Raw genomic sequence first — 144,179 nt, forward strand, 5'->3', positions numbered from 1 at the left:
GAAAAATAATGTATGTGTTTATTTCCCTCTTCCCATTCTTTTTGCCATAGTTTTATTTATCCTTGCTGAATTATATATTTACACTCCACCCTTCCATACATTACTTCCAATTCGTCTTCATTTTTATATACAGCGTTTTGGGGGGTATTTGCCATTTAATCAGCCTCTTCATTCCCCTGAACTCCTATGGAACCCAAGAAATCCCACTGTACTCCTCATTTTAATTATTCGATTCTGTGTTACTAAGGGTACGTTTACATGACAATGATGTCCTAAAAATGGAAAAGTTTTTCCTTTGCATTTTTTAAGAGTTTCATGTACAGACGACAACGTTGTCAAAACGATCCCTGTTCAGTAGTAGTAGTAGTAGTAGTAGAAGTAGTAGTAGAAGCAGTATTAGTGGTAGTATTGGAAGCAGTAATAGTAGTAGTAGAAGAAGCAGAAATAGTAGTAGTAGTATTAGAAGTAGTAGACGCTGTAGTAGAAGACATGGTAGTAGTAGAAACAGTAGTAGTAGAAGCAGCAATAGTAATAGTAGTAATAGTAGTATAAGCTGTAATAGAAGACGTAGTAGTGGTAGTAGTGGTAGTAGTGGTAGTAGTATTAGAAGTAGTAGTAGTAGTAGAAGACGCTGTAGTAGAAGACATGGTAGTAGTAGAAACAGTAGTAGTAGGAGCAGCGATAGTAATAGTAGTAATAGTAGTAGAAGCTGTAATAGAAGACGTAATAGTAGTAGTAGTATGAGCAACAATAGTAATAGTAGTAATAATAGTAATAGTAGTAGAAGCTATAATAGAAGACATAGTAGTAGTAATAGTAGTAGTAGTAGTAAAAGCTGTAATAGAAGACGTAGTAGTAGTAGTAGTAGTAGTAGTAGTAGTAGTGGTAGAAGCTGTAGTAGTAGAAGTAGTAGTAGAAGTAGTAGAAGCTGTAGTGACGCTAGTAGTAGTAGTAGTAGTAATAGTAGTAGTAGTATTAGAAGCAGTAGTAGTAGTAGAAGCAGCGATAATAGTAGTAGTAGAAGTAGTAGAAGTAATTGTAGTAGAAGCTGTAGTAGTAGTAGTAGTATTAGAAGCAGTAGTAGTAGAAGTTGTAGTAGTAGTAGTAGAAGCAGTAGTAGTAGAAGAAGTAGTAGAAGTAGAAGAAGCAGCAGCAGTTGTAGTAGTAGTAGTAGTAGTAGTAGTAGCAGAAGCTGTAGTAGTAGATGTAGTAGTAGTAGACGTAGTAGTAGTAGACGTAGTAGTAGTAGTAGTATTAGAAGAAGAAGAAGAAGAAGAAGAAGAAGAAGAAGAAGAAGAAGAAGAAGCAGAAGAAGAAGAAGAAGAAGAAGAAGAAGAAGCACCAGTAGTAGAAATAGTAGTATTAAAACGAGCTGGTCATCGCAGTTAAGTTGCAGTAACAGCATGCGCCCAGAAGATGGCACCATATACTTAAACTGACCTGATTCACAGTAAACTGGGCCAGATTCAGATAGGGATGTGTGTTTAGTACCTCAACGAAAAAAAATAAATAACCTTGTTGTAATTCTAAACAACTACTTATGGGGCAGTGGTGGTCTTGCGTTTAAGCTCTGGCTTACTGATCGGAAGGTCGGGGGTTCAAGCCCCAGCACTGCACAGCTGCCACTGTTGGGCCCTTGAGCAAGGCCCTTAACCCTCTCTGCTCCAGGGGCACTGTATCATGGCTGACCCTGCACTCTGACCCCAGCTTCCTGACATGCTGGGGTATGCGAAGAAAAGAATTTCATTGTACATATGTATATGTGATCAATAAAAACTCATTATCATTATCATTATTCTCATTCTCTGCCATGTTGTTAACCTGACTCGGTCATGTGAGTTTCTGCTTTATTTCTGCTATTTCCTTCCAATCAGGTCACTCAGGTCCATTGTCCATTGTCCATTGTTCAGTCCATTGTCCATCTCAGGATTGGACTACTGCACAGATTTCCAATCCCGGGCCTGGAGTGCCCCGGTCTACACATTTCAGTCTTTTCCTTGATCCCAACACACATGAAAAAAAAAAACTTCTCAAATGTTAAATAGCCCATGGTGCATCATTGTATTAATCATTAAGAAATGGAAATAAATGGAAATGGAAACATGGTGAATACTTATACACTGTATATTTATTGCACTTTCATTAATTGGTAGGTTTTCATTTTCATTTAATTAGTAGCTTATTTTATTAGTAGCATATGAACTGTCAATGTGATGTTTCTTCTGCTGTTTGATAATGATTGATGAAGGTTTGATGATGATGCACAGCAACCAAAAAGTAAAGTTAATTCAGTTTCTTATTCAGTTCTTCCCCAAACTGTTTCCTCAAAGGTAGAAGCATGGAATTGTCTAGGATGTCCTTGTATGCTTTGGCATTATAATTTCCCTTCACTGGAACTAAGAGGCCCAAACCTGTTTCAGCATGACAATACCCCAGTGCACAACGTAAGGTCCATGATGAGCTTTATATAGGTTGGAGTGGAAGAACTCGAGTGGCCTGGACAAAGCCCTGACCTCATCCCCACTGAACACCTTTGGGGTGAACTGGAATGTAGATTCCCGCTCGACATCAGTTCCTGACCTCGTTAATGCTCTTGTGGCTAAATGAGCACAAATTTAGCCACAATCCTTCCTGGAAGAGTGGAGGTGAATATAACAGCAAAGGGGGACTAAATCTGGACTGGCATGTTGATTAAGCACATAAGGATGTAATGGTCAGGTATCTATCTATCTATCTATCGTAAATTATTTTTTGTTTGGTAAAAATTTATGGTCAAGTCAAATTTCTCATAAGTGATATTTTACTTGACCAAAAAAAAAGATTCTGATTCAAAACTCTTATAGTTTGACACTAAATACAAACTTTATATTTCATTATAACATGGTATTTACTATTTATGTGCTAGTGGTTAGTACGTTCGCCTCACACCTCCAGGGTCGGGGGTACGATTCCCACGGTGGCCTTGTATGTGCGGAGTTTGCATGTAATCCCCGTGATGCGGGGGTTTCCTCTGGGTACTCCGGTTTCCTCCCCAAGTCCAAAGACATGCATGGTAGGCTGATTGGCATGTCCAAAGTGTCCGTAGTGTATGAATGGGTGTGTGAATCTGTATGTAAGTGTGCCCTGCGATGGATTGGCACCCTGTCCAGGGTGTACCCCGCCTTGTGCCTGATGCTCCCTGGGATAGGCTCCAGGTTTCCCCATGACCCTGAAGGAAGGATAAGCGGTATAGAAGATGGATTGATGGATTTAGGCTTCATCATGAATTTCCCTCAAACAAAGCTTTTGCTGCTGTCTGTTTTGTCCTGAAGTCTGGAAATACCATTCATTCCTCTCACCAGCATTCCATTTAAAACATGCCCCTCTTCCGCTCATGTGTTGGCTTGAGGCACAATTTTGTCTCAGGAGTGAACAGATAAAAAGCCTCTTTCGTTATCACAATGCACTAAAATGCAGAAATGTTGCAAGAGAACAATGTTAGGATTGTGTCTCCATTACTATCTTCATGCTATCTACTGAATACACCCTGCTAAAACACAAAACATGCCTTTATACACATATATACACTTACCGTCCACTGTTTCTGCAATTCAGAAAATCATGCAGATACAGGTCAAGAGCTTCGGATCTCATCAAACATCAGAAAAAGATGAGGGAATTAAAAGCAATTAGAATGAATAAATATTGAACTTTTTTTCTTTCATCACCACCACCTAATGTGTTTGTTTTGTTTTGTTTTTTGTTTCATCACCACCTAATTTACTAATGTGTGCATTATTAAATGTGCACTAGGCCTAATGTTTATTCACCATTAAACCCAATTGTATGTATCATTCTTTTTATTTATGATCAGCTGGTTTTATGGTGAAAAGTATTACATCCTGATACGTGGCCAGTGAGGGTGGAGTGCCCACACTGTGTATGCGAGTTAACATTAACACTCACAGTGCTGAAGGGAAATGCTTAAAATGTAGCTTGCATTCCAACACTGTGGAATGAAATTCTTACAGTGCGGAATAATAGTGTTGCTGACTCACAGCTCCAGGGTCCCGGTGTGTGTGTGTTACCAAGTGATTTGTGTTTTTCTCTTTCAGTGTATATTTGTGTCCAGCTGCCAACTTCAACATATACCAGGGGTGTCAAACTCAAATTCTGCCCACAAACTAATATTTATGGGGATCCAAAAGTCCTTTATTTTTAGAAAGAACATATGACAATAACAGTTACCTTTTAATGCTTAAACATTAACAGTTCGTTCATAAATACTATTAAAACATTTTAAAGTATTTATATTTTCTTTCATAGTAGCACTTCACTTTATGTTGTTATGATGTCATTAATAACATTTATTGTAATGATTATTTAAAAAAAAAAAAAAAAGATGAATGAATTCATTTGTTTGATCACATTTTATTGGATATCAGCTGCTGTAGTGAGAAACAGGGTTAGCCAACTGGGATGATGCATTTTTTCTGTTTCTGTGTGAAAGAGCAGTGTCTGGGTGAGAGCAGTTGAAGTAGCTTGCCAGAGTTTACTGCAAAAGGAAAGGAGATCGGGATTTATAATATATAGTGTACTTTATTATTCTATTAATCTATTATTAACAAGTTAATCACTTTCAGTGGAACTGTCATATAGATAACATTATTGACATGGAAAGATTGTTTGATGGTAAATTGTGCTTTAAATGATTAAATAAAAAAAAATTGTATCATCACCGCTACTACTGTTGTCTCACATCCACCTGAAATGCACAAGTGTGTCACACTTACGAAATGAATTGTATCATATCATCATAACAGGAAAACAATGGTGATTGTTATTTTGTCTATTTTCTAATATCTACTGAAATTAATTTCTGGTTACACCACCACCAGGGCAACACAGGACATGCTTCTGAATTGTTTTTATTCGCGAGTGTGACTTGCATCGAGTGCAGCACACAAGTGTTGAGTTTAACCCATGTTTCAGCACTAGCACTTTGAGACGTGAGCCTGCATGCACTGGTCATTCTGCATAGTGTGAAAATGTTGAGCAATAGTGTACTAGTGGCTGTTTCAGGGTTTTTTTTTCCTGAGTTCATGCGGGCCAAATGAAATGAAGCTTGGCCCACAGGCCTTGTGTTTTACACATGTGACATAATACCAGTCTCCATAAACTAGCATGCTATACATTCCTTCAATACCATGCACATGATTTCAGTACATAGTTTTATGCTACTTTTGTGTCAATGGAGCGTTTCTCTCTCTCTCTCTCTCAGCCTCGTTCTCTCTCTCTCTCTCTCTCTCTCTCTCTCTCACACACACACACACACACACACACAGACACACACACACTATCCTTGTGGGGCCTTCCATTAACAATGATTAAAACAGCCAATTAATGCTACACCTACAGTTTTACGTTTTTAGTGTTTAAAAAAAAAAAAAAGAAACAGTTGTTGTAATGGGGTTCATCCAACCCTGCTGAACCCCCCCCCCCCCCCCCTCCACCCCAAACATTACAAACCATCGCAAATATTTTAATGGTTTCCACTACAAATACCATTACAAACCATCAGCAAACCAATTAAAACCATTACTGGTCCTTAATTTTAACCACTAGACATAATATGCCACCAAAAGAAGGCAACAAATTACCAGTAGAGACCCACAGAGACTATTACAGTTTCTTTGAAAACAAATACAACTCCCATTATAACCATTAAAACCATTACAAATTCGATGAGGGTTTCTATTATTGTTGAGGGGGATTTTTCAGCAGGGAAGCGTTCCCACAAGGTCAAATCTGTGAAATATTCTTAATCTTGTAAGGACATTTGGTACCCACCAAGATATAAACACTCAGATAGAGAGAGAGAGAGAGAGAGAGAGAGAGAGAGAGAGAGAGAGAGAGAGAGCACAGTAGTCGTCGGGACGTGGCTCCTGATGAGCCGGCAGTTCCAGTGAGGGTGGAGTGTGTGTGTGTGTGTGTGTGTGTGTGTGTGACTATGGTATGAATCATGGGCTCACATCTCCGCTCCATCACAGTAGAAATATAGCAGCATAAGGAGCTCGCCTGGCAGTAATGTGGTTGTAGGGGGAAACACGTTCATGAACCAGAGGTAAGTCTCTTATCTTTGCTGTCGTAAAGAACTGATCGATTCAGGGCGAAGTCGCCTTCCGAAGTTACACGAGCTCGACTTACCTAAAATTCGCCATATTTAGCAAGCTGAAGTCATGAAATGTGCCATCTCCAGAGCGTTATTATTCCATTAGCTATAAGAGTGTCCTGTAGAGACTTTAGAGCTGGACATCTGTAAATAGTAGGTTATATAGCCGTACAGCCAGAATCATCATAATGACTTTAACCTATATGAGTATCCCGTGGAGAGAAACAACAGAATTTTACATGGAAGGAAAAAAAATAATAAAAAATCTGCTGCAGCTGTTTAGATTTCTGTCTCCTTTGAAACACTGGTCTGATGTGATGTTATCAGGTCTGATGGCTTTCTCAGGATCTATATTCGTGTAGGCTAGATCTTGTCTCGACAGCTTCTTTAATATGTGTCTTGCTGATTTATTAGCGACACGCTGTGTACATGTCTGTGTGTGTGTGTGTGTGTGCGCGCGCGCGCGCTTGATGCGAATAAGCAGCCTACACATTCTTCACATCCCAGGTCACGTGATCACTGCCTCCATTCTGTTTTCCAGCTGCTTGGCTCGCACATTTGGAGACTGTCCAGTGGGTGTGACACTCTAGATGAGGGGTATTTAAAGTCCCTATGAAATTATGGAGTTAGAATTGTTTCATAATTCCAAAATAAATAGATTACGACGCACAAATAAATGTAGTGAGATTTGCAAAATAAAATAAAATAAAATAAAAATTTCAACAGATTCACAAATTTGTTTTTGTTGAATGAGCGCCACAAATATGTTAGTAGTTTCACAAACATAAATTAAGTCAATAAAATGAGATTTGCAAAAAAAAAAAAAAAGATATTTGTTTTTACAAATATGTTTTTATGTCACAAACAAAACTTTGCATTCATTTGTGGATCGCGTCCTGTGCATTTGTGGATTTTTAAACATTTCTAGCATCAAGAGTGCACACAAATCACAAATAGTTGGACCCACCGTCTATTCAAGCCAATTGAATAACCTCCACATTGCACTGACCAATCGTAGCACGGTCTCGCTCCAACCAATCACATTTAAAATTTGTGAAGATCCAGTTGTATACATTTGCTTATTCATAGAAAGACCAGGTGGCAATAACGGGTACCTTTTAATGCTTAAGCATTAATAGAATGAAGACAATTGAATATTTTGTTTCATAGTGCTGCTTCACATTACCACTATTGACCAGCACCATGAACTCTGAACAGATAAGACATTAATTTTGAATGTGACACAGGGACAGTAAACATATAATTCTCTGTCCAGTTGTTTTTATATTTACAGCATTTGTCAGACACCCTTATCCAAAGCGACTTTCAGAAGTAAAAGGACATTACATTTTACATTTATACAACTGAGCAGTTGAGGGTTAATGACCTTGCTTCCAGTCAGTAGTCCAGTGCCTTAACCACTGAGCTACCACTGTCTTTACGCTATTAGTTAGACTTTATTTTCAAACAAGCCATGTCATTGGATCTCTTATAAGTCTGCAAAAACTCCCCTTCTAACCTAATGAAAGGGGAGTCACCAACCATCAGCAGTGGTCACCAACTCTGTTCTTGGAGATCTACAGAATGGTGGAAAAGTGTGATCACTGGGACTTTGATCGTGGCATGGTCGTTGGTACCAGATGGGCTGAGTATTTCAGATACTGGTGATTTCCTGGGAACATCACACACAGCAGTCTTGAGAGCAAAAAAAACAAAAAACACTGAGTGAGCGACAGTTCTGTAGGTGGAAACGCCTTGTTGATAGGAGAGGTAAGGGGAAAATGGCCATATTGGTTCAAGCTGCCAGGAAGAATATAGTAACTCAAATAATCACTCATTACAACTTTGGTGAGCAGAAAAGCATCTCAGCATGCATCAAACCTTGAGGTCAGTGAGCTACAACAGCAGAAGACCACATTGGGTTCCACTCCTGTCAGCCAAGAACAGGAATCTGAGGCTGTACTGTGCACAGGCTCACCCTCTGGACAATTGAAGATTAGAACAAAATATCACTTGGTCTTTTATCAGTCTTGAACTGTCCAGTTTGGGTGAGTGTGCATTAGTTTAATTGTGTTAAATTTCATTGTTAGTGACCAGAAGGTTTTTAATTCAAACCAGAGGACTGCCAGAGAGCCATTGTTTGACCCCTCACCTTTATGACTGATCCTGACACTTGCCTGTACTCTGGCACTAACAATTTTCAATATGCAAAAATGCCTTTTTTTAGTGTACAGCTATATACAGTGGGGTCCAAAAGTCTGAGACCACATTGGAAATCTGGGTGTCTATTTAAATAAAAGCAAATTTGTGCTATTGACCATGTTAACTGCTTTGTACAAATAGACAGATTTTCCCCATGCCTAATCTCATCTATCGGAGCACACTCCGAGGGATTTGATCAAACATGGATCATAAGGTTTTGCACAAACTTGTAGAGTCCATGCCAGCTTGAGGTCACGCTGTCATTAAGAAACTTCATGTAAATATTTCTAAGATTCTACTTTTTACTCAAGTTGTCATCTATCATTTGTCTATCATACAAATATCATTTGTAATGAAAACTGTCGTACTAAATTAAATAAGACTGCAAAATAGAAGCATTTTTACTAGTGGTCTCAAATCTTTGAACCCCACTGTATGTATAGATGTATAAATACAACTAAAGTTCACTTCAATTCAATCTATTGCAGTCTGGCATGGCAGTGGTACCGCTGATCCTAAGTGGATGCATTAAAGAATGCTGTGGATGGTCCCACCTGGATACCCTAAAGATTCCACTTACTAAAAACAATATATGCCCAAATCTCACCCACTCTTCAGTGGTTAACTTCACTTGCTATAATCATAAAGACCCTGATGTTCCTTTCAACTCACTCGGTATAATTTAGTACACTGTATATACTTCTGGAAGAGTAATGACTTAGAACTTCACTCTCTGTTGTTCTGCTGGGTTCCCTTTCGAGTATGGTTCCTCTAAAGATTCCTTCCTAAATGTTTTGTCATTTCAGGGAGTTATTAATTGCTAGTCTCACCACTGAATTGCTCATTAGAGTTCTAGATCTAAATTAAAATGGATACACCTGTATATCTGTAACGCTGCTTTGTGACAGTATCTGTTGCTGAAAGCACTGTATAAATAGAACTGAATTGGATTGAACTTTGTAGACTTTATATCCAAACTACAGTCAAAATAGCAGCGATGATAAACATCACCATCAAAAGTATTACCACCATGGGAGAGGAAATGGATGTCTACTAAAAATGAACCCTCCTAAGTGGTTATGGAAACTTTTGGCTTTGGGAAACAGATTAAGTTTCCACTTTGCAGCAGGAATGGGATTCTAGAGCGTCTTTTTGTAGTCATCATTTTGAATTGATGTTAACTTTGCTAGAACATTCCGTAGAAACGTACATTACACACTAGCAATACTATAGTATGTCAAAAAAGTACATCACAAGTGCTTCATATAGTGGATTAGTTACTGTTTAGAATGATATTATGTTGTAATCCAAAAAAAAAAAAAAAAAACAGACAAAGTTCAAATGTGTGTTGATTTGATTAAGAAAATGTTTGGCTTCAGTTTAAAAGCTTAATCTAACTGATTTCAAACTTTAGTTAAATTGTTGGAAAGGTATTGTCCTTTTCAGCGTTTGATTACTAGTATGTGTACAGCTTTATATGAATCTCATGCAGAGTCTTTTATTGGCTGTACAAACCAGTCTCAGAAGCTTTTAACTCTGAACATACCATCTGACGAAGTTAAATCAGTGGTGTATTTTAAATATGAATGCAATATACTTTATAGTTGCTTGACAGAGATTCGTTTAAACATGCCTAGTAGGACATTATCATCTGAACTCTTTCCAGGCATTCATTTAAGTAATTACTTCCTTAAAAACAATGACTGAGTGCTTAGGAAACAAACCTGTCAAGCAAGTTATTTATGCAATTCAAAGAAAATTACAAGCAATACATTAAATGTGGAAAGAAGCAAAACAAAACCGTAGAAAATCTTGTTAAATGCCGCTCCATGTCACAAATACTGGAAGATGATGGAGTTGACTGAATGCAGAGTCTAATACGGAATAAACATTCTGTCATGCAGTTAATACTGTTATACAGAAATATTAAAGCATGAAAGTCCGTGTCTAAGGATGGGTTTAAGCCAATCTGAGAATGCGGTGCAGGTGTAACACTCAAGGCCCATGCAAATCTGAAAAAAAAAAATTATTTACTTGTACTGAAAACTTGAGCAGAATTAACACAGGAAGTATATAGTGACTGACTGTCAAATAGGCATCACCCACCACCCATCCATACCACTGTGCAACAATGCACTAAATATTTTATAAGGATAGGCGTAGGCTACTTACACCCAAACATACTGTATAACTGTGTCTGTGAAACATGGGGATTGTACAGTACAGTTCATGTGTCAGAAGTCTCAATACTTTGGAGGTACAAGCTGCAGAATCCATCCATCCATCCATCCATCTTCTACCGCTTACTCCTTTTCAGGGTCACGGGGAACCTGGAGCCTATCCCAGGGAGCATCGGGCACAAGGCAGGGTACACCCTGGACAGGGTGCTAGTCCATACACACTCCATACACAGTCCATACACACTACGGACACTTTAGACACGCCAGTCAGCCTACTATGCATGTCTTTGGATCGGGGGAGGAAACTGGAGTACCTGGAGGAAATCCTCGCAGCACGGGGAGAGCATGCAAACTCTGCACACACATGGCCCCGGACCCTGGAGGTGTGAGGCGAACGTGCTAACCACTAAGCCACTGTGCGCCCCATAGCTGTAGAATCATGACATTATTATGCATTCATTCTTTCATTCTTTCAAGCGTTCATCCTCAAACTGCTTTATCCTGGTCAAGGTGGTGGTGGACCTGGAGCCTATTCCAGCAGCACTACATACAAGACAGGGACACACCCTGAATGGGGCACCAGTCCATCGCACCATGCACACATGATCAATTTAGCGTAGCCAGTCCACCTACTGACGTGTTCTTTGTAGGTGGGAGGAACCTGGACTGAACATGGAGGCAACAATGCTACCCAGCGCATTACCACCTATGTCATGTAGAAAGTAAAAGTGCAGGGTTTCAGTGTATCACTATGGTCTTGCAAACACAGAGTAAAACAAATGCAACAGGGTGTGTAGGCTCGCAACAAGAAGATAATACAAATAGAGTTGCTTGTAGGAATATACTGAGTCAGTAAAACAGATATGCGCTATGTACTGGCAGTAGGATTCAGTATTACAGTTTACTTTATCTGAAATTCTTTTCCGTCTATGTGGTTTTGAGGGAGGAATGGCTGGCGTTTGTTCTTTGAGATTGTACTATCAAGACAAGACAGTCATTCAGACAGGAAGGATGACACATTTCCATGATCCCCTTTAATCCAATGCACCAGAGAGTGAAGGAAAAATAACTAGGAATGTTAACTCCAAGCTCCAAGAAATCTTCACTTGATTTCCTGACTAGAACAATATAACCCAGGGGCTGTGCTTGTGGGTGTATTAGGTTTTCCCATCGGAATGTCCTGACTTGTGACGAACAGTTTTTCTTCTTGAGCACAATAGATATCCAAGTAAATCAGGCTCAGGAATACTTGCAAATTGACTGACATCTTTAAAGACTTTGTCAGAAACACAACGTGACCAGAAACGATTTGATCAGGCTAAGAGACCATTCGGCCTCATACCGCTGCAGTGTCAGCTTCACCGTGCAGGACATATTCAACTTGTGACAACGAATAGCATTTTTTCTTTCTCAAGTGGTTGTATTTCAGTGGAGGAACACATGAGACATGGAGCAAAAAAAGAGCAACAACACAACTTTGTTGTCATGGTAACATGTTTCCTTTTTCAGCATTGTCCACTGCTCAAAAAGGAAGCGCTCAGCACTGCATGGAAGTCCTTACGTCCTGTAAAAACGAAAGCATTTGAGCAAGCAATACCTCCCGAAAGTAGTACTAACTGGATCATTCCTTGTCACCGGGGTGGTGCCGTCAAGTACAGCTTTTGTACCTTTAGTATCTTTGTACCGTATGTGTCAATTAAAAAGCCAGTTAGTATAATCTAATCTCACACATAGTCTTAAATAAGTGATTAAAGACTATGTGAATGCTTGCTGCCGTGTGCATTTCAGTGTCAGTCCAGCAGTTAAGAAATAAGCCTAATTCCTTTTGTTCAGTTACAAATTAACCACCTTTATAATACTAATGTATTATATAGGTGGTTCTTAACTCCTTTTATATTCGGAGCAATTGGAAACACATGCCAGACTTGACCAAATGCATGGCTTTGCTATTGCTGTTGGTGTGTATTTGAATAAAGCTTTGTCAGCCAACACCCAAACCCAGTGTCAGAAGCAGAACCAGCACCCAAAGGCATGATTAAAACCAGGGCATTGCTAGTTTTTGCTGTAAAGAGGTATTGTCTGGAAAGAGGCTGCAGTAACGCTTTGCGTGGGCATCACCAAGCACTTACTGGCTGCAACAGAGAAGCAAGCTGAGCAAAAGTGCCAACTGGCATGCGTCCATTTTTCCGTAAGGATCCAAAAATGATTTTTACACAGGCTTACTGAAAAAGGATGAACAGCATGCTCATGTATTTGTTTTGTTCTGTTATTCACAAGTGATTTTTTTTTTGTTGCTCAAATTGCATTGCATACATTTAATTTAGGAGAATTATCACGCATGCTTGTTTACATGATGTTAAATAGATTGTGGGCTCTGTACTGTTGCATACGCTCCATGCTTCTTGGTTAACCTTTCTTTCTTTGTACCTTATGAAGATACTGATAGACTTCTTCAGCCTGTCCTTTTTAAGAAGAAGTGTTCTAAGATGGGTGTAAGGTTTAGCTAATGTTTCGTTATTGGCACCTGTGACAGACGGTGCGGAGGAGGGCGGCTCGGTGGTGTGGTGGGTAGTGCTGCAACCTCAGTCCCTGGTTCGATCCTGAGCTCTGGTTACTGTGGTCTGTCCGGAGTTGAGCATGTTTTCTGCATGGGTTTCCTCTAGGTTCTCTGGTTTTCTCGTAAAACATGCTAATAGGTAGTTTGGCTACTCAAAAGTGCCCTTAGGTGTAAATGTATATGTGTATGGTGCACTGCAATGGACTGGCATCTCATCCAAATTGTATTCCCACTTCGTACCCAGTGTTCCCAGGATGCTCCCGGGATGCTCCAGATCCACTGTGACCCTGACCAGGATTTAGCAGTTAATGAATGTACGGGGAAAAATGACAGTAGAAGCTTTGGTGTGTTATTCGTGATTGGATTAAACTGAAGAGAAAACGGGAGCGGTGATGAACCAGGGTTAACTCATATTGAATTTTTAACATAGTTGGCATTCATTCTGACATAAGTACCTCATTGTCCAGAGTAAATCCACTGCTGCTAAAGTGCTTGTATATTCCGTTGCAGGCTGGGTTTTTGTGCTCACTGCTTAGCTTGTTCCCATTACTCAGCATCAGATATGCACAATGAGCACCCTGTTCATTTGTTTACATGATGTTCAGTATATTGTGTGCTGTGTGGTGTTGCTTCGTTGCTTACATGACATGCTTTTTGGCCAACCTCTACTTCGTTAGGTCACTTTTTAGACATCTTCAGCTTTTCCCTTCAAAGATGAAATGTTATAAGGTTTGGTGTGTTTTGGTACCTTTTAAGGCTAAATGCAATGTCCTTTTAGGTGATGTTTACTTGTGGGGAAATTTTAATGGAGTTTTTGGATCAATCGGAGCCTTGTAGATGACTGTTAATCATGTTTATTTATTCAAAAAGCACATGCACATGAAAGAACAGTGCTGCTGACTTACAGCTCTGGGGTCCTGGGTTCCATCGTGAGCCGGGTTACTGTCTGTGAATGTCTGTGAATACTGTCTGTGGTGAATTCCTCTGCATTCACAGGTCCCTCAATCCTCTCATAAACATGCCAGTAGGAGGATTAGCTATGATAAATTGAATAAGTGTGTGTGTGTGTGTGTGTGTGTGTGTGTGTGTGTGTGTGTGTGTGTGTGTGTGTGTGCATGGTGCCCTACTTGTGTGGTGTTCAGTATGCTCTACGACCCTGACAAGGATAAAGCAGTTACTTAAGATGAATAAATGATTCATAATATTTAATCATTAATATTTAATTTATGAAAAATAAATGAATGTATGCAAAATTTGGTATATTATGGTTAAATTCTGTCACGTTCCAGAACGTTGAGTTGAGGACGGATGCAATTGCAGTAAAAGACTTTATTAGAGAGATACGCAGACAAATCCAAAACAGAAATATAAAGCGTGGTCGAATAACATGCAAAACATCAGGCGATCTACAAACAGGCATAAATGGGGTGAGGCTAGAATCAAAACGAGAAACAAGAAACAAGGTCAAATAACAAGAATCAAAATGAGAAACGAGAAACAAAGAACCGCTTGGTAAGGAGATAAACTCAATACTATGCAATTTGCACAGAGACACGAGGGGTTTAAATGACGAACGTAATCCTGGGTTAAACACGGGCAGCTGAAAACAATAATGTCACACACATGGGAAACAACCAATGATAAAACAGGGGCGGAGTCAGAACATAACCATAACAATAGCAGGTGTCCAATGTAAACAAAGTCATTGTCATGAAAGACCGAAAACTGTGCGTTCCTTAAGTGCTCGCACACCTGGCTCGTGCACGCACAGGTTTTTTGGTTTTCCAAGCACACTGCAATACTGCAGCGCTGACTCAAGGGGAAATCGTGACAAATTCATTTGAACTAAGAATAAAGGTGTCAATGTAGCAAATAAAGTAAATGCATTATAACCATAATATACAAGAAAAGAAAGAGTAAACCACATAAAACTTAGTAAATGACATGATGCAAGAAAACTAAATGTTTAAAATGCTGGGAACTATAAACACTGGGTATCTATGTGACTTAATCTGGACTTGTGAGCCAAGAAAATCCATCCATCCATTTTCTGTACTGCTTATGGTACACAGGGTCACAGGGAAGCCTGGAGCCTATCCCAGGGAACTCGGGACAGAAAGTGGGGAATCCCAGGACGGGGTGCCAACCCATCGCAGGGAACAACTGCGCACACACTCACACATACACTACGGACAATTTAGAGATGCAAATCAACCTACAACACATGTTTTTGGACTGGGGGAGGAAACCGGAGTACCCGTAGGAAACCCCCGGTAGTACGGGGTGAACACGCAAAATCCACACACAGTCGAACCCTGACCCTGGAGGTGCAAGGGAAACGTGTTAAGCATTAAGCCACTAAGGGAGTATAGAAAATAATAAAAGGTCAATTATTCCACTTTTGCAGTAGTAACTAAAAAAGCATACTTTGGGACAATGGAGCAAAAAAAAAAAATACAGTGAATTTTTTATGAAGAAGTGGACTTGAACTGAGTGAAGCAAGAAGAAATGTTCCCTCTTCCACGTGCTAGTCAGAAGTCTAGAATCTGTTAGGTCAGCTCAAAAATCTTGCTGTAGTAGAGATTAACTTCAGTGTAGAGAGCTGTGCTATAACAGCTCATTATTTCCAAGCTTATGAAATTTCCTGCATGAGTACATCCTTCTCAAAATAGCAGGAAGTTTTACACCAAAACTCTCATTTGGTAATATTCTCATTTTGCTCACAGCTGTTGCAATACCTGTGGATATACAGTACATACGTTTGGTTTGCACCCAATTACATTAATTCTAGCTTCCCATTCGAGCATGGCTGAGTACTGTGTCAGAATTGATAAACAACTGCAAATGAGTCGTGTTTTCAATGCTGGGACTGGAACAAAAATTGTAGTCATGAGGTGATTCTCTGTCACATAACATGAGATCTTTCCTTAAGCCCCCAAGGGAAAACTTGTTGCTTGTTTGCAGTGAAGCAGGTTTTGATACTGATATTCTCTTAGAAGTATTTTATATTCATGTTTAGTGTAAATAAAAGTTTAAACCCAGCACATTTTTCCATTGCTAACATGAAGGGTGGATGAGTAAGAGAGACGTCTAGTGACTCTGAATAGGAGTCTAGTGCATTGCATTCTGGGTAAATGCATGTGCATGAAGGGAACAAATGACTAAGAGCTTGAGTTAAAGAGATGTTGTGAAATGAACCATAAAATTACTCCCATCTACTCCAGCCACAGATGTTCTGTGAGATTTACTAATATATTAAGCTTGACCATGTTTCACTGCACACACATGAAACATGGCCAAGCTTACAGGATTAAGAGTCTATATCTAAACGTTTTGTCCTATAAAAGACAAATGTCTTTGTATTTTGATTGCATAAGGATTTAACATAATTATATTGCACTTATGTCATATCAAAAGTATAGTAATTACAAACTTCCAATTCCCACAACTCTTCCATATACCACAACACAATCTTGTAATTTTCTAATCTTTCAGACATAACAGTGTGTGACAGCAAGTTATAAACAAACAAAGAGGTGTGCAATGTCAGGGTTTATGTCTATCCATGTTTTTCATTTTTCTGCTTGTGTATCCCTGCTGAAAAAACCCTCATAGAACTTATAACAGCTCTAATGGTTATAAATGGAATTGTATTAGTTTTAATGGAAACTGTAGTGGTCCCTGTGGGTCTCTACTCATAATTTGTTGCCTTTTGTTGGTGGCATGTTATGTTTAGTGGATACCATTAAGAACCAATAATGGTAATGGTTTTAATGTTTAGCTGATAGTGGAAACCATTAGAATTTTTGTGATGGTTTCTTATAGTTGTTTTTTTTTTTTTTTTTAGCAGGGATGTATAATAAATAGCAATTTAATAGTAATTTTAGCTTTCAATCTGGAAACCAGTAGAATATTACTGCAACACTGTGGTAATTTTGTATTAGTTGTTGTAACATTGTAATAGCTTACAGGCATGCATGTCTTTGAAGCCGGTCCTTTAAAGAAACAGATTTTAAACGAAGCAGAGGTTTCATTTACATTTCTTGCCCCAACAAATCTGGAACTACTTTTCCCTATTAGGTGTGTTTTTACAGACCTACCTCCTGAGACACAGTTTGGCCAAAGCATATAAAAAACAATATTGCTACTATATGCAAGTGATAAGGATAAACACAATGATTAGCTATTATCTTGAATGGATTATTAGTAGTGTTAGTTCTTTTGGTCAAACCGCTGTAATGTTAGGCTTTCTGTCAGGTTGTTCTTCAAACCATCAGAGAGTAACAAACCTCAACAGAAATGCATTAATTATCTGAACCTAAAGGCCAAGATATGGGAACAGTTGCCCAGTTTAACTTTGTGAGTTTGCACATGTCTCCACTGACTCCACCACCAAGTATCGTTTTATAGTGAAATCTGTACACTTGTACAAGGCGGGACACTCAACAATAACAGTGACCGACAAAACAAGAAACATTTTAATTGTGTCAACCAAAATCAATATAAAGGGATATTTTTAGATCAAGGTATGGCCCTTTCAGATGGTGAAAACCAACATAACAGGTTATGTCAAATGTGAAATCAGCCAGTCCGGTACTTTGTTCAAACCACAGACAAGGGAAGGCATCCTAATATCCATGTCAGGATAATAATGTTAGGTACACGTAGAGCCAATACCCTAACCTGCTGCCTTTCTATAATTCCACTTGAGCTTTGTCAGGATAAGGATCAGTCAGTTGCTTAATAAGATTTCTATAGCCACTCATTTGTGTGTAATCAGGTATTGAAGTTATGGTGTTGATTGTCAGAAGGCTCTCCTGCTGGACTGCAGGTAGGTGTCAAGCTTTAAAATAAGAATATTTTTGCCCGAGGAAATTTTTTTTTTTTCCTTCAGGGTAAATGCATTAACTATGTCGATTATCATACTCCTCTTCATATAAAGGATTATCCAATTAAACAGGAAAACACACCATCACCCTGACTGGGTGGTAAAAAAAAAGTGAGTAAGTGAGTAGCTCCACATAGACATGCCTTTGCCATTAAAGTTCCCTGGTAATCATTAATACTTTCAATTCTTCACAGAAGAAATCAGAGCTAGGTACAACTTGCCAAGAACAAATCAAGTAGAGACACGTACAGGAGAAAGTTTATCGACCTGTTGGAGAAAGCAAGGCAGAACGATAGGGGTAGAGATTACTGGAATATGTAAACTGGGTGGTACAAAATGGCATCAGCCACATCACTAGGTGTCAGGTTCTTTCATGTGATTCACTCTCAAATATACTCCCTTATATACAGTACATACAAGCAAATACTTTTGTGTTAGCAGATATTACCAAGTGTTCATTTTTTCCAGGGACATTCTTTGATCCCATTCAGATCTGGTGGTGTTTGCTTAACTACGCTGTTGCAGTTTTGGAATGTACCGATGAGTCTGTACTTAAACCATCTTCTATTTGAACTCATGCCATAGTAAAATGCAAATGGCAGTATGCATGTAGCTGTAACTAAACAAAATGATACCTAACCCTACACCATAGGAGTAAAGCAGAGCAAACCCCCCCCCCTAAAAAAAAAAAAATACCAGCATGACCCTGTCATAACCTTTCAGGGTAAACATTTGCATATATGCAACCTCTAAATTAATTCATGTTAGTTCTGGAACAACAGACTTAATATTACATCTTTCCCAGTATTCAAAACAACTAACACTGAATTTGGTTAAATGTGATAAGTAGTGTGAAATGCACTCCCTCTGTTTGTACTGTGTGTCGAACCCCTTGTCTTCTGCAGCTGACAGTACACCCTGCAGAGATTTGCTGGAAGATTCGCTGAGCCACAGTGTCACTGGGCAAATGTGCACAGCTGTCACTTGCTCCAATTGCACCACAGTTTAGTTTTTTGAAAAGTGACTATATCTGTTTACATCCAGTATGTGAACAGATTTTTGGAAAACTTAAATGATCCTTTTATATAACGTCTCACCTGCAAACAGGCTGAGATAATCTTTGTCACTGAGGGACATTCTGACCCTGATATGTAGGTGAGACTTGAAATATTTAGTTAGTAACAAGAACTAATGCTAATGTACTAACAGGTTACCCACAACATACTGTACATACTGTATATAACTAGCTAGCTTATGTGATTGAAGAAATCCTAATGTATGTATAAGGAAAACTGTATTTGGCTAATGTTCCAACATCAAAAGGTAAACCGATAGCTATGCTACTTTTTACACTATAATTAGCTAGCTATGTCAATGCCCATTTTTCTGCCTTCACAACTAATTTTAGCCGCAAACGCATACACTATACTCTTGGGGAAATAAGTATTTGACGCGTCAAAAAATTTTCAGTAAATATATTTCCAATGAGGCTATTCACAGGAAATTTTCACCAGACATCAGTATTAACTCAAGAAATCCAGAAATATAAAGAATTCACAACATTAAAATCCATAAATAAAGTTATGTGTAACAAAGAGGAATGACACAGGAAAAAAGACTTGAACACGCTAACTGAAATGTATTTAATACTTAGTGGAGAAGTCTCTGTTTGTAATGACAGCTTCAAGACACTTCCTGTAGGAAGAAATTAATCAGCCGCAGTATTCAGGTGTGATTTTGGTCCATTCTTCTAAACATATTGTTTTTAAAACTTGTTCAATTGGATTGAAGTCAGGTGATTGACTGGGCCATTCTAACACCTTGATTTTTTTTCTCCGAAGCCAATTGAGAGTTTCCTTTGCTGTATGCTTTGGATCGTTGTCCTCGCTCGAAGGTCCACACACATCTCATCTTCTTTACCACATCCCGGTGGATGGCAGCAGATTCTTCTCAAGAATCTCCCGGTAAAGGGCTCCATGCATCGTTCTTTCAATTATATGAAGTCTGCCAGTACCATGCGATGAAAAATAGCTCACATCATGATGCTTCGTCTCCAAACATGGTGTGTAGTATGACAGCCAAAAAGTTCAATTTTGCTATCATCTGACCAGACTACACTCTCCCAGTATTTCATAGGCTTGTCCAAATGAGTTGTAGCAAACTTTAAAAGAGCTTCGACATGCCTTTTCTTTAGTAATGGAGTCTTGCAGGGTGAGTGTGAAGAGTGGAGTTCATTTCTTATTGTTTTCTCTGTGATGATGGTACCTACTGCCTCCAAGTGTTTCTGGAGCTCTTTCCAAGTGATCCTTGGCTCTTGGGCTACGTCTGTATCCGCTTCCATTAATATGTTTTGCAACAATAAGGTTGTGAAGGTCTTGGGAGAGATCTTTGCTTTTACCCATCATGAGATGTTTCTTGTGTGACACCTTGTTAACGAAAAGCCTTTTTATAAACCATCAATTTACTAACCCATCTGATATTAATTTGCACAGATAGGAGGTATAATTACTTACGGATTTCAGCTGGTTCCTTGCCTTACCTTAACTGCTTTTACTTAGCGTGTTCAATACTTTTTTCCTGTGTCATTCCACTTAATTACACATAACATCATTAATGGACTTTAATGTTGTGAATTCTTTATATTTCCAGATTTCTTGAGTTAATACTGATGTCTGGTGAAAATTTCATGTGAATAGCCTCATTGGAAATATATTTACTGAGAAAAAAAATATATATGTGTGTATATATATATATATATATATATATATATATATATATATATATATATATATATATTTATATATATATATATATTGTGTAATGTACAAAGAGGCAAATGTCACAATTGTCAATTTATATAATATCCACTTAATGATTTAATGATTTTAAAGTGAAAATGTGTGGAACTAGGGGTGTAACTATGCAGTCTATGATACTGTATTGTGCGAAACAAGGCTCTCGAGTTGATATGTCTGCATAAAAAACCTTTAACAGACCGCATAATAAAGTAGGCTATTTCTCATAAAATACCTCTTATATTACATAAATATTTGAACAAAATAATCCCACACTGTTACCTCTTTATCTAGAATCAGGAGAGGTTATGGGGTTTACACTTTTATGCATGCTGTTTTCACAAGCTATAGCATACTTGCTATTCCATCTGTACTGACATCACATAGATGAAAATGCACACTCTGTCTGTCTCGCTTTGATTTATGACAGCATTTCCCTCGTTAATTCAATCCAGGTTAAAGAAATCAGTGCAGTAATTGAGACATTCATAGCTTAAGTTCAAGTTCATAGCAAATTTGAGCTTCAGAGAGATGCCAGACTGCAGACACAGTTGAGGGTCGCAGAATGGTTGCCATGGCAACAGTTTTCCACTAACATGAGTTTTGATACAATGTTGTAAATGGAAAACTTAAGTCATTTGAGGCCCAAATACTGATATTTTTAAAATATTGAGTGTTTACTCAGTTGAAATGGAACCCATGGCACATATTCATGCAATGACTTTTTTGCTGAATTGAAAATGTGTTGTATCATATTGAATTAGAACTTTGTGTATTGTTGTGTAACATACACAATGTGACAAAAAGTGAGTTATTTATAGAAAAACCACACAAAATATCGTTGTACATTTTCAATTGATTCATAGCTGACATAAAAAAAAACATAATCAACATAATCTCCATAATCAACCATTTTTGATTCGTAAAATGTTATATTTAGATATACAACTTGCCTCATTTCAGTCAGCTCAGGAAGTTGACCTGATCTGTTTGTGTGTGTGTGTGTGTATGTTTTATTTTTGACAGTTCTTCATTCATCATCATCTGAATCATCTTCATCATGTCAGTGAAGTCCGAAAGAGTGCAGAAGAAATGGGCGGTATTGAAAAGTCACCTGGGCTCATCTCAGGACTCAGACTCAAGCACGCAGGAGGCCAACCTAGAGAATGCTGAACCCGAGCTGTGCATCCGCCTGCTGCAGGTGCCCACCGTGGTCAACTACTCTGGCCTGAAAAAGCGGCTGGAGGGCAGTGATCAGGCATGGATGGTGCAGTTTCTCGAACTGTCAGGCCTCGACCTGCTGTTGGAGGCCCTGGACCGTCTCTCAGGTCGCGGCTGCTCACGCATCACCGACGCACTGCTCCAGCTCACCTGTGTCAGCTGTGTCAAAGCTGTAATGAACTCATCCATAGGGATCCATTTCATCATGGAAAATGAGGGTTATGTGCGTAAGCTCTCACAAGGTACAACATTTAGTACTGTATGTATTGGAAAAAAATGTATTTTTAGTATTGCTGTACTTTTGATAAAAATGGCCAGAACTACACTGCTATTTATGTGGAGTCATCAGTCTGCGGAAAGCCAAGATGTTTGCCTTATATGGATCTGCATGAAAAGCAAAACATAACTCCTTTTTGTTTTAGCCAATTTAAGATCATGTGGATAGAAAAATCCATTCTCAAGTAGGTCTTTAAATGAGTTTATGGCTTTTCTTCTTCTTCTTCTTCTTCTTCTTCTTATTATTATTATTATTATTTTATTTATTATTTTTTTTATTATTATTATCCATTGATCATTTCATGGTGAAATGGAAAAAATGTTAGCTCAAATTCCATAGTGCGTGGCACGTAGCACAACCACACAGCTCCAGCATCCATGGTTTGGTCCTGGGTCCGGGTTACTATCTGTGTGGAGTTTCTGTGCATGTTTTCCCTATGTCTGAATGGGTTTCCTCAAGGCTCTCTGCTTACCTTCCAAAAACATGCCAGTAGGTGGACCGGCCAAGATAAATTGCCTCTAGGTGTGAATTAGTGTGTGAATGTGTATGTGTACACGGTACCCTGCAATGGACTGGCATCCCATCCAGGGTTTAAATTTTGGAAGTGATAAAAAGAAAACATCATTGTAAGACCATTAGACTGTCAAAGTCCACCGCAACATAATACTCCATTTGATATATTCTGTAGCACACATTTTTACAACTGCAATAGCTCACATTTAAGCAATATCGCACATAGATATCTCTACATAAAGAGTAACCCAGCTCAGGATGAATCTTTAGAGTTGTGAGGCAGCAACACTACCTGTAACACCACTAGTATTTTCAAATTCATCTCAGTATACTGTTCCATTCGGAGTACATGAGAGAACATGCATGGTCTCATATAATGGCCTGGCTTTAAGAGCAGTCACATATTTACTTGTTTTTTCCATCATAGGTGCCAGGTTAGATTTGTTATAGACTAACCAGTCAATCACAACAGAAAGATGGCAAAAAGAGCAATATGGTATGAACATACCAAAGTATGGTGAAATAATTGTGGCTTTTTTTGTGGTTTGTTCCATCCAGCTCTGGATACATCCAATATCATGGTGAAGAAGCAAGTGTTTGAGCTGCTGGCTGCCCTCAGCATGTTTGATTCAGAAGGATACAGATTGGCGCTGGACTCTCTGGACCATTATAAGGCAAGTTTCAATGATCAGTATTTAATAACACATGATCAGGTTTTTTCGACAGCCAGTTATTTTTTTTATTCTGCTGCAAATGCATCTGAGCCAGACAACAACAACAAAAAAAGACTGGAAACATTTGTGGTTAAGACTGTGAGGAACTGGAACTAAATAAAAATGTAAATTAGAGTTCTCAATGAATCGGTCGAGACCCACTTCTCCAAAATGTCCTCTTGTATGTACAGTTGTGCCCAAAAGTTTGCATACCCCTTGGAGAATCTGCTAAATCTTAATACTTTTAACAAAATAAATAAGAGGGATCATAAAAATCCCATGTTGTTTTTTATTTAGTTCTGCCCTGAATAAGCTATTTCACATAACATATAGTCCACAAGACAAGATAATAGCTGAATTTATAAAGCAGAGCATTTAAACTGCCCACTGTTCTTCAGAAAAATCCAAAAAATTTTGAAGAATCCTTCAGATTTTTCTGAACAGTGGGCAGTTTAACTGATCAGGACCAACAAGGGACTCATGAGCAGCTATCACAAAACAAAAAACAGTCGTGGATCATCCAGGTAACTGCACACAGTATTAAGAATCAAGGGTATGTAAACTTTTGAATGGGGTCATTTCTATAAATTTAGCTATTATCTTGTCTTGTGGACTATATGTAAACATCTGTTATATGAAATAGCTTTTATTCAGGACAGAACTAAATAAAACACAACATGGGATTTTTATGATCTGTCTTATTTTATTTACAGTATTAAGATTTAGCAGATTCTGCAAGGGGTATGCAAACGTTTGGGAACAACTGTATAGTTATAGAGTGCAAAAAGTTACACCAGTGTCGTTTGACTGTTTCACACCCATGAATGAATGAAGTGAATGTTAATTACAAGAGAATAGCATCTTCACAGTGTTGTTATTCAATTTAACACATGTGGATCTGAACCTGGAAAAAAATATGTTGTTGCTAATAATATATTGAATGGCTACATCCCATGTAGTTCAGGCATAATATTTTGATACATTAGTAGCACTCTAAAGGATTTGTCCATTCCTGAGATCCCTTAAACATACGATGTAGCACAGCAGCAAAGATTTTCTCTCTCTCTCCCCTGTTACAGCATCATTCACTAGTCATTTTAGCTCATGCATGTGTGCAAAAGAGGCCGGATAGCACCTTCCTACAAGTGTTTTTTGCAGCTCTGTGATGCTTCTTGAGCACCAGTTTGAAAAGATACAGATGCTGCCTTCACGTGTCCTGGAGGAAACACACGTTCGCCTTCACCCTCCCTGGTTGGTAGCTATCATATGATAGGGGAGACCTAAAAAAAACAAACAAAAAAAAAGTTTGGTGTACAACGCTACAACAGAACGTTTCTCAGAAAATGTTCAATGCTAGAACAATTAAGCATTCAAAGGACCCATGAAGAACCCTTTTGTCTAGGATTGTTGCGCATAGTACATAATGGGGTCCTATCTCCGAATGCTATTTAGTATGCTAATGAAAAGTTTCACTCATAGATTTTAGCTATGTCCAAATCTTTATCCTATTAACTATACCACACACTAACACAAAACGGTTTCGCCAGTTTGTAGCCATGTTCTAAAGCACAGTGGAGTTGCACTGTGCACTCCACTGGGCACTGTTGCACTTATTACATCACACAACGCACTGGTTAGTGTACAAATAGAGAGCAGGGAGTAGGACAACATTTCAGACAAAGAAAGATGGTTGTGAAGGACGAAACATAGTTAGAAAGAAGGATGTCAAAAGCAGTATTTTCTCCAATATGTTGTCCAAAAAAAAACTTTGTCTGTTTATCCAACAGCCGAATTTTTCAAAATTTTCAACCTTCTTGGTTTCTGGGTGAAAAATGTACTGTTTTTTTTGTAGTTCAATTTCAAAATGAATGACAAATAAAATGGGTGTCATTTGAAGGAGGCTTCATCTTAATCTGGCAGAGCTAAAAACAGATGCCTCAGGGGAACATAATGAGAACATACTGTTAAACATAATAAGGGCTGAACATAATCAGAATATACTGTACTGATCAAAAATCTGTTCAAAGGATCATCTATCTTCTATACTGCTTATTTTACTGGGTTGCGGGCAACCTGGAGCCCATCCTAGGGAGCATCGGGCACAAGGTTCACCCATCGCAGGGCACACTCACATACACATTCACACACTATGGACACTTCGGACACGGCAATCAGCTTTGGACTGAGGGAGGAAACCCGCACAGCAAGCGGAGAACATGCAAACTCCACACTCACAGGGCCACAGGAATCGAATCCCCAACCTTGGCGGTTTGAGGTGAACGTGTTAACCACTAAGCCACCTGTTCAAAGCACGTAAAAGTATAAATGTATTATAAATACAAACTATAAATACATGTAAATATGCCCTGAAGGTAAACTTGCTCAATTGACTGCACTTTCGTAATAGTATACCAACTTGTATTTCTAATTTTATCATAAAGGCTGTGGTTTTAGCAGCTGCATGTTAGATAACGTGCATAATTTTTCTCTTGCAGGCTGTAAAGATGCAGCAGTACCGCTTCAGTGTGATCATGAATGAACTGCAGAACACAGATAATGTGCACTACATGGTGACGCTACTGAGCTTCATCAACGCGCTCATCTTCAGCACAGAAGACCTGCGCCAAAGGGACAAGATGCGCAAAGAATTCATCGGTATGCTATATACATGAGCACAGCTTTCTTTCTTTTTTAACTTGAGGACAAGAGTGAAGATGGGGCAAAAATGTAACTAAGTGTAATTAAACCCCTGTGTGATAAACTAGAAACCAGTCCAGTTTATGGTGAAAGCATTTATGAAATGCAGTGAAAGCAAGTATGTTTACTCATCTGTATCAAGCACATCTCACAGAAAACATTAGCTTGTGTTTACACCAGTAAAATCATAGTACCACTGCTACATACTGTATATTACCTATACAGTATGCAGCAATGGTACTATGACTAAGCGGAGCACCACGAGGGTGGTTTCCTTCTGGAATTAGTGGAATCTCTACCTTTGTGCTCTTTACTAGCTAAGTACTAATAGCAAAGTCATCACCGATTTACCATGACCTCATGTGTGCAGCCCCGCTCTGACACATTTGTCCTCTGGCCATTTGCATTAATTCAGGTTACCCAGAAGCCATTGCTCTTCCACTTAAACGATTCATAGAACCACATGTACCTACATAACCCGCCTTCCTTACATTCCACACAGCCAAGGTGGTTTCGTTTCAGAACTAGTGGAGACCACTTATCAAAGTCCCGAGGGTTCATAACACTTCCTGATGCATTCCCCAGATAGTGTATTCCCTGGACAGCACTTAGAATAAGTGATCCTACTTTTTTTTTCCTTGGGGAATGTTGATAGCTCAAAGCATCAATATTTCTCCCTCTTAGCAATGACACTCAATTATGATGCTGATCTTTACTGAGGGTGACCTCCAGTCAAGTACTGATACTGATCTTCTTTAAGAATACAGATCTTAAATAAGGTCAGTAGAATAATAATATGTTTCTATTGAGCATAATGGGTGTAATGAGAATCACTGTCTATTAATAATGTACTTTATTGACTATATCACATTCTGTTGAAGGTTAGAATCACTCAAGTGATGATAATATTTAATAATAATTCCTTACATTTATATAGTGCTTTTTCACTAGACACTCAAAGCGCTTTACATTGTATAGGGGAAGTCTCCTCAACCACCACTAGTGTGTAGCATCCACCTGGATGATGCAACAGCAGCCATAGTGCACCAGAATGTCCACCACACACCAGCTATTAGTGGAGAGGAGAGAGTTGGGGATTATTAAGGGGCCATGACAGAGAAGGGCCAATGGGAGAATTTTGCCAGGACACTGGGGTTATACTCCTACTCTTTTAGCATAAGTGTCGTGGGATTTTTAATGGCCACAGAGAGTCAGGACCTCAGTTTAACATCTCATCTGAAAGACTGTTTTGTTTCTACAGTATAGCATCCCTGTCACTATAGTGGGCCATTAGGCCCCACACAGACCACTAGGTGAGCACCCCCTGCTGGCCTCACTAATACCACTTCCAGCAGCAACCTTAGTTTTTCTGGAGAGGTCTCCCATCCAGGTACTGATCAGGCTTAACCCTGCTTAGCTTCAGTGGAAAACCAGGTGAGAGCTGTAGGGAGATATGGCTCTGGCTATGATATTGATCTTAATTGAAGAAGAAACTCTCTCAGAGTCCCGTAAGTGTACGCTAATGAACATGAAAAGCTCTCAAGGCACCAATGTTCTTTTCTTTTGAGGATGACGCAAACTCACTACAGACCATATGGGGTAATGACAACCCTTCACAATGACAACAGAAGTCTGTAGAATCTGGTGAAAGTGAACACCATGCTCACAAATGCCTGCCAGTGACACTCCTCAGGTGCCACCCAGGAGGTGTCCTTAGTGTGTGTCAAATGGAAGAAGGTGCCTTTTGTCCTGCATTCAGTATATTGGTTTTTTTTTAAGGATTTTTGAGCCACTGCTCTAGAGGTGCCTTTTATAGGTTTTTACACATGTGAGGTCACAGTCAAGGTGATGTTTGATACAGATGTAACTGTGGTTCTACAAACACTGTATTTTCACTCAGTTCTATAAACACAAACCAAGTTTTTACACTTCCAGTGATCATGAAATGTTCGACAAATTCATGATAAGGGGTGGGTATCGTACACACATACAACATATACGTTTGTGCGTCTGTGGAGTTGAAAATTTTGAGGTGTACAGAGTCTTCAAATCAAAATGACAAGTCATTTTATTCTAAGACAGAAGAAAAGCACGCAGCAACGTTAGACAGAGGATTTATTCTGGCTCTCCTTTGTGATTCCTTGTTATTATATAGAATGAAACAGCGCAAAATCATTAGTAAATTAAATTATCGTATATTATTAATGATTTAACAAATGGTACAGCCTGTAACACCATTATGAATATTCATAAAATCATGTCTATTACACGTGAACAAGAGGATGAACAAGATGATGGGAAACAAAACTCGTTCAAACCAGAACAGTTGGCATCTGTCATTTAGGACTAGGTGTTTGTGTTTGCTGAGCAGATGTTATAATGAGAAAAAAAAAAGAGCCATGTATTATGAAGGCCTTGAAGTACTCACCATCCTTATCATCATACCAGGCTCATGGTAGAACAAGATGAATGAGTTTACATACGTCCATCCATCCATCTTCTATACCGCTTACTCCAGGGTCACGGGGAAACCTGGAGCCTATCCTAGGGAGCATCGGGTACAAGGCAGGGTACACCCTGGACAGAGTGCCAATACATACGTTTGAAGCAAAAACAAGATAATGGCTACAAAAATATAAGTTTGCCACAAGCTGACCCCAAATACAGAGCCATCAGTGTGTATGATTTTTAAGAGTTTTTTTTTTTTTTCAAGTGTATATACATTTATACCACAATATAATATAATATATACATACAGTGGGGGAAATAAGTATTGAACACATCAAGATTTTTTCTGTAAATATATTTCCAGTGAGGCTATTCACATGCAGTTTTCACCAGACATTATATTAATATATTATATTAATATATTAACTTATCTTGGTTTCATTATTTATGTATTTTTGACATATCAATAACCTGCCATTTTAACAGGGATGTTTAGACTTTTCATATCCACTGTACTTGTGGTGGTCTAATAATAAAAGCGAATAGGGATAAACAGTTTTACATTAAAAGACATTAGCTCTTAGTTGAACTGTTTAGTATCAGTAACCTATTAGTATAATAAAGTTCACTTTTATATAACGAGTGTCATAGTAGCCAATATGTAGGCTAGTCTGCCCTAAATTACCCCGAATAAGAAAGCATAAACAGTGAAAGACTGTCCAAAACAAAGCGTGGCTACGCTCAATTTACAACCCTAGTATACTACGTAGCGAGGGAAGTAGCGCATGTGGTTAGCGCACTACATTGGCTTGCTACTTAGTACGGTAGTATGCTGTTTGGAACGCAGCCCTTATTGCCGATTGGTTAATGGGGCCGCGCGCCTCAATCACGCTCACCTTTATGTCCGTGCTCATTTCCGTCCAAAGGAGGAGGAAGAAGAAGAAGAAAAAAGTTGTTGTCTGACCTTTGGGTTTCTCCCACTGACGTACGAGAATGTTTCAAAAGTCACAACGTCATGAAAAACTTATGAAAACTGCTTTGCTCTTTTTGACCTTGATCTACCAGGTTTACAGCTGCTTGACCTCCTGCCGAAGCTGCGGTAAGTTTAATATCGATTTATTTCATTTACATATTTTATTTGATTTATTTACATATTAGCTCCTGCTTGATTTCCTCCAATCATGTCCAAAATAATAATACTAGAACGAATATTCTGAGATTACAAACATTTCTGTTTCATTTCCTGTTTGCATATGAGTGTTTGTTTGTTTGTTTGTTTGTTTGTTTGTTTGTTTGTTTGTTTGTTTTAACAGAGAGGAGGAGGATGAAGACTTGATCATCCAGTGTGAGGCGTTTGAGGAAGCCATGGCTGAGGACGAGGAGGAACTGTTGAGGCTTTATGGAGGCATTGATATGAGCAATCACCAGGAAGTCTTCATCACTCTGTTTAACAAAGTGAGCTTGCTCAAGTGTCCCAGGAACTGATGCTTAGTGTTTGACATGTTCCATATCCACAAACATTAAGAAATTACAACAGAACTTTATACCCTGCACAGAAATGCTAATCTAATTTATCAGTATCTACATGAGGTAGACTGTAAACCCTGGTGTCCTGACATTTCATCCTACCCATCAGGTTGTCCTACCAGGGCTTACTGCGCACGTGCACTTCAATATTGCGTCATTTATCTTGAACAGTGTGCCCATCCTTTTTTATCATCTTGCCTGTTTATTTTATGCTGGTAGGACAATCTGATGAGGTATTTTGTACTGTAAAATCATCCTACCTGTTTATTTTATGCTGGTAGGACAATCTGATGAGGTATTTTGCATGCAAAATCATCCTACCATTGCCAAATAAGAATCTTTGGCAAAGTTGCGCTGTATTATTTTACGTAGTCACAGATGCGACCCGCAGTAGGATTTTTCATCTTGATAGGATGGCTGGATTAGATATAGCTATAATTTTGCATTACGATAGGAAAATCTGATAAGGTAGGACAAATCGACAGAACATCTGCTGACAGTTTTATAGTTACTGTTAAAATCCGGTATGCCCATTTCTAAATTGAAAGTTATTTTATTCCAAATATGTTTCCTTACACCACGGTGCATGGTTTGCAACAAGAAGTATAATACTGTGTGATTTAAAAATCCCAAGATGATTACGTGATTTTGAGTAGGGGTATGGTTCTGTAAACCTAATGGTCTGTTTTTAAACTCTCGTCCCTGTAGGTGAGTAGCTCCCCTGCATCGTTGCAGCTGCTGTCCATCTTACAGACTCTGATGTTGTTAGGACCAGAGCGAGCAGACATCTGGCAGGCCCTGGAGGCTCTTACTAACCGTGCAGTCCTCCTGGCCCAGAACTGTGAGACTTCTGTCTGTCTAAATCTCTCCAACATTCTTTCAAAGTCATTTTGACAGTCTAGATAGTCCTTATTCCTTTTGGTGGTGCTTCTGAAAATGGGGTCCAGTAACTCCCAGGGGTCTGTGAAGCACAACCAGTTCATGACTTCTTTACATTTAGTTAGTGGCATAAATCAGAACACCATGTGTTTTGTTATTATTTCTGAGTTCCTATTTGTATTAGTCTCTTTGATTGTTCTTGTGCATTGAATGTGTTTAATCCTTCAATAACTTTTGAAAAAATGGGAACATATGACCAACAGCAGCTCTGACTGACTGCATTGTTTAGGGGGGTGGATTCAGGAATAGAAATCTCTATGACTAATAAATGGACAAAAATATTATTGCACACATTTAAATAATGTTCACGAAATTCATCTGTACCAATGGGGTTCGTGGATTTTACTTTACCGTATAAGGCTATAACAAGTTTAAGAATGCCTGTCTTATGGAATTCAGACCTCCATTTGATTTGACAGGTTAGTGGTTGTGATCGGTTCATTTTATTAGACGTAATCACTTTTTCTTTGATTATGGCTTTGTGTTGTTTCAAGATATTTTTATTCAGTGAGTTAAATCACTTGGACATTTCTTAGTCCTTAAAGGAATTCAGAGGTGGAGCCGACCTCTGAATTCCTTAGTTTTAATACTCTTAATCATGCCTCTTACAACAGCGATACAGTAGTCATTGGATAGGGATTTGCAGAATTCAATACTAAGAAAAGTCCCATCTGATCACACATCTAAAGACAAAATTTGAGCTTCCTAGGGATGAACAATATTACTAGGAAGCTGAATAGGCTATAATGCTGCCATTTTTGTTAGATAAGCATGAACTACTCCATGAATTACTGAAATAACTTCCTATTGTACAACAGGAAGAAATCACACTTGTTCAAGACAAACAGTAGGAGTAAATTTTAGTAGTATTTGTTGTTCATACTCACAAGTCTACAAGCATTACACTGCTAATGGATGGTTGTTTGAATTCAGCAATACACACTGCAGTACACAGTACTGCACAGATTAACATGACATTAGAAATATCATTATTAAATTCTACATTTATGCTGCATCGTGTTTAATTTAAAATTGAGAGTGAAGTACCTTTTTAAAAAATAAATAAACAAAAAACTAAGATGAAAAAAAAAAAAAGAATTCTTTGTGTTTGTAGCTCAAATGGACTCCTGCGAGACGATCATGCAGCGGCTTATTTTTTCCAAAGAATCCTCCACTGGTGCTCATCATGTAGATGCTCCACCTACAAAGAAAGCAGATAAAGCAATTCAGACCGAGTTGAATGATTGGGAGAAAGAATCTTTAAGAAATATACCCATGACCAACCAAGCACAGCCCCTCAGCTTCACAAAGAAGCCCTGCACCACCGAGCCTCCTCCACCGCCTCCTCCTCCACCTCCATTACCCAGTTTGGCTGCACCACCTCCTCCTCCTCCTCCTCCACCTTTACCAGGCATGGGTGGTGTTCCACCTCCACCACCACCTTTACCAGGCATGGGTGGTGTTCCACCTCCACCACCACCTTTACCAGGCGTGGGTGGTGTTCCACCTCCACCACCACCTTTACCAGGCGTGGGTGGTGTTCCGCCACCACCTCCACCACCTTTACCAGGCATGGGTGCTCCTCCTCCTCCTCCACCTTTACCTGGCATGGGAATGCCACCACCACCTCCACCCTTCCCTGGAGGTCCTCCAGTACCACCTCCACTCCCTGGCATGCCATGCCCACCTTTCCCACCTCCTATGGGAGGAGATATAATAGTAGCCCAGACTTTTCAGTCACTAGGGAGATCTTACAGCATGCCAGTGAAGACGGGTCCATATCCCACGCTTAGAATGAAGAAGCTCAACTGGCAGAAGCTAAACTCCAAAGCAGTCACTGGTGAGTGTGCTATATTTGATTAGAGAGGTTAGATTTTCGTAGCCATGTTTTATACTGTTAGTACTAGGGCTCAAACAACTTTAATTTTTACCAGATGACCACCAATTTAACAAACATTAGTTAGCTAGAAACCTTTGCCATGGTTAAAACAAAAATTCAGGTCATTCCATTAGTGCACTTAAATGCTGGTTGGAGTGCTCATCACTTGGAAACCACTCGCTGTTGCTGAGGATGGCCCCATGTGGACAGCCTAAAGACACACTTGGAAACAATAATAAACAATAAACAATACAAATAAAACTGAACTGAATTGAATAAACAACAGCAAGAATACACCGGGAGTGTGTGGGAGTAGGATTAAAAACAGTCCTGTGCACACCTCTACACTTCATACAAAGTGAAATGAAAGTGATAACGAACCGATAAGGCAAAAGGAAATAAAAGTATATTTTTTCTAGCATAGTGCCATTGACTCTAGAATTGGCTAGTCTGCAGCTGCCTTCCTGTTTTTCCTCACTGGCTCAACTAGATCCCTGGAGCGGCATCTAGTCAATATATTAGCCAACTAATGTGCACAACATGAAGTTATAGTACACCATAGTCTTTAATTTATGTCTATAATTGGTGCTATTGAAATGAGAGCTTGGCTTTCCAAAGAATAGAATTACAAATGTTTAGAGTATATCTCTAGTGTTCCCTTCTGTCTTCTGTAGATGGTTGCAATATTTGGGCCTCAGAACAAACAGATTCCCCTCTGGTACCTGACTACACTAGCATCGAGCAACTTTTCAGTCTCCCAGTGGCTGAGCCCAAAGAGAAAGGACCAGTTGCTGCTGCTAAGAAAGAACCCAAAGAAGTTTGTGATTTTATGTTTACATCTGTATCGCAGATATTCTCATTGCAGTAGTTTGTGATCATTGAGGTCATGATTACTTCTTTCCTGTCTTGTAGATTTCCTTTATTGATGCCAAGAAGAATCTGAATCTGAATATATTTCTCAAGCAGTTCAAATGGTAAGCTGACTAATGCAGATAGACTTCGGTCTGAGCAATTGTATTCTTCATTAGTCATCAGATCATCAGGTTTGCTCTCCTCGCCTTTTCGAACAGCTCTAATGAGGACTTTGTGGACATGATTCAGAAAGGGGATCGTTCCAAGTTTGATGTCGAGGTGTTAAAACAGCTACTGAAGCTCCTTCCAGAGAAACACGAGGTTGGTCGCTCACCATCCATCCATCCATCTTCCATACCGCTTAATCCTTTTCAGGTTCACGGGGAACCTGGAGCCTATCCCAGGGAGCATTGGGCACAAGGCAGGGTACACCCCGGACAGGGTGCCAATCCATCGCAGGGCACAATCACACACACATACACACATCCTGTAATACACTACGGACACTTTAGACATGCCAGTCGGCCTACCATGCATGTCTTTGGACTGGGGGAGGAAACCAGAGTACCACTGAACTTAATTTATACAGATGAATGATGTTTCACCCTTTCAGGAGATTACTAGTTTGAAACCCAAAGATGCCACGGTTATGTTATGATTTTGTTTGGTTATTAGTGAGAAACTACTTAATCGGTAGTGTGTCTCTATGTTTAGATAAAACAAACTGGACAGTTAGCGCACTCCTCCAAGCATGTTGAGGTGCACTATGGCATTAATGTCTGTGGAGAAAATATGTGTTGGCCCTCATCCCTCCATATTAGTGGCTGTCCTGCAAAAAGTGAAACCTAGGCCAAGTCTGCTTTTATTTGGTGATCTTGGTCACTGAAATTGAAGCTTTTCAAAAATTCCCTCAAAGGTGTAGACATTTTTGGAAAAATGCTGACATCAGAGCATCAACCTGTGCATGATCATTACAATTTGTTATCCCTTGTGTGTTAATTAAAAACAGTTACACATGGGTCCATAGAGGACAAAAATGTCCATGTCCAAAAACTGTCGTAAAAATATTATATATTAAAAAAAAAAAAAAATCCACCTTCACCGATGTCAATTTTTTAAAAAATTTTTTACCAGCATCAGTTCTAATCATAATTACCAAACATTCATTCATTTTCAGAATTGTAACCCTTTAAGGGCTGGTTTGTTTACATAATGCCACAGAGATTTTTTTTATGAAAAAAAGAGAAAAAATTGTAATTATTTCCCATATACTAAATGCTAAGCAGAATTTTTTTTCTTTGATTATTAGTCCTTATGTCTGATTGATTAACAACATTAATTTTGATGCATTTATATTTTTATTCAGTGTCAGATTAAATAAATAAAAAAATAACTACAACCTACAACTCGGGTCCATAAAGGACAAAAATGCTCATGTCAAAAAACTGTCACAGAAATATAAAAATATATATATATATATATATATATATATATATATATATATATATATATATATATATATATATATATATATATATATATATATATATATATATATATAATTTTTTATTTATTTTTTATTTTTTCCACTTTCACAGACTTCGATTTTGTTGTTTTTTTACATTTATGAAAGCAAATGAGGGTGAAATATTAAAATTCCAGTAAAAATACACACCTTTTGCAAAATCTATGCCGTTTGCATTAACACACACAAAATGATTTTTTTTTTTTTTTTTTTTTTTTTTTTTTTTTTTTAACAAAAATGAAAAAGACAAATGTCCATAAGGATGCACAAGTGTTAAGGAATGTGCTAGGACTCCATACATTATAGCCTCTGGCCAGGTTGCTACTCTGTTGTCAGTGATGAACAACTCTGACAAGAACAGACTATATAATTATGATGTCTTTTGTCTGTTCCGTTGTAGATCGACAACCTGAACTCTTTCCAAGGAGAACGAGACAAGCTTGCCAACGTCGACAAGTTTTACCTATCGCTCCTCGCTGTTCCCTGGTAACAGCTCCCTTCTTGATTATTATAATAATAATAATAAGCCTTAAAGTCATCTAGTCCACAGTGTATTGAATTGAATTTGTTTTTTGTTTATTTTAACTATATTATATATAATTATTATTTTTTAAGTCTGTTAATGGTGACCCTTAGATTTGCCTCGCTTGTTTTCCTGCCCACGCATTACCTCTCTCTCTCTCTCTCTCTCTCTCTCTCTCACCCTCTCTCTCTCTCTCTCTCTCTCTCTCTCTCTCTCTCTAGCTATCAGCTGAGGATTGATTGCATGCTGTTGTGTGAGGAGACTGCGTCTGTATTGGAGATTCTGAAACCCAAAGCACAGCTGGTGGAGGAGGCTTGTGAGAGTGAGTATAATTCTAAACATATACCATTTTATTCATCTAATTTCATGTTAAGAGTGCAGTTATTCTCTATAAGTAAATCTAATTTTACAGTGGGCTTTCAAAGGGTTTTCTCCATTGTATTTTGATAGATCTGAGTTGGTCAGTATAATGATTATCTGCCACACTCGGCTTAGTCTCACTTGCGCAAGAGCGTGTTCACAGTCTGCACTGTGAAAGAAAGTACATTCTTGGACAAAGTAAAGTAAATTTTAACAGTGTTGTTGATGCAAAGGCACAGACATATGGAGGTGCTTGTTCAGTTCACTAAATATTAGTTTAAATGCTCTCACTTTACGGGGAGCGGCACTGTTTGACCAATTTTGTAGAATATTTTATGGGATAAGTCACACCTAAAGATAACGTTTGTGTAATGTCATCCATATCATTATGGCATACTTTTTAAAACTCCCTTACGTCAATATATTGACTTAACAGTATCATTACACTCTTTGTGACACATTATTTTGTGTTAGTAGACAAGACATATGCAATAAGCTGTTTATTAAATGGCTCCATCTGTCAAATGTACACCTTAGGCATATCCTGTTACTCATGCCTGGGTGGTTCCTCTGCAAACAGCAGTACCATCATAAAATCACGTCTATAAATGTTGACACATGACTTAACTACAATTGTGGATATTTGTAGTATGTTGTGATCTTGTAAACGAAGTCTAGTCTATATAGCATTACGCTGTATAGTGTTACTCTAGTACAAATGTAGTCCTAGCGTTTGAGATTGTTCTGAGGAGCTTTTGGTATATGTCGCCCCCTGTAGGTCTCAGAGCTAGCACACTGCTGCCCAGTTTCTGCAGGTTAATCCTTCGAGTAGGAAACTTCCTCAACTATGTAAGTACATTTACCAAAAGCTGTAAGTCCAGTAACATAATTAAAGTGAAATGACAAATGCAACTGAATTATAAGTAAATTTGGATCGTAAGATCATAAGATGTATAAACAGCTGTAATGTTTTCTTTTCCAGGGAAGTCATACAGGAAATGCTGAAGGATTCAAGATTAGCTCCTTGCTGAAGCTGACAGAAACCAAAGCCAACAAGGGCCGTATCACTCTGTTGCACCACATCCTCGAGGTACTGTAAAGTGACGCGTCCGAGTTGGGAGAATTCGGACTATGAGTAACTCATACAAGCAGAATTGTTTTAATTGAGGAACGCTGAGGCACTTCGATGTACAGTGGTGCTTGAAAGTTTGCGAACTTATAAACATCTCTAAATTCTTGTATGGAATCATGAATGGAATATTTCAATGTAGAATAATTACTCCAACCAAAGACTACTACCATCACAGTTACTTACAGTGGTACTTGAAAGTTTGTTAGAGTTTTCTATATTTCTGCATGAATATGACCTAAAACATCATCAGATGTTCACACATGTCCTAAGAGTAGATAAATAGAAGTAAACAAATGAGACAAAAATATTATACTTGGTCATTTATTTATTGAGGAAAATGATCCAATATTACATAAGTGAGTATGTGAACCTTTGTTTTCAATATCTGGGGTCACCTCATTATGCAGCCATAACTGCAACTAAAAGTTTCCGGTAACTATGGATCAGTCCTGTACATCGGCTTGGAGGAATTTAAGCCTATTCATCAGTACAGAACAGTCTCGTTTGATTAATTGGGTTCTCTTTATCAACTTTTAGGACTTGTGTGAAAATCTGATGATGGTTAAGGTCATATTTATGCAGATATATAGAAAATTCTAACAAACTTTCAAGTACCACTGTAAGTAACTGTGATGGTAGTAGGCTTTGGTTGGAGTAATTATTCTACATTGAAATATTCCATTCATGATTCCATACAAGAATTTAGAGATGTTTATATGGTGAATTTTTTTTAAAAAGCAGAGGAAAACCCCTATCTGTTCTTCCAGGAAGCCGAGTTGAATCACCCTGAGCTTCTGAACCTCCCTGACGAAATTGAAAGCTGTGAAAAGGCAGCAGGGTGAATACACTGCCAACCTTCTATTTATTTCAGTGTGGTTTTGCTGAGCGAGATCATGAGTAATTTCCTGGTCTGTATGATTAAATGCAACATCAGCGTAGTCTCTATTGTGAACGTACTGTTTTTGATCTGATCTGCTTCTGTCCCAGAATAAACCTAGATTGCATTCAGGCTGAGGCAAGTGCACTGTCCAAGCGTTTAAGGGACACCGAGAAAAAAGTCTTGTCATCAGTTCAAGATGTTCAAGATCAGTTTTTAAGTATTATCAAGGTGAGTAGAATATTGTATAATGAATGCATTTATATTAAGGGATTTATTTTGTCCTTTAATCACACACAGTCGTATTAGCTATTGTAATGGATCTTTCAGTGATCCCACCCGCCTCTTTGCTTGTACCCTACTGTTGATTGGAGGTGTTCCTTAAAGGAAAACTCCACACTGAAGCACGTTAAATATGTGTTTATGTCGAAATATGTGATGTGTATTGGTCGGTGCTGTATTTTCATGATTCCTGCGAAGTTACAATGGCGTTTAATATGAGAATAAGTTTTGCTGATCTGAAACAAAGGTGATAACTGTCAGTTTCCATTGTGAGCTCCTAAAAATTAAAGCTCAAGATCTTCTTTTCCACTTCACTATTTTCCAGTGGCATTCGTTGTCATATTAATGAGAAATCCAGAATAAAATTCATGGAGACAGCCCACTCCAGAATGCAATGAAGCTTTATGATGTACTTGCGCTGAATTTTATAGTAGAGACTCTGCTCGGCTGGTTGGCGATCAGCGGGATGAAAGCATGATGGCGGTATTAGCATGCATGTCTTCAGCATCCCACTGGCACGATCAGCAGGGAGTTGAATGGCATTTTGGGCAATGTTGTAAGCCATTAAGGGAAAATATGTTCATGAAATAAGTTTAAACTTCAAAAGTCAACTCAATTTTACAAATTCAGTTTTGGTAACGTGGTTCAGGTATGTTCCACATAGGCATTTCTACAAAGCATAGAGCTTTTCATGGGGTTCTTGCCACATATCTGTAGGAGAACCTTCGGGCATGTAAAGGTTTGGAGGATTGCTTTGCGGACATTGAGAAGAAGAAAGGAGATCTGGCTCAGTACCTGTGTGAAGATGCTGCTCAGCTGTCACTAGAGGAGCTCTTTAGCACCATTAAGATCTTCCGTGGGCTTTTCCTCAAAGCATTAAAGGTAATCTCTTTGGACTGTTCGTAATCTAATCTGATCATTAAAAGATTTATGAGTGAAAACTATTTAAATCATGTATAACCTTCCTAGTTGCTGCTATCTTGGGATTGTTGTATACTGTTGCACATGTGACTGAAAATAGCCTGCTCTCTTCTCTGATACTGACCTTCTGTTGGTCCTGTTTGTTTCTGCTGTAGGAGAACAAGATCCGTAAGGAGCAAGCTGCCAAGGCAGAGAAGAGGAAAAAGCAGCTGGCAGAGGAGGAGTCCAAGCGACAGAAAGGAGAGAACGGCAAGATCAGTAAGTACATGCTAAACCCGTCTCGCGTCTGGCAGGACTTCCCCTCTGTTTGACCTTTGATTCTGATAATATGGTTTTCAGAGTCCTGAACAGGAATTCTTACTTACTGCTCAGTTCCATTCTCCAATGCATGAACTGATTAATTTAAACACATTTTGCAGATATATATTGAACATTTTATTGTTCAAAAATTATATTGTGTGTTTGTGTGTGGGAAAGGGAAAATATATATAAAATAAAAATTGTGTGTGTATAGTCATGTGAAATCATTGGCGTTTTTGGCATATTTGGACAAACAAACATTTGATCATCTTTGAGACCGTTCCTGGTAATAAAGTTTATACTTGAACAAAACCACAAGGAAAAAGCTTTTTCAATCATTTATTCAACAGAAATATCAATAGTGAGATTCTTCTGTGGAAAAAGTAAAAACACCCTTGACCTCGGAAGCTAGTATTGCCCCCTTTAGCAGAAATAACTTCCTGTAGGCGTTTTGCATAATTGTCCACCTTGCTGGAATTTTGGACCACTCGTCCATGCAATATTCTTTCAGTTGGAAGATGTTTGAGGGTTTTCTTGCATGTATGGCCCGTTTCAAATCCCCCCACAACATTTCAATGGGATTCAAATCCAGGCTTTGACTAGGCCATTCCATAACCCTCATTTCTTCTTTATGAGCTATTCCTTATTGGATTTGCTAGTGTGCTTAGGATTATTATCCTGTTGAAAAGCCCACTTTCGGTTCAACTTAAACGTCCGGACAGATGGCCTCAAATTATCTTAAAGCACTCTTTGATATGATGCAGAATTCATAGATGAATCAATGAATGCAAGCTGTCCAATCCCTGAGGCAGTGAAGTAACCCCAAACCATAACATTTCCACCACCATGCTTCATAGTTGGCATAACATGCCACTCCTGAAAAGCTATATTTTGATTCTATCTTTTGATTCGTCTGTCCAGAGCACATTATTTCCAAAGGTCTTATTTCAAAGTCTTGCAAAGGCTTTTTCCTGGCACGCTTTCCATGCAGGTCAAAATCTCTGATTATAGATGCATGCGCTTTGATACCAACAGTTGCCAGACTTACTAGCAAATCCTGTGATGAAATGTTTGGGTTCTTGGAGACTTCACTTTGCATCAGACGGTCTGCTCTTGAGCTGAATTTGCTATGACGGCCAGTCCTGGACAACCAATCGTTTGAAATCTGTGCCATTTGTAGATGATTTTCCGCATAGTGGAATGATTCATTTCAAATAATTTAGAGAGATTTTTAAATCCCTTGCCAGACTCATAGGCATCCACAACCTTTAGATCTTGTCCTGACGACACCACACACCTCAATAGCAAAGGGAACACCAGACACTAGATATGAGGGGGTATAAATAACAGGTTCCATCTGCACTTACAGAGCAGGTTCTAATCATGGCACCTAATCCTGAACACCTGATTCTAATGTTATGGATTTGAAGGTGTGATTAAATGTACTTACTTTTTCCATGTGACCTTTTTTTTTTGTTAATTTAAATCACTACATTAAATTACTACAAAATGTTAATTTATGTGTCATTTGATGGTGTATCAATTTTATTAATAGGCACGGTTTCAAAGAGGATCAAATGTTTGCTTGTCCAAATACTTCAAAAAAGCTAACAATTTCCATGGGGTGTACTTATTTTTTCACATGACTATATATAGCTACCTAGTTGTTATCACATGAATCATTGCCAACCAGGTTTAGTTTAACATCATGTCTTCCATCTTACTTGTTTTGAATTAGGCTTTTTATCATGCTTTTAATTTGCTATTGTGATTTGTTATATACTCATTTGCTACACTTTTAGCTCACTTTTAATGTTGGAGTGGCTTTGCAAAAAAAAAAAAAAAAAAAAACGTGTTAAGAAAATATCATCCCAATAAAGCAAGCTTGACCTAACTGCAGTTTGATTCCAGTCTATATCTGTGTGTTATTTTTGCAGTTAGAAGAGGAGGTGTGCCTCAGGAGGATGGCTGCATCATTGACAACCTGCTAGCTGACATCAGAAAAGGTTTCCAGCTTAGAAAGACCAGGCCCAGGTGCGAAACGGAAAGTGCCCCCTCTAGTGAAATGCATAGGGACACCGGTAAGGACAAGACAACTCGGGCATCTCCGCAACGGCTCCAGTCCAAATGCCTGAAATCACTTTCCCTTTTCATCTCCTCTACTTCATGATCACTGTTAATGACTGGCAGTGATTGTACCAACCTGTACAGTTTGTTTTTCCCCCCCCATGATGAAAGGAGATAAAGAGTGAAAAGGTATTCAGGCCCTTGGTCATGGAGTATTAGCATTTGGCGTCACTCGCAACCTTCTACCCAACCAATAGCCTGCAGTTGCTTCTTCATCTCCCTGCTTTTCATTGGTGGCTTACAGCACATACAGCTGCTCTTGGTACACCAATGTTAACTGCTGTGCTCACATATTAACCATTCAGTGATAATTTGAGAGAATTAATGACATGCTGTCAATCAACTATTACTACTTATCCCCAAGAGGATGGAATTAATAAGTGCAATGTGTCTGTCACAATTATATAAATAATTTATACAAATTACATGATTTACACAAATATTGTTTTAATATGGTTTGTATATTAAAGGAGTTGTATCATGATTTTTTAATGTTTTTTCCTTTTGTTTTGGTGTGTAATGTATCTTTTTGTGCATGTATAAGATCTGCAGTCACAAAGCTCATTGTATCCCCCAAAGGGATTTATTTTATCTAACAGAACACTGCTCCAGACCTGCCCAAAACGCGTTGTTCGGAGTCCAGATATTACTTCTGCAAACGGCTACGTCACTACGTGAACTATTTGCATAATCTCGCCCAAAAACAGGTGCAAAGAAAGAAGGCGATGCTTCAGTGAGTTCAGGCACTATGTCATGGAGACACTGCGTGTTTCTGTGCAAAAGAAAAACCGCTTTGTTTGGCCTCACGCAAACTGACGAAACTAGGAATCAGTGGTTACTGTTTATTTATAATGCCGTTCCTGAGCATTACAACCCAAATGTTTGCTTGTGCACAGCTTCCGGAACCTGGGCGAGTACAAAGCAGGCTATACACGAAGGCTATTCCTGAAAAAACGGGGCAATTCCCACTTTGCTTGGACAATCTTGCGCTTCTGAATCAGAACCTGTAAGAGTGTTTGATTATTTTATGAAATATCTGCTACTGACCGTTCAAATGCAGCATTTTGTGTTGTGGACCAAAGGCTCAGTTGTAGACCTCTGCTAACGTGCTATCTAAAGTTTGCGAAGTTGCCTTAGTTTTGTAAGTGTTTGTTTGTATGTTGGTGATCTGACCGAGACGTTGATTGTAGCTGCTGTTGTGATTGTATCTGGAAACGGTTTATATCAATCGAATCACAAGAATCTTAGCTTTCCAAACATATTGCGTGAGTACCTATGTACACACAGAAGCTGTGTATGTAGCATAGTTTTGCACTGAACAATGCGCTGACCCAACGGCAGGGCGTCAGAATTTACATTGTATCTGAAAGGTGAGAGCTACAAAATAAAACTTACTACTATGAAACGTTCTGGTCAAGTTGCGTTCTCAAAGTGGGTTCCGCTTTATCATCCACATTTTCTGAATCGGATTCTGGCTCGAACTGATACGGTAAAACTGACATGTTGCTTAGAAGCTCAGAATTGCTTTAGAAGCCTTGGAGGCTGACGCTAACCCAAGGGGTGTTACATTTCCAACACACACTTGAGGTTTTTGGCCAATCACAACACATCAGGTCAGCTGGCCAATCAGAGCACTCTGGGCTTTTCAGAAGGAGGAGCTTTGGAGAAACCGGAGTGTTTCAGGCAGCCTGGGAATAGAGGTACTGTAATAATGTACAGTATGTGACACATTATGTGTTTTTTTTTAACATTAAAGCATGTTAACCTATTCTATTACACCCAATAACCAAAATAATGACCATTTTTAAAAACGTTTAAAAATCATATGACCCCTTTTAAGACTTATTTTTATTGTGTGTCTTGTTTGTCTCATGCCTGGGCATCTTTATTAGTCAATAACTCCATTCAAGCCTCCTTGTTATATCTATAGCCTACCTGTGTCTCATTTCCCAATACAGTGTTGGGGTGATTGACAACATGCCATTAAAGTCATAAAAAAAAAATACTGTTGGTTTCCTTAATGGTATGAGATGTTTTTTGGAACTTGAAGCAAATGAATGCCAAGATATTAAAAATGCAAAGCACTGAGCTAGCACTAACCACATCTGACCAAACACTAATAACGGACAGAAAAACTAACCACAGACAGAATAATCTTGCATGCAGAAATTTGCACATGCCTGCTGCTTTATTTATATTCAGCCCAAAGGAAATGTCAACTATACTATTCTTTCATCTTAATCAACTTTCTTCTCGCTCTCATTCTTTAGCACAAAGTGTCAAATGTGCAGAAAGAGAAGTCACGTCAGGTGTACCTCAAGACCCCCCTCCTCCTCAGCCAAAGGAAACAAATCTCGAAGGTCCAGTCAGCGCTTCCTCCACCAACCCCAGAGGAGAAAGAGCAGCCACAGCAACTGGTAATGAAGTTCCACTCGCACATCAAGAGACCCAATCAGGCCTCTCCACCGAACGCACAGTGTCTAACCATACAGCTACACCGCTCAAGCCTTCCGCACAGCTTCCTCCAGTTCAGGATTGCTTAAAAGATAACGTAGAAACTCCTCTTCCAACTGAAATCCTTAGTGAGAAAAACTCTTCCACAGAGACTCCACTGACAGAAAAGACCTCTGTGGACACACGATTCTCTACAGTGCCTCCATCTACTGTGAACCCATCTGCAGCAACAGATGGCACACAACAAAACTGTAACTCTAATAACAGCCAAGTCAAAGACGACCAAGCTTTTACTGATACCACACTCAAAAACGTGACCAATATCAACTCTGGTGCTCATACTGACTCGCATGTGGAAGTACACGGCATGGTCAGTGATGAAATGGTGCCAGAAAGCCAAGACCAGAATGCAAAGAAACGCTCAAGCACAACTCCGGTAGACTCTAGCCGCGCCACAGAGTCATCTCTTGCTGGTAACAGTAATACAGAGATGCTGGGTGAGCCTGATGCACCTGACGGAGCAGGTGCTGTGGATGGGTCTGCCCCCTCAAATCCTCCCGCCTCTCGGCCGAAATCACATAAGCTCATCCAAGGAAGGAAAAAAAGCAATAAAGAAGGTAACTGGTGCATTTTTGTGTGTGTATTTGTATGTATGTGTATGTATGTGTGTGTGCGTGCTGTCTGAGATTAAAAGTGTACATCACAATGTTAATATGTAGTTTTACAAAATAGTACAACTAGTTTGGAGTGCAAAAACTACAGAGGATTCGCCTATTTTTATTGGATTTTTTTCCCCTTAATTTTTTAAAGTTTTGTTTTCTTAACATTGGTGAAACCAGTGCCAGTTTTAGTTTTTGCTTGTTATTTTATTAAAGTCACTTATAGATTAAATGAAACTATTTAGTCCTGATCCGCTGGTGTTTATCGGGACACAAATAAATGTCATTCAGACCTTTAGTGTGTCTCTCTCTCTCTTTGCCACTGTTAAGCTGAGGGTAACAGCGAAGGAGACAGTAAGCATAAAAAGACCTGTGTGTTGCAATAAGGTAGGTCACATCATTGGATGTGTTAACTAACCGGGCTCAAAGAGATGAGCGTCCAACCCCGTCTACTATAACCAAATCCACGTGTTTTAACATAATTGTCCTACTTCATTAACCTTCTGTTGTGTCCTGTGGAAATAAGGGTAATCAAATATTTCTAACCTTGTCAAAGCCTCTCTGGACCTTTGCCTGCTGATAGCCGAGGGAGCTGCTACACAATTGCATTATTAAATCAAATCTGGTCTAACATTACAATTATAACTAGTAATTGTCTGATAACTATAGTGCCCTCCACGAATATTGGCACCCTTGGTAAATATGAGTAAAGAAGGCTGTGAAAAATTGTCTTTATTGTTTAACCTTTTGTTAAATAAAAAAAAAAGTCACAAAAATACTCTGCTCTCATGGATATCAAACTAGAAGATTGATATTATTATTATTATTAATAATAATAATAATAATAATAATAATAATAATAATAATAATAATAATTAAAAAATGGTACACCTGGGTGATCAGGACAGGAAATTGTTCACTATGACTTCCTGTTTCACAGGGATATAAATATGAGGTAACATAAGCCAAATTCAATTCAATTTTATTTGTATAGTGCTTTTTTACAATAGACATTGTCTCAAACCAGCTTTATAGAATATTTAAACAAGGTATACAGATATTAAAAGTGTGAATTTATCCCCATCGAGCAAGCCGGTGGCGACGGTGGCAATGGAAAAACTCCCTAAGATGTTAAGAGGAAGAAACCTTGAGAGGAACCAGACTCCGAAGGGAACCCATCCTCATCTGGGTAACAACAGATAGTGTGAAAAAGTTCATTATGGATTTATATGGAGTCTGTTTGGTCTTAGAAGCAGCCGTAGTCCCAGCAATCTGGAATTGGAGTAGATGAGCGCTCCATCCAGAGGTAGGACATCCAAAACTGATCAGGCAGGTCCTGAGAACAGAAAGGATCAGGATCGCTAGTATCTCCATAAAATCGTGTGTGGCTTGACAGAAGGAGAGAGGGAGAGAAAAGATTATTAGGGCTTTGCTTACCGTAACAGAAAGTAGTCATGGTAGGCTTGACAAATACATTTTAAGCCTAGACTTAAACACTGAGACTGTGTCTGAGTCCCGAACACTAATTGGAAGACTGTTCCATAATTGTGGGGCTCTATAAGGGAAAGCTCTTCCCCCTGCTGTAGCCTTCGCTATTTGAGGTACCAACAAATAGCCTGCACCTTTTGATCTAAGTAGGCGTGGTGGATCATAGAAAACCAAAAGGTCGCTTAGATACAAATTCCATTAGTCATTCATAACAATGCGTAAGACTAAGAAATACGACTGTGATGTGCGGCAAAAAGTTGTTGAGCTTCACAAAATGGGAAGTGGCTATAAGAAAATAGCACAAGCAATAGAGCTGCACCAACTAATCGATAATAATCGATTATGAAAATCACTGTCAATGAATCTCGTTCTCGATTAGTTGGTCTGCGCTGCACGGGGTACGTTTACTCACTGTGAGTTCTGTTCCGAAAACACGCTTTATTTACAGAGAGTAAATAATAAAGTCCTATCCCAAATGACGTCCTGTACACTTACAGCATACACTGTGTACTCTACCGTCTAGTGTGTGGATTTTAGAAAGGTAATATCTCAAATATATCACTAGCATTTTTTACTAACCGGAAGTATAAGCCGCTTCCTAGTCGACGGTACGTGACATCATACGCACGCTAGCATTAGCAGATACCCAGAATCACCGACAATGACTTTCTTCAGTTTACTGTTTGTCAACGGTACCTTTTATTCCCAACCTGACCTCAGTCATGCATTATTTTTATGGCTGCTAAATTAATAATATATATTCTGGTGTGTGTGAGTGTGTATTGGGTTCTTTTCAGTCTTATATAATTGGACAAACAATTGTTGAAAAGTTTTAGTCTGAAGTTTATATTTGTAACTTTCAGTTTGTGTATTTTATTTTAAATAAGCAAAAATAAATGGTACTGAAAGTTTGCCCCCCCCCCCAGAAAATAATATTCGGAGAAAAGAATCGGCCGATTATGAAAATAATCGTTAGTTGCAACCCTCATATGAAATAACTAGGAAGTTCCAGTCAAGAAATGTTATGAATCAGCCTGGAATTGGACGTGTCTATATTGTCTCAACGCACTGTGGAGGATGGTTCGAGTGGCCAAAAAATCTCCAAGGATCACAGCTGGAGAATTGCAGAAGTTAGTTGCATCTTGGGGTCAGAAAGTCTCCAAAACTACAATCCGAAGTCACCTACATCACCACAAGTTGTTTGGAAGGGTTCCAATAAAAAAGCCTCTACTCTCATTCAAAAACAAACTCAAGCGTCTTCAGTTTCCAGACACTACTGGAACTTTAAATGGGATTGGGTTCTGTGGTCAGATGAAACCAAAATGGAGCTTTTTGGCAATAAACACCAGAGGTGATTTTGGCACACATAGAGAGGTAGCCATATGGAAAAGTACCTCATGCCCACAGTTAAATGTGGTGGTGGCTCTTTAATGTTTTGGGGCAGTTTTTCTGTCAGAGGACCTGCACATTTTGTTAGGATACATGGCATCATGGACTCTATTAAATATCAACAGATATTAAATGAAAACATGACTTCCTCTGCCAGAAAGCTTAAAAGGGCCATGATTGGATCTTCCAGCAGGACAATGATCCAAAACATACATCAAAATCAACACAAAAATTATTTACTGACCACAAAATCAAGGTCCTGTCATGGCCATCCCAGTTTTTAATAAACCTGTGTTGTGTATGCAATTGTTTTGATATCCATTAGAGAAGAGTATTTTTGTGAATTTTGTTTTAACAAAGGGTCAAAAGGTTAGACAATAAAGACAATTTTTCCCAGCTTTTTTGCTCATATTTACCAAAGGTGCCAATATTATTGGAGGGCACTGCATACTAACATTTTATCAAACTCTTCTATTATATCGCTTTTGGAAATGAACTAATTTACCTATTCAACAACTAAATTCTGTTTTTTGTCTTTGGCAATACCTTATATCCAACTAATAATGGAATGCAATCTATTGTCTCACCAGGTGATGGGTAAATTAAGATATGATTTTAGTATTTATAATAACAATAATAACAAAAACAACAACTTCAGCTTATGTGTATGTCCGAAAAACCAAAAATTGGTCATACCAATTATGGTATTATTACATTTTACCTGAATCATATAACTGCTTTTGCATGTTTTGTTTCAACTGAATAACAAGACTTAAATCCCTCGATTTGTGTACATTCTAATCAAAGGATTGAAATTAAATGGATTTGGAATGGCTGCTCATTTATTTCTTTGTTTCTTTTTTTTTTTTTTTTTTTTTACCATTGCAGGGAGAACCAGGAAAGGGAAACCACGAGGGAAGCGATGAAGCTTTAATTGTATAGCTGTATCCATGATCAACTTTTAAAGCTCCCTTTAACTGCTCGCACACTCGACACTCAGAAACCAAGGGCTGAGCACTCGGAACAGAATCAAAACTTCCGTGTGGACCACGTGCTGATGTTTTAAGGAAGAAAAAGCATTATTTTTGGAAAAAGCTTACTTTTGCCCTTTAGAATGTGGCCAAATATTTAATTAGTTTGTGCACTATATTATGATAAGCCAAATCTTTGTTTACATATAGATATATATCTGGGAGCAATGGACAGAAAGAAAAAAAAAAAAAATGTGTGTATATTGGAATTATGAGTTTACCAGTAATAGTTTAAGATGGCCCAGTGTTACAGATTTGAATCAGAAAAATGCTGTAAGATTTTAGGTCGATGGAATTTCATATGTTGCTGGTAAATATTGCAAGTTAAATAACCCTTTCAAGATCTAATTATCAGAGTGAATGTATAGTATCTGTTAAAGAGAACAAAGTATTCTATCATGTGGTTTGTTATAGCAATATAAGCATCTCTAAGAGCCCAAAATAAGTGTAATTAATGTGGGCTTTGGAGTAAATGAGGTTGGCAGCTTCACCTTATATCCCTTTTAATCTTGTGCAAACCTGTCTGGAAAACTGGTCCCTATATTATATTTGGCTGTCTTAGTAATAATATAAATGTTATATTTAAAACTGGATACTTAGTGTAGTGTATGATGTAACGTAAGAAAAAAAATATTTAGTTAATTTCTATCTGTTGCACAGTGGTTGTTGAAATAAATACAGCAGATGATGTATGCTGTGGTTGGTGTAATTTACATAAACTCTTCTGGATGGACTCTTAATATAACCAACTAACAGTCAACATAGGACAACATAAGCTCTAGCACTGGTTTTGTATTTGCTTATTTCTGAATAATGCCAAAAGACAGTGGCTCAACATTTTACAATGTGCTTTTAATGGATTTCTTAAAAGCACACTGCCAAAGCACAACAGGAATTCAACACTCAATGCTTCTACTGAGGAAGAAATAACTGTTAATTAAATTTTAGATTATTCTCTGAGGTGTGATTAGTTGTGTATTGTCTTTCACATTACTATACTTTCAATAAATACATTTTCCTAACAAACTCATATCAAATGTAAATAACTCCTGGGACACCATTATTCTATCAGCATTTTGATAAAGCTGTCATCTGTGTGTTCAGTTCTTTGTGTTCATTATACTGTAGCTAATGATTGATGGCTTCATAATAAATGAGACATAAGAGCTGATGCACTGAACATTTAGCAGGGCGAGTCATAAGAATTAGAGTAAGGTATGTAAATGTGGTTTTCTGAATGCTGTATAATTGCCAGAGGTCGCATATAACACCTGAATTACCCTGTGTGTGCATGTGCATAGGTCACATAGTGATATGTGACTCTTTCTTCACAATAAATACTGCTGTTGTACAACAATCGTTTCTTAGAAACTTACTGAACCGGTCCAGGTGACAGTTATATGGGGTTCATAGAACCACAGTTACATAAATAACCAGCATTGTTTCATTTCTAAAACTGCATTGAAGGGTGCTCAGAGATGATTGCCACCTTGCACCACTGGGAGGGGCAATGGTAACCTTTTAAAACTTGGAGAAGGTGCATGGTGACACCCAGGTAGCAGCAGCAATGACTTTCTTTAGCAGTACACCTCCAAATAAAGCCCATCAGGAGGAGAGACTGTGGTATATTCCAATGGGACCTGGGCATCCACCTCATCTATAGAGGACAACTTATTGCTGAAGTGATTACAAGTGACCGTTTTCAAATACAAGTCAGTTTCCTGCCCAGTCTCATAAGGGGGATCTTTAGGAATTCCAGCATAAGAGGGAGGTTTCACACAGGGCTCCTAGCAGGCTTGTGAATGGAGGTGCACTTTGAAAGATTGTCCACTTTAGAAAGGCAATCCACAAGATCTAGCTGGTGAGATGTACAACATCTGCAGAAAATTTTTCACTTAAGGACCTAAATACCCTGTGCACTCATAGGTGTTTCCTGTATTGATAGTTGACAGTCCTCGGCTGGCTATTCTGTCTGAGTAAACAAATCTGCAGGCATAGCCTCTGTTACCTAGCTCCTACATCCTGTACAAAGTGTGAAGAATCAGTGGTAGAGGAGGAAAGGCATGCACTAGCTGAGAGGGCCAGTTGTGAGCCAGAGCATACTGTGCCAGGGGGAACCACAACTGGCAAGTAGTTGACTTGGCACTTTCAAAGACGTCTATGTACAGCTAGATACATTTCTATGTCTACCACCAAGAAGTAGATACCATTCCCCTTTGCTTTGCACCATTGCAAAGCCCTAGCAGATACATTGTGAGGCCTGTTATGGTTAGGCCCACCTGATGAGATTCTGTCCAATATGAAAAAAGCCACTCACCTTCATGACACTTTGATGACTGATATTATTTCAGAGGGGTATTGCCTTCAACTCGCTAGTTGATGTATCTTACACCAGGGGGCTACTTGTCCATAGTACCCTTGTGGCACCACACAACCCTCCAGATCTTTGGTAATTACAGAACCTCTCTCCAGTGGGGAATAACGCCCAACCAGACTCATTGTGCTAGAATTGCCCTGCACTGCCAGTGGGCTAGTTATTGGGCTCCCTCTCCTGAGACAAGAACATGTTTCAATCTGTGGTGTTTAGGTTCCTGTTACAGGCTCGCAATCCATCTGGGGGATGTCTGCAGTGATTGCAAACCTAGGGTAATTATTGATGTGGCTGCGATCATCGGTCCAAGCATGACTGATGCTCATTGGCAAGTGTAATAATGTATACTGTATGCTAGAGTGGCTTGAATTATTAACTGAGTCTAGCTTCATGCTGCTTAACGGTGTTATTTGCTTTGGGATTAGAGAACTCTTGTCTGAGATAAGAATGACCCCGAATGCTGCAATGGAAGAACGCATGGTGGATATTTTCTAGATGGCCTGCTCCTTAGTGAGAGCACAGAGGAGCCAGTCATCCAAATATGGCAATATCTTGAAGCCACTGGCCATCTGTATGCACCTTCCAAATGATAGGACTTTGAATTGGAATGGCTGAATTTGGAAGGAAAAACAGCAATAAGAAAATAAATGTAAGCATTGCATGGATGTGAACAAGTCCCGTGGCTGCATGTGGCTGAACAGCATCTGCCATTCATAGCATATTAAATGGATAGGATGATTTTATAAGTGAGTTTAGGGGTCAGGTGAATTAAATTACGGTTGGAACTAAACACTCAAGGTTGATAGATTACCATGACCAGACTTAGGTACTTGGGAACTGGACGTGGACATCAGAGGACTTCTTGCAGTGCTTATCAGTTGTCACCAGACTTGGTTCAGATTAATCTCTCAGCCAGGATTCAAGTCTGACGTTCAAGTGAGCGTGTGTCAGCACTGGCATTAGTCAGTGCAGTCAGTGTCCGAGTCAGACACCATTCTATAGACACTCAGTGCTAAGGCAGTGAGGGACTGATAAAATGTGATATGATAAACAGTAAACAATTGATACACCTCAATGTGCACCTACAGTGGATATAAAAAAGTCTACACACCCCTGTTAAAATGGCAGGTTTTTATTATGTAAAAAAAAAAAAAAAAAAAAAAAAACGAAACCATACAAATGTTCACTAATGTAAGGTAAGTAGCATTAATTGCCTTTGTAAAAGTATTAGCTAATGCAAATGAATAATAAGACTAGTTGACATAATGTGCGAATAACTATTGTAGTAAATTGTGAATAGTTCCTATTACAATTTTTAAGTCACATTAATTAATAGCTATTATGCGCTTAATAATTATGTAAATAATGTATGTAAATATTTATTTATTTATTATGTAAATAATAAGATCATTGGTCATTCAGGGCAGTGATGGTGGCTTGACGGTTAAGGCTCTGAGTTACTGATTGGAAGGTCAGGGGTTCAAGCTAGCACTGTTCGGCCCTTGTACAAGGCCCTTAACCCTCTCTGCTCCAGGAGTGCTGTATCATGTGCTCTGACCCCAACCTCCTAATATGCTGGGATATGTGAAGAAAAAGCATTTCACTGTATTGTAATGTAGGCTATATGTGACCAATAAAGACTCATTATATTATTATTACTATCATGATTTGGTTAATAGACCAACCTGATTAGTAAGGCTTTGATTAAAGCTGTAATCTTTTATATTTTTATTGGTACCAAGTTTGAGAAAAGCTTATGAAATACACCCCATGTCATATGTTAAGTCATGTCCACTCATTAGGATCATGTTCTCACGCGTTAATAAATTCTGGCCATGCAACAATTTTTATTAGCATATATACCAGAATTAATTATGTCTACTTGACCTATTTCGCTGCTTTCAACAGCATCTGCTTTTAGTTAACCCCGTGTTTGTGAGCCGCACGCGCTCACTCGTGTCATAGCTCAGGCAGGGCTGCGGGCTACTGCGCATGCGCACACCTTTCTCCTCTCAGCTGTGCGCGAGCCTGTGTGCTCTGAGTCAGTTTTGGTGCTCAGGCCAGTAAGAATGTCTTCGAGCCGCTCAGGGAACGATCACTTCAACCCCATAAACGCCTCATTAGGGGCAAAACGACCCCGGGCAGAGTCGGCCAACAAAGTGACCGTGGTGCTCGGAGCGCAGTGGGGAGATGAAGGCAAGGGAAAAGTGGTGGATTTGTTGGCCACGGAGTCTGACATCGTCTGCAGATGTCAGGTGAGTGCGTGTTTATTTTTTCGTGTTCATATAAAAAATAGTTGTTGTTGTTGTTGTTGTTGTTGTTGTTTTTAAAGAAGCTCGACAGTTAGATTAAGGAACTGAAATAGTATTTTAAGTCGCTGCTGTGTGCAGAGTCAGTATAGTTGGAAAGGACTTAGTGGGACATGATGTTAGATCACTGGTTCTCGAAGTGAAGTCCCCAGGGGTCAGTGAAGTAAAGCCTGAGATTTTATTATTATTAGTAGTAGTAGTAGTAGTAGTAGTATGAGCAGTAGTAGTAGTAGTAGTAGTACTTGCAGGAGTGAAAATCACACCTTCTCTAATCAGTTTTTCTATTCAGTGTTTGTTTGTTTGTTTGTTTGTTTATTGTAGCCTGTCTGAGTGGTCACTGAGCACTGGGTTTAATCCAAATCTCAATAACTCAAAAAAAACAAAAACCCAAGTAGGTGTTTAAATAATGTATATAATAATGGTGATGTATAGCAAGTGTGTTGTGTATCTCTCTCTCTCTCTCTCTCTCTCTCTCTCTCTCTCTCTCTCTCTCTCTCTCTCTCACTATAAGTCAACATGGACCTTATGACGGTTTTTTTATTGTGAGTGAGAAGTTCAGGAATAAAAAGTGCTGTGGCTCTAAAAAATATTGTACAAATGTTCAATATATATATATATATATGATTTTTTTTGGAATAGTTGATGAGATTTACAGTTAACAGGTTTCACAGGGTCCCTGGCTGCAAAATAATTGATAATCTTTTAAGTTTGAGATATATATATATATATATATATATATATATATATATATATATATATATATATATATATATATATATATATATCTCAAAGTTTTATATTGTAATACTCATACTTGCAAAGGAAAACCGTTAGCATACTCATTTATGATCAAATGAGCACAACGAGTACATCAGTATTCAGTATATTGTATTTATATTTGTTGTACTTGGATTTTGTCACCCTGTATTCCTTCACAGGACTTCGTGTTATTTTTAAGTTAACCCTTGCAGTACTCGGCCATTTCGTATGCTTTCAAAACAAAGAAGATAATCAGAAATGTCACTTCCAAGTCCTTGTGTCAATTCACTTACACTATGTTCAACAGAAATTCCACTCTGGAACTTTGTAACAGTGATGTTCATAACCTCACTAAATGTCAGCCACAGGCTTGGGCACAACCTCTCACAAGTGAGGCTGGGTTACATTCGCAGGCTAGCTTTGACATGTGAGAAGGCCAAGTCAGACTTAGCTCGAAGAGTGAAGTTAAAAAAATAGGCCCTCATATTGTAAGCTCTGGTTGGTGGGGTTCGGCGGTTGCGGGGGGGTGGAGTACTTTGGTTGCTACCCTTTCCCACTGGACCTGCCTCAGGTTTGAGAAAGAGCAAATAAGGGTCAGTGTAACATTTTCAGATGGAAGTAAGATGAAAAATCTTGGTTTTTGGTCGCCAATACTATAATTCCAGCCAGAATCTGCAAGGTATAATGGACACTTACGGTATATGGATATGAAAGTCATGTCTATGTCATCTTGCAGGGAGGAAATAATGCAGGCCATACAGTAGTGGTCGAAGGGACAGAGTATGACTTTCATCTCCTTCCTAGTGGTATCATCAACACCAAATGTATATCACTCATTGGTGAGTAACTGGCTTGTATGCATGGCATAGCACAACCTGTTATATAATATTTCACAGTGTGGAGAAGTTGTTTATAAACATTAAGTAAGAAATAAAACTGGGTGTGCTGTTAAAATAAGAAGGTAGCATGCTACAGCCTGACACGAAGCAGAGGTTGCCACTCCGAAGAGGATTATTTTGCTATAACAGCACATCACAGAGTGTTTTATTCCTCTTATACCACAGCGATTTGCCAACAATTATTTGTAGGTACATTTAATGTTATGGAACCTCTGCGACACAGGTTAATTCCTGGTATCACTTATGTCAGTGTTTCTCAACCAGGGGTCTGTGTTATTGTTTCTAAATACATATAAAATATCTATCATTTCAGAAAAGCCAAAGTGTTTTAAATGACCCTGCTTAGTCATGTACATTCACAAATCTCTCGCTAACATAATAAATATTCAATTCAATATTACATTTTACATACTGCCTGCTTTTCACATGGCTTTAACATTAACATTGACAGAATGAGCATATGGAAAGTCTGCCATACAAGTCCCTGTGAATGAACTATTACTATGACGCAATAATATATTAGAATGAATGTATTAAATAAACTGGCCATAATTTAAATTATAGCCAGCATTATTGTCAGATTTGAGAATTCAACAGGGTATAAAGATATGTACTGCATTGTGTGTCAGCATCAAGGAATGTATGAAGAATGGGGTTTTATACTGTGATTCATCAAAAAAAAAAAAAAGGATTTATAATGTTGACCATCATCATGTCAAAATAATCAATCTTATTATTATTATTTCTAGTATTTAAATTTATTCTACAATTGCAAACACAATGTTTTTTTGCGTAATTTACTTTAAACTGTGTTTTGAAAACATCAGGCAACATTGGTTTCTTCTTCTTTTTTTTCTTTTTTTTTAACCTAGTGTGTTGAAACTAAGTTGCATCATCAGGAGTCAGCGCCTGACTATCTTATCAAGCCATTGCTTCTTGTATTATTGATAATCTCAGTAGAGAAGGTTCTAACCTAGGAAGTTTTTTGTTGGGGAACAAGGGGCATGTAAAGAAATAAAAGATAAAATACGTAAAGTGGTGCTTGAAAGTTTTTAGAAGATCTGTTCTTTAAATACATACTGTAAATAGCTGTTTCTTTTTTAGTAACACGTACTTTCCCAGCCTTTTGTTGTCCCGTCCCAATTTTTTTGAGACGTGTTGCGGCCATCAAATTCAAAATGACCTTATTTTTTCCTTAAAATGGTACATTTCCTCAGTTCAAACATTTGATATATTTTCTGTGTTCTATTGTGAATAACATATGGGTTTATGAGATTTACAAATCATTGCATTCTGTTTTTATTTACATTTTATACAGTGTCCCAACTTTTTTTGGAATTGGGGTTGTAAAACAAGACACTCACTCACACCTGATTGTCATCCCATTGACTGAAAACACCTGACTCTAATGTCACCTTCAAATTAACTGCTAATGCTAGAGGTTCATGTACTTTTGCCACAGATATGTAATATTGGATAATTTCAGTCAATAAATTAATGACCAATGATAATATTTGTTTAATTGGGTTTTCTTAATCTACTTTACGGACTTGTGTGAAAATCTGATGATGTTTTAGGTCATATGTATGCAGAAATAGAGAAAATTCCATAATTCCTTCCTGCTTCTGATCTATACTCGTTCCTCTGTCCACTCACAGGTAATGGTGTAGTCATTCATCTTCCAGGCCTTTTTGAAGAGATTGACAAAAATGAGAAGAAAGGTACAGTAGAGCTAGTTTACTTTGTGATGTGATGAATTCTCCTAAATCAAATTGGCACCAGGCAGGTGTAGTTTTCAGGCACAAACATCTGATATCTCTAACCAGAGTCCTCTTCTGAGAGATGTCTGTGGAACAGGTGTGTTTGACTTGACCTGTGGCTATGTTCTACAGGAAAGCAGGGAAAGATTTCATTTTCATAGCATATTTTTGATCATATGGTAAATATATAAAACCTTGTCAGTTGTAGTGTTACGTCAGCTTCAACTATGGATACTGTTGATTTTTATTTTTATCTTCTTCCCTGGCTAGGCTTGAAAGGATGGGAGAAAAGACTTGTCATCTCTGATAGAGCTCACATAGGTATAATATGTTGGATATGTCCCTATACTGTTTTTAACACACCTTTTAATCAACTTCCCCTCACTTGGGGTAATCCTTACCGTTACCGTCAGCAGGCTAGCTAATTACTATATTAGCTTGTCATGTAGCACAGTGGTTCTCAAACTGGGGGACCGCCAAATGACGTCAAGGGGGCCGTATAGAAATTCTAGAACATTTTTTTATTATTATTATTTTATGTCGGGATTGTCAAACTTTGAACTATGATGTACATAAAAATGAGAAATATTCATAAATTAAATCAATTATATACAGCACACTAAGACACACACCAAACAGAAATATCCCTTGATATACTAATGTTCTGTTAGCCACACTCTGATAAAACCTAAGACTAGTTTTAGATAGAGGACATAGTCTCTTAGCCGAGAAGATCCTAGCATGAAAAAAACAAAATTATTTGACGACTCTAGGGGACGACAAAGGGATGCACCCTACACAAGCGGGGCCTCACGGTTAAAAAGTTTGAGAACCACCGATCTAGCAAATGTGCAAATTGACATAATATATGTGTTACACACTTCCAAGTCATGAGGTTAGTCAAGAAGGGTGTGTTAAAACTGTATTAAACAATGTGTATATGATACTGCGTGTCATGTTTTTAAAATGATGCTGATGCAGAACTCTGTTCTTTCTCAGTTTTTGATTTTCATCAGGCTGTGGATGGAATGCAAGAAGTACAGAGACAAGCACAGGAAGGCAAGAAGTAAGACGTGGTGATTTCATAAAATAGCTGAAGTAGATATAAGGAACAGGAGAGGAATTGTGTTTAGGAAGCATAGCCATTTATTCTCACGGTTTGATCTGCCATAACAGCATAGGAACGACCAAGAAAGGCATTGGACCAACGTACGCATGCAAGGCGTCCCGAACTGGAGTTCGCATCTGTGACCTGTTAGCAGATTTTAAAGAGTTTTCCACCAAGTAAAGTTCTAACCTTTTTTTTTCTCCAACCAAAATTTACAAGGTTGTGCTTAGAATCTAAACTCATACTGATTCTGCATTTTTCTCTTTTAGGTTCAAAAACCTGGCACAGCAGTACCAGTCCATGTATCCGGCTCTTAAAGTGGATGTTGAAGGCGAACTAAAAAAACTAAAGGCAAGTCAAATTGGAGAAACTCTGGATTTATTTCATATGAACATGAATACAGTGTTTTTGTGACCTAAACCTCATTCTGTACATTTGCAGGACTATGCAGAGAGAATAAGACCCATGGTGAGGGACGGAGTGTATTTTATGTATGACGCTATTCACGGACCCCTGAAGAAAATTCTTGTGGAGGGGGCAAATGCTGCCCTGCTGGACATTGACTTTGGTACGGACATCCCAGAGACATAGAGTTTTACATGTACATCAGTGTAACTCACACAGCACATAGAAAGGGACTGTCTGCATTCTGTCTAGGAACCTATCCATTTGTGACATCATCCAACTGCACCGTTGGTGGTGTGTGCACCGGCCTTGGCATTCCACCAGCGAATATTGGAGATGTGTATGGGGTATCAAAAGCCTACACCACTAGAGTGGGCATTGGGGCCTTCCCAACAGAACAACTCAATGTAAGAGCTCATGTTTTACTACAGATTCCTTAAAAAAGGTCATTCTGAATGACTTTATGCATTTTTACTGTTAATTTCAGCTGCTGTTTTATTGCCTGGATACATGAACACCAATGACATGTTTTGCAGAAGACTATCAGAACATATTTTTTCTAACGGGGTCACACCTACTGTAGTGTCTATGACTAGTCAGAAATTTTACAGAGAAAGGACTCAGTTATACTCTTCGAACTCTGAAACCCCGTTTGTCTGAAATGGTAAACATGTTTCTCAAGACCCTACAGTATGTACTACTCTGCAATTTTATAACCTCTATATATACTGCAGGTATTGTGACTTTCATTCATCATTGAGTGAGGGGATTATCCAACTGCACCAGCTGGTTCAGTGCTCTAATAATCACATGACGAGGAGATAACTTTAGGCTCTGAGACTGTGCCAGGGGTTTAGTTTCAGAGTGTGACAACTGTCCACTTGCTCAGAGTTATTCACATACTTACTATAAATAAAATTAATATAATAACATGTTATTCTTTTAAATAATTTTTTTACTGACGATAATAAGAGCTGTTTTATACAACAGAGTTGCAGCCATGTTGTTGTTTACTTGGGTGGTGTTAGATAATTGCTTTCAAAGGGATTAAAAAAAGCTCACTCAGAAACAGTCATTACATAAACACTGTCTTAGGTCACACATTTCAGGGCTCGGTTCCAAGTACAATTACGCAACCTTTCCAATAATTTCTGAACTGTCAATAACATGAGAAAACTATTTCATGCATGTAGACAAATTACAACCCTGTTACACTTACACAAATATGAATGCCATGTTATTCGGAAAGGGCAGTTATTTCAAGAAGTCATGAAATGAAGGTGATCGGTATGTGATGTGTCTTATTTAAAGTAAATAATACTTTAATCATCATTGACAGGAGTGCTGATTTAAAACGAGTAAATTGGAGAATTTTCTCCAGTGTTTTCCTGAATTTATTAAATGCTTTTTCTCATTTAGGCTATAGGGGAGCTGTTACAGACACGAGGTCATGAAGTTGGTGTTACGACAGGCAGGAAGAGGCGCTGCGGATGGCTGGACCTGGTCATCCTTAGATATGCTCACATGATCAATGGCTTCACCGCGTGAGTTGTTTAGTACATAATATAACATACTGAACTGCTATTATGTAGCAATATTTGAATGAAACTTCTGCACAATGTATATTGTGCAAACAAGGAGGATTGGCAAATGAGTGTTTTGAATTTTTCTGCAGAATTGCTTTGACTAAGCTGGACATTCTTGATGTGCTTGATGAGATTAAAGTAGCTGTCGCTTACAAACTCAACGGCAGACGAATTCCCCATTTCCCAGGTAAAATCCGAAAGAATCAGCGTCATCTAATAAAATTGCACGTGTAGATGTAGATGAAGGTTTTGGTTACGTTTTACAATATATAGACATCCACTCACTGTCCATTTTATAAGGAGCACCGGAACACCTGCACATTCATGCCGTTATCTAATCAGCCAGTCATGTAGCAGCAGCAGCACAATGCATAAAATCATGCAGGTACAGGTCAAAAGCTTCAGTTAATTTTCACATCAAACATCAGAATGAAGAAGAAAATGTGATCCCTGTGACATTGATATTGGTACCAGATTTCAGAAACTGCTGACCTGGGAATTTCACACTCAACAGTCTCTAGAATTTACACAGAATCATGAAAAAACACACACAAAAAAAATTGAATGAGCGACAGTTCTGTGGGTGGAAACGCCTTGTTGAGAAGTACCGTTGAAGATTGACCCGGTGAAATCACCTGCTCTTTTTCCAGTCTTCAATTGTCCAGTTTTGGTGAGTTTGTGCCCATGATAGCTTCAAATTCTTTTTCCTGGCTGACAGGAGTGGAACCTGATGTTGTCTTCTGCTGTTGTAGCCCATCCACCTCAATGTCTGATGTGTCGTGTTTTCTTTGCATTTCTGCTCACCACGGTTGCAGAGTGCTTATTTGAGCTCCTATAGACTTCCTGTCAGCTCAGACCAGTCTGGTCATTCTCCTCTCAGCAGTAAGGTGTTCCAGCATGCAGACCCTTTCCACACCGGATGTTTTTTGTTTTTCACACCATTCTGTGTAAACCCTGTTTACACTGTTGTGTATGAAAGCCTGTTGTGTGTGAAAGTCCCAGGAGTCAGCAGTTTCTGAAATACTCAAACCAGCCCATCTGACAACAGAGATCATTCTGATGTTTGATGTGAACATCAACTGAAGCTCTTGACCTATATCTGTGTGATTTTATGCATTGTGCTGCTGCCACATGATTGGTTGATTGGATAACTGCACAAATGAGCAGGTGTACAGGGTTAGGGTTAGAATAAAGTGAATGGTGGGTCTGCATTTGTTCAGGAAATAAAGCAACATGTGCATGTGTTTTAGCCGATGACGACATCATTAGTTTCCACAACATACGTGTACCATGAGCGGCAGGGGATTTTGTGGGACACAGAAGAGGTCCAGTGCTGCGCATAATATCCACTGCATATAATAACACCGAAATAATAAAAAAACTAAAAATATGGTGAGTCGCATTGTGTTATCCATGTGAGTTTGTGATGGCATAAGATGAATGCAAATGCACCAGGGTTCGATAGAATCAAGTGAGTCTGAAACCAGACCAATACTGCGGGGGGGGGGGGGGGGGGGGATGGGTCGGGAACAATCGCAGTCGGATTCGGACCGCAGCAAATGTGCGCAATGTGAAAAATACCTTAGAGATAAGATTGCGTTGAGGCACATAGTTTTGATGACTGTAAAGAACATGTTGGCTTCCATCATTTTTAAATGGAAGAATTTCAGCCCAGAGACTATATGTATCTCGAGCTACCCACCCAACCAAACTGAGTACATGGGGAGAAGATCTTAGGTCAGGAAAGTTACCAAGAATCTAAGGTCAATCTGGAGGTCCTGTGTGAACATGGGAGAACCTGCAAAAATTACCATCACTGCAGCACTCCATCAATCAAGCCTTTATGGTAAACGGGCCAGAAGGAAGCCACTTCTCAGTAAAAGGCCATGAGAAACAAGCTTTTACGGTCTGATTAAACCAAGATTTAACTCATCAACCCATAGATGAAGTGCAGTGGTGACAGCATCATACTATGGGCATGTTTTTTTTTTCTTTTCAGCTGCAGGGACTGGGAAAAGTGTTGGGACAGAGGGAAAGGTGAATCAATCTATGTACAGATTGATTTCCTTAAGGAAAACCTGGTCCTCCTTGTGGTCTACTGAAATACCTCACTCAAGCTGAGAACTGGGGTTATGGTCATAACCATTTTAATATCAAGCTATGGCAAATGCCAACTCCTTTATGGGCAGACAGACATAACCTGAAGACTGACTCCCAAGGACCAGGACATGAGTAAATCAGTCCCTGGTGAGCTGTGTCCCTTGAGCACACCTACACTCAACACAGTGTAGCAAGGTCAGCAGAGATTTCTGAATAGAAACACCCCACATCAAGGCCTAAGGTGTTGTCATTCTCCTAGTAGAGTACAAACCAGCCAAGTATGCTTCCTTTACATAAGGGAATATGTTGATAATCTACACAATCCGCAGGACAGGTGCTGTGTAGTTATAGACTTTACCAAGAGTGCTAGGCTAGTCTCTTTCTGAACCTCTCTATCCTAACCATGTAAATTCATATTGCAGATACCAGACATAGTACAGCAGCCAAATTAGTTCTGCTATTCAGTGCTTGTCTGGCATGAGTGACAGATCCCCATTCCTCACCCTAGCCAACAGTGTATATGCACACAGGAGTGCCCACAGCCTCGGATAGGCTAGTGTGTCCACTCGCATTTTGTTCAACTCCCCCCCATAAAGCATTCTGAGTAAAATGAAAAGATGCATTTGAATGCCATGATAAGGATTGTCAGCTGTTAAATGCACATGTGTTGACTACCACCCATCAAAAGTTATCATATTGAATGGAGGGCTATGAGGAAAAGGAGGATAAAACAAAGGTTTAAATACTTTTTGAATGGACTGTATGTGGCATATACTTAAATATTCATATACATACAGTGAGGAAAATAAGTATTGAACGCGCCCACATTTGTTTCAGTAAATATATTACCAATGAGGCTATTCACATTCAATTTTCACCAGACATCAGTAGTAACTCATGAAATCCACACATATAAGGAAATCCAAACATTAAAGTCCAGAAATAAAGTTATGTGTAATAAAGTGGAATGACTCAGGAAAAAAGTATTAAACACACTAACTGAAATGTACTTAATACTTAATGGAGAAGTCTTTGTTTGTAATGACAGCTTCAAGACTCTTCCTGTATGAAGAAATTAATCGGCCGCAGTATTCAGATGTGATTTTGGTCCATTCTTCTAAACATAGTGTCTTTAAATCTTGTTCAATTGGATTGAAGTCAGGTGATTGACTGGGCCATTTTAATGCCTTGATTTTTTTTCTCCGAAACCAATTGAGAGTTTCCTTTGCTGTATGCTTTGGATCGTTGTCCTGCTGGAAGGTCCACCCACGTCTCATCTTTATATCCTGGTGGATGGCAGCAGATTCTTCTCTAGAATCTCCCGGTAAAGGGCTCCATTCATCGTTCCTTCAATTATATGAAGTCTGCCAGTACCATGCGATGAAAAACAGCTCACATCCTGATGCTTCCACCTCCAAACTTCACTGTTTGTATAGTGTTTTTAGGTTGATACACAGTGCCATTTCTTCTCCAAACATGGTGTGTAGTATGACAGACAAAAAGTGGTGTCCAAATTAGTTGTAGCAAACTTTAAACGAGCTTCGACATGCCTTTTCTTTAGTAATGGAGTCTTGTGGGTTGAGCGTGAGAAGTGGAGTGCATTGCCTATTGTTTTCTCTGTGACGATGGTACCTACTGCCTCAAAGTGTTTCTGGAGCTCTTTCGGAGTGATCCTTGGCTCTTGGGCTACTCTTCTGACTATTCTTCTGACTCCCTGGTCAGAAAACTTGTGAGGAGCTCCTGTGCATGTCCGGTTGATGACAGAGTGATGTTGCTTCCACTTGTGGATAATGGCCCCAGTGGTGCTTACTAGAAGATTCAGATGTTTTGAAATACGTCTGTATCCGATTCCCATTAATATGTTTTGCAACAATAAGGTTGTGAAGGTCTTGGGAGAGATCTTTGCTTTTACCCATCATGAGATGTTTCTTGTGTGACACCTTGGTAACAAAAAGCCTTCTTATAGACCATCAATTTACTAACCCAGCTGATATTAATTTGCACAGATAGGAAGTATAATTACTTACAGATTTCAGCTGGTTCCTTGCCTTACCTTGCTTTGCAAAACTGCTTTTACTTAGCGTGTTCAATACTTTTTTTCCTGTGTCATTCCACTTTATTACAAATAACTTTATTTATGGACGTAAATGTTGTGAATTCTTTATATTTCCGGATTTCTTGAGGTAATACTGATGTCTGGTGAAAATTTCATGTGAATAGCCTCATTGGAAATATTTCCAACACTGTTAAAGCCTATATACTTGAGGCAAGCCTATTTTTCCATTAATACTTACTTTTGAAAAAAAAACAAAATAAACGGGCTAGCTTGACATATGTGCTTAAGAGTATTCTTATTACTTATTGTCACTGGGGGCTTAGTAGTTAGCACATTTGCCTCGCACCTCCAAGCTTGGGGGCTCAAATTTTGCCTTTTTGCATGTTCTCCTTGTGCTTCAGGGGTTTTATCCGGGTACTCCGGTTTCCTTCCCAAAGACAAAGACATGCATTGTAGGCTGATTGGCATTTCCAAATTGTCCAGTCCAGGGTGACCCCTGCCTTGTGCCCTGTGATAGGCTCCAGGCTCCCCGCAACCCTGTGTAGGATAAGCGGTATGGAAAATGGATGGATGGACTTACTTTCACTTTTCCTTACTTGATAAGCTTAATTATGAATACCTCCAACTGCCAGATTTTAGACTTAGATAATGAGACAAGTGATGTCAATGTGACCACATACACTGATTACAAGTCAAAGGCTTAAAGTATTATTAAAGTATGATTCACAGAGTTGACTCCAGAAGGAGCAGTGTGTAGTAATTTGTTTTTCTTCTGGTTGTGTCTATTCAGCAATCAGAGTTAGAATCCTTTGTAATCATAAGTAAAAAGCTGGTCTACTGACTTTATTTTCCTTTTTTAAATGTATTGTTTTCTGGGCCCGTAGCTAATATGGAGGTACTGCAGAAGGTTGAAGTGGAGTATGAGACCTTGCCTGGCTGGAAGACAGATACTTCAGCGGCCAGGAAGTGGAACGATCTGCCCCCCAAAGCCCAGAACTACATCCGCTTTGTGGAGAATCACATTGGTGTACCAAGTGAGTCAAACACACATGGCTTAGCATAAAGCATGTAAAGCAGTGTCTTCTTTTGAATTAAATTCAGCACCTTTGTGATTTAACTTGTGTTTTCATATCTTTGCAGTTAAGTGGGTGGGCGTAGGCAAGTCCAGAGAATGCATGATACAGATGTTCTAAAGGGGCTGTCCTCCAGTGACGTCTGGAGTCCATCATCAACATGCGATCCTCTCAGGAAATCCATGACAATTATATGAATGTCACAGCAAATGGATTTGCATTACCAAATGCTGTGTTTAGAAACAAGACAAGTGGGATTTTGCCTTAATAGTTGACACTGAAAATTAATTATTGTTAATAAATTAATAAACAAGACCTGTCTCTTGATAACAGATGATATCAAGGCATTATTTTCGTCTTACATTGTGCAATTTCTTCTTCCTGGATCAAAGTGATAGCCATTTACAGAAGAATACTTCTGTATTCAGAGTGTGTATGTGTGTGTCTGTGTGACTGAGTGTAAATGGCTGGAGATAAAAACAGCATTAATGTCCACTGACCTTTTTGTTCTGCATAGTTATTTTGTGGCAGCGCAGACTAGTTTTTAACTACACTGTGAATTTTTGTGAAATATGTCTGCAACTTGCATGTGCTCCATAAACAACCTCAGGAATACATTTATTCGGTATTACATGAAATGGTTTTGTTGAGAGAACATAATGATTAGAGTGATTTTATTTGTGTCTTTTTTCCTGTTCCTTGAATAAATGTTTCACAGTTTTCTGTCATGTCAGATATAAAGTTAGACGGGACAACAGTCAAGCTGCTGCAGAAATAGATACGAATAGAGCATTCTGTTCCTCCATCCTATGCCAAGTTTGCATAAGCTGTTCTGCAACTGGGCCTAATTGGTGGCATTAAAACCCCGGACAAACTTAAGATTGTCTGAGCATCAGGTCCAAAATAACAACCCAAGTGAAACTTCTTTGGAATAAATAATAGGAAGAAATGCAACAACAAAACAGCAATGATAGAGTAAAATGTGTATTTTGGTTTTCCTGTATTATACATTTGTAACATTGGTGCAGTTGGGTTTTTAGTCTAATTTTGGTGGTACTGTTTGATGGACAGTATGTGGAGAATGTATTTAGATGAAGTTGAAAAAAAGATAAAAGATATAGTGGGTGAGACATTGGGGGGTAAGTGGGAATTGTAACTTGAAAGTACTGGAAGGGCAAGACCGAAGCTTTTGTTACTGCTATACACTGACCACATCTGGATATGTTGAAGTTGAATATGAGAGAAATATCAATATGTGATGAATTTCAGCTTTCATTTCCTGATATTTAAATCACGATGTGTTAAACAGCTTAGAATATGGCATCTTTTGTTTGAACCCACCCATTTTTCAAGTGATCAAAAATACTAGAAGATTGACAGGTGGCTTTTGTTGTCCAGGTGTGCTCTGTTAGATTGATTGTTTAAACAGTTAATATTTCTGAATATGTACTCTTGGTTTGAGCCCTGGGTTTCGCCTGTGAAGACTGCATTTTTGGTTAAAAAGGATAAAACAACATGAAGACCAGAGAGCTGTATCTAGGAGAAAAGCGAGCCATTTTGAAGCTGAGAAAAGACGGAAAATCTGAGCCATTCCGCAAGCATTGAACATAGCCAATACAACAATTTGGACTGTCCAGTAAAAGAAAGAAACCGCTGGTGTACTAACAGAGCTTGAACGAGCCAAGGAAAACATCAGCAGTTGATGACAAAAACATTGTGCGAGCTGTGAAGAAAAACCCAAAAACAACAGTCAGTGACATCACCAACATCCTCCACAGGGCAAGGGTGAAATTATTACAATTCACCATTTGAAGGTGAACCCTAGCTATAACATAACTGTAATACATGTAAGGCCACATTTTATCTAAATGCAGTCTTGCTCATGCGATATTGCTTAATTCTTCCTGTGCTAATACCCCTGAGACGACTCATCACCCCATTAACGTGACCTTTATGAAAACTGGAAAAGACCCAGTCATTTTTGCTCCCCCCTAATCTTCAACTGTCCAGTATGGGTGAGTCTGTGCTCAGGATAGCCTCAGATTCTTCTTCTTGGCTGACAGGAGTGGAACCCCATGTGGAGTTCTGCTGTTGTAACTCAAGGTTCGATGTTTTGTCCAATGTTTTCTGCTCAGCACAGCTATAAAGAGTGATTATAAGAGGTACTATAGACTTCCTGGCAGCACAAATCCGGCTATTTTCCTCTGTCCTCTCATATCAACAGAGTGTTTCCAGTGTTCATTAACATTTGAGGAAAAACCTCACGTACTGAAACTTGTTTTCTTTTGCTCAAAAGAAAAAGCAAATTGGACAAACACAGTATTTGATATTCAGTGCTCAAATGGATTTTTTTTTTTTTTTTTTTAAATTTGTATAAATATCTTGATGGTGAAAAAATCATTTATACACCTCAATTATTTAATCTACATAAAATAAAGAAATGATTTAGCAGAAGGAGCATGGGGCTTCTAAAATAGATGGGATTTTCTATTCTTCAGCACAAGCATAAAAGAGCAAATAGTATCCATTTTAGAATCCTTCTTTAGATACAACTTGAGTAAAACTTATGGATTAACTTGCAGGGTACACCTTTAAACTAGTGCCTTATAAGTTCTAGTATAACAAAAGGCATGTTTTAGGAAACCACCTCCAACAAGACATTAATATATTGTATTAATATACTAATCTTCATCTATTTCTAAAACAGGGTTTGGATGAGAGAGAAACAAATTTACCTAGTCACTTTTTTATGAACGTGCAACAGCAGGGAGAGGAATATAAAAGTATATTAACTCATCAGGAACGGCATCAGTAACCATGTCACGTATTGTGACGGAGCGGAGATAGGACGGATGCAAGTGCAGTATGAACAGTTGTTTATTTTAAAAGAGAGACAGACAGACAAATCCAAAAATTGATCCATCAACGTAATCCAAAACAGGAGAAAGTCAGGCGATCGGCAAACAGGCATACACAGGGTTAAACATGAATCAAGGTCGTGGTCACGGAAAACAGGGTCGATAAACAAAACAAGAAACATGAACTATGACGAGGAACTGGGAGCGGATAACCCAGCGTGAACTAACTCGAAACATGGAACGTGACTATGACTACTAAACGAACTAATCTAACTCTACGATAATCTTCCGCGTTGTGTGCTGGGAGGTGCGCGGTATATATGTGGACATGATCAGTGTAAACTGCTAGCAGCTGAGGGCAATACAGACACACGTGAAATCCCAGCCAATGACAGAACAGGGAGGAGACGTGACAGAAACATAAACAAAACACGTGTCCAGATGTCACTACTGTCAACAATGGAAAAGCAGGTTCTTGCGCATTCGCGCTTGGAGCATGCCGCTTCAAGGGGAAATCATGTCAGAACCACCCCACCCCCCAAAGGCACTCCTCTCGGAGTGCCATGAGTCATCCCATTTCATTGGCGGCCCCCGGCCCCCTGAGCTGAATGTCTCAAGAAGAGCCAGGAAACCGCATGGTGTTCTTGGCGGCGCAGGGAAGAGGAGCGACGTCCCTGGCTGAACAGGGAGGCAGAGTAAGGACCACAGCCGGGCAGACAGGCTGAGCGACGTCCTCGTCGGAGCATGAAAGCGGAGCAACGTCCCCGGGTGAACAGGTAGGCAGAGCAACGATCACAGCCAGGCAGACAGGCTGAACGAAGTCCTCGACGGAGCATGAAAGCAGAGCGACGTCCACAGCCGGGCAGGCAGGCTGAGCGAAGTCCTCGGTGGAGCATGAAAGCGGAGGGACAACCACAGCTGGGCAGACAGGGATGTGAGCAGAGCTTGGATGTCTGTCTCAACAGACACTTGGTTGTGCATGTCAGCAGACATGGACGTGAGCTGAGCTTGGTTGTCCCCGTCAGCTGACTTGGGCGTGAACATAACTTTGTTGGGTCATCAGACGGGAACATGAGCAGAGCTTGGTTGTTTGTTTCAACAGACACTTGGTTGTGCATGTCAGCAGACATGGACGTGAGCAGAGCTTGGTTGTCCGTGTCAGCAGACTCGGGCGTGAGCAGAACTTGGCTGTGCGTGTCAGCCGATTCGGGCGTGAGCAGAACTTGGCTGTGCGTGTCAGCAGATTCGGACTTTGTCAGAACTTGGGTGGTCGTGTCGGTAGACTCGGGTGTGGGCTGAACCTGGGCGACCGGGTCGTTAGACTTGGGCGTGGGCTGAACCTGGGCGACCGGGTCGTTAGACTCAGGCTTGAGCAGAACGTGGTCGGCCATGTCGTTAGACTCGGGCTTGAGCAGAACGTGGTCGGCCATGTCGTTAGACTCGGGCTTGAGCAGAACGTGGTCGGCCATGTCGTTAGACTCGGGCTTGAGCAGAACGTGGTCGGCCGTGTCGTTAGACTCGGGCTTGAGCAGAACGTGGTCGGCCGTGTCGGTAGACTTGGGTTTGAGCAGAACTTGGTTGTTAGGCTTAGATACTAGCGGAACTTGGTCAACTGGATCAGCAGGCTTGGACGTGACATCAGGAACTTGAGACTTGACTTGGACCTCAGGGACTTGAGACTTGACTTGGATTTCAGAGACTTGAGACTTGACTTGGACTTCAAAGACTAGAGACTTGACTTGGACCTCAGGGATTTGAGACTTGACTTGGACTTCAGAGACTAGAGACTTGACTTGGACTTGGACTTCAGTGACTGGAGACTTGACTTGGACCTCAGGGACTTGAGACTTGACTTAGATTTCAGAGACTTGAGACTTGACTTGGACTTCAAAGACTAGAGACTTGACTTGGACCTCAAAGACTAGAGACTTGACTTGGACCTCAGTGACTTGAGATTTGACTTGGACTTCAGGGACTTGAGACTTGACTTGGACTTGGACCTCAGGGTTGAGCTCTGGTGCTGGAGCCTCCCTGTTGACCTCTAGCTGGAGCTCAGCAGGTGAGCCCACCTCGTGGGTCTCAGGTTCGAGCTCTGAAGTCGCCAGGTTAACCTCCGGCTGGGGCTCTGATGCTGGGACCGCCCTGTTGACCTCTAGCTGGAGCTCGGCAGGTGAGCCCACCTCGTGGGTCTCAGGTTCAAGCTCAGAGGTCGCCAGGTTAACCTCCAGCTGGGGCTCTGATGCTGGAGCCTCCCTGTTGACCTCTAGCTGGAGCTCGGCTGGTGAGCCCACCTCGTGGGTCTCAGGTTCGAGCTCAGAGGTCACCAGGTTAACCTCTGGCTGGGGCTCTGCATGAGTTTGCCTGTAGTAGTGGGTAAACGGCAGGGCAGGTTTGCCTGCCAGACTTACACCCCCCCCGAAAAGTTGTTCTAGCTCGACCCTCGCCTCTGGACTCCCGAACCGCATCATGAGCTCCCCCACAAACTGTTCTACACTGTCCAGGTTCCTACAGTGCTTATCCAGTTGGCGCTACACCCACTGATGGGCCGGTCCAAAGAACCGGGACCACATGAATCGGAGCCATTGCTTCTCCTCTGGCTTAGGTTCTAAGAGGCTGGAGAAATAGAATTGACAGTCTACCAGAAAATATTCTGGGGCACCGAAAAATCTGTCAAATGGATCAGGAAGCTCCATAAATGTCCATTGTGGGAATTGGACTGAGTCCATAGCGGGGACGGTTGGCGTCGACTTCCGGGTTCTGAGTTTTCTCCGTTCTCCTGCTGCATCCATGTTTGGGCGGAGGATTCTGTCACGTATTGTGACGGAGCGGAGATAGGATGGATTCAAGTGCAGTATGAACAGTTGTTTATTTTAAAAGAGAGACAGGCAGACAAATCCAAAACGTGATCCATCAACGTAATCCAAAACAGGCGAACGTCAGGCGATCGGCAAACAGGCATACACAGGGTTAAACATGAATCAAGGTCGTGGTCACGGAAAACAGGGTCGATAAACAAAACGAGAAACATGAACTATGACGAGGAACTGGGAGCGGTTAACCCAGCGTGAACTAACGCTAAACATGGACCGTCACCGTGACCGTGACCGTCACCGTGACCGTCACCGTGACCGTGACCGTCACCGTGACCGTCACCGTCACCGTGACCGTGACTGTGACTGTGACCGTGACTGTGACTACTAAACGAACTAATCTAACTCTACGATAATCTTCCGCGTTGTGTGCTGGAAGGCGCGCGGTATATGATCAGCGTCTAAACTGCGAGCAGCTGAGGACAGACACACGTGAAATCCCAGCCAATGACAGAACAGGGAGGAGACATGACAGAAACATAAACAAAACACGTGTCCAGATGTCACTACTGTGAACAATGGAAAAGCAGGTGCTCGCGCATTCGCGCTTAGAGCACCCCACTTCAAGGGGAAATCATGACAAACCATAGCAAATCATATTTTATGGTTTTAAAATCTGAATGAAAATAAATCATTTGTTTATGGTAACTAGATAGCTTGGTATTTTTTATATGTGGTAATTACATTAAATGTTTGGAGGCTGCCCGCTTTGAATATGCGGACATTAACAGACTCTGTTACTTAACATTAACAGAGTAAAGAATAAGAAACCATTAGAGGAGGAAATACATTTTTATTAGAGCAAGTGCTGGGCAAGATGTAGGCCTATATGGAAAAGATGATGGCTTAGATGACGTGCAAGAGATTTAGCCTCCAAATATCTGCATTTAAATTGAAGTCATAACTGTCATGATTTATTGCTTCATATATTGAGCCATTATTACAACAGAAAAGCTAAATACCAAATCAATCCCTACCACTGGTATGTCCAATTTGGGATTCAACATGGGGTCTCTCCAACAACTCACATTACAACCCCTGGCAAAAATGATGGAATCACTACCCTTATGTTGTTCATCTGGCTTTTTTAAATTTAATATCAAATTGATCAATCACAGTTAAGGTCACAAAACAATTTTTGTTTAATAGTTCGTTCAACATTCAAGCTTTGTGAAACATATCTCAAACCAGTTAAATGAAATTATTTTAATTAATGGCATATTTTTTGCCAGATCAAGTAGAGGAAAAATTATGGAATCACCTTGTAATTTGCATTTCTAAAACAAAAACCAGCACAAATGTTGTTTTTTTTGTTTGTTTTTTTTAAATGCAAATTTATCTGCAGTTAAAAGAGAGTGCTTACAGACCTTAAGCTTGGACTTTTTGAAAGGAAACATGGCCCCAACAAGAGCGTTGTCAATTGAAACAATGGAAAGGATCATTAAAATCCTTCAAGAAGGAAATCCAGCACGGAGTATGGTAAAAGATGTTGGTTATTCCCAGTCAGCTGTGTCTAAAATTTGGTGCAAGAATAAACAAAATGGGAAGGTTATAAAAGGAAAACATACGGATAGACCAAGGAAGACATCAAAGCGTCGAAAACTCAAAGCAATATGCCTTGAAAATAGAAAATGCACAACAAAACAAATGAAAAACAAATGAGCGGAAACAGGAGTCAGCGTTTGTGACAGGACTGTAAGAAATCGGCTGAAGGAAATGGGAGTTACGTATAGAAAAGCAAATGAAAACCAGCACTGACTCCTAAACAGAAGAAAACAAGGTTACAGTGGGCTAAAGAGGAGCGATCATGGAGCGTGGATGATTGGATGAAAGTGATATTCAGTGATGAATCACGAATCTGCATTGGCCAAGGAGATGATGTTGGAACGTTTGTCTGGTGCCATTTTAATAAAACATATAAAGATGACTGCCTGAAATAAACAATCATATTTCCCCACTCATTTATAATATGGAGTTGCATGTCAGGTGAAGGACCAGGGGAGACCTCAGCAGTCAGTACACAGGTGTACACTGAAAATTGACACTTTTCTCATTCCATTGTTAGAAAATATATTTTTTTTGATGAAGTCATTTTTCAGGATGATAATACATCTTGCCCCAGAGCAGAGTGTTCAAGCTTTTCTTAAGGAAAGGCAGATCATCTCAATGACACAACCAGCAAACAGTCCGGATCTCAATCCGATTGAAAATTTATGCTGGAGATTAAAAAAGAAACTGGTCCATGACAACGCTCCATCCTGGAAAGCTGATCTGTCAACCATTATTCAAGAAAGTTGGAATCAGCTTGATGGAGAATAGTGTTTCATTGCCTCAAAGAAAAAAAGCCAGAGGAGGAGCAACAAAGTATTAATTAATCTGTAAAGAAATATTCCACTGATGAAAACAATTGTATTTAATTTGTTTGAGTTCAAAGCCATAATGTTCAGTTATTAAACTATAATTGATTTGTGTCATATCTGTGATTTGTTTCCTACGTAGTAAAAAATAATATAGGTGAGCATCCTCTAAGTGATTCCATCATTTTGCCAGGGGTTGTAATACACCATCTTCCTGCTATGATGGAGCCATTTGGAATTCGGTCACGGAAGACAGGGTGTCATTGTATTTTATGCTTGGATGGCATTTGTACTACATTTAAATGAACAGTAGGTGGCAGTATGACTCTGAGTAGACAACAATCACTGAGATCCACATCCCTCCAGACAGTTGTCTGATTTGAAGGTCAACACAAGGGAAAATCCATGCTCAGAGTTTGGGGTCCCATTACTGGAGTTGGAAACCATTGGAATTAAGCCTGTAACCCCTAGCTTTAACATCATACTGTAGTCATGTTTCATAGTTTGAAGGTCAGTGCTTCAATTAGTTATATTTTCCTCAAATTATCTTCATCCCAAACTGGCAAATCTCCAATGGCTGAGAGGCTCAAATGAGTTTTCCTCCAACTGTTAGTCATAAAAACCTAAACAACTCTTGTCTAAACTTGAAGCAGGGAGGAAAGTGAAGTTATAGAAGTGGGGCAGAAATCACTTTCTCTCTGAACCATATTTAACTTAAACTTAAATAAACAAATATGCATATTATATAAATAATAAAATGAGTAAATGTAGGGCCTGACTGAATTGATTGAAATATTTCAATCAATCAGTCAGTTAATCAATAATACTGAGTTAATAATGATGAAATATTAGTTATTAGATGTTAGTAATCATACTCATTTTCACAAAAGCATTGTCACATTGTTCATTCTTCATTTTTATTCCATAGTAACAGATTTTCATATTCATGGTTCCAGGTTAAATATAGGCTAGATACTAATGATTAATAAAAGATGTAGGCTACCCCTATGTGGTACCACTTCAGCAACAAGTAGAAGTACAGTTTGGTGTTTTAATCTCTGAGAGTGGAGGGTCACAATTTAAAAATAACCGATTCAATCGAGTGGGATCGTTTGTCTAACTTAGATAATTACCTTAGTAATATCTCTAACCTACTTGTACAAATTTTATACAGAGCTGCCACATACACACAGCTCATTTATGGTTTTTGTTGAAGACATTGATGAAAGGATAACAGACTTGAATAAAGTTAAAGTTTTCACTGGTTATCGCACCGCAAAAGCTGTTTCTAATTATTTTCAGCTCTTATAGTAGCTCATAGCAGTTGTTCATGCTACGAGGGTCACGTGACTATCACGGGGTCACATGACACTCAGTCTCACGAGAACAATGCGGGCAATATTCAAATATTCGATCAACAGCCATAATGTTGGAATTCGAACCCGGCTGTGACGTGACGATGACGCATATAGCAAGGTGCATCGTTTTTACAGCTGAGCTCTTTGCTACAGAGGGACAGGATGAAAGATGGCGGATAAGTTATATTATTTTCTGCCTTCACTGCTTAAAAACTGGCTAAAAAACCTAGACAGTGAGGAACAGGGTGAAGTTGCAGCCGGAGGAACAGAAAGAGAAGAAGTTGTGGAAGAGGCAACAAAATGTCAGGGCGTGAACATGGAACCTGTCCGTAAAATGGGATCTCTCATCTGCAAAAGAGTTACAAATGAGAATGGGAGTAAAACCAGAATGGACCAGAGATCATGGAAGCCGTTTAATGCAGTTCTACGAGGCATGGTTCTTCATTTACGCAAAGACACATTAATTTTGTACAAGATAGACCATGCCATTGAACTGCATCATGCCGTAGCATACCCTATAGAGTGCAAAAAGAGGCCTCATGTGCTGAGCCTCAGGACCGCAGACTCCAGACACTTCTACTTCCAAGCCAAGAGTGAAGAAGAGCAGTTATCATGGGTTGTGACCATTAACTACGTCGCCGCTCGTTTCTCTGCTCCTCCAATCACTCCTGTTTCGCGCGACATTAATACGCATTGCCCTCAGATCCTTCCTTCATTCCCCACCTATCTGTCTCTAGAGCAGCAGTTACAGTGCTACAAGGAGCAGGTACAGAAGGTTATGGGACATTTACATTACTATCAGTCATTGCCTGTTAGGGATGGTCCTTTAACTTTAGCTTATGTGATACAGGAGGTAAAGCGATATATAATATATGTCAGAGTGTTAAAGGTGCTAGTTGCAAAAAAAGACGCTGCAGCGACTCTAACTAAAGGATAATTGGTATCACTGTCTTCCACAAACAATTATACCTTCTTCTAATTAATTCCACAATTCTTAAGGAAATGCAAATAAAAACTTGTTTCAGAGTTGTTTCTTAACTTATTGAATGATATTAATTCATATTAACATTGACTGAATTCTAAAAAACCTCCTGTTAGTCTCACATTCACTCACCACAAACAAAAGCATTTCTACTTCATCATTAACTTCAGAACCTTCCAGAAGAACAACCATCTCTGCAGCACTCCACCAATCAGGCCTGTATGGTAGAGTGGCCAGACGGAAGACACTCCTCAGTAAAAGGCACATGACAGCCTGCCTGGACTATGCCAAAAAGCACCTGAAAGACTCTCAGACAAACAGAAACAAAAAGATTGAACTCTTTGGCCTGAATGGTAAGCGTAATGTCTGGCGGAAACCAGGCACCACTCATCACCTGGCCAATACCATCCCTACAGTGAAGCATGATGGTGGCAGCATCACGCTGTGGGGATGTATTTCAGCGACAGGAACTGGGAGACTGGTCAGGATTGAGCGAAAGATGAATGCAGCAATGTACAGAGACATCCATGATGAAAACCTGCTCCAGAGCACTCTGGACCTCAGACTGGGGCGAAGGTTCATCTTCCAACAGGACAACGACCCTAAGCACACAGCCAAGAAAACAAAGGAGTGGCTACAGGACAACTCTGAATGTCTTTGAGTGGCCCAGCCAGAGCCCAGACTTGAACCCGATTGAACATCTCTGGGGAGATCTGAAAATGGCTGTTCACCGACGGTCCCCATCCAACCTGATGGAGCTTGAGAGGTCCTGCAAGGAAGAATGGGAGAAACTGCCCAAAAATAGGTGTGCCAAGCTTGTTGCATCATACTCAAAAAAACTTGAGGCTGTAATTGGTGCCAAAGGTGCGTCAACAAAGTATTGAGCAAAGGCTGTGAATACTTATGTAAATGTGCTTTTTTGTTTTTTATTTTTAATAAAATTGCAAAGATTTCAAACAAACTTCTTTCACGTTGTCATTATGGGGTATTGTTTGTAGATTTTGGAATAAGGCTGTAACATAACAAAATGTGGAAAAAGTGAAGCGCTGTGAATACTTTCCGGATGCACTGTATATATAGTTGCATCAGTGTTATTTAAAAAAATTAAAAATCCACTAATATTTGAGGATCAGTGTGGTCAATTAGCGTTACCTGCCTTGTTAACATACCATGGTTAATGACCATGTTGCTGTCTCTTTTTTTATTAATATATTTTATGTTCTTAAACTTGTAAGTTAGTCAAGGGCAATCACTAATGTCATCTTCATGACTTTCAGATAGGACAACAGACAGGAGACTATCACTGATTATCAACTCACTGCACAATGGGTCATTGGACTAGCAGCAGCAGCATGATGTTAAGTGTGTTATCTTAGAAAATCCATTGCAATTATGTGAAATGTGAAATTAAATTAAGTGAAATTAAATGAATCTTAAATGTTTACAATTCTTATGCACCCCTGCACTTATATTTAAGTATACATTAATAATATCTTCAACTTAAACACATGTTCATATATATTTATGTATTTTGACTTTTGCTATGCAATTATTTACAGCAATGGATTTATAAATACGTTTCTAATAAACTGAAAATCATGCTATACTTTTATATCACAGCTAGTGTGTTACAGGTGACACAGGTATTATATGTATGAAGTCTTATTAATTGTAGTAGTATTTCTTATAATGAAGTGACATATTATTTTCAATATTTATAAATTAGCAGTGCTATGTCTTCTGCGTATATCAGTTTCAAAGATTGAGGAAAGAAGGGATGAGGACACTGAAAGATATATCAATAGGATGCATCGTAAAAAAAAATAGCTCCCTTCCTACAACAAGGAATTTTATTCTTTATTACACAATTATTATTATTATTATTATTACTACTACATCATTTTACCACTTCCATCCACCAGTATCACACACCCCATTGTCCCCCCCCCCCCCACAAAAACATTTAGAAGCCTTGTCTTCTAAGTTCACAACTATTAAGAGAACAAATTTCACAATTAATTTAATAGGCTGTTCATGGTTTCTTGTGTTGCTAACTTCCAGTAGCCTATAATAGCCTAATCTGTTATCTGATAACAAACCCTAAAACTACTAATTTAGTGAGAAATAATTCACTAGCATGCTTTAATCTACAATTTCATTTGATTAAGATGTACTGACAATATGTACTCAGCAAAAAAAAAAAAAAAGTTGCTTTTTCAGGAGACTTTATTTTAAAGATAAATTTATATATTTGAATATATTTGTAAAATCCAAATAAGCTTTAAAGATCTTTATTGGAAAGGGTTTAAACGATGAACCAACAATGAACCATAAACAATTGTTGCACATGCACCTGTGGAACAGTCCTTAAGACACTAACAGTTTACAGACAGTAAGTAATTAAGGTCACAGTTACAATAACTAAGGACACCAAAGAGCCTTTTCTAACTATGAAAAACACCAGAAGAAAGATGCCTAGGGTTCCTGCACACCAGAGTGAACATGCCATAGGCCAGCTGCAGGGAGGCATGAGGACTGCAGATGTGTTCAGAGCAATAAACTGCAATGTCTGTAATGTAAGATGGCCAATACAGCGCTACAGGGAGACAGGAAGGACAGCTGATCCTTGCAGTGGAAAATTACATGTAAACATGTGTTCCCCAGATGTGATCGAGAACTTGCAAATGTCTTGGTGGAAGAGTGGAATAACATCTCACAGCAAGAACCGACAAATCTGGTGCAGCCCATGAGGAGAAGATGCACTGCAGTACTTAAAGCAGCTGGTGGACACACCACATACTGACGGTTACTTATGATATTGACCCCCCCCTCCCTCCTGTTCAGGGGGGGTCTCATTATTGACTCATTATTCCATTTCTGTTCATCAAATATTCATGAAACTTGTTCAGTTTATGCCTCGGTTGTTTTATGTATAGTTACTATAGTAACAATTTACACAGGGACTTGTATGACATGTGATCAACATAATCTACAAACTCCTGCACTACAAAACCCCAAAAACATATCCATACTACATTACACATCTTTTAGATCAGGAACAAGCATCAAATTTCCTCAGTTTACAGCTTAAACAAAATCAGAATGTGTTTACTAATTTTCTATAATAGCAGCTCTCTACAGTGCAGCTGAAAATCACAGGTTTATATGAATACACGTTAGAATACATTATTTCAGCTCATTCTCAGGGATAGCCTAGTAACGAGCAGATTTTTTTTTTTTAAACGTTGATTTTATAGTTATTTCACATTACTGGAAGGAGCCTTCAGTGTCAGTGCTTTTCCATCAGTTATATATTACCTAACCCAAGCACAGAAAATACATCAAACCCTTTACTATCCCTCCTCAATAACACTCCGAAATGTATACTACCCCCTTTATTTCCATTCTTGAACTGTTCATGCCAAAAAATGCCTAGCCATATTCAATTCTTTCAGAAACATGTCTCAAAATAATGTATACTAGAATGCATACAACATTATAGCTGATAATATAGCTGTAACCTCATTTTACAACACACAGGAACTATGGGAAGAGAACATGTGTAGAGTAAAGTATTCATCCTCCTTAAAAGTCGTCAGATTCATCTGGATTTCAAACTGATGTGCTCTTATGCCAAGTAAATTTTTCAAGGTCAAAATTCGTTATTTGTCAGCAGATCTTTAAAACATTAGAAACTGAAAAATACAGCCTGCATAAGTATTCAGTCCCTTCAGGATGGTACTTGGTAGAACCACATTTTTCTGAAATAATAAAAGCATTACGTCTGTTGGGGTAAGTTCCTAGTGATTTTTGCCCATTCTTCCTGGCAGATTTGTTCCCCTGCTTCTTCAGGTTGTTTGGATGTTGTTACGCAGCTAGAATGTACCTATATATCTGCATATACTTTTAGGTTTATTTAGTGTGACCCTCAAGGGAACCATGGCACTATCCATGTTTGTGCACACACAAGCAAGCATATCTCTTGGAAAATAAGATGTCCAGTGAAATTTCTTCAGCTTAATTTGTTTGGACAAAAGTCTACAAAACGGCCCTTTTTGGAACATTTGAAGCATAAAGCAGCATTTTTATTTAGGGGATACGGCAGATCTTCAGTGTTGACTATGGGCAAGTTAGCTGTGCACTGTTTCTCTGCCACCACCTGAAAGCCATTGATGGACTGTGAGAGGAAAAAAACCTCATTTTTTGTGAAACACTTTCTCTCTATGACTGATGTGGATCCATTCCACATGACGGAGATGGAAAAGCCTTCCCCTTAACCATGCCTGTGCAGCAACAAGATTTTAGGCACTGACACTATGGATACTCACACCAAGCAACTATAACTGGCCCTGCTGTCAGGACAGGAGGAATGGCATTCCAGGGGACAGTAGTGGCTCAGTCTCTGAGCTAGTGGTTGAGAGTTCAAATCCTGAGACCACCTTAGAAACCTCTGCTTGGCTCCTAAAACATCAGTAGCTGTTGAATCTTTATTCAACTGCAATCTATGTTGCCTCAACTAGCATTCAAGTTAGATGTACTCAATATTAATAGTGCATTTAAGTTCAATTGACTCAATAGCAGTATATTAAATAAAATTGTATCCAAAATGAGAATAAAAAGAAAATTAACAACAACAAAAAAAAACAGCATTATCACACAAAGGTTCAGTACATTTATTGTCTACAAACACACTGTAAGCCTTGTACACAAGTTGACCAAAAAAATATTGCTGAAGCACACAAAACCAATGTGTAATTATGATCAGAAGCCATTTAAAGTGTTAGTTCACCCAAAAATGAAAATTTACTGATAATTTACCCCAGGTCATCCATGATTTGCATGCCTTTGTCTACATTCGAACACAAACGTAGGTCCATAAAACGCAAATGAATGGGTGCCAGAACTTTCAGTCCAAACAGCAGATAAAGACCACATCAAAAGTATTCCATGCAATTCCACCGTGTAAATTAATGTGTTCTGAAGCCAAATGTTAGATCTATATTAATATCTATATTACATAATGTAACCATCAAAGATATTGTTGTGTCCTCTTTGTGTGTGCCACAGATCAAGTCAAAAGGGTAATGTTCCATTGAATTATGGACACAAGAAATATGTGCAACAGATGTCAATTCACCAATATGTAAATAGTTTGGCAAATTTTTATTTGATTCCTTATTGCTCATCACCCTATAGAAAGACAGTTCAAGTCAATCGGACCTACAGTTCATAAGGAGAAGATTTTTGTAGTTTGGACAAAGTGTACCGGAAAATCATGATGGACTTTATGGTCCCAATGGATTTTTTGTTCCCAATGAGAAATAAGGCACGTATACCAATTTTCAGACATTCTGGACTTAGGGGGCTGGGGGAAAATAATGTAGATTGAGTGTGGCCTATAGCACCACCTATGGGCTCATGTGGGCCATTTGTTTTGTCGCAGTTACTCATAGCCTGTAGTATCAATGTGCCAAATTTCAAAACTTACCATTCATTCAGATCTTGTGTTATTGGGTACTTTAGGAAGAAAGAGAAGAAGGTTTCATAAAAATAAAAACAATATTTACCATTTTACCTCACAAATTAAAATAAATAAATTTTAAAAAATTTGCTTGGATTCTCCCTCATGAAATAAGGTAGGCCCTGAAGAACTCCTTCCCTCTTCTTCTGATTAGATATCTGCCAATAAATTAAATCACTTATTTAAAAACAAAATGATAAAAGCAGTATAAAGCACCAACAGAAGACCCAGAAGCACAAAAGGGCAAAGGAAGTAAGGATAATTACAGAAACAAAGTTACATTACAGAGATCACAATGTTATCCATGACCACAGTAACATGACAAGAAGCTTCACCTAAAACCAATCACCAATTGCTGTAGGAAGGTGAAAGTGGCTTCCTTAAAATGTTTTTACCTCAAAGTGATTTGTAGCACACATACACACAGTGGAAATGGTGTAGCAAAAGTGATGAAACCATTGTGAAAAAAAGAAAAGGAGAAAAAAAAATGATTAGTCATCTTTTATAGTTGTGATTAATGGTCCTTAAAAAAAAGTCAATTACATTCATAGATTACTTATTTGGCATACATTGAATCTTCACACTTTCCACATTTTCAAGGCCATGTGGAACAATTTCCAAAATGCATTTAAATGTAGTAAATTGTATAAAATGAATCCAACAGTACAAGACATGGTTGTTAAAAGCAATACAAAGGCTTTATTCACATTAGGGATGTCACGAAAACCGATATTTCGGTACCAACATTCTTAAAAGGTAACTGTACTTGTTTTTCTGCAGTAGTGTAGGTACTGCTGGTAACAAAGGTACCGAGGTTGCAATTCTTCCGGAACTGAAGGGGACAGCAAATATGTGCAAGTGTTTTAGTCTGTCCATAAGTGGTAAAGAAGAACACCGACAAGCACACAGGAAAAACTACAGAACATGGCGACAAGTTTAGCTCCGCCCCAACTCATTGAGAGGCAGAGAGAGGAAAGCTCATTGAGAGGAAAGGTAGCAATGGTTGCCGATGTGCAACTGATGCGATCGTTCATTTCAAACAAAGCGAGGAAACACCTGGAATTTGGCGAAGCACCTGAAACACAGGCCCTATATTATATTTGTTTGAGGCAGCTGGCATTGTTGCCATGAAACCAGCTAACGTTATGCTCCATAACACTAACGCATTGCATTGTTATAAACTGCCTCCTAATGGGCCTCCATGCATCGCCATTCAGCCCGTGTCCTGTCAGTTAAATGTAGCTGAATGTCACTAATAATTATTCAAATGTTCATGCTTTTAATAAATCTTTTTGACCTGCCACCATATCAGTGAATTTAAACTAATGCTTGCATTCAGAGTATTGGGGGGGGGGGGGGGGGTGAGCATGCATTTAGGAGTGCACTTTAGCACTCACTTGTTATTACACTTAGCACTTGTTACGCCACGGCCAGCAGAGGGCACTGCGGTACGGCTGCTGACTGGTCACGTGACTCTTTTGTTTTCGTTCACTTCCCGTTTGGACACGGAGTTAAGTTTATGTCTCTGATTTGCCACAAGTGCACATGTTTTGAGTTAATTAGGTTTGTTAGTTAAACCCCCTGCGTGACTGCGCACATGGCGCAGTATTATAGTTGGTTAGTTCGTCAAGTGAAGGAAGTATACCGGTATGTGCTAAGGTGTAGCATGCTAGCGGTCGTAGCTAGGGGACCAGAGTGAGTGTAGTCAGTAGAGACCGCGCTCCCTGTGTTTGTTTACCTGTTTATTTGTTTCTGGTTTAAGTAATAAAGACTGTGACCTGCACCTGCATCCGCCTCCAGTCTCGTTCCGTGACAGAATACTGCGCCGAAAATGCGGAAGCAGCAGGTCGCTATGAGCGCCGCCGAAGAGGCCAGGATTTGGGCGCTTCTCCGTTCCTCCCTGGAGTTGAGCAAACAGCTCGCGGAGGACATTTCTCAGTGCAAGGCCGAGCTGCGCGCCGCGTCGTCCCCCGTGCCATATACCCCGTCCCCGCCGCCAAGGAGTGACGCCTTGCAACATAGCCAGCAAAGTAACCTGAGCATCTGGGGCTTTCCACTGCAGGGGAGGTATACCTTGCTGCGCAGTCCAGAGGTGAAGGCTAGTCCAGAGGTGAAGGCTGGCCCAGAAATTTTTTGGGGGGGGGCAATGAGGACAGCAGAGCTCCAGCCTGAGGCCTACGGGGAGGTCTCAGCTGCCGAGCTCCAGCAAAGGGTCAGCGGGGAGGCACTAGCACCAGGCTTTGATGTCCAAGTCCAGCCCACAGTCCCTGAGAGCCAAGTCAAGCCCACAGTCCCTGAGAGCCAAGTCAAGCCCACAGACCCTGAGGTCCAAGTCCCAGTCAAGTCTCAAGTCCCTAAAGGTCCAAGTCAAGTCTCACGTCCCTGAGATCCAAGCCAAGCCTCCAGTCAGGAAAGTCCAAGTCCCAGTCAAGTCTGAAGTCCCTAAGGTCCAAGTCAAGTCTCAAGTCCCTAAGATCCAAGTCAAGCCTCCAGTGCCTGAGATCCAAGTCAAGCCTCCAGTGCCTGAGATCCCAGTCAAGCCTCCAGTGCCTGAGCTCCAAGTCCAGCCTCCCTGTTCAGCTGTGGACGTCGCTCAGCCTCCCTGTTCAGCTGTGGACGTCGCTCAGCCTCCCTGTTCAGCTGTGGACGTCGCTCAGCCTCCCTGTTCAGCTGTGGACGTCGCTCAGCCTCCCTGCTCCATGGCAGATAGCGTTCCCCTCTTCTGCTTCGAGGAGACCCATGCTCCTCTCCCTGGCCGCACGGAAACCCACGCTCCTCTCCCTGGCCTTACAGGGGACTTCGCTCTGCCTTCCAGTTCAGCTGGGGACGTCGCTCTGCTTTCATGTTCCGACGAGGACGTCACCCTGCTTCCCTGCTCTGCCGAGTACAGCGCTCTGTTTCCCCACGCCGCCGAGGACGTCAATCTGCCTTCCTGCTCCGCTGAGTACAGTGCTCTGCCTTCCTGCTCCGACGAGGGCGTCGCTCTGCCTTCCTGCTCCGACGAGGGCGTCGCTCTGCCTTCATGTTCCGACGAGGACGTCGCCCTGCTTCCCTGCTCCGCCGAGTACAGTGCTCTGTTTCCCTGCTCCGCCGAGTACAGTGCTCTGTTTCCCTGCTCCGCCGAGGACGTCGCTCTGTTTCCCTGCTCGGCCGAGGAAGTCGCTCTGCCTTCATGCTCGGCCGAGGACGTCGCTCTGCCTTCATGCTCGGCCGAGGACGTCGCTCTGCCTTCATGCTCGGCCGAGGACGTCGCTCTGCCTTCATGCTCGGCCGAGGACGTCGCTCTGCCTTCATGCTCGGCCGAGGACGTCGCTCTGCCTTCATGCTCGGCCGAGGACGTCGCTCTGCCTTCATGCTCGGCCGAGGACGTCGCTCTGCCTTCATGCTCGGCCGAGGACGTCGCTCTGCCTTCATGCTCGGCCGAGGACGTCGCTCTGCCTTCATGCTCGGCCGAGGACGTCGCTCTGCCTTCATGCTCGGCCGAGGACGTCGCTCTGCCTTCATGCTCGGCCGAGGACGTCGCTCTGCCTTCATGCTCGGCCGAGGACGTCGCTCTGCCTTCATGCTCGGCCGAGGACGTCGCTCTGCCTTCATGCTCGGCCGAGGACGTCGCTCTGCCTTCATGCTCGGCCGAGGACGTCGCTCTGCCTTCATGCTCGGCCGAGGACGTCGCTCTGCCTTCATGCTCGGCCGAGGACGTCGCTCTGCCTTCATGCTCCGCCGAGGACGTCGCTCTGCCTTCCCGTTCGGCCGAAGTCGTCGCTCAGCCTCCCCCAGGGGCGCTACTCCCGGAGCGCCCAAAATTATACGTCCTCCATCTGGTGGTCCTGGCCCCCTGGAGAAAATGCCCCCGCAAAACCAGGGGGCCGGGCGGCTTCTACAATGGCACAGGGGCCCGGGACCCCCGTTGGAGGGGGGTACTTGGTGCTCCGGGAGGAGCACCCTTTGGAGGGGGGTTCTGTTACGCCACGGCCAGCAGAGGGCACTGCGGTACGGCCGCTGACTGGTCACGTGACTCTTTTGTTTTCGTTCACTTCCCGCTTGGACACTGAGTTAAGTTTATGTCTCTGATTTGCCACAGGTGCACATATTTTGAGTTAATTAGGTTTGTTAGTTAAACCCCCCCGCGTGACTGCGCACATGGCGCAGTATTATAGTTGGTTAGTTCATCAAGTGAAGGAAGTATACCGGTATGTGCTAAGGTGTAGCATGCTAGCGGTCGTAGCTAGGGGACCAGAGTGAGTGTAGTCAGTAGAGACCGCGCTCCCTGTGTTTGTTTACCTGTTTATTTGTTTCTGGTTTAAGTAATAAAGACTGTGACCTGCACCTGCATCCGCCTCCAGTCTCGTTCCGTGACAGCACTGTTTTATTAGTCATTGTCAGACAGTTTTTGATAACTAAAATATCCCTCTCTCTCTTTCTTTTTGCCAGTATTAGCCAAAGGAGAATGTCCTCCAGGAGTTTTTTTTTTTTTTTTTAAACCACATCGTGGTATCGACTTTGGTATCGAGTATCGTGTACTTTTGGTGGTATCGCTACCGACTACTAGATTTTTGGTATCGTGACATCCCTAATTCACACTGCAGGAATTTTATTTGGCGTGTTTAGATTTTTTCTTTTAGACAGACTGTTCAACTGAAAATTTTGTTTGGGCAAATGACAGGCATTCAAAATCTTTCTGCAGAACTCTGTTGTTGAAGATTCTGTACATCAGTGTTGTCATCTGAATTTCAATAAAATATTTTACAGAGTTTTGTCTACAGTCATCAAGTAATCACATTCATAAGTTTATTTATTCATCACAACAGCTCTACTGTGCACGTCTATTACACAACTATCAGTGCTGTTATGCTGGATATTGGCACATTTCTGGAGCAGATTGAACTGTGAAGTTCATTAGACTTACCTCTATCAAGGCACGTCATCACATTTTGGATTTCTGGTATTTCACTGCCTCTCTTGGTGTTGTACAACTGCAGGGGCCAGGGAGGTGCTGATCAAGCCCTTCAAACAATGTCAGGTGATACAAGCCTGTGGAACTCAAACACAACCTATTGAAGATAGACAAATTTAAAATAGTTAAGAGCCAAATCGCTACCATTCTGTGAAGGCATAAAGTATGTATTCATGTGTAAGCAAACATTTGTTTCATCTATGGAAAATAAATGAACATTAGAACAGATTTACTTGACTCTGAGTGAACAAAGCAGGCCAGATTAAACTGGGTTAAATATACAAATCAATGCAGTCTACCAGTCGAATATAATATGTAGAACACATTAGCCTAAACATTTAGAACAGCAAAACTTCTGCTCTCTTTAGACCCAGAAAATATAAAATACTTACATTAGTATTAAATTTCTGTCGAGTGTCGGGATTTCCGAAACAGTCTGTGAACAAGTGTCGATTGCACGTGCAGAACGATCAGCCAACATGTGCAACTCTGACCGACTGAACGAGTGAGAATGACTCGAACGATTCAAGAAGAGGATTTTGAATCGGTTCATTTAAAGAATCATTACCAAAGCCGCTTATCCTATTTCGAGAGTTTGAATGAATGAACTGGATCAGTTGAACCGACTCTTCATTTAAACAAATCGCTCAGTAAGCCAACGCCAACGAGAATTCCAGGCTCATTTTAAAACATTAATATTTTTGATGCATTCAAACGAATGAGACACGAATTTACACTTCCAATACACTTATTTTTAAAACACACCTACATTATGCACCGCATGTCAAAACACGTTTATAAGAACCCTGCTGCAGCTGCAACCAATCGGTCTGATTGCTATAAAATGCTCAGAGACGAAAATGAGGCACGAAGTTGCTTGAGAGAAAATTAACGGCTTGCGAAGTGACGTAGGCAGCATGTAACTGAATTATTTTATTCACTAATCCCACACACACACAAAAAAAGAACACAATACTCGCTAATAAAATAAGTTACCTCAAAAACGTGACCTAAATTACCTCAAAATATTTTGTGGAAAAATACCGTCTGTGAAGCGGTTTACCGCCTATAAATGCCTCTATGGTCGCAATGCACCTCATCCGTCATCAAACTGTCAAAAAATAAATTAACAAGAGACATTTTGAGAGTAATCTCTAATACATATTAATCTTCAGATTAATATAAAATAAAATAAATTACTTGACTTGGCTGCATCCAAGATGTCCACCGATGAAAAAGAGCACAATCTTGCTTGTGAATGAAACTTAATGGCTTGCGGAAGTGACGTAAGCAGTAATGTAATTGGCTGATAGTTAATACATTGTCTTGAACATGTGTGATTCCATATAAATAATTAAATGTTGAGCCAACTCGTTTAAATATGTCAATACAACTAAATCAGCTATTAATTGGATCAACTGAATAAAATAAGTTGAACTTAGTAAAGTCAAGAAATATTTTGGTTTCCTTCAGGTACTCCAGTTTCCTCCCCCAGTCCATAGACAAACATGGTAGGCTGACTGGCATGTCCAAAGTGTCCATAGTGTATGAATGGGTGTGTCAGTGTGTGTGTGTGTGTGTGTGTGTGTGTAATTGTGCCCTGCGATGGATTGGCACCCTGTCCAGGGTGTACCCCTCCTTGTGCCACATGCCACATGGGATTGGCTCCAGTTTCCCTGCGACACGCAACAAGATTGTAAATAAGAATTAAATAAAAATACAAGTAAGTTTTATGTGTTCTCATGTACCAGCCGTGCCAAACTAAGAGCATCTGAAAGGAAATGGCACAAATCTAACAACCCAACTGAATTAACCAATTACCAGACACTTCTCTCCTCTTTTTCCAATAGCGTCTCAATTGCTAAAGTCACATACTACCAAGAGAAGATTGGTAGTTCTCCCAACACCCGCACTCTCTTCAAAACCTTTTCCTCTCTTCTCTGTCCCCCTCCTCCCCCTTCCCCTACCTCTCTCACTGCAGATGACTTTGCCACTTTATTTTCCAACAAGGTTACATCAATCAGGAACCACTTCTCAACCCCAGACATGCATAGACTGGCTCCTCTTCCATGTAACTACCAACTGACTTCCTTCTCTCCCCTCTCAGAGACTGATGTCTCTAAACTCCTCCTCTCTAGCCGTCCCACAACCTGTCCTCTTGACCCTATCCCTTCTCACCTTCTTCAGTCCATCTCTCCCACACTATTACCTGCACTCACACACATCTTTAACACATCCCTCTCTACTGGCACATACCCTACCTCAATTAAGCACGGGTTACCCCACTGCTTAAAAAACCATCACTTAACCCTGCTGTAGTTGACAACTACAAACCTGTTTCCCTCCACCCTTTTCTTTCCAAAACTCTTGAAAAGAGCCGTTTTTAATCAACCTCCTGGACACCAAGCAGTCTGGCTTCAAGAGCAATCACTCTACAGAGACTGCTCTGCTTTCCGTCACTGAAGCCTTACGACTAGCAAGAGCAAGCTCTAGATCATCTGTCCTCATCCTACTCGTCTTCTCTGCTGCTTTCGACACTGTGAACCATCAGATCCTCCTGTCAACTCTCTCCAGCCTGGGCATCACTGGATCGGTTCTGCGCTGGGTGGAATCCTATCTCTCTGACAGATCCTTCAAGGTATCATGGAGTACCTCACTGTACCTCACTGAACAGGCTACACAGATACTAGTCCAGGCTCTTCGTATCTCTAAACTGGACTACTGCAACTCACTACTTTCCGGCCTTCCAGCCAGCTCCATCAAACCCCTTCAGATGATTCAGAATGCTGCAGCGCGCCTCGTCTTCAACCAGCCCAAGAGAACCCATGTCACACCCCTCTTCATCTCCCTCCACTGGCTTCCTGTAGCCGCCCGCATCAAATTCAAGGCCTTGATGCTCACCTACAAGACCTTGTCTGGAACAGCATCCTCCTACCTCAACTCTCTCCTGAAGGCCTACGTTCCCTCTCGCAATCTGCAATCGATTAGCGACCGACGTTTAGTAGTTCCCACTCAGCGTGGCTCAAGGTCCCTTTCCAGAACCTTAACACTAACTGTTCCTTGGTGGTGGAATGAACTTCCAACCTCAATCCGGACCTCAGAATCTCTCACCATCTTCAAAAAACAGCTAAAGACCCACCTCTTCAGTGAACACCTAACCAACTCATAAAAAATAAATAAATAAATAAATAAATTTGCACTTACACCTCTACTCTGTGCACTTTGCTTCTTCTGGAACTCAATTAATGGATCTTGTACGGTAGCACTACTTGTACTGTTCTCTGCTTGATATATCGCTTTGCTTGTATTTTTCTCATTTGTAAGTTGCTTTGGATAAAAGCGTCTGCTAAATGAATCAATTTAATGTAAATGTAAATGTAATGTAAAAATATGTTTACACATGTCCATGGTAAACTGATCAAGCAACATGATGTTAACCATACAGGTAAAGACATTAAATATTCCAAGTTACATAGGGGAATGAATTCCTGACTGTGGGCCTGACCAATAGGAGGCCGTTGACAAAGGGGGCCCTCAGCGAGCATATGGTGCTGTGAAAAAGTATTTGCCCCATCCTTATTGAAAGGCAACCTGAGTAAACACAAAATACAGTTTTTTAAATTATGTTATGTTATGTTATGTTATGGTTTTTAAAAAATGTTATTTACTGAAGCAAAAAAATTATCCAATACCAACTGGGCCTTCGTGAAAATGTATTTGCCCCCATAGTTACTAATTCCCCAAATCTATGAAACTGCATTCATAATGGGGTTCAGATGGACTAGACTCAACCAGGCCTGATTACTGCAAACCCTCTTCAATCAAATCAACCCTTAAATAGAACTTTTTCAACAGCATGAAGTTGGTTAAGAGGTCTTACCCTGTAACACACTACACCAAAGTTGAAAGAAATTACAGATGTGATGAGGAAGAGGGTGATTGAAATATATCAGTCTGGGAAGGGTTACAAAGCTATTTCAAATGCTCTGGGATGCCAAAGAACCACAGTGAGACCCATTATCTCTACATGGAAAAACTCAGCACAGTAGTGTACCTTCCCAGACGTGGGAATTTCTTGAAGGGAAATTCCTTCAAGAGCACTTATCCAAGAAGTCACAAAACAGCCAAGTGTAAAGACAAAAATATTATCTTTACACTTGGATTACGGTGCTGTTGTCTTAGCAGTAGATAGTGTTTATCACAAGGGAAATGTGAGAGAAAAATGGTTTTCCCTGGTCACTGTTTCAGTACATTAAGCCACGTTAAGCGTTTTAGAATGTCCCCACAGTGTATGATAAACTGTCAGTGGCTACGTTTACATGCAACCAAATAATCCAATAGTAATCTGGAAAGCCTTCATGTAAACACCATTAACAATCCGAATTTGCTCGTCCCAAATGAAATTTCGATCGGATAGGAAGGGGTGGTTTATTCCTTTTCTAATCTGATCGAAAGGGAAAAAATGACCATGTAAATGGTCAAATTCTATTATTTTCTCAATCAGCTTCAAAAATTCCTTGTGCACGTGCGCAGTGCAATGGTGCGTACGTTCACGTCTTATGTCTTAAACATGGTGTCCGGTGGAAAGAACTGATCGATGGCGGAGCCATAATATTTGTTGAACATACTAAAAGAAAAAAAAGATTGTCAAAAGAACTGACGGAAGAAAACTTCTAAAGTAATAAAGAAGTGTTTGAGGAAATGCAGTTTGGAGGATTCAGTCGGTCCGTAGAACAAATTAAAGTGAAAAAAATGGGGGGGGGGGGGGGGGGGGGTTGACTGTTGCTGATGTATGTTCATATATGTCAACAAAGTAAAAAAATCCTACTAGGTCATTTGGTGTCACGTCCATGGCTTTCTCCGCTATTGTATGGTCAGCATGACGACAGATGCTGTACGCTGTGTGCTTGCGCAGAAGATTTGTTTGAATACGTATAATGCACATATAAACGAATATTTGAATCTGATTGCAATGCTTACATATAAACAGATCTGCAATCGGATTGAATTCATTCGGATTGAAGAAAATGGGTGCATGTAAACATAGTTAGTGGAGACTATAGGGCGTGAACTACAGATTGTTATATTGAATCGCACCTTGGATGCCGCCGAACCGCGAGAGGGTGCTACTGATTATTTTCCACCAATGTTCTCGCAGAGAGGAGTATTAAAGCGCCGAGTTACTTCGCGGGAAAAGGGAGAGAGGCAGAGCGGTCGAGGTTTGTTTGGGCTCTACAGTTCGCAAAAAAAATAAAAAATAAAAAATAAAAATTAAAAATAATAATAAATTCTCAACATGCCTAAAAGGTCGTGTCCTTTCACTGACTCGTTTTCGACACAGTATAAAATCCATGTTGGACAGAAGGAGCTGAACCTGCACGGAGTTTTCGGGAACAAGTACAGACAGGAAGTTTACGGTAAGTTTGGTCTTAAGCCGGTGGCGCACATTGTTAACATGACTGTTAATCGCTGCAAAATACATTTTAATTTCGTTCAATATTGTTGTGCTGCACTGGCGGGTTATGTAATCTAATCGGGTGGTAAAAGTCCGTGAGCTGTTAGTGTAAATATAAGTTAAGTTAGGCCGTCGTAAATGCGTCACCAAACTGACCGGAAAGTCCCGCCTCCTGCGTTTTAATTGGTCAGTAGTTTAAACTCGTAAGTAGTCCACCAATCAACGGGCGAGTTGCTTGCCATTTTCATGAGAGCTTCTGACCTGAAAATCCCACTTGTAAGTGATGTGAATTCAGCTTAGCCTTGACATTTTAAATATATTTTGGTCAAAGAGGGTTTTTTTTGACGTTTAAGTGCACGAACGTTATAGTGTGTTTAATGTACATTGATGTAATCATGTATGGAAGCGTGAAATCTGAGTGTGCTTGTCTTTGTTTACATGGAAAGTGACTTATCCCCAAACTGAACCCATCCTCCAAGCAAACTCTAATACAGCTCATCAGGGATGTTACAGAAAATAAACACCACAAATGTCCATACAGGGCTTCATCTGTCCTTTTTAACACGCACTTTGAGACTTTGTGCTTGGAGAGTGTGTTCAAACACCTGAGAGTTGTACACAAGTGTTTTTCCACAACGGGGAACCTTGGGTCTCTGGATGCTGCATGATTTTACAACCTTCTGTGACCAGAGTTGTTTCTGAAAAGTCAAAACTCTGTATGTATGAGACTGAATGACGGCACCACGTTGGTTGTGTCTTTTTGTCGACGTTGACTTCTCAGTTGGTCTGCCACACTTCCAGTCTTTTTGAATTGTTAATGAGTTTGATAAGTGTCCTGTGTGTGATTTGTGCTTGCCGTGTTTCCTGTTGAAGTCCATCGCAACCTTGTGATGGCTTCTTGGTCCAGCCATGATGATGTCAAAGGCATTCTTAAAGGTTAAATTATGTATCATAATATAATATAATATAATATAATATACACATAGTGTGAAACCTTTTGAAGGACATTTTGCTTAGTGTATGTATTGAGACTTTTGGGACACCCTGTAGATATAAATAATATAATACAAACACGAACTGTTATGTTCTTTGTCCTTATATCAGTGACCAGAACTTGGTCCCTGCAATGGCTGACTTCCTCTCATTCAGTGAAAGCTTCTTAGTTTAATGATGCAGAAAGCATAGTGTATATACACTGAAACATTTGGAACAGATCAAATCAAAATATGTATTATGTATGTTTGAGCGATTTAAGAACTACAAGATGTCTAGTCTACCAGATAAGAGAAGAAGAAGCGAGGGAGGATGAAAGGTGAGGGTGATTTTAGGAATGCTCAAAATAACTCGTACCAAGGACACAGTTTGGTTCCTGTACATCGTGACACAAACTAGAGGATTATATTCACTGCTAAAAAAAAAAAAAAAAAAAGTATATATTGTTATACATCCCGGTTGGTTTATCTAAATGTGAAGGAATCTGTTCTATAATTAAGTGTACTTAAATTAAATTGTAATGTCAAATTAATTGGCATGCTGCTGTTTTCATGTATGTATGACTGAAAAACTAATGACCGTATGGTCAGTGTAATATTTAGTCTACCCTGTTTTTATTTTCTTGTAGCTTTTTTTTTTTTTTTTTTTTTTTTTTTAAATTCTACTTTTCTAAAAAATAAATAAAGCAGTCTGTCAACAGAATATGTGAACTGAATGCGTATAATGAAGCAAATGCTATCAGACATGTTTTAATGAATAAATGTGTCTGCATTCCTCTACAGAAAAGACCAAGAACCTGCTCTTTAACGGGACCCGAGCGGTAATGGGACGGATTTGGAAGGTGGACGCGGAGGAGAAGTGCGCTGACGTGGATGTGTGTAATAAGGGTGACGTGACTCCTGCAAATAATCAGCTGCTACTCAAAGGGCAGACTCTGATTGGGCTGGATGGGAAACTGAAGAAAGCCAAGGCAGTTTCAGGTAAAACTGGACTCCATTGCACTCAGTGATTTTTATTGTTGGTGTGTTTCCCTCTCATATTTGGTCTTGATCACACACCACCTACCAAGCAGGGAGGGTGGGGCTAACACGTGTTTCCTCCAAAGCACACGAAACTCCGCATCTTTCAAACTGCTACTTATGCAGGAGGACGGTGTTGTCTGCCCTGTTCTGCATGCATGAGCTCACAGATGCACCACGGCCACTTTCTCACTGTCAGACTCCTGGCCACGCTTAGCTCTGGCATCGCTCGAATTCAAACTCTCAATCCCCGCATGAGGGGTCAAAACTTTTCCGTCCCTGGGTATCACTCGGGAGCTACAGTTGGGGTTTTTATTCAGAACTCCTCCTGGCTTGCACTATTAATAGCTTTAGTAAATGTCATGCAACCCTCCTGCAAGAACTAAACTTTATGCAAAAATTCATTTTTAAGTGTTGTGATCCGTGGATTAAAAATGTAGCCGAAGGAGGTCAAATTATAGGGACCACAATTTCTTCAGTGCCTTTTCAAAAAAAAAAAAAAAAAAAAAAAACACCTCATGCAAATGAGCAAGAAGGCAAATGTTGAGCTTGTTGTTGTGTGTGTGATCTGCATTGTGGGTTTTTTTCTCCTTCCCCCATGCTTAATCTGTAACGCAGCTGCAGTGTGTGCAATTACCACACAGTTTCGACTGTGGGGGTGTTGACTCAGCATTAAAGTCTACAAATGAGTCTGTTTTTTCTTTCTTTTTTTTATCCTGCATTCCAACCTCATCCCAAGTTCGAACCCTGAAGACTCCACGGTCATCCGAGAGTCAAGAGCATAATCATCCCTGCTGTCTAATCAACTGGGCAGAGCTCAGAGAAAAGCTCACGTGCAGAGGGTGTTGCATGAGTAACAGTTTGAAAAAGTTCAGAGGCAGAGCTGCACATGATTCGGAGCACCCTTCCCCATAGCGGTTGTGTCGAATTGGCTGGTAGACGTAGATCTGTGCTTTGTTCTGAAACGAAGACTTCAATTGTTACAACGTTGTATTTTCTCCTCTGCTACATTTATTATCGCAAGGCAACATTTCAAAGCATTCCAAAATGTTTATTCATGTCACGTGTGAGTAAACTGTGCTCCTGTTTACACACTACACGATCTGACCATGACTTTATCTGGTGTCCAAACTGGCGTTTTTGACGCGTGAAGTGACCTGGATCTATGATGCGAAACGGTAGTTTATTTGACAATGGACGTAGGATAGAAATGAGTGGTGTGAGCTGTTGATGCATGATTTGTGTTGAAGAAACCCCTAAAAGGAAAAGACAAAGCGGGTGAAAGAATGGATTAGCACATGCAGGCAGCAGGGATTGTAGAGCGTCTCCGCTTTATGCCTCTGCCATGTGTTGCGGGTTTCCCTTCCTCACGGCGACCTCACCCCACGCCTTGCTCTCTCATTGGCTGTAGCTCGTCACAGCAATCACAGCCAGTGTTGACACTTCACACCACACGATGTGGAGTCGCCCATGAGCTCCAGGTAGTTAGCACGCTAAATCTGTCTTGTGTCAACGATGCCTCTGCAATGTGTCTGCGAGCCTCTTTGATGCATTGTTGAGTAGTTCACACTGCTGATTGCTCACTGATTTGCTTCCGATCGAAGGGTTTTTGTCGTCGAGCTTGGTGACTTGAAAACCAGGTTTTAAATTGTGTAGCGTGAACTGGACTAAAGTTATACTGATAATCAGCTGCCTTAATACACTTGACTACATCAACAAGCAGCAGTGCAGCCGATCCTCTGGAAGTTGGATGTGAGCTAGCTATATTATGGGACAACTGGGAATTTTCTCATGGCAGTAAGTGTCGAGAACCTTAACGAAAGTTGGGCAGTTCCTTCCCCTCCATATATTGCCTTTTTTTTTTTTTTTTTTTTTTCCCCTCCTGATGAAATGCACATGGAACCTTTACCTGCCCCGGACATGGAGAGCCGCTAAGCTTGTGCTCAAATGCTTTTGAACAAAAAATCTCTCCTGTAGTAAGCGGAGTGATTCTATCTATCTATCTATCTATCTATCTATCTATTTATTTGTTAATTTATTAATTTATTAATTATTATTCTTCATTCTCTGCTTATAATGTTCAACTTGTGCAGTGAAGAAATTCAGTCCTGAACAGGGTGTCCACAGTTGAACTGTAAATGGTCTGCACTTGTATAGTGTTTTTTTTTTTTGTTTGTTTTATTTAATTTTTTATTTATTTATTTATTTTTGATGATTGATATCATCTTGTGTCCTCAGGCAGCGTGACCGCTCCAGCCGTGTGTGCTGTGTGTCAGAGAACATCAGGAGTGAGGACGGCTTGCTCTCGGTGCGATCGCCCTGCGTGTCCCACCTGCACTCAGCAATGCAGCAGCTGTTCCAGCCGCTGCTGCTCCGTCTGCACCATCACCGAGTAATGTCTCCTCTATCCTTCTCTGTACTCCTCTCACAAAGTGTGCTTCATTTGCGTTCATTTCTGCATGCGAGTTTAGACATGATTTTTATATTGTGTGCACTTGCACACTTCGTATTATTTAAGCTGCTATATTCATATAACATTGTCTTTAATTGGGTGGATTTTTTTTATTTATTTTTATTTATTTTTTTTAAATAAATTGTTTAATTAAATAACTCTAACAACTTTGCATACTCTTCTCTCTACAGTTACACCGATCGCTATGACAAAGTCCTCTGCTGTAGCTGCTCGTCATGATGCGATGGATGCCGAGACGGACTGGACTGATGGCTGGAGGAACGGAGTGGATGAAATGTCTTTTTGTATTTTGCTTGTAATAAACTGTAGCGCATTCCACACTGTAAATGAATTTTATATACCTTTTACACATATATAATCGAGTGTTTGTGTACATATGTATTTTTTTTAATCATTGAAATAAATACCTGAACAACTTTTGTTTTACTTTGTATTTTAAAATGACTCGTGCAGGTTTTATTTATTGAAATTATGGATGGTCTGTCGAATTTAATTACATTCCTGCTCTAAATCTGTTTAAGCTTTCCCGTATTCACAGCATTAAATGCTGCATCCCTAATCATGTTTTTCCATTTTCATTAACCAGTTAATAGCCTTTTAAAGAATGTGAAAGGTAATCTGGGAAAACTGCTTAAACTTTTAATGAATGGACTAGAACTTTACAAATTAGAGCACTTACGTCCTATGTGATGCTTACTGTTTTATAACCTGCCTAATTTGTTGCAAAAGTCAGGTCCTTGAGGATAAAATAGGACTTCCAGTTTGTTTGGTTTTGATGATCTCACTTGTGTGTAGTGTTGACTTATTTATAGTGGAACGTGTGTATCAGATCTATATATAGCTATACATATCAATCAGCCCCGATTCTCAGCACCTTGTGGTCACCTGAGATGCAGATGGGGTTGGAGATCACTTAAAACAATTGTGTATTTAAAGCTTAGTTCCATTGATGATAGAGATCTGTGGATTTTTAAACATAATTAGCTTGTCCATTTCAAGGAGCTCTTTGTAAGCTTAGTTTAGTCCAGGTCGCAGGAATGGTGGAAAAATTGACTGTAGCTTCTGCATTATGTGACCACACGCACTTCTTTACAGGAAGTGGTGTTCAGGGTCTGAGAATTTGGGGCCTTTTAAAATTGGGGGAAGAAAGTTTAAGAACGGTGACTCTTACCGCCACTAGAGGGCAGCACGTGACTGTCACGTCAGAGTTCAAATACCACACTTCCACCGTGATGGAAATTTGAAAGTAGTCAAAACAAGGTCTTTGGCATACACTTCCTCCATACAGTTCAGGAAAGTGTATGGATTAAGATTTCTAGCTTCTACTTGGAGCCCTGTCTGAAAGGGAATCCTGTTGTAGAGTTCTACCTGGAGCCTTTAAGGCAGGGCTTTAAGCATTCTCACAGTAAGAAGAACTGAGGCTGTAGGTGGAGTACATGTTTACTGTACAGTGGGATGTAATATTGTGTCTCCAGTACTAGGTTCTAGCAAGTAACTCAAGTGTAAGATGACTTGATGTATATTAAAATGAGCATAGTTCCAAAGGCAACACTTTATTTTAAGGAACACGTATTAGGTGTTAATCATGGTCTTGTTTTATGTTCAGTAAAGTGCAAATTAGACACTTGCATTGTTTCTTAATTGGTGATCTGTTTTGTGAAAATGACTAATAAATACATTATGATAATTTATTAAGTATGTAAATATATAAATTAACATGCTATTGGTGTATAATTGGCAATGTGTTGTACCTATAAGATCTAGACTTCTGAGGGCACTGATACTACAATATGTGCCCCATGTTTAAGGTGCATGTACACACATGCAACATACATCGATCAGCCATAGCATTACAACCACCTGCCTAATATTGTGCTGCCAAAACAGCTCTGACACCCTGTATTGTTTGCTGTATAAAGACAATGGGTGTTTTCACATATAGTTCATTTTCAAAGAACCAAACCCAGTTCACTTAAAGTCAACCAGAAAGGGAACCAGCCAAATGTGACCTCAGTCATTTTGGTGTTCACAACATAGCGGACTCAAAAGAGAACCCGGTTCTTTTTTTTTGGTCCTCTTCAGCAGGTATAGCAAGCCTCCAGGTACGCATGTCGAAAAGAAACGCAAACCGGACCGGGTCCTCATCGCTTTCACACATAACAAAGAAATCGAACTACAAACGGACCCACAAACGAAACTTTTGGGTTCAGTTTTGGGTCCTGTTAGGGGTGTCTGAGATCACTCAGTTTGTTCACATATACCGAGAGCGTTTGGAGGGCTCAAACGAACTAGGTGTGAAAATCCCAGTTTAAAGGTTTGGTGTATCAGTTCAAATAAACTACAAGATGCTTCATCCTATGAGACAGTACATTGGACTACATTGTTCTGTACATACAAAATGATACAAGACATTGATATAAATACACAGGACAGTGCAACAACATGAGCATCCTGAGGATTGAGGACTAGGAGACTAGATGAAGAAAAAAAAAGTGCTGCAATTTAAAGAACAAACAGTTAAAAAAAAAAATAGTCAGTGAACTGTAATTCTTTGCTGTTTGGATAAATTACTGATGGCTTCTTTAATTATTTTTGAGGAGTAAGGTGTGTTTGTGATATGGAGGCATGAACGACAAATGCGACAAACGACATTATTTATCCTCAGTAAATCCACACTTGGTTGTGGTGGATCTGGAACTAATCCTAGGAATACAAGATGGGCGAGAGCCAGGCACACTCATACGCTCACATACACACCTAGAGGCAATTTAGATTAGACAATCCGTCTGCCGGCGTGGTTTTTTTTTGGGAGGTGGGAGGAAACCAGAGAACTTGGGGGAAACCCACGAGGTCATGGGGAGAGCATGCAAACCATCACGCAGGCAGTAACACGAGCTCAGGAGCGAACCCTGGAGGCTTGAGGTGGCAAGATGGCTGTGGATGGTATCACTTGGATAGCTGAAAGATTGTACTCACTCATTACTTATTCAATGACTGAGATTCAACTTCACTCGGAGACTATAGACCTAAAGCTAAAACCGCTAATGAAATCAAAACCGGAATCAATACTGAAGATCCTTTCAGCACAATAGGCACTGTTTGACTTTATAGCATACAGCTGTGGATGAGTAATGACTCATATTCTTACTATCTGGTGTCACCCAGAAGAGGATGGATTCCCTTTTGAGTCTGGTTCCTTTCGAGAAGTTGCCTCGGGCTTGCTCAATAGGAATCTAAATCCATATCCGAATTTCTGTAAAGCTGCTTCGTGGCTACGTCCGTTGTTCAAAGCGCTCCATAAATAAAATTGAAAACATAATGTATGTCAATTGAGTCACAAAACTGATACTTATGTAGCAGTTTAAATAAATGCCAATTCCAGTTTATGAGTCATTCGTGATGCTGACTGCAGTAGAACAGGTTTTTACTGTATACTGACCACAAAAATCTGGATCTTATACTCATGGGAGAAAGTAAGTCAGGTCTGCTAAGGGTAATTCCAAGGTATAATCGTCTTTGTGGAATGTGTTGTTATAATTAATTATCTTGGTAGAGTGAATTTCCTGAACAAAAAAAAACCCCAAGACAAGTAAGCACTAAATTTACATTAAAAAAAAAAAAAAAACTCAAGTTGTCCTTTATTTTTATTAGATTTTTTTTTCTCTATTACCTCTCTTAAGCCTGAGCTTAAAGGTGTTTCAAGATCCTGGCATATTCGTACTAGTTTAAACACATTAGGGATGAAAACAAATATGAACCCGTTGGTCGGATCGTACACATAAGGGGCCACATTATTCATATTTTGTTTATTTTTCAGCTTTCATGAATACAATTAGTAGAGATGAAATGCTCATACACAGTGTAAGTATGAACGTCTTCATTCATCTGCTTTATCCTGGTCAGGGTCACGGTCCAGCTGGAGTCTGTCCTGGCTAGACTGGGTATGAAGCATTAATACACCCCCGGATGGGATGTCAGAGCATCACAGGACGCCATTAGCACCTAGGGACAGTTTAACACAGCCGATCCAACTATCAGCTCGGTTTTGGGAGGAGGAAACGCACACGGACACACAGAGAAACTCGACCCAGACAGCAACCTGAGCTCGGGGTTGAACCCTGGAGCTGTGATGTGGCAGTGCTACCTGGTAACTACTGTACCACCTGCCAGTATTAACTGTAAAACATAAATACTCCATATGGTGTGCTACAAACACATAATTAGAATGGGAAAGATTTGATCTAGACTGTTCCAGTGAATTAAAGTCATTTTTAACATTTAATAATAAACATTTTTCAATTCAATTATATTTATTCCTCCATTAGATTTTCAAATTTTATCAAAAATATAGGGTGTTCATCAACGTGTGACTGGCAGCATATGTTAAAACGCAGTTTTAGAAGCAAATCGACGGGCAGTTTTTCCAAAGCATTTTGGAGTTTTGCTCTCACTCTTGCTTCGGTTTCTGCAACGAACACCATATAGTCTTCTCCATTTTAATCTAAAAAGTGCTCTATTACTTCATATGTTTTTTTTTAACAACATACAATGACATACATGTGTCTACGAAATACATTTTTGAAAAGGAACATTATAGACATCTACATTTTCAGTGCAACGCAGAAGATATACAGTAAAATAAAGCAAAATTTGTAGTAAGAAAATGAAGTCTTCATTGTTTTTTTTACATAGCACTGCTGTCATGAATGGCAGGAGGAAGCGGATGCAAATGCAGATTAGAGTTTTATTTAGAGAACTGGCAAACAGATTCAAAACGTAAGGCAAATGTGTAAACAAGAAATGTAGTGCCCTCCAGTAATATTGGCACCCTTGGTAAATATTAGCAAAAAAAAAAAAAGGCTGTGAAAAATTGTCTTTATTGTTTAACTTTTTGATGTTTTGTTTTAAAAAAAATTCACAAAAAATACAATTGCAAACACAACACAGGTTTATCAAAAATATATATCTTTGTTAAATATGTGTGTAACAATTATTGGCACCCTTTTAGTCAATACTTTGTGCTACCTCGCTTTGCCAAGATAACAGCTCTGAGTCTTCTCCTATAACGCCTGATGAGGTTGGAGAATACATGGCAAGGGATCTGAGAGTGTTCCTCCATACAGGATCTCTCCAGATCCTTCACATTTCAAATTCCACGCTGGTGGACTCTCCTCTTCAGTTCACCACACAGGTTTTCTATGGGTTTCAAGTCAGGGCACTGGGATGGCCATGGCAGCACCTTGATGTTGTGGTCAATAAACCATTTTTGTGTTGATTTTGATGTATGTTTTGGATCATTGTCCTGCTGGAAGATCCATCCACGGCCCATTTTAATCTTTCTGGCAGAGGCAGTCAGGTTTTCATTTAATATCTGTTGATATTTGATAGAGTCCATCATGCCATGTATCCTAACAAAATGTCCAGGTCCTCTGACAGAAAAACTGCCCCAAAACATTAAAGAGCCACCACCATATTTCACCATGGACATGAGGTACTTTTCCATATGGTTACCTCTCTGTGTGCACCAAAACCACCTCTGGTGTTTATTGCCAAAAAGCTCTATTTTGGTTTCATCTGACCACAGAACCCAATCCCATTTGAAGTTCCAGTAGTGTCTGGCAAACTGAAGACGCTTGAGTTTGTTTTTGGATGAGAGTAGAGACTTTTTTCTTGAAAGTCTTCCAAACAACTTGTGGTGATGTAGGTGACTTCAGATTGTAGTTTGTGATTGTGGAGACTTTCTGATCCCAGGATGCAACTAACTTCTGCAATTCTCCAGCTGTGATCCATGGAGATTTTTTGGCCTCTCGAACCATCCTCCACAGTGCGTTGAGACAATATAGACACACGTCCTCTTCCAGGTTGATTCATTGATGCCCTGATGGTATAAATGGGTATTTTCAATGCTTGTGCTATTTTCTTATAGCCACTTCCCATTTTGTGAAGCTCAACAACCTTTTACCACACATCACAGTTGTAATCCTTGGTCTAACCCATTGTTATGAATGACTAAGGGAATTTATGTGTTACCTCATATTTATACCCCTGTGAAACAGGAAGTCATGGTTGAACAATGTCCTGTTCCTGGTCACCCATTGCTCCATAATCCAGTTCTGATTCTCATATATCCATTGTAGGCACTTTCGGCGGTGGACAGGGGTCAGCATGGGCACTCTGACCAGTCTGTGGCTACTCAAACCCATACGCAGTATACTGAGATGCACTGTGTGTTCTGACACCTTTCTATCATAGCCAGCACTACCTTTTTCAGCAATCTGTGCTACAGTAGCGCTCCTGTGGGAACAGACCAGATGGGCAAGCCTTCGCTCTCCATGAGCATCAGTGAGCCTTGGGCACCCATGACCCTGTCGCTGGTTCACCAGTTGTTCTTCCTTGGACCACTTTTGGTAGGTACTAACCACTGCATACCAGGAACACCCCTCAAGACCTGTCAATGATCAATTCAGTCAGATCAACTTCTGGAACTAACCGTTCACTTGCTGCCCAATATATCCCACTCATTGTCAGGTGCCCTTGTAATGAGATAATCAATGTTATTCACTTCACCTGTCAGTGATTTTAATTGTTATGGCTGATTGGTGTATATTAGGAGTCTCCAGTGTCAGCACTTTGTAATAGTCACTAGGTTTTCTGCCCTGTGAGAGTTATCAGGACAGAGGACTTTCTGGTTTCTTGGAAAGATAAGGGCTGGTGAGGGAAAGACTGTGTATAGCTGCTATAATGTAAATGTAAACGTGTCTCATGGACATTCCACAACATTAAATGTAACCATAAATGGTTAAAAAGCATGATGTTCTTCCTTAATAAGTGAAAAATTGTAATTTCGCTAATCTCTGAGGTATAAAAGGAATAAAGCACTTCGGAACATGTTGTTATTAATTCACTTACATACATCATCATGAAGTGCTTCGAGAGGCTCGTCATGAGTCACGTCAAGACCCAGTTGCCCCCCTCACTGGACCCCCTGCAGTTCCCGTATCGCCCCAACCGCTCAACAGACGATCGTCACCACCCTACATCTGGCCCTCAGCACCTGATTGGAAAGCTGAACCTACTGGGCCTGAACACCTCCATCTGCAACTGGATCCTGGACTTCCTGACTGCGAGACCTCAGTCAGTCCGGATCGGGAACAGCATCTCCAGCAACACCACACTGTGCACGGGGGCCCCCCAGGGCTGTGTGCTCAGTCCATTGCTGTTCACTCTGCTGACTCAAGAGCATGCAGCAACACACACCTCCAATCACATCATCAAGTTTACCAATGACACGACCGTGGTGGGTCTCATCAGCAAGAACGAGTCAGCATACAGAGAGGAGGTGCAGCAGCTAACAGACTGGTGCAGAGACAACAACCTGTCTCTGAACCTGGACAAAACGAAAGAAATAATTATTGACTTATTAGAGCATGGAGCGACTACTCTCCGCTGAACATCTACAGCTCCTTCATGGAGATCGTCAAGAGCACCAAATTCCTTGGTGTTCACCTGCTCCATAGCCAAGAAAGCCCAGCAGCGTCTTTATTTTCTGAGATGGAAGAAAAAAGTCCATCTCCCACTCCTCATCCACACCACATTCTACAGAGGAACTATTGAGAGCATCGTGAGCAGCTGCATCACTGTCTGGTTCAAAAATTGCACCTTATCGAATCGCAAGACCCTGAGAAGATCATTGGGGTCTCTCTTCCCTCCATCATAGACATTTACACCACACGCAGCATCCGCAAAGCCACCAGCATTGTGGAGGACCCCACACACCCCTCACACACACTCTTCACCCTCCTGCCGTCTGGAAAAAGGTACCGAAGCGTTCGGGCCCTCACAACCAGACTGTGTAACAGCTTCTTCCCCCAAGCCATCAGACTCCTCAATACTTAGAGACTGAAATGACAAGCATGCACACACTCACACACACACACTCTGAACTGAACACTATCCCACTCCCATTGCAATATTTGCAGATACCTGCATTGACTCATTGCATCCTTGCTTCTACTGTACTTATAAAAATATAGTATTTAATTTTCATGTCATTATACACTTTACCTGGCTGCTACTGCAATAACTGCTGTATATGCTTATCTGCTGAACTCAATCATAGCATCTTATGTTTACATTTATACCATTTTTTAACTTATACTGTTACTCTTTGGCACCTATCTTTTGCACTAGCTTTTATATCGGACACTTCCACAGTAAAACTGTGTACTGGTCACTTACTGTACCCATTGTCCTGTTTTAGTACTGTCCTGTGTTAGCACACGTTTGCACGTGCACTTTATGTACAAATGTGTAGGTCTTGTTTAGTTCGGTGTCGTCTCATGCGGTTAGTGTCTTGTTTTGTGTAGCACCATGGACCCGGAGGAACGTTGTTTCGTTTCACTGTGTACTGTACCAGCTGTATATGGTTGAAATGACAATAAAGCCACTTGAACTTGAACTTCTGGTTGGTAACAATAACAGTAACAGTAATAGATCTGCGTTTCGCTGTATCACAGCACCCTGTCAGAGATTACTCTCCAATAACACATCCAGAAGTGTTTTATTCTTCTCATACCACAACCAGCAAAGAACATTTGTTTTTCATTTATTAATGATTGCAGGCGTTATTCCTTAGTACATACAGGGGTTAAGTAAAGAAATCAATATGAAGTGGGACATTAATAAAACAGTTTGAAGACTGCGAAGGTGATTTTGGATGCAAAATAGATTGGGAGTTTAAATTTGATACAAAGATGAATCGTCCGATAGTTCATGGGTCAGATTAAACACTGTCTGCAGGCTAGCTCAGAACAATCTTCAAGGAGAAAGAAGTGTTTATAAAGAACATTTTAATATATGTGCTACAGAGTTTTTGAGTAAAAATCTGTGAGAAATCTAAAAAAAAATGAAAAAGTCTTATTGGCTTCAGACTTAAAGACTAACCTCTAGCCGGAATAGTGCCTGGGGGTGTGTTGCTGAGTGAGTCACACTCGCTTGGGCCGCATGGTTCCTTGTTTTTGGCACCAGTTGGTGTCTGCAGACAGACGCCGATTTTCAGGCAGAGGAGCAGCTGGTACAAGCGCCGAGGCGTCAGTGTGGCCTGAAAGTCGGTTATGATAGAAAGTCCTGCTACAGATAAAGACCTTAAGGCATGTTATTCTCATTCCCAAGTTGAACATGGCCCTTACAGAAACCTTACATGAATCAGATGGCTTTTTGACACTTTACATGTTATGTTTCACCCATTTTTCACGTGGACTTCACGTCATATTTTTTAGTTTTCTTAATATTTACATTTACATCTGATTTCTACAAATGACTTGTTCACCGTCACATGGTTTTAACTCAGACTTACTCATTTTCACATGTGACCTTTATACACAATTCATTCATTTTTAAACGTTTATTTTCATATGGCTATTTTTCACATGTAGGACCTACGGTTTTATTTCTCACATAGTATTAGCCCGACGTCACATGTTTATTTGGGCTTCCATGTGCAATTTGAAATGTTGTGAACATATTTTTCCACGTTTTATAATAATCTCATGTGAAGTGGGGTTTTTTTTTTTTCCTTCTTGCATAATTCATAGTCAAGCAATTTTGTGTTCAATTTTGTAAATCAATCAACATTTCAGAGACGAAACACCTCCTCTTAGAGAGACTTTATGAGAGCTGATTATGGAAATAAGAAAACTGTTAATGTAGTGTCAGTCACACATCGTAGCCTGTTTAAATAGCGTAGCTGTATTTCTCACCCATTATCTACCATCACACCTTGGCTGTTACAATAATAGATATCTGTCCGAACAGCTAATTATATTTCCTGGACACGAAACAAGTGTTTTTGATCAAGTACATGGTGAAACACACAGGTACATATCTTTTGTTTAGGGGTATGAATACATATTTCTTTGTTTATATCAGTACAAAGTCAAAAGACATTATGTGTGTAAATTTGAAGTGGATATATGTGCTGGAAGCATTTTAAATAACTAAAACAAAAGTGTCAGAATAATTATTTGCCCTCACTGCAGTTTGTCCGATCTGAATTGGGTAAGATATCAGTATTAAGGAATCTGACTCACACTGTCTGTCAAATGATAACATATGTATTATAGTACAGTAGGGTTTAATTCTGAGCTAGGATTACCGTCTGTGAGGAGTTTTGCATTTTCTTGCTGTGGGTTTCTTCCCATCTGCTAAAAATATGGCAGTAGGTTGACTGGCGACTCTAAATTGTCCCTAGGTGTGTGTATGTGTGTGTGTGTGGTGCCCTGGTGGCGTCTGTGGCTGTAGTCTTCTCTCAAACCCAGTGCTCCCAGGATAAGCTGTGGATTCATAAAAAGATTAAGAATAAAAAATGTGCTAGTTATATTAAATATTAAAATATCCCAACAAGTATAGTTTGTACGTAGCTGCACGTATGTATCTTAGAGATACGTCATGAGTGCTGATTATAAAAAAATATGAATTTGATTTGATTTTAGCAAAAGCGAAAATATCTTGAATATAGTCAAATTTATCGTGTGTTTCATATTATAGGATTACTAGAATCCAAATATTAGATCGTTAAACATATTTCTAGACATTATTGCTTAATGACTTACATTATTACTCAGGTAGTTTTCTTATTCTATCGGGCAGATAATGCCGATTGCTTCTTTCTAGAAATAAATGTTTAAAATATACAGTAAAAGGCTAAAAATAGGTTTCATAATCTTATATTTGGTTTATTGTAAACTTACGATAGGAAATTCTAGATAGGTTTGACTATATTCAAAGCATTTCCACTTTCTAAGCTGGCGTTTTTTGGGGGGTTTTTTTGCAGCGTAACATTAGAAGTTTACATTTGCGTTTATGCAAAATGATTTTCAGAATATAACCCGATTCTAACAGGTTTCTCAAAGCTTCTTTGGACATCGAATGGTTTTAGCAATCTAATGGGATTCTACTTGGATCACTTTCTGAAAGGAGAAACCCTTTAACACTTATAAGTGTGTGAGTGTTCAGATTATGAGTAGAGACTATGCTTGATGATGGCACTCCTGGGTTTTGAGCTAACAAACCTTCGACTGCTAGCACAGTTAGGATTTCCTCAGTGACACATGCTAACCTGCTGAATGAGCCTGTATTCCTCATCCACAAACCACCATCTATCTAACGAAATGCAAACCAAAACATAAAGCTGTGGAGAAGTAACGTGAAAGCAATTAGCCCATGCGTTACTGTCTATTATCCTCCCCACACACACCTCCCTTTATGTATATGGTGATGTTCCAGCTCAGTTGCTGACCCTTTTGTAGAAGCTACACTGCAGCTGTTGGGGCTTTCATCACAGCCTCGGCGTTTTTACTGAAAAAGGTCACACTCGTCACTTCCGAGGCAGATCCTCTTACCCTGTGCGGCATGCCATCGAGCCTTTAAGGCCCCGGGCCGCCTCACCGACTGCTGGATAGACTTAAGTCCATGTGTGTGGCTTTGGATCCGCTGTTAAATCACGGGGTGACCAGCTGTGCCCGCAGAAACAGAGAGAAAGGGAGAGGCACGCCTGCCTCAGCGATGCGTATACTATAAATATGGGTTAGTTAAAGAAGTGACAGCTGTGCACTCCTCAACCTTCTGCTCGCACGAGGTCACAACACAAGGCAGATACATACTGTCTAATGTCATATATCTTGACTTGTCATATAGCTTGACTGAAAATTTTAACTTTTATAAACTTTCAAGTTATATTGCAGTGCAATAGTCCGTTTGTTGGGATCAGAATTGGCAGAATAAGATACCATTAATAAGGAATTACACTGGGCATCTACTCACACAGATAGAAATACTAAGATATAAATTATACAATGTAGTGTTGGTTTTGCATGTTCTTGCCATGTTATGTACCTTCCACCTTCTAAAATATGCCCGTAGGTCAGTTGGTGGCTTTAAATTCTCCTTTAGGTGTGGGTTTGAATGTGACGGTATTCCTGCCTTGCACCCAGTGATTCACCACCCCCCTGACCAAGATAAAGCAGCTACCAAAAAGGAATGAAAAAAGAAGAAGAAGAAAAGAAGAAGAAGAGTGAAATCTATCCATTCATCCATTTTCTGTACTGCTTTTCCTGCAGAGGGTTGTGAGGAAGCCTGGAGCCTATCCCAGGGAACTCCTGGTACAAGACAAGGACACCCTGGACGTGGATATGAATCCATCACAAGGCACAATCTCACACACTAACGCCAATCAGCCAACAACGCATGTCTTTGGACTAGGGGAGGAAATCAGTGTACCCGGAGGAAACCCCCAAAGCGTGGGGAGAACATGCAAACTCCACGCACACAGGGTGTAGATGGGATTTGACCCCCAACCCTGGAGGTAACGTGCTAACCTCTAATCCATCATGCTCCCACTGTGTCTACTGTTTTTGCAGGATGTATAGATTGAATATAGTATAGTTAGTTATTGTGGATAACTCTGCCAACTCACAGCTCCAGGGTCCCTGGTTTGATCCTGAGCTTAGGTTACTGTCTGTTCAGTGTGTGTTTGTATGTGCATCTTCTTTTTTTAAATAACAGGAATATGAAACAAAATTTCGCAAAATATTCTCGATGGTACTCTTAGTCCCGGGGCGCACGTTGGCTTAGTGGTTAGCACGTTCGCCGCACACCTCCAGTTTGGGGGTTCGATTCCCACCGTGGTCCTGTGTGCGTGGAGTTTGCATGTTCTCCCCACGCTTTGGGGGTTTCCTCCGGGTACACTGATTTCCTCCCCTAGTCCAAAGACACGCATGGTAGGCTGATTGGCGTGTCCAAATTGTCTGTAGTGTATGAGTGGGTGTGTGAATGTGTATGTGCTTGTGCCCTGTGATGGATTGGCACCCTGTCCAGGGTGTACCCCGCCTTGTGCCCCATGCTCCCTGGGCTAGGCTCCAGGTTTCCCCGTGAGCCTGAAAAGGATAAAGCGGTATAGTAGATGGATGGACTCTTAGTCCCTTACCTAGTGAACTAGCATGAGGATGTGTTTTCGATAGCGAATAAAAAGCACTTCTATAAATCGCTCTGGATGCGGGTGTCTGATAAAGCAATTTAAACTTCACAGTATATTCCATATTTTAAACTGTGGTAATCCATGCAAATGATAAGTTATAATAAGTCGGTCAAGTCGAGATTTACGTTGGTTAGTCTTCTGATGATTAAACTGACACCCATTCAGGAGCACGAGTAGGATATGAGTGAAATACCACATTTTTTGTGTTCTAGTACGAACAATTTATTAATAAATCCGTTGATATCCAGCTCAATAAATGAGGCCCAATATGCGTATATTAAAGCATATTTACAGTTACAGGTTATATAGAAAGTTTTTTTTTTTAAACTGCAGGTGACTGAGAATAATAGACACTATGCCTTTGTCCTTATGCATTTTTTTTTGTAGATGAATTAAGTAGAAATTAATTAAATACACAAGTCATTTGTGACATATACTGGAATTTACTAATTTTTTGTTGTTCAGGATATGATCAAAAAATTATTCATTACGAAGTTCTTGGTTTTGGGATTATACAGTATTATTTATGTATTTGAATTATCAGTAGGAGAAATGAATTCATTATGCAATAATTGGGGTACGTACTGGAATTTATAACCTATAATTTATGTATGGAAAGGAGGATGTGTTGGATAGAAATGACTTATGTTTGTTAAAGGTAAACAAAAAAAAAAGAAAAGAAAAAAGATTTGACAGCATGCCTAGGCTTTGACAGTGTGTGGGTCACTTTCCTGCATGGACTCTTGTTTGCAGCTCAGAGTGTGTGTGTATGTGTGTGTGTGTGCACGTCTCTGCATGTTTAGGGGCATCGCTTCTTTTCAAGTGTGACCACCTGTCTTTTGTTGTGAGGTAAATAAATTAATAAATGTGGCCAGGCACCAGCTGTCCCTGGCAGTGCGTTCAGAGGTCAAGGGCTCCCACCGCTGGCCTCACGAGGTGAAGATGTCCAAGTTTTCAACTTCGCTTTCCCTTCCAAAGACTTCCCACTGCCCAGGGAATACATGCAAATGGGCCAGCTCTGGTTAAATGGAAATTACATGAGCATTTTTGATCAGCGAGGGCAAAAACACAACTAATTAAGTCAAAACTATGCGAGATAAGGCTTGAATACATAAACAATGTAAGTCTGTGTAAGTCTCTGGTATTTTTTTTTGTTTTGTTTAAAGTTAATACGAATGTCTGTGAAGGCGCTCATTCATTGAGGTCATTTGTACTGTGTGCTAATAGTAACGTTAAGTGAGTTGCTAAAGCAGGGGTTCTCAAACATTTGGCAGCCCCTTTAATTGTAAAATAAATGACTTACTATGTGTATAATAATATGTTGGCTATTTTTTGCAGCTATACTGATTTTTATTCTTATTTCTTATGCCTTTTTTTAATTGTAGTTTCCATTCATCCATCCATTTGCTGTACCACTTATCCTGCACAGGGTCGTGGGGAGCCTGGAGCCTATCCCCTATTTCACATTCACACACTGTGGACAATTTGGAAATGCCAATCAGATAACAACGCATGTCTTTGGACTGGGGGGAGGAAACCGGAGTACCTGGAGGAAACCCCCAAACCACGCGGAGAACATGCAAACTCCGTGCACACAGGTCAGAGGTGGGATTTGAACCTCCAACCCCGGAAGTGCGAGGCAGTCATATAGACTGACTGTAAGAATTCAATCGTATTTATAGTAACTGTAGCATGGTATTTCTTACTGTACGTGTCTCTGCTCAATAATTCGATGGCTGATGAGGCTTAGAAGTTCCTTTATTTTTGCAGTTAGCACACTACATGCTGAAAAGCTTCATACAAATAAAATTCAAATGTTATATCGATGACTGTGTCTAACTACAAAGAGCCAAAGCTCACTAAAGAGGACTAGGTTTTATATATATATAAAAAAAACATTTGCTCCACATACCCCTGCTGTACTAAATCTGACGCTTCCCATACAACCCCAATTCCAAAAAGGATGGGACGCTGTGTAAAATGTAAATAAAAATAGAATGCAGTGATTTGCAAATCTCACAAACCCATATGTTATTCACAATAGAACATAGAAAACATATCACATGTTTAAAGTGAGGAAACGTACCATTTTAAGGAAAAAATAAGGTCATTTTGAATTTGATAGCCGCAACACGTCTCAAAAAAATTGGGACGGGGCAACAAAAGGCTGGGAAAGTAAGTGTTACTGAAAACAAACAGCTGGAGGAAGATTTTGTAACTAATTCGGTTAATTGTCAACAGGTCAGTAACATGACTGGGTATAAAAAAGAGAATCTTAGAGAGGCAGAATCTCTCAGAAGTAAAGATGGGATGGAATCTGGATGGAAGCATAGAGTATGTTGCTCTAAAACTTGGATATAGCTTTCAGCATTGTTGGTGCCTTTCCAGATGTGCAAGCTGCCCATTCCATAGGCACTAATGCACCCCCATACCATCAGAGACACAGGCTTTTGAACTGAGCACTATGGCTTCTTTTGAACTGAGCAATATGGCTATTTCTTTGCATGTTAGAGCTTTATCCAGCATTTGTGGATGACATGGGAACAGTATTCACAGACAATGAGTTCTGGAGGTGTTTCTGAGCCCATGCAGTGATTTCCATTACAGAATCATACCTGTTTTTAATGCAGTGCCGCCTGAGGGCCCGAAGATCACGGGCATGCAGTACTGATTTTCACCCTTGTCCCATGCGCACGGAGATTTCTCCAGATTCTCGGAATCTTCTGATGATATTACGTACTGTAGATGATGAGATATTCATAGTCTTCGCAATTTTACGTTGAGGAACATTATTCTGAAATTGTTCCACAAATTCTAGACGCAGTTTTACGCAGATTGGTGAACCTCTGCTCATTTTTACTTCTGAAAGACTCTGCCTCATACTCTTTTTTATACCCAATCATACTCACCTGTTGCCAATTAACCTCTTTTTAGTAACACTTACTGTTCCAGCCTTTGTTACCCCCGTCCTATCGTTTTTGAGACGTGTTGCGGCCATCACGTTCAAAATGACCTTATTTTTTCCTTAAAATGGTACATTTCCTCAGTTTAAACATTTGATATGTTTTCTATGTTCTACTGTGAATAACACATGGGTTTATGAGATTTGAAAATCATTGCATTCTGTTTTTATTGATTTTTTTTTTTACATTTCACACCGCTGTGTGTCCAACTTTGTTGGAATTGGGGTTGTATATCTCTATTATACCTTAATGTGAACATTACAGGCCTGAATAGTATAGCATAGATAAAGCAGGCTTTAATGACACTTTAATCAAATCCTAATGATATTTCAAAAGATAAATAACACTCATGAAAAACCCATTAGTACCTTGTTCATATACTAAAGCTATTTAATTCTTAATATCTAGGAAACATGTTACATAAATACCATTTGGCACTTACAGTAACTTTGATGATTACCCTAACCCTTGGTGAGTTGGGATTTCCACCACTCTAACCAAATTTTAAAATCATGGACCCCTTGGATATGCTTCACTGCCCCACTTTGACAACCACTATGCTATTTGCTATAGGTCACCAGGCCTGTTCCTGTAGATCTACCTTCCTAAAGACTTTCCCTCCAACCATACCTGTGCCCAGATAACCATCTAATCATTGCCTTAAGAAGTTCTTGATCAACTAAAAGTGTGTTAGATTTTGGTTGGATCTCAAGGCTTTGGTGACCACTGCTATAGGATCTCTAAGTGTCTTGAAAACATGTACAACTCTTCAAGTCAACATGATTACATAAGGACGAGGGCGAAAACACGTCAAAATAGCAAAATTCGATGTACGCATAGTGTATGAATGCATAAACAAAGGTAGACCTTTATTCTGTTTAAAGTTGATATGGATCTCAAAGAGTTACAACTACACTAGAGCTGTTTAGGCAACCTCTTGAGCCACCTCTTTGAGGTGTAGAAGACCTTCCCAGCGCTACACCCTTATTTACAGTCTAGAGGCAAACCGCTACATAGTCAGGTGCTGCTTTGGGTTGCCCACATCACGCTGGTTTCTAGTGAGAACACTGAAACCACAGGAGATAATAAGGAGGCCAATACTACTACTGCTATCTGAAGACAAAGGGGTTATTGGGATAAAGCCTGGGATGCTGGGGGGATGTTTGTGTGTGTTTGTAAAGTTTGTATGCTCTTGATGGGGGGGTAGGGCTGTGGGAATCGCATATCCATGCCACTGGATTTCTTTAGATGTGCCGCCAAAGAATAATTAGGAGCCCACTTACTGAAAAATGACCACTCAGTTTTCAAATTAGATACGCATTTTCCTCTCCCTCGGTCCTCCTGTTTGTTTGTTTGCTGAATGCAAATGATCCAGGAAGTTCTTTTTTACTGAAAAATGACTCATTATGCTTAGTAAGATGTGTGTCGGTTTCTGCGTAGCTCAGAACAATAACAAGCACTTGAATGTGAAAGCTTTCTCAGTCCTTCAAAGGGAAAAATCAAATATCCACACGTGAAATAATAGTTCAGAAAGCGAGTAGGTCATAAATCCAGCTGCTTTCACTATTCGAGTTCAAAATCCAGAATAATAGTACATAATGGGCAAATTTGAAAGAGGCTTATGTTATACATTACCAGTGAAAATGCTGTCAACGCTCCAGCTTATTTCGAGTGTTCGTAAATATGCGCAAAACTGTTTCATAAAACGTTTTAAATCAGCCTCTTTTTTTTTTTTAAAGAACAAAGCAAATCAATGCAAAGTTTATTTCTACATGGTTTGGATGAAGTACTAACAGACAACAATGATCCTCTAATCCGTGAAAAACGTGTTCTAGCAGTTTCTCCACCTAATTTTTTTAAATGTCCTGGACCAAACCTCCTTTGACCTTCACAACCTCGTTTCTGGAGGTCATCATCACTCTTATATTGCGAGGGGTGTGTGGAGTTTGCATGTCTTCCCCGTGCTTTGGGGGTTTCCTCTGGGTACTCAGATTTCCTCCCCCAGTCCAAAAACGTGTGTTGTAGACTGATTGGCATTTCAAAATTATCCGTAGTGTGTGAATGGGGGTGTGTGTGTGGGTGTGTGTGTGTGTGAGATTGTGCCCTGCTATGGGTTGGCACCCCGTCCAGGGTGTCTCCTGCCTTGTGCCCTGGGATAGGCTCTAGGCTCCACGTGACCTTGTGTTGGATAAGCGGTACAGAAGATGGATGAATAAATGGATCTTATATTGCATATAAAGTATAAAGTGTTAAATTTTGGCCAATAGTGACTCCGCCCCCACCCCCATGTACACAATTCCCCATCCATCTATGACAACATCTAACAAGTAACAGGAGAAAGCATGTAGGAGAAAGAAACAAGGAAGAAACAACAACAACAACAGTATAGTCCCCTTCCCAATCCAGCTGCAGCTATCCATCAAACTGATAGACAGAGAGAGGCAGACAGACAGAGAGGCAGACAGACAGAGAGGCAGACAGAGAGAGGCAGACAGACAGTGAGAGGCAGACAGACAGAGAGAGGCAGATAGAAAGAGAAAGGCAGATAGACAGAGAGAGGCAGACAGACAGAGAGAGGCAGATAGAAAGAGAGAGGCAGATAGAAAGAGAAAGGCAGATAGACAGAGAGAGGCAGACAGAGAGAGGCAGATAGACAGAGAGAGGCAGACAGACAGAGAGAGGCAGATAGAAAGAGAAAGGCAGATAGACAGAGAGAGGCAGATAGGCAGAGAGAGGCAGATAGAAAGAGAAAGGCAGATAGACAGAGAGAGGCAGACAGACAGAGAGAGGCAGATAGAAAGAGAAAGGCAGATAGACAAAGAGAGGCAGACAGACAGAGAGAGACAGATAGAGAGAGGCAGATAGAAAGAGAAAGGCAGATAGACAGAGAGAGGCAGATAGACAGAGAGAGGCAGACAGACAGAGAGAGTCAGACAGACAGAGAGAGTCAGACAGACAGAGAGAGGCAGACAGACAGAGAGAGTCAGACAGACAGAGAGAGGCAGAGAGAGGCAGATTGACAGAGAGAGGCAGACAGACAGAGAGAGGCAGATAGAAAGAGAAAGGCAGATAGACAGAGAGAGGCAGATAGACAGAGAGAGGCAGATAGAAAGAGAAAGGCAGATAGACAGAGAGAGGCAGACAGACAGAGAGAGGCAGACAGACAGAGAGAGTCAGACAGACAGAGAGAGGCAGAGAGAGGCAGATAGACAGAGAGAGGCAGACAGACAGAGAGAGTCAGACAGACAGAGAGAGGCAGAGAGAGGCAGATTGACAGAGAGAGGCAGATAGACAGAGAGAGGCAGATAGAAAGAGAGAGGCAGAGAGAGGCAGATTGACAGAGAGAGGCAGATTGACAGAGAGAGGCAGACAGACAGAGAGAGGCAGACAGACAGAGAGAGTCAGACACACAAATTGTTAGCTGATAACGTTAAACCCTTTTGAGATATTACCCCTTACAGGTATACATTAAACTTTTGAGTTTTTTTTTTTTTTTTTTTATCTCAGAAGTATAAAGTTATTGTGTAACTTTATAAAGGCATGCGTGCGTGTGTGTATACATCCATGTGAATGGCTCTTTTTGATATAGTTAAGCTAAAGTGTTTAAAAATAGTTTCCTACTGTAGTTTCTTTAAAGACTCTGCTTTGATTTTTGATCCAAGGGGACCATTGGACTTGAACCGTCGTTGCAATGTTACATACCATGTAATGTCATCACTTTTGAGATCGCAAACAGATTTCTGATCTACTAAAATTTTACCAGCTATCCGTGGCTCTATCTTTCCTCCACAGCCACGCAAGATGTCTTTGTCGATGTGTGTGTGTGTGTGTGTGGGGGGGGGGTTAAAAGATCAGTGCTCACTGTGTTGTCTGTATACAGTAGCACTTCAACCCTTAAACAGCTGATGTTATTTATAAACAGAAACCTGGAGAGATCCTCCTTGACAATACGTCCTTGAAAAGAGGCTCTGGGACAAGGCTTATGTAAAAATGAATAATTCATGTAAAAAAAAAAAAATTTGTACTATTGATCTATATATTTCGAAGAAGAAAAAAAACCCCCAAAAAAGATCGATTCATATTTTGTCAGTTAACAGTACAGTAAAGTTCAACAAGAGAAAAAATACCAGCAATTCAAACTGTGAAATAACTTACACACAAACACACACAGGTATGACATAAAATTCTCTATTTAATCTATACAGAATCGAAATAAAAGTCCTAGCTCAAGATTGTCACTTTTTCCACAGCACACACACGGGTACACGTCAAAAGCGGCAAATAAAAAGCACAAACAAACATAACAGCGTTAATCTGTCAAAAAAAAAATAATAATAATAATAATAAGGCCAACAAGCTTTTAAAATCAACCAGATTGTCACCTACATTCACTACAGCACTAACGTCAAAGCATCTGTTTCCTATAAAATATACGTTTCTTATCAAAACAATTATATTAAATCTAATGGCACTTCTACAAAGTCTATTAAAAATGTTCTCCGTTTAGTAGCATCTTTCATTACTTAAGTCAAACTCAGTAAAATATTTGCACAAGAAAGAAATCAATAAATAACTCTTATGATTATACAGTTTCACAGTCTGAACTTTAGAAGACGATATTCCAGTATTAATGTTTACATACACACTTTCGTCGAAGAAAAACATACTCGTGCCTTAAGTAATGGCTCGATTTTTCAAACCGGAGCACATCTTAGGTGCTCGCGTTATCCATAATTACGCTCCTGCTGGTCATATGTGATAATATGTTAAATATTGCCTCACTGCTGATCACATGACTGCATCCGAACAGGAAGTGACTTCAAGTATGACGCACCCAGTTTCCTCTACGTACTATACACAGCCTGATATTATAATATCGGATTCTGTTCTTTTAACATCTTGCAATATTTTATGTCATAAAAACACTCTTATTGTACCTTCAATTCAAACATGAAAAGCAAACACAAATCTTACCACCTTGCGTCGCTTCTTCTTTTTTTCTTTTTCTTTTTTTTGCGCCATTAGTAACAGAATGAATAATTACAGGCCCACAGTAATGCCCGATAATGAATTTGCTGTTGGATTAATGTGTCGACAAGGCACATACTGTGTAGATCGAGTCCATGCATATTACTTCAACATAGGAATCTGACTCCATTGAGATTCATATCAACACACGCATTTCAAATAAAGCACCTACAACAATTCATCAGTATTAGCTGCATCAAATCTGAAAAAGACCTAGGGTTGCGTCTCAATCCGCGCCCGAGTTCGGTAGTCGGGCCATTTTAAGGGCTGTCTCAATCGCTAAATCATTCCAGCGTACCCTAAAAAAAATCCCAAAATGCACCACAAAAACCAAGGAGCACCGATGCTCACGACGTTCCCTTACTGGAAATGACATCATGTTTTCCGAAGCCTACAAATGTACGTAGCTTGTTATCGTTGTGGCTCTCAAATGATTACTTACATTAGTGATTTTGAACCATATATGGTTTGTTTGAGTCTAACGACTTTTAAGTGTTTAATGATTTAAAAAACAAAAAAAAATCCCCTAGCTAGCCTACAATCCTGATTGAAGTACCATGCCAGAAACATGTTTACGCTTATGCTAACACTCTTACATGACATATAATGTCGGAAACATTAGGCCACTGTGACATTTATGTCATATGACATACTGATTCATGACCTAGGGAGCTGATTGAGATGCACCCCCGCTTTCCAGTTCTACCTAGTAATAATATAAGTACACCATTCTCGGAATAAGAGTTGTTCTAGTCAGTTCCTCTAATTTCCAGTGTTCCACAGAGAACTTCCAACTGAAGCCCCTTAAACATACACGGAGCTCGGACAAACTTAAACGAATTCAAAGATACTTTTTAAACAGCTGCCCAACAAATGTGCAACAAAGACTAAACGGTTTCAGAGTGTAGTCTCGTCAGTGAGAATCGCACGGGTACGCTCACATCCTTACCCACTCGAATGTTTCGGTTATATCGTTTTTGCAGGAAATGTCGCGATGGACAGCTCTGGTGGCAGAAACTTGCGTTTGGAACACTTCCGATAGTTTTAGAGCAGAACGTGATTTGTTACTCACTAAATAAATACCCGGGATAATGTTTTTCTTTTGTTTGGAATATTTTTTTTTTTTTTTTTTTAAATTGTAGGACTGTTCAGCTATTACGAGTCTTGTTGACATCGTGCTTCTGAATCTGCTACATCTGTCACGGCGTTACAGCATTACAGGCTTTAAAACAGACCAGCAAAACAAGGGAAGACTTCGACTTCGTAAGTCAAGAGATTTGAGATTCCAGATGTTGTCAAAGAGAACAGAGATAAATAAAAATGCATATTTACAATAAATATACAGTTAGAAATAGCAGCCTACAGAACATCAGTGTTGTATGTACAGTCTATGTATGCACGAAGCAAGTGCGTCTTAGCGTTTCTGGAGTCAACTCGTGACGAACAGTGATTAAAAATGGCTTATCTACACAAGTTACAGTGAAATGATAAACCATATGATGATATACAGCAACTGATTTTTTTTACAATCAATCCATTCAGTGTAGCCGAAACAGTACCCATAGGACATATTAGGAACTAGCACAACTGTCTATACTTCAGATGTTTACAGTAAACCCTGAACCAACAGAACTAATAAATAATTCTAATCAAGTTTTCTCAGGAAAAAAAAAAAAAAAAAAAAAAGAAACGGTATTACGTGGATTTTTAGTGCTTCTTGTCATTATGACGAAACAAAACGAAAAACCCCTAAACTTAACCAACACAACTAACTCAAAAGTGTTAGGTTGGACGAAAGGAGAAAGTTAATGAAAAGATATAAAGTCTCTAACGTTCATGTTCCACCAGAATTTTTTTTTTTTTTCTTGTCAAATTGTTAGTGTTTCCAGATAATAGGATTAATAAAGACCCACCAAAATGAACACGATGCTAGCTAATTCATGTTAAAAAATGGGCTCCATCCAGAGTTCCCATAGAACAAACTCGTTTATTTTTAGTTACTGCAGAAAAAAACTGCAATAGTTATAATAAAGGTAGTAGTTTGTCCTTGCAAAACTACCTGCACATTTTATTACTTCAGAAACCAATTCAAGAGGAAAAACACCTGACCCTGTTTCCCCAGAAGTGATGACGAAGCGACAGCCGAATGATCGCCAACTTCTCGGCCATTCCGGCTTCAGCAAATAAGACTTGAACCCGAACAGAAATCTGTGAATTACGAAGCTATGACTGAATCCGTTTGCTGATATCGCTTAACCTACGTTTCAATTTCTCGTTTCGGAACGATGTTTCATCCGTTCGGTGAAATGCACTCACTTCAAAACTTGTACTCTTATATTGCTGACATGACACGACAAAAAACAAAACAAAACAAAAAAAACCCTCATATTTATCGTTTAAACTTCAGAAGACGCTGCCAGTGACTGACCAAGTGCATCAAAAACCTTCACTTCACACTTCTCCATTGGATGGAGGGACTGCAATAGGACCTTTAGTCCTAAAATCTGCATTAAAACACTTTCTAATTTTAAGTTGTAACATATCTATAGCCAGTCAAGTGCATAGTCACCAAACACCACCGTGGCTTAGGGTTTAGAGAAGGACACCCTTCTATGCTTAAATACTTCATATACGTAGGTCACAAACTGCCTTTGGGAGTAGGAAAGGAGTGTGCTTATCCGATCGAGAGGGTCTTGACGAGGGCGCAGTGGAACTTGCGGATATGGCGGTACAGGTCTCCAGACTGTGTGAAGCGGCGCTCGCACCACTTGCAGGCGTGAGGTTTCTCACGCGTGTGCACTACGGCGTGCCTACTCAGGTTGTGCGAGTACTGGAAGCTCTTGCCGCACGTGGCACACGTGTAGGGCTTCTCGCCCGAGTGCGTGCGTTCGTGCCGCTTTAATGTGTACGCGCACGAGAAGGTCTTTCCACACTGAGCACAGGTGGGCACCGAAGCGTCGGGTGAGAGCTTGGTGCGTGCGCCCTCCCGCTCGCGGAAGTGCGAGCTCAGGTGCGGCTGCAGAGCGTGAGGTGTCGGGAATGCCTTACTGCATAGGGGGCACACACACACTGGAACAGTGCCTGTTGGTGGCAGGAGCACGGTGATGTCCGTGGAGGCCAGCTCATCGTCGTCCTCTTCCTCCTCACTGTGTGCTTCTCCTCTTCCTCGAGCCTCCTCGCTCCCCTCTCGGCTGTGGCTACGTTCCCTTTGTGCCACTAAGACCCCCACCCGTGCTCTCATCCCCTCCTCCTCTTCGTCAGCGTCCAACCCCACCACCTCCTCCTCTTCGTCCTCCATCATCAGGTGCTCCTCCGGGGGCAGCAGAGTGCCATTTTTGCCCCGAAAGAGGGCATCGAACCCTGTCATGGGCACACTATTCCCAAAGCTGGCACCCCCACCCTCCTCCTTCACTGACAGTGTGCCGTGTTCATCTCGAGCGTGCATCTCTATGCCCTGCTGCTGCCTGTCGAGGGCCAGCTGTCCCACATCTCTGCCCGACAGCGCCTTCAAAGACAAGTCCAGCGCACTGTCCGTGTCATCGGTGGCCCGGGACCTTTGGGACGCACCGCTGACGTCCACATTCGTTTTTCCAGCTGTTCGCACACGGGCCTCGGCCTCGGCTGACACATAATTGACACCTACAAGGTCCGGAGACCCACTGAGGTGACCGTTAGCCTTCTGCCTTGCCAGTGCTGGCCTATCGCAATCTGTGATGTCATCCATGTCCATGTCATCTGCCATTTGGCCTCTCAGGGGGATTTTGCTGGGCTCGATCTCCCTGTCAAGCAAGCTCTCTCTCTCCAGGCAGCTCAGACTCACGCTGTCAACAAGTTTCTCATCCAGACAGCACAGCTCCTTTTCCTTCAGTCTTCCCTTGCACACTTTGACAATGTCATACATATGCAGGTAACTGGCGGCGGCCAGCACGTCCTCCACCGGCAGCGTGTTGAACTCGAGCTTCCCCTCGTACATGAACTCGAGGAGCAAGCTGAACGCCGGCGCAGTCACGATGTCGCTGTTCAGTCGCACCACGTCGTGGGTGTCCAGCTGGTCCCGGTAGAAAAGGTGGAAGTACATGCTGCACGAAGCCAACACGGCCCGGTGCGCACGGAACCGTGCCGCTCCAACCAGCACCGTGCAGTCGCACAGGAAGCCCTGATGGCGCTGCTGACTAAGGCACTGCAGCAAGTGGCGGCTGTGGTCTGGGAACTCCATGCTTCTCTCATAACCTGGCAGGAGAGAACAGGAAAAACCGGATGTTGAATAAACAGGGCGAGGCGTTCAAACAGAGGCGACAAAACAGGCTTAGCAAAGCGTTAGGACCAGAGACCACTGGAGACAAAACACAAGTAAAACCATACAACAGACACAATATATATATATATATATATATATATATATATATATATATATATATATATATATATATATATATATATATATGTGTGTGTGTGTGTGTGTGTATATATATAATAATTATAATAAAACACTGGCACTGGGGATAGAACTGTTTTAAATACAGAATAACATTAATGCAGAAGGTGCTTCAATCAGTGTGGAACCTCTCTTATAATGAATGAAAACTTTCCCCAAGCCAGACCATACACTCATACATACAGATACAAACACAACACAGATACGCTTCTGAACGGAAAATACACACGCGTGTAGTCGACATCGGGACGTCTCTATAGTTTATTCCCAGTAAATGAATCAGTACCATACCTTAGAGAAGTCGCTCGTGACTGTGCGCGAAGAAAACACACTGGGCACGCGCCGCTCGCCAAACACACAGCTCGCTCGCGCTCCGAAGCTCGCGACAGAGGAAGAAAGAAAGGGCTCGAGCTTCACGTCCGAGCAGGAAAAAAAAAAACCACACACAACACACAAGCGAGTGGGTGAACTGGTGGCCCTGTGCGCTAATTATCCCGCAAGCTGTAGAGTCAGCTGCTCTGACATCAGCGCCGTGCAAACGCTACCTCCAGCTGTGCTCGCGTTTACGCCATATGTTACCCGGAATCCGGCGACTAGATAGCGGGGGGACAATCACGGTTCATATACTGAACTCGTGTGTGTGTTACACAGAATTTATTTATTTATTTATTTATTTATTTATTTATTACCGATATTCCACTCGGACACTATCACAGACACACTGATCTCTGCCTGGGGAAAACTTTGCGAGCCTGCACGAGCGCTTTAAAGATCAACTTTTCTTTCTTTCCTTTTAAGTTCGTCGCGTGAAAATCTTCATTATGAAGGAAAATTGTCACAAATATAATCCAACTTTATTGGCGGAGTGAACAGACGCGCCAACGTTTTGTGATGAACAGCAAAAAAAAACACTGCGAGAAAATTGTTTTTAAAAAAAGGGTCAGCTAACGAGAAAAAGCTGAACAGTACCTCAGTGTGTGTTTGTGTGTGTGTGTGTGTAGCTTTTAACGCCGAAGCAACTCGACAACTGCACTGCGCGGAGGTGGTGGACGAGGTAACGCACACACGCGCGCGCGCGCGCACACACATACACACACACACACACGCACGCGCACACAACTTTAAAGCTTCCCGTTTTCGGTATTCCCAAACACAGTACTTACAGAAATGTCGACGCTTTTCTTGCTTCCTCAGATGTTCTGTCGTGTTTTCATGATGTGGGGCCAGATGTCGGCGTCTCTCGGTGCTGCTTTCTCGACTTCTCGGTTGTTGAGCTGCTCTCTCTCTCTCTCTCTCTCTCTCCCCCTCTCTCTCTCTCTCCTCTGTCAGGTCGCTAAACGCTGCAATCTCGCGATAACGAGAGCAAGAACCATTGTGCTGTATTTCTGCTTCACCTCACACCGCGGCAGCAAGTCGCTGAGCACACTTCTCCTCACACAGCTGTGCTAATGTGGCACTTTACTCATCCTTCAGTATTAATACACACTCAGACATGAGAGTCATTTGAACAATTCATGACGACAGAAATGATATTCAGTCAAAAATTTTAGCCAGAAGTCTACACTTTCTATCGCCGCACTCTGAGAAAACAAACCCCTGTACACAAACGGCACCTTTCCTTGACACTGAGGTGGTAACCTGTTTTACAGGGACTCCTTTAAAGTGTTTTGGTGTTTCAGAGCTTTTTGTACCTGTCCCTTAGTGTTATTGACAACAGTATGGCAGTACAACATTAATAAAAAAAAATAAATTAAAAAAAACAATATTTCTGTTTAAATTTGACAGGACAATATGTACACTCACCTTCCAGTTTATTAGGAACACCTTTACACCTGCACATTTATATATCGTTATCTAATCAGCCAATCATGTGGCAGCGACACAATGTATAAAATCACAGTGGCATGTTTGTTGGGACCAGATGGGCTGGTTTGAGTATTTCAGAAACTGACGATCTCTTGGGATTTTCACACATAACAGTCTGTAGAGTTTACACAGAATGGTGTGAGGGGGAAAAAACGAGAAAAATAAACCCATCCTGTGTGCAAAGGCTGAAACCCCTTGTCGATGAGGGAGGTCAGAGGAGAATGAGCAGAAGGGTTTGAGCTGACAAGAAGGATATAGTAAATCAAATAGGCACTCTTTACAACCGTGGTGAGCAGAAAAGCATTTCAGGTGGATGGGCTACAACAGCAGAAGACCACATCAAGTTCCACTCCTGTCAGACAAGAACAAGAATTTGAGGCTATCATGGACTTAGCTAAGCTGGACAGTTGAAGACTGGAAAAAGACCAGGTGATTTTTTTCCCCCCTAATCTTCAACTGTCAAAATATTCTGATTGTCCAATTAAATGCTGTGAATGACTACGTCTACCTGGACAGCAGTAATTTAATTATTGACCTAACTCTGATTAAGATAATAATGTGATTAAGGTGTTTACATGAGTTGCTTTTAGAATACTCCTGTCATGTACCCATTTTACATGTTATAGAACATAATTAGATTAACAGCCCGCGTCATTACGTCACCGCGCCACGCCGTCTGACGTCCCTCCAGAATTTCACGTATCAACATATAGTTGGTCTTCGTTATGGTTCCGTAAACAGTTTTGGGTGTTTTTATTGAATTTTTTTTTACAAACGCTTCGAGTGCAGTTAATTATTTGTCATGCTGTACGTCCTAATAGACGACTGCTTGAAGCCATGGGCTGCGTCTCAAACGCGTACTTACCGTCTATATAGTAGCCAAGATACATGTATTTTTCCCCACTACAGGCCTATAATAGCAAGTATGTGGTTTGGGACGCAGCCAAACTCTCTTGTTTGCCGTAAAATGTTGAGAACTGCCATGTGTGATCGTGTCCTGTCGCAAAATGCGGTGAAAACTCTCACACGTCCTTCAAAATGTGATTAAGGTGTTAACATGTCTGTAATACACGTCCATAATGCGACTAAAACAGGATTTCTCCACGTCTTAATTCGATTAGAGCTTAATTCATGTATGACCTTAATTAGATTAAGATATGTAAAAATTGCTGTTTACATGGTAGTTTCTTAATCAAAGTATGGTCTTAATCGGGTTAAGAATGGATTATTGATGTCCATGTAAACGCAGCTTATGTGTCGTCCCTGGAAGCAGGTCTTGCTCTACAGTAGCAGAGTATTCGCTGCAGTTGTTAGTTGAAATGTCATAATGACAGATAATTTGACATTTTTTTAATCAAGCTTTTCAGGAATACGTGACATGATGTTGATTTAAAGTGGACGGAGCTAAAGCCTGCTTCAACGTTTCAGGTAGTGCCCTGGTCGCAAGGAGAAAAAAAACAGCGACATAACCACTATGAGTGTTGATATTTGTATAGCTACTGTATAAAGATATAGATGAGAAAAGTTATAGATGCCAAGTCACGACTATTACAAATCTATTGATCAAATTACCATCTATGGATCGACCAGTAATGCTTTAAATGGGGAAGAGATGGTAGCCATGATGGCTTGGAGAATATAGTGACAAAAACATAATTTGTTTGGTAATGGATATGTATTAAAAGAGCGCAGTTACTGGCATACCATTTAGAAGGGTAAATGTGTTGAGCAAACATAGATAGAACATATCTGGTCCTCCTGAGTAAATGAATATCTGAGGAATTCGGAAAACAAATCGGTCATGTTGCGTTTTGTAGCTGATGCTGGACACTGTGATTCCATGACTAGTTTAGGGTGAAAAAAATGAATTTGAATTTAAAAGAATTTTTCACATAGCAGTCAGTCATTTGGTCATGTTTGCTGTCCAAATGTACAATTTAGCGTCTGTCTAACAACATAACTAGCATCCTGCAAATTGCAGATATAGACAGTCTCAAATGACTGGACTAGACAAAGCTGTTGAATTATTTCCTAGTCGGGTTGCACGGTATACCGGTACTAATGTAGTATCGCGATACTAAAGCTTCAAAATATCGCCGATGCTACTGTGTTTTTTAAATGGTAGTATCGTCAATACGGTAGTACCGTACGTAATGTATTTGCGGCAGTTAATATTTATTTTCGATAAAACGACACATCCTACTGCTTTTGCAGAATACACAAAGGTTAGTGACACTGCATTTAAGCCTAAATTCTTTACCTTAATCTTTAAAGATTTCCTGTTTGCTACTAATTGAGCTAACGTTACACTAAACGCTGTGTGTAAATACTAAAATTAGCCGCATTTGATAGGCAGCGAGCTAACATTCCCAATTTTTTTGGAGTTCGTTTCCAAATTCAGTTATTTAGTTAGTTAGTTAGTTACAGTTACATTTCTATATTATATGGGGGGATCTCCTCAAGCACCACTAGTGTGTAGCATCCACCTGGATGATGCAACGGCAGCCATATTGCGCCAGAAACGTCCACCACACACCAGCTATTAGCGGAGAGGAGAGTGTGTATGTGTGTGTATATATATATATATATATATATATATATATTCCTAATGATGTGTTCATTCTTAGTACTCATTTAGTAGTCAGGATTTCATTGCTCTAGGGAACAGTAGATGAAATGTGTGGCACATTGAATTAGTTGCTTGCCAACTGTATGATTGTTCTTGAGTTTTTCAAATAGCCAGTTTTTTGTTCTCATTAATAACGTATTCAGAGGAAACTTCGGTTTGTCTGCTTTTTTGTTTATATGAATGTATTTCAGTAAATCTGGTTTGTTTTGTAGCTTTGAATTATGAATTAAAACAATATTGCATGATATGATACTTCAGCTGGTATAGTATCATAAGATATGTTTATGGTAACATGACAACTTTTAATATTAGATACATCCAGTCTCGAATTGTCCAAATTTACAATTTTGTACAATACTTTACAGTTTAGTCGCATACATATTTTTGGTTGATGTGGTCATGTTTGTTGTGTTTCATTGTACTTGAATGTCAGATATTCCTGAATCTGTACTTCTGATTCCAGTGCCTCTTACAGAAGCAACAATTCATATACTTTAAACATATCTTTGCCCGACTGGAGCACAGAGTACCAGAAAAATAGTTACTCACTAGCACAAGAGGGCTAGTAGGCCTCTGCAAACAGGGAAAAAAAGACCATACTATATAGAATTAAGTCTCATCCAAAGTATTTTACAAATCAAAAACATTGGTACAATATTTAAAGTGGATATAGGCAGTACAGTGAAATTCTTCACAAATCCTAAAAGCTAGACCTCTGATCATGGCTCATGAATGTGATTCTAATAAATATTCCAGATTAAAAATGGCTGCCACTGCATTTATGCTATGTTCAGCTTTGCAAATGCATTTTTCTTTTCTTTTTTATATAGAACTCTTATTGAAATGTGTATGATACTGTCTCAGAATCGAGTATTTAAGACACTGCTTAAGATCTTAACAACTTGAAAGAAGTGAATTCAGCCTGCAGTTCTATCGTGTATGAGGATAGTTGTTCGTCACACGTAGGGGTGCGGCTAAAAATCCCTAGCCCCTTGAAAAAAACTTACAACAGGGCTCTCACCCCACTCTAGTTCAAAAGACTCCGCCGTAAGAAACATTCACCCTAACCCACCCTGAAATTATTTAGAGTTTTCTCAGACCTGCTTATTAGATTACATAACTTGTTGATTACTTTAGTCTTGTGGTCTGGCGTAACTAAGGAAGCAGAAGTCTTATGTGTTCATTTGGTTATGTGAGAAAATTGTTCTTTGTTTAAATCCAGTGTTAGGCATTCACTATGAAGGCAAGACTACTAATGATGTTTCTCTCGTTATATTTACAGCCCACAGTTGTTGCAAAGTTGTGACGGATTGTTTAATGTTGCATTAAATCATTTCTGGCTTAGTCTTTCTTCGTAAAGAATACGTCGGACATATCAGTTGTGCAAATTAATCTTCTGCAAAAAGATATCTAGCCTTATCAGCAGCATACAGAGAGATATGGATACATAAAGATATAGCATTGCAGCCGTCTCCCTGATCTACTTGACCTAAAGCCAGGTGTCTCCATCCAGTAGTTGCTGAGCGTAGCCTTGTATAAAAATCCCCAAGGTCACAAACCAGCACATTTTAGTGCGAGACATATCCTCACGTAGACCACTTCAACAAAACTGAGTGGCAACTCGAATGAACCCAAGAGTCTCGAAGTAAGAGCAGTCTCTTTCTCGAGAAAATCAAGTGCCCACTTAGAGGGGGTTCTAGACGTTTAGCGGTGAAGAACCTGCCTAAATAGTTTTTAATGCTCCAAATTGTAGCAATTCCATCAAATGGGTCGAGGAAAATGCATTCCTCCCTTTTCAGTAGATTTAAGTGTATAATTAGAGGCCTTTGCAGACAGTTCCCACCTCCTTCTCTGTACATTGTTGTACGTTTGTGTGTGTGTGTGTGTGTGTGTGTGTGTGTGGCTCGGATCTCATGGAGGGTGGTGGGGGCTAATCCTGATCAGAGTTGGAATGCTTTGGCACTGACTCACCTCTCAGCGATGCTAATGTTGTCACACAACACACACATACACACTCGATAGTTAATATTTCTAAACTTAAAACTTATGTATGACATATGTAATAACAGGTAATAATAACATAATAGTATTATTTTGCATTTTAACTGACTTTGCTTTTGAGGGAAAACGTGTGTAATCTGATCGGTTACTCCTGAAAGATTCTGGTCAATGGAAGCGGCCTTTGTTCTCAGACCCAGCTATAGAAAGTGTGTTTAAGTCGTGCCTCCACACGTACAAATTTATTTCGATTTATTCATTTCCAGACTCTGGACATTGATCTCTGAGGAACGGCTCCAGAATGTGGGCATTATATTCTCTATTTTGGCCACATTTCTTTTTCCTATAGACTAAAGGAAGTCAGTAAGATTAACAATACTACGATGACTCAAACAAAGCTTATGTTTGGGAATTTACATCAAATGCATGCGTATTAATGATTCAATGAAAATGTTCAAAGAGCCATGTGTGAGTGTTTCATAGGCTGTATGAATATTAATAAGGCCACTGGCAATCATCCACACTCTTGGACTAAGTTTATTCACACACACCATGCATTGTATAAAAAGCTTTGTCTTAAAGAAAGAGAAGCACACATACTTGGTCATTTGATTGATATTTGGTGGTGCAGTTACCAAAGCGTGAGTTTGTTTGTTTGTTTGCTCACCATTCCATCTTTCTTCTGAACACTCAAAAGCGGTATATAAATGTTAAGGCGCGAAGTAAAGAAGCAATCTTGGAGGTGCAGCTGCTGAGCTTGTGCCCTCCACAACTGCTTGGGTCACCTTTGGCCCAGGTCCCAGCTGTCAAACGCTTTGAAAAGCCCATTTGCAGCTTCTCCCTGGGGTGCTGGGAGAGTTCTGCTTGCACACTGACTCGAGACCAGTTGTGCTGCTTCTTCTACAGTGCCCGGGTTTCTGATTACTTATTTTGTAGCAGTATGAAAGGCTTCATAGCCCTGGGGAAGCAGTGGATATTGGGTACCACGGTGGAAGGATTCTGCCACAGCTCCAATAAATTCCTTGGAAGAGACTTTCGTTAATTTCGTTCATTTCATATTTAAACCCCTGTTTATATACAACAATTAATCTATTTTATGCGTAGATGTGTTAAATATGTTACATGTAAAAAAAAATTTTTGACATAATATACAGCCCTTTAGGTTTGTTTGTTTGTTTGTTTGTTTTTACCAATTTGAGAAGCTTATTATCCAGCATGTATTATTAATGTTGTGAATATATACCCTACTGTACTATCAATATGTTTATTAAGATGAAATAACTATAGGTTGGAGTCTATAAGCGACACAGAACTCTGAGAAGGTCCATTATGGAAACAGTGAATCTGTTGACTTCACTATCAAAATCAACTATGTCCTGTTTGTATAGCAGGCTGATCAGCATGGGTGTAATGATTTCCTGAGGACGATGTTGTTCTATGAGATGTAAATGAAGCCCCTGGTTTTCCCAACCGGAGAGAGGGAGGTTGATTGTGTTTCGCTGGGGTGTGTGTTTATGGGTGAAACAAAGCAGTTGTTGTGCACCCTGGGACCGGAGCTCCCGAGAGAGCCAGCGACTACGAGAGGTTCTCACAGAAGAGAGAGACAGAGAGCTTCCAGGAGGCTCACTCTTTCACTTTGTACTCATCAATGGCATCCCCCCGCCCCCCCGACCCTCTCTTCACTCGAACAATAGCAGCGCATTCCTTTGCAGACCTTTGCTCAGCCCAGCCGGAGTTTCACCATGTCATTCATTTCCAGTTCCAGCACACAGGACATTAGATGCTCCTCACACTCACGGTCTCACAGGCAGCATCTGTGTGCCACTGAATCTCCTAATATATTGTGAAAATACAAAGGCAGGGGAAAGATAACGTACACTGTGGATTAAAAACGGGGTTATAGGGTCCACATGTAGGATTTGATCTCCAGCCCTATAATAATATTGAAAGATTCGAAGCCTTCTAAGTTTTAACCGGGCTATAGGTTAGGTATACACACTAGTGTCAGAGAGCTGCATTCTTTAACTTTCTCATGATCCTGTGGCTGCTGATTTTGGACCTTGGAAGAAAATGATATGTTAAGGGGTGCTGCGGCAGCACAGGACTCTATCCTAAGGTGGCTGCAAGTACAAAACACATTAACACACAAAGCGCACAACAGCAAAGCAAAAAAGGGAAATCAGAAAACAATGGTCTTAACTCAAAACAGAAAGGGTAGGTCATTTACATTTATTCATTTAGCAGACGCTTTTATCCAATGAGGAAATACAAGCAAAGCGTTACATCAAACAAAGTGCAGAGAGTCAAGGTGTAAGTTTTGAGTTTTGAAGATAGTGACGGATTCTGCTGACAATCAGTTTGAAGTTTTTGGAAAGGGACCTCATGTCACACTGAGTAGGCAGTACCAGGGCATTGGTCGTAAAATGATTACAGGTTGCAGGAGAGAACATAAACTTCAAGGAGAATATTGAAGTAGGAGGAGTGCTGTTCCAGACAACGCCTTGTAAGTGAGCATCAAGCTTTGAATTTGACGAGGTCAGCTGCAGGAAGCCAGTGGAGGGCAACAAAAGGGGGTGTGACATGGGTCCTTTTGGACTGGTTGAAAACAAGGCATGCTGCTGCATTTTGAATCATCAGAAAGGGTTCGATGCTGGTTGGGAGACCCGGGAGTAGTGCATTGCAGTAGTCTAGTTTTGAGATCATACAAGTCCGGACTAGTAGCTGTGTAGCGTGATCAGTGAGGTAGGGTCTGATTTTCTTGATGTTATATAGAATGGATCTACAGGACCGTGTAGTTGTTGAAATGTGGTCTGTAAAGTTGAGCTGGTCATCGAAAATCGCCCCAAGGTTTCTGGCTGTCTTGGTTGGGTTGGGTGTGGTTGAGCCGAGCTGTGCAGTGAGGTTGTGTTTGATTGAGGGACAGTCAGGGATGACGAGAAGCTCCATTTTTGCCAAGTTGAGCTTAAGGTGGTGTTCCTTCATCCAGTCTGAGACGTCAGGCTGGAAGGACAAATAGAGCTGTGTGTCATCAGTATAGCAGTGATATAAAAAGCCACGAGACTCAATCACAGGCCCCAGAGATGTAGTATAAACAGAAAAGAGCAGTGGACCCAGAACTGACCCCTGGGGAACCCTAGTTGTGAGTTGCTGAGATTCACACACCCCTCCCCTCCTTCATACCTTGAAAGATCTGCCTGAAAGATACAGTAGGATCACACCCAGCGCAGAGCCGTTCCAGTGATGTCTAGACCGGAGAGAGTGGACAGGACGATCTGATGATTCACAGTGTCAAAGGCAGCAGAGCGGTCAAGACGAGGGTATAACTATGACATGGTGTATAGCTATCACAAAGAAAAGTATTTGCACTTTTTCAGCCTGTTATCTAGTTAGCCTAGTGAAATCGATTTAATGCAAAGCTACTTAGGTTATTGTAGTAAGGAGTAATTCTTTCTTCTGAATAACCCGGCTTCTTGAAGGTGAGTTTTAATGGTTTGCATACTCATATTAATGTCATGCAAAGTCGATAGCATACAGTACATATAAAAACTCTACACACCCCTGTTAAAATTCCAATGTAAAAAAAAAATATATAGAAAGATAAATCAAGTCAGATCTCTTTCCACCTTTAATGTGATACAGCGACCGACAAAATTCAAATGCACTTGTCGTATAAGTGTGCATACGCCTTAACTAATACTTTTTAAAGCACCTTTTGCTTTAATACAGCACTCAGAGACTGGGTAAGAGTCTATCAACATAGCGCATCTCGATTTTGTTCAATTTTAATTCTACTCTTCCTTGTGAAAATAGTCCAACTCTATCAAATTGCAAGTCATTCCATAGGTTTTTGAAAGAATTTAGATCTGGACTCTGAGATCTGATTGAGCAGCAATCCAAATCTTTGATTTTCTTCAGTGCTTTTTTGAGTCGCTATCGTGCCGGAAGGTGACAAGTTTCTCCAGCTGTCTAACAGAGGCCTGCAGGTTTTTTTTTGCCAAAATAGATTGGTATTTGGGGCTATCCATGATTCCCTCTAATCTGACTAGCGCCCCAGTCCCGGCTGAAGAGTAGCAGCTCCATAACATGATGCTGCCACCACCATGCTTCACCATGGGTATGGTCAGAAGTGGGTAGTAATGCGCTACATTTACTTGAGTAAATGTACTTTTAAGAGTAGGTTTAACTGGCCATACTTATACTCTTACTCAAGTAAATTTTTAATCACAGAAATGTTCGCTACATTCTGTGGCGTTCCTCCGTTACGTTTAAATATGAACGAATATACGTAGTTTTAATAATTCGTTTATATCGTATATAAACGATGAGGTCGCGAGTGTCGTGATACGCCGCAGTGGTCTGAATGCAGGCGTAACAATCGCTCAATTTTTTAGGAGAATCGGGCGTGTGGACGGATTGGCATGCACACACACACTCACTGTCTCTTTACACACACTTTCTCTTCTGTTTTGTTCCATAATCTGTTCTTTCGTTCTCTTTTGTCTGGTTTAAATGCAGATGCTGGCAAGTTTGTGTTGTTAAGATGCTGTTGAGACAGTCAACTGTTGGGGAAATGTTTGTTTGTTCTCGATGTAGTCCGAGATCCAGGATTTTCTCTTCATTATAATCAGATCCGAAGTAACTAGTGACTTGCGACTCGAGTAGTCTTCTCATTCGATACGTTATTTCTCTCACTCAAGTAATTATTAACATTCGTACTTTTACTGTTACTCGATAAATTGTTTTTATAAGACGTTTTACTTGTACTTAAAATGGTTAAAATGGTTGGCTACTCTACCCATGTCTGGGTATGGTGTTCCTTGGTGTTGGCTGATAAACTGTCTAAAACAAATCTTTTAGAATTATGCCACATAAGTTCCACCTTGGTCTCATCAGACCATGAGACATTTGTCACTTAGTTTGGCAAAATTGTAGGTATGCCTGGATGTTGTTTTTCTTTCGTGAGAAAGGGCTTCCATCTAAACCCCCCTACCACATAGTCCAGAAATGTGAAGAATATCAGATTGTTGTGGCATGCAGGGAGTAACCAGCACTTGCCAGATATTCCTGCAGCTCCTTTAATGTATCCGTATGTCTTTTGGCAGCCTCAGTGACGATTTATTTTCTGGTCTATCCATCAATTTTGGAGGGGCGTCCTGTTCATGGTAATTCCACCGCAATGCCCCATTTTCTCCACTTGACAGAGTTCCATGGTACATATAACATTTTGGAAATTCTTTCGTATCCCGCTCCTGATCGATACCTTTCGACATTGAGATGCTGTAAATGTTTTGTAATCTCTGTGCGCACCATGGCTTTAGCATGTGATTGGAAGCAAGACGATGTCGGGAATATCCTACACAACCAGCTTTATTTTGTGTTACTTAGAATCACTTAAGTGATGACAGGTGTAGGATGATTACTTTTGAACATGAGCACAGACACACGCCCCATTATAAAAGCATGTGCGCACATGCAAATGGGCTGCTTTAATTCTTTTTCGTTTTCCTATTTTGTCCTGCTAAAACATTTCTATTTGTTTTCACTTCAGTTTTGTCGCTTGCTTTATCATATCAAAGGTAGACAGAGATCTGGCAATCATTTATCTTGGTTTGATTTTTTACATCAGGAAAAACCTGCAATTTTGACAGGGGTGTATGGACTTTTTATATACAGTGTCAGTAGGTTCATTTAAGCTCATATTATCTCTTGCTGTAAACATCCTCCATTACTCCATATTGATTGTTCATATTGATTTAAAGCTGTTGTGTTTCTGAGTTTGCTGGATTTTGGTTTTGTTGTTGTGTTTTCCAATTTGCTGCCATGTTTTATGTTGGGTTTAGTTGTTTGTTTGTTTGTTTGTTTGTTTGTTTTGTTGTTGGGGGTTTCCGATTTGCCCTGGCAGTTTTGTTATTGTGTTTTGCACTTACAGTACAAGCCACTGTATTATCCAAGAAGGTCCATTCACAATGAAAGGGTTTCTGAAGCCGTACTTAGTTACCTGTCTCATAAAATGGACACGCTTTCATTTTAACCACTTTCATCTAAGAGACTTGTGACATTTCTAATGTGCCATGTCTAGTTCTTTTTTTTGTATTTGTAAGCATACATGGGAAGCACAATGGATCGTGTTGTCCCTCACAGCTCCAGGGTCTCTGTGCAATCCTGAGCTCAGATTACTGTCTGTGTGGAGTTTTCTCCAGGTTCTCTACTTTCCTCCCACTGTTAAAAAACATGCAGGTAGGTGGAAGTTGCCCCTATTTGTGAATAAGTGTGTGATTGTGTGTGTGCAGGTTGCCCTGCGATGAGGTGAATTCTCCCACCTCATGCCCAGAGCTTGTGGAATTGGCACCAAATTTGCCATGAATCTGATTGAGATGGAGCACTTGCTGAAGATAAGTGCAATCACTGAATGAATGAACTTCCGCTTAGCTGTAAACACGATTTGATAAAATAACTTCTTCGTAACTGCACAGCAACATGTATTTTATGGTAATATTACTCATTAACCCTACACCCCTACAGGTAACAAACCTTTACAGAACTTTCCACTACCCCCACCTTCCCCCACTGTTCCATTGCCATTGTTGTATGTATGACTACAGTTTGAGTAATCAGCCATTGTCAATTCATTCTTCAAATAACAAGTTCAGTGGAGGTCATGTTACGAGACAGCAGGGCTTTACACTGTGTGGCTTAAAAGGAGACAGTAGGACTGAGGAAGATCAAAGACGCCTTGCACTTATAATTAAATTGTTTCTGCTGTTGGATTGTTTATTATGATTGTATAGTTTGGTATGTAAGACATTCTTTTTTTACTACAGAGGAAATTGGCTTTTTTAGAACTGGATCGTGGAGCAATAGGAGAAGGTGGCCTGGTCTGATGAGTAACATTTTCTTTTACATCATGTGGACAGCCGGGTGCGTGTGTGTCACTTACCTGGGGAAGAGATGGCACCAGGATGCACTATGGGAGGAAGACAAGCCATTGGAAGCAGTGTGATGCTCTGGGCAACGTTCTGCTGGGAAACCTTGAGTCCTGGCATTCATGTGGATACTTTAACATGTACCACCTACCTAAACCATGTACACCCCTTCATGGTAACTGTATTCCCTAATGGCAGTGTCCTCTTTCTGCAGGATAATGCGCTCTGCCACACTGCAAAAAATGTTCAGGAACGGTTTGAGGAACATGACAAAGAGTTCAAGGTGTTGACTTGGCCTACAAATTTCAATCTGATCGAGCATTTGTGGGATGTGCTGGACAAACAAGTCTGCTCTATGAAGGCCCCACCTCGCAACTTACATCACTTAAAGGATCTACTGCTAATGTCTTGGTGCCAGATACTACAGAAGGTCTTGTGAAGAGGTCTTGTGGAGTCCATGCCTCAACAGGTCATAGCTGTTTTGGCGGTACAAGGGGGACCTACACAATACACCTCTAAAAGATGTGATCTCGGTAACGTTTGGAAAAACGTCCAGTTTTCAGTTATCCAGTTTTGCTGAGTCTGTGCCAACTTTAGCTATAGAACCCTCTTCTTTGCTGCAACGAGTGGAACCTGATGTAGTCTTCTACTGTTGTTGCCCATCTGCCTCAAGGTTTGACGTGCTGTGCATTCTGAGATACCTTTCTGCTCACCACGGTAGTAAAGAGTTATTCTTTTAGCCTTCCTGTCAGCTCAAACCAGTCTGGTCATTCTCCTCTGACGTCTCTCAGCAACAAGGTGTTTTTGTCTGCAGAACTGACCCTCGCTGGATATTTTTTTGCACCATACTGTATAAACAAATGTTGTGCATGAAAATCTCAAGAGGTCAGCAGAAATACTCAAAGTAATACCAACTGGCACCAACACATACACATACCACACTCAAAATCACTGAGATCCTCCCCCATTCTGATTCTAACTGACTCTCTTTACCTGTAACTGTATGATTTACATGCATGTATGGCTGATTGGATAATTGCATGAATGATAGGTATGCAGATTTTCCGATTAAAGTGAGTGTATACCTACATTTTTATTGCTACTTTTGTGTATTTGAGTAATTTTCTATAATGCTGGGAGTTACAAACCAAATTTCGCCGTGGAAATAAAGATATTCTATTCTATTCTGTTCTATAAAATCGGCTCAATGGCTTGAAACTCATTTCCTGATTTTGGTGGATAAATATCTCCTCTTCAGATTCCTGTCCATCTTAGATTAAAATAAACCGGGTTGTATTCGATCCCATCCAAAATTCGTGGATGGTGAGAATCGTGGATAGTCAGAGATAATAGCATAGTGTAATCATGGCTATGGGGGAGGAGACTGGATTCAGATGGTGGGATGACATGGGAGTGTTTTCAATTTGCATGTTCATGCATATTCATCGTAGTGAATTGAATTCCAGCTCTTTTCAGGGAAATAGAGCAATCAGGTCAGTCCACCAATATGAATCAACTCCTTCAGTTCTGTCTCATTCTCTCTCTTTTAAAAAAAAAAAAAAACCATTCAAAGTCGTTGGTCTTTGTCCATTTATCATTTTTATTGTTAAATCTTAATCTACCCTCTGTTTAACAATATAACATTACAGTTGAGGTCATAAGTTTAGATTTGCATTACAGAATCTGCAAAATGTTAATCATTAAAAAAACAAATAAGCCGGAATCATTCCTGCCCTGAATAAACTATTTCACATGACAGATGTTTACATATAATCCACAAGACACAATAATAACGAATGAACCAGCTCGAAAAAAGTTTACACACACTCGATTCTTAATACCGTATGTTGTTACTTGGATGATCAACGACTGGTTTTATGGTAAATGGTCTGCACTTATATGGCGCTTTTTTAACCTCACCGGTTCTACAAAGCGCTTTACACGGTGTCTCATTCACCCATTCACACACACTCACACACCAATGGTAGCAGAGCTGCCATGCAAGGCGCTAACTTGCCATCTTGAGCAACTTGGGGTTCAGTGTATTACCCAAGGACAATTCATCATGTGGGGTCATGTGGGCCGGGAATCGAACCATCAACCCTACGATTAGTGGACAACCCGCTCTACCACCTGACCCGGAGATTAACAATTTTTTTTTTTTTTTTAAATGTTTTGTGATAGTTGTTCCCTTGTTTGTCCTGAGCAGTTAAACTGCCCACTGTTCTTCAGAAAAAAACCCTCCAGGTCCTGTACATACCTGACAGTCAAACAAACACGTGTCTTGCTGTTTTCACTAGATGTGAGTAAATCACTATGCATTGCCAAGATGTTAAGAAGATTCAGTTGATGCCTTTGTGCTACATTTGCACTGTGTGTGAACCGCTTTAGACAACCACGAATACAGAATACTGATTAATTTATATGAAAGGACTTATGGCTCTGTAGCTCAGATAATGTTCACTTAATAGATCTTTGTGTTCTTTTGATAGTTGCTTACCTGGGGAAGAGATGGCACCAGGATGCACTATGGGAAGAAGGCACGCTGGCGGAGGAAGTGTGATGCTCTGGGCAATGTTCTGCTGGGAAACCTTGGGTCCTGGCATTCATGTGGATGTTACTTTGACACGTACCACCTACCTAATCATTGTTGCAGACCAAGTACACCCCTTCATGGCAATGGTATTCCCTAATGGCAGTGGCCTCTTTCAGCAGGATAATTTGCCCTGCCACACTGCAGAAATTGTTCAGGAATGGTTTGAAGAACATGACAAAAAGTTCAAGATGTTGACTTGACCTCCAAATTTCCCAGACTTCAATCTGATTGAGCATCTGTGGGATGTGATGGACAAACAAGTCTGATTCTGAGTGGACTGAGTGGCAAAACATCCAGAAAAATGGCTGGTTTTAATAGGGGAAGCTGCTTAAATTAGCTTAAATTAAAGGCAGTTGGACTCGACAGTGACCCTTACAACTTAGCCAAGAACCTGTGGTTCATGGACATTGGCATGTGGCCAGAAATCGGTTTTCCCAACATTTATACGTACCTGATTTCGAGGCAGGGGAAATACACTAAGCAAAGCCTGAAGGCATACAAAAGCCTTGATGCTTGGTCCTATTTCAAGGCGGGATTTGCTGGAGAAATTAAAGTGACAAGAGCACCAATAAACATTCTGATTGTATGTACAAATATTGGTATTTCATTCTATAATTTTATCTAGTAAACCGTAAGCTAGCTAGTCCTAGTTTGTTTGTAGCTAACATTGCTTCCATTTATTAACGTTATATATTTGTGAAGGTAAAAACACAGTCAGAGAATGAATGAGCCCTCATTATTCATCAGTGGAAATAGGCAGCAAATTATTCATCATTGTACAACATGAATACCATGTGCCAAAACAACTTACGCTCACACTACTCCTCCAGATACACTGGTACATGCATTGTAGGCTCCTCTAAATTGTCCATAGTGCGTGAATGGATGTGTGTGTGCGATTGTGTCCTGCGATGGGTTGACACCTCGTCCAGGGTGTCCCCTGCCGTGCACCTTTTGGAGTTTTCTGGTGGAGGTATTTTTTGTTTGTTTGTTTTTAGAACTTTGGTACAGCTTGGGCCTTCGGGGCACTGTATAATGACTGCAGTACTACCTGAGATAACCTGCTGAGCTTCATTTAAAAAACTACAAGCCACTAAAAGCAACTTTGCAACGCCTCTTAAACTCTTAGTGAAGTGTTCTCTGTTCTCACGTCTCTGAGAATCCATTTTATAGGGTAGCGAAAACCTTCTTCTCAGGAACACGCATCCATTATTTGCAGTTTTAGGATTAATAAACACCCCAGGATAGTTTGGTGATTTTCCAGCTCTAACACACAGATAGACATATTTGAAAGTTTATTCTATTAAATAAAACTGACCAAATTCAGCTATTTCTGCTTTTCCTTGTTTATATTAACAATACATTTCTTTGTGAGACACAACATTTAAATCCAAATGAATTATTATATAAATTATTATAACAATCCGGCTGGTCACAATTTATTTTCCTCAGAAAGGAGTGAATTCAGATATTGTGAATAGACTCTTGTTTTTACCATGTGTAGTGTGGTCTTTCTAAGTGAGAACGACTTCATTCATTCATTCATTCATTCATTCATCGTCAGTACCCGCTTTATCCTAGTCCGGGTTGCGGTGGATCTGGAGCCTATCCCTGGAAAGCTGAGCAGAAGGCGGGAAAATATCTCAGATGGGAAGTGAGAGGAAACCCGAAAACCTGGAGAAAACCCATATGGACACCGAGAGAACCTGCACAACTTTGCCACAAAGTTGGAAGCACACAATAGTATAGAATGTCATTGTGTGCTGTAGATTTACAATTTCCATTCACTGGAACTACGAGACCCGAACCTGTTCCAGCATGACAATAACCCTGTGCACAAAGTGAGGTCCATGAAGACATGGTTTGCCAAGGTTGGAGTGGAAGAACTTGAGAAGATGCACAGAGCCCTGATCTCAACCTAACTGAACAGCCATGTTTTAAAATCCAGTGGAAAGCCTTCCCAGAAGAGTGGAGGTTATTACCGCAGCAAAGGAGGAGTAAATCTGGAATGGGAAGTTCAACATGCACACATGGGTGTGATACTCAGGTGTCCACAAACCTTTGGCAATATAGTGTAAAAATCTGTTTCTCACACTTTTTCTTGCATTTTCAAGCTTCCAGCTAAGCACAGGAAAAGATTTTGCATTTAAAAATCTCTGCTATGTCCATTTATTCCTCATCAACACGATACAAGTCGGTGCAATGCAACTGAAGTTTTTCCACTTCAAAAAAGCGAAATCTTGTTTTTCTGCAATATGTAGACTTCTTTTTGTTTGTTTCCCTTTTGGACATAAGCACTCGGGCCCTCCGGGATTTAGCGATTTCGCAATCGCAGAAATGAATGCAAAATCATCGATCAAAACAAACTCCGCAATATTTGGAGGCGCTTGCATTTTTTCTAAATTACGGCAGATTTTCCACGGGTTTCGAAAAGGACGCGTCACGTGGCGTCATCACAACGCGCATCCGCCCATAGTCGTCTTCGATAAACGTGTGTCGAGAATGAGTACAGCTAAAAGGTCTCGTTCACCAACAAACATCACTGCCGAAAGACCGCGCAAAACAATTCAGCGCAATTGCGATTTCGCCCGTTCAGGTAGTTTTCCGGGGCGAAAAAAACAAAATCTTCCACAAGTTGCCACGAAGATCTTGAAAAAACTTGCAGTAAAATCGAGCATTTTTGGCCGCAACAATCACAAACAATCACAAAAGCAAAATCGTGTACGGATTGCGCATTAATTAAAAATTCCTAGAACGGGTGAATGGAAATCTCACACATGGCGGCAACCTTTCCATCTCAGCCAAGCAAACAAAATTGGTTTTGTGGTAGTGTCAGTGCCTCAGAGCTCCAAGGTTTGGGGTTCAATCCTGAGCTCTGGTTATTGTCTGAGTGGAGTGGATTGTCACTGTGGGTTTTCCCTGGGTTCTCCAGTTTCCTCCCACTTCACAAAAACATGCTGGTAGGTGGATTGTCTATTCTGAATGACCCCTAGGTGTGATGGATTTACATCCTGCCCGTTTTCTCTTGTGGATAGTTGCTATTAAAGTAAGATAACTTTTTGGCTTTATCTAGGAAGTTGCTCTAAGTTGTAACTTGCTCTTAATGATCTAGCTACAGTTACTTTTCAAATTGAGGATCGTCAGGGTAACTGGTAAAACTGGTTTGTCCCTAAGGTGACAAACACCAAATTGCACAGGTTTCAGCAATAACGTAAAAACACTGCGTGAGAGAAATCTACAGTTCATGTCTAAATTTCCCTTCATTTAAATGACCGTGATGTCAGAGTTTGTCAGCATGTAATTTACTTTATAAGTCCATGTGTCTATTCATGAAAATATATTTTTTTAAATATTTAATGAATAGGTGGCTTAGTGGTTAGCACGTTTGCCTTGAACCTCCAAGACTGGGGGTTTGAATCCCGCCTCCACCCTTGCATGTTGCAGCCTATGCTTCGGGGGTTTCATCTGGATACTCCGGTTTCCTCTCACAGTCCAAAGACGTGTTGTAGGCTGATTGGCCTTTCCAAAATTGTCCAACGTGTGTGCATTTGTGCCATGCGATGGGCTGGCACCCCATCCAGGGTGTCCCCCGCCTCGTGCCCCGAGTTCCCTGGGACAGGATCCAGCCACCCACTCACTTGGGAAAAGGATGTATGAATACCTTTAAAAAAGCTTAATACACTAGAGACTGACGTCTTTAATTAGTGACACTTTTGCATTCTTTAAATGCTTCATACTTTTGCTTTTGAGTTCCATCTAAGCATGATCTTTGTCACAAACAAACTGAAAAATTCAGTCTGTATTATCTTTTCCCTGCACATAAAGAGGTGGTAGTTTAATCCCACAATGCTTTATGGCATGATGTCAATTCTCAAGCCCTGTTCCTGGGATGCTCATCATTTCTCCACATTTCCTTTCCTTGCTTCCCTTCCTTGCCTCTAAGGAAGCGAGGGAAGGATACAACAAAAAGGAAACAAGGACAAAAGGAGTCAAGAACAAACATATTCAATCCTTAATTTAAGGCATAGTAATTGGCTTTTATGCAATGGTTTGATTTGTACCCATTGTTTATTTAATTAGTAATTTTTCATTTGTGGTTGTTATTGTTTATTGTTATCATTTATTGTCATTTATGTTTCATAGAAATTGGACAGTTTATACCATAGGAAACACCTGTGTATCCTTGCTCTAGAAGCTTTCTATCTCTTCTATCCTCGATTCCTTTAACTGCATTTTAAAAATGGGTAAGATGATGGACTTCAAATGATTTCCGATTCAAAATCTGAAGAGATACAATGGATAGCTAAAGTCTACTCACCCCTGTTAAAATAGCTAAACTGAGATAAATCGTGTCAGAACTTTTTCTTGAAATTATAACGTATACAAATGAAGTGAAAGACAATCAGAAACATTTTTGGGGAAAAATAAAACTTACAATAATATGGTTGCATAACCGTGCACACTCTTTTATAACTGGAGATGTGGCTGTGTTCCGAACGAACCAATCACATTCAATCTCGTGTTCAAAAGGAATTATCATACAGCTGCCATGAGTGAAATTATTTCTGATTAACCCTGAATAAAGGCCAGATTTTCTTAGTTTCATCCAAATGCTGAAGCCATGGTCTGCAAAGACCTTGCAAAGCATGCATGGTGTATCACTTGTTGAAAGGTATCAATCAGGAGAGGGGTATAAAAGAATTTCCCAAACATTAGATGTACGATTGAACACCGTGAAGGCCATCATCAACAAGTAGAGAAAATGGAGCACCGCAGTGACATCACCAAGAACAGGACGTCCCTCCAGAATTTATAAAAGTTAAAGACACAAACTTACCAGGGAGGCTGTCAAGAGACATACGGCAACACCAAGGGAGCTGCAGGAGTATCTGACAAGTACTGATTAGTGCAACTAGCTCTCATATTCTTCACATGTCTGGGCTATGGGGTAGGGTGGCTAGACGGAAGCCCTTTCTTACAAAAAACATCCAAGCTCAACTAAATCACCCCAAACCATGTGGCAAAATGTGTTATGGTCTGATGAGACCAATTCCAAAAGGTATAATAATTCCATAATTTCAAAAGGTTTGCTTGGTGCAAAAAAAAAAAAAAAAGAGAGAAAAAAAGCGCATCAACAAAAGAACACCTGTAACACACTTCAAAGATGGGCAAGGAGGGAGGCGGGAACCGGCTGAACATGGGTGTAATGTTTAATAATAAACAGAGCTCAAACATAACAAAAACATACAAACGTAAGTCGAACATAAAACCACTCATTTATCGCTCTCTCTCCCACTGATTAGACAACTCTGTGCCAGGCGTACGTCCTCACAGACTGGCCCCTCCCTCCTTCTCGTCGCAACAACATACCCACGGTGAAGCATGGTGGTGGAGGTATCATGCTTTAGGGCGGCTTTTCTTTAACCAGAACTGGGGATTTGATCAAGATGGAGGGAATCACGAATAGCTACAAATACCAGTCGATTTTAATGCGTCTGCTAGTAAGCTGAAGATGAAAAGGAATTTCACCTTTTACGCAGGACATTGACCCAAAGCATACATCCAAATCAACAAAGGAATGGCTTAACCAAAAGAAGATCAGTGTTTTTAAATAACCTAGCCAGAGCCCAGACCGTAATCCAACTAAAAATCTGTGCGGTGACCTGAAACGGACTGTGCACAGGAGATACCCTCACAATTTGATGGATCTGGAATGTTTTTGCAAGAAAGAATGGCAAAATATTGCCAAGTCAAGATGTGCCACGCTGATAGACTACTTCCAAAAAAGACCGAGTGGTGTATTAAAATCAAACGGTGAAATGTTTGATTGCTTTTCACGTAATTTTTGCACACTGTAATTTCACACTGAGGGTGGAAATATGATTTCTGACATGATTTATCGTAGTTTCTTTCTTTCTGACGTTATAAAAACCTGCTATTTTACCAGGGGTGTGTAGACTTTTTATATCCACTGGAAGATCAAGGAATCAAGGAGGCGTCACTCACAGCAAAGGGTGTTCATCTACCATTTGTAAAGGTCAGGTTAAAAAAAAAACACATATCCTTGCTTATAATGGTCCGAATAAGAAACTAACATGACTTAATGGTGACTTAATGGTTACCTTTGAATCTTAAACCATTAATGATTAGTTTACGGCTATTGATAAGACCATTTGAAGGTGTTTTTTTTTTTTATAGTGGCGCTTCAAATTTTGACTAACAAGACAGACGCAACAGATGAGATGTACTCTGAATATGAAGCGAGGGCAATAAACACGCACTTCCCTGCCTATTCCCGGTCAGTTTGCTAGTCAAACAAGAGAGGGAAAATAAAATGAAAAAAAAATCTCTGAAAATCGATGAAAACTCTCCCTTTTCTGACTGACCCTAGCCATGTAGCTAGTCGGATTAGCTGCCTTTAGCTAAATAATTGACACAAATGCATATGATTGGATAAACCACAACAGAGGATCTGCTACAGAAGCTGAGTTGGTTCATGATTAGAAAATTATACTGTATCGTCTATGCCACAGTA

The 144,179-nt window shown here is 40.2% G+C and overlaps 4 protein-coding genes and 1 long non-coding RNA gene across 12 annotated transcripts; 3 read left to right on the forward strand and 2 right to left on the reverse strand.

Moving 5' to 3' along the window:
• Positions 1 to 4,169: 4,169 nt before the first annotated feature.
• On the reverse strand, positions 4,170 to 7,506 carry LOC124628494 (uncharacterized). The gene is made up of 2 exons (XR_006983045.2): positions 6,187 to 7,506; positions 4,170 to 4,534 (listed from the first exon to the last, which is right to left on the reverse strand). It is a non-coding gene; the product is annotated as an uncharacterized LOC124628494 (long non-coding RNA).
• On the forward strand, positions 5,931 to 50,004 carry inf2 (inverted formin 2). 7 transcript variants are annotated; one of them, XM_017476146.3, is made up of 24 exons: positions 5,939 to 6,103; positions 17,871 to 17,921; positions 21,800 to 22,236; positions 23,343 to 23,458; positions 25,993 to 26,152; positions 29,708 to 29,741; positions 29,956 to 30,097; positions 30,878 to 31,010; positions 32,223 to 32,948; positions 33,662 to 33,804; positions 33,900 to 33,961; positions 34,058 to 34,160; positions 35,765 to 35,850; positions 36,109 to 36,209; positions 37,026 to 37,096; positions 37,230 to 37,337; positions 38,147 to 38,217; positions 38,367 to 38,487; positions 39,256 to 39,420; positions 39,615 to 39,717; positions 41,697 to 41,840; positions 44,157 to 44,957; positions 45,330 to 45,386; positions 48,765 to 48,903. In XM_017476146.3, exons 3-23 carry the CDS (start codon positions 21,834 to 21,836, stop codon positions 45,383 to 45,385), a joined length of 3,849 nt encoding a protein of 1,282 aa, XP_017331635.1. In that variant the 5' UTR covers positions 5,939 to 6,103; positions 17,871 to 17,921; positions 21,800 to 21,833; the 3' UTR covers position 45,386; positions 48,765 to 48,903. The 7 variants fall into 7 exon arrangements, with proteins under 7 accessions (XP_053538845.1, XP_053538844.1, XP_017331635.1 ...); XM_053682867.1 differs by lacking the exon at positions 17,871 to 17,921 and adding an exon at positions 19,820 to 20,040; XM_017476145.3 differs by lacking the exon at positions 17,871 to 17,921.
• Positions 50,005 to 53,274: 3,270 nt separating this feature from the next.
• Positions 53,275 to 65,683, forward strand: adss1 (adenylosuccinate synthase 1). Its single transcript, XM_017475356.3, has 13 exons — positions 53,275 to 53,533; positions 55,083 to 55,185; positions 56,904 to 56,966; positions 57,276 to 57,326; positions 58,005 to 58,071; positions 58,182 to 58,289; positions 58,383 to 58,464; positions 58,555 to 58,681; positions 58,771 to 58,925; positions 59,938 to 60,062; positions 60,194 to 60,291; positions 65,145 to 65,294; positions 65,401 to 65,683. Exons 1-13 carry the CDS (start codon positions 53,348 to 53,350, stop codon positions 65,451 to 65,453), a joined length of 1,368 nt encoding a protein of 455 aa, XP_017330845.1. The 5' UTR covers positions 53,275 to 53,347; the 3' UTR covers positions 65,454 to 65,683.
• Positions 65,684 to 91,426: 25,743 nt separating this feature from the next.
• Positions 91,427 to 96,606, forward strand: siva1 (SIVA1, apoptosis-inducing factor). Its single transcript, NM_001200916.1, is given in 4 exon segments — positions 91,427 to 91,650; positions 93,464 to 93,661; positions 95,939 to 96,092; positions 96,344 to 96,606. Coding segments are annotated over 4 exon segments (522 nt in total). The 5' UTR covers positions 91,427 to 91,529; the 3' UTR covers positions 96,393 to 96,606.
• Positions 96,607 to 116,341: 19,735 nt separating this feature from the next.
• On the reverse strand, positions 116,342 to 122,947 carry zbtb42 (zinc finger and BTB domain containing 42). 2 transcript variants are annotated; one of them, XM_017475580.3, is made up of 2 exons: positions 122,796 to 122,947; positions 116,342 to 121,427 (listed from the first exon to the last, which is right to left on the reverse strand). In XM_017475580.3, exon 2 carries the CDS (start codon positions 121,411 to 121,413, stop codon positions 119,872 to 119,874), a length of 1,542 nt encoding a protein of 513 aa, XP_017331069.2. In that variant the 5' UTR covers positions 121,414 to 121,427; positions 122,796 to 122,947; the 3' UTR covers positions 116,342 to 119,871. The 2 variants fall into 2 exon arrangements, with proteins under 2 accessions (XP_017331069.2, XP_053538753.1); XM_053682778.1 differs by lacking the exon at positions 122,796 to 122,947 and adding an exon at positions 121,924 to 122,260.
• Between the last annotated feature and the right edge of the window lie 21,232 nt (positions 122,948 to 144,179).

This window comes from Ictalurus punctatus, chromosome 9, assembly GCF_001660625.3.
Source record: "Ictalurus punctatus breed USDA103 chromosome 9, Coco_2.0, whole genome shotgun sequence".
NCBI classification, from domain to species: domain Eukaryota; kingdom Metazoa; phylum Chordata; class Actinopteri; order Siluriformes; family Ictaluridae; genus Ictalurus; species Ictalurus punctatus.

What these genes read in the sequence shown, in the direction of transcription:
- inf2 (XM_017476146.3), top strand. Translation starts at nt 21,834, where the DNA reads ATGTCAGTGAAGTCCGAAAGAGTGCAGAAGAAATGGGCGGTATTGAAA. An exon ending in AGCTGTGAAAAGGCAGCAGG is followed by an intron (nt 38,218 to 38,366) that starts GTGAATACACTG and finishes CTTCTGTCCCAG; the next exon opens with AATAAACCTAGATTGCATTC. An exon ending in TTTTCCTCAAAGCATTAAAG is followed by an intron (nt 39,421 to 39,614) that starts GTAATCTCTTTG and finishes TTTCTGCTGTAG; the next exon opens with GAGAACAAGATCCGTAAGGA.
- adss1 (XM_017475356.3), top strand. Translation starts at nt 53,348, where the DNA reads ATGTCTTCGAGCCGCTCAGGGAACGATCACTTCAACCCCATAAACGCC. An exon ending in CAAATGTATATCACTCATTG is followed by an intron (nt 55,186 to 56,903) that starts GTGAGTAACTGG and finishes GTCCACTCACAG; the next exon opens with GTAATGGTGTAGTCATTCAT. An exon ending in CTCTGATAGAGCTCACATAG is followed by an intron (nt 57,327 to 58,004) that starts GTATAATATGTT and finishes GTTCTTTCTCAG; the next exon opens with TTTTTGATTTTCATCAGGCT.
- zbtb42 (XM_017475580.3), bottom strand. Translation starts at nt 121,413, where the DNA reads ATGGAGTTCCCAGACCACAGCCGCCACTTGCTGCAGTGCCTTAGTCAG.